Genomic DNA, 144179 nt, shown 5'->3' on the forward strand with positions numbered 1-144179 from the left:
AGAATGAGGATAAGAATTAAAGAAGTCAGGCGTCCACCTGGATAATGAGGATGAAGAATTAAAGAAGTCAGGCGTCCACCTGGAGAATGAAGATGAAGAAGTGAAGAAATCAGGCGTCCACCTGGAGAATGAGGATGAGAATTAAAGAAGTCAGGCGTCCACCTGGAGAATGAGGATGAGAAAAGAAGAAGTCAGGCGTCCACCTGGAGAATGAGGATGAAGAATTAAAGAAGTCAGGCGTCCACCTGGAGAATGAGGATAAGAATTAAAGAAGTCAGGCGTCCACCTGGAGAATGAGGATAAGAATTAAAGAAGTCAGGCGTCCACCTGGAGAATGAGGATGAAGAATTAAAGAAGTCAGGCGTCCACCTGGAGAATGAGGATGAGAAAAGAAGAAGTCAGGCGTCCATCTGGAGAATGAGGATGAAGAATTGAAGAAATCAGGCGTCCACCTGGAGAATGAGGATGGAGAATTGAAGAAGTCAGGCGTCCACCTGGAGAACGAGGATGAAGAAAGAAAAGAAGCAGTCAAGGCACCCACCTGGAGAACGAGGGAATACAATTGAAGTTTTGAAATCAAAAGCCCGCTCATATGATAAAGGAGCACATTTAGAATCAATAAAGCAGACAAGTCCAACTAAATCCCCAGCAAGAAACAACAAGAGTCCCAAAAGAAAATACGGGATACAATGAAAAGGAATACGGAATAAGCCAAATGCCAAAGAGTCAACAAGATATCAAGACAACAAGAAACACAAGGGCATGATCTAGATAAGATTTTTATAATTCATGTACCATAGTCTAGTTTAGCTTTTTTGTATTTCCTTTGAAGTAAGGTGTAATAAGGAGGTCAGCAAGTAGTAAAAACAGCACGAAGCAACAGTAACATCACAGTCCCAAGGTAGTCCCAGCTACCCAAAACTTCCCGAACTACATTGACCTGATTCCTTTATAGCCAAGGATATGTAGGAAACCTTTGAAGCAGAGGTTCGTTCAAATCTTTCAAAAAATGCTTCCCACGGAGTATTCGAACGGGCAAAAATCGCTCGTATCCTCTCACTTTATCTTTGCACGAAAACTCTTCGAGTTTCCGCACATAGAGGGGCAGCTGTGAGCACGTGATTTTTGCCTTACGAAAACTACTCCAAAATAAATCAAAAAATAAAATAAATTTCTTTTACTGTGTAATTCTTGAATTTGTGTGGTGTTAAATATTTGTGTTATGTCCGTAAATGTTTACTTTGTCATAATAAAATGAAAATTAAAATAAAATACATGTTGCATGCATATAGGATTTAATTATGTATTTGAAAGATAATTTAAATAAAATCACCAAAATATGCATTTCGTTCTATTTTTTTTTATTCCACTGTGTGATTAATGTTTTATCTATATGTTGAATAGTTATTATGAAGTGATTAATATTTTTGTGTAAGGTTAAAAATTGTTTTATAATTTTTGTTAGGATTTTTTAATGATAAATAATAAAATAGAATAAAAAAAAGAATATATAAGTTGTAAAATAAAAATTGGACCTGGATTAAAATCCAGGCCCAAATCAAATTACCCCCCCCACAGCCCAATCCAACATCCCCCTGTCCGGTCCAATTCGAACAAGCCTAAACGACGCCGCATGAGATACCTCAAATCTGAGCCGTTGATTCATTGCAATCAAACGGTCCAGTTCAGCTTCTGCATAAATGAAACGACGACGTTTAAGGGCAACTAGATCTGAACCGTTCATCCATCTTGATCCCACGGTCTTAAAAATTCACCGAAACCCGATCCATTTCAACCCCGGGTTTACCCCTTTCCCCAACTTAAATCAAACGATGTCGTTTGGATAAGTGGATTGATCTCAACCGTGCATCTTAATTGATCCAACGGATGAGATCAATCCACCCCACCCCTATATAAGGCTCAAGCCCCTACCCCGGCCCCTAACTGAACACCCCCCCCCTCTCACTGTTCATCGTCCCTTCCAAAACTCACCCCTAACCCTAGCCGCCCTAGGATCCCACCGCCTGAAACTCGGCGGCATCAACGCCGCCGGTCACCAAAATAACACCCTAGAATCCCCTGAACATCCTCTACACAGATCTAACCTTAGTTTTCTTCGAACCAGACCCCAACTCTTCGAATACTAAATCGAAGGTGGGTCTGAAAACTCCAACCTTTCCAATGGCTTCCAAAATAACACCATAGCTTCCCCTAACCACCCTAGGTATGGATCTGTTGCTTGTTTGGCTCGAATCACTTCCGAGCTTCTCGAATCTTCTTTTGAAGATTTGGACCAAATAAGAACAAACTCAGATCTGTTCTAAATTGACACCAAATGACCCCTAGGTTACCCTCACCCTTGTGTCGTATTTGGTCCCCCTCGAATCTGACCAGAAATGGTTAAGTCCCAAATCGAATCTTCAAAAAACCTAGAAATACCAGACTTTTGGATTCTGCCCAAATTAAATAAAGATTGAGGTTTAATCGACCTTAGTCGAAGTATTTTCAGTGGAAAATACTTCGACTAAGGTCTGTTTGATTTCAAACAAAGTCCGAATCCAAGTTGAGTTCGAGTCCGTATGAAGTTTGAAGATTCAGAGGTATTTTTCTATTTCTTTTGTGTATTCTACGTGTATTGTTGTTTGTCTTAATAGCTTGTTAATTTTTCATGATTTTATTTGATTAATTCTGTCATCTTTGTCTCATGCCCGTCTATATGATCAAATATGAAACTATTTCTGTTGGTTGTGATTATTTACAATGTAAGTAATCGACTCGATTAAGTTCGTCGATTAGTTATATTGTGAATTCTCATTTATGATAATGCTAATGGAAACAGTCTGCTTCTATTGTTTTAGACTGATTATGGAAAAATGTTGTAAATAGTCTACTGATTAATACTTGTCAATTAAATCATGTTTGTTTGCAAATCAGTAAATTCAAATGTATGATGTGTATATATTGTTTTCTGAACAGGGCATTGTCAATATATTGACAATGCTCCTGTGTTTGTTTGATTTTAGTTCAAAGTTGAAGTTCAGTGTAATTTGTTATGTTGAAATTCAGTATAATGTTGTTGAGATGTTAGGTAAATTCAATTTCACAATTGTTGGGTAGATACAACTGTGTTAGGAACTTAAGAGAATTGGTATTAGCTGTTTTAAATCAGGTTGATAATTAGGTTTGAACAGATTTTTAAATCTGTTTCATAATAGATTCTGATCTTGTATTAATGGGCAGTAATAACAGTAGGATTTCAGGGAATTTCTGGGAATGAAACAGTAAAAAATAGTGTTAGTGCTAGTGTGCTGGAAGTGGAATGTTAGTGGCTGTTAATCTAATAGGATAATAGGAAACCAAAGGAAGTGGAGGGGCTGAAAATAAAGTAAAGGTATCCTTAGTGCTGTTTGAATAAGAAAAAGCAGTTCAGTGGCAGATTTTAAGGGAAAATCTGCCTTAGATAACAAAAAGGGGGTCCAGGCAGCACTTAAAAAGAAAGGGACAGACCTGTATAAATACAGGAAGCAAACAGATTTTTAAGATCAGATTTTAGAGAGCTCTTGGCAGAAAGAAAAACAAGGAAAAAAGAGAGCTTTCAGGCAGATTTTAAAAGAGAAAAAGATCAGTCTTTGAGAGAGAAAGAAAGGAGAGAAAGACAGAAAGAAAGAAAGAAAGGAGAAGAAAAATCAGATTTTAAGAGGAGAGTTTTAAAAAAAGAAGAAGAAGAAAACACAAACAGAAAAAAAAAAAAGAAAATACAGTCAGAAACAGGAATCCGAAACAGGAAGAAATTGAAATCTGAAAAAATGTTATCCTCCTAGAATCAGTCCGTTGTTTGTGCAATTATTTTTGTGTGAATATTATTCAGTTTGAATCTGAAATCTTTCCCTCAAGTTTCTGTCACTGTTCATCTGGGTTAACGGGTCTTGTTCAGACTTGCTGTGTTATCGGTACATTCTACTGATTTTGTTATTGCTGCTACTGCTGAAATTTACTCCTTCTACCTTCATTTTCAGGTACATGTCTTTTAAATTTTATGTTGGAAAGAGATTCAACATGACTAATCAATGAAGCTTGAATTGCAATTCTGTTTTCCATTTGTCCAAGTTCATCAGTTTAAATTTCATTTTTGTTTCATGTTAGTTAATTAGTAGTGAATTCAATTTGATAGCTATGAGTTAATTGTCTTACTTTGAAATTCGTATAAAGCTTTGTAATAATGTTAGCCCTTCATCTCATTAGTTTAGTCATGTTTGAACTGTCAAGGTAGGAAACATGACATAAAGATTGGCCATTAACTAGGCCTTGTGACGTTGTTAGTTGAATAAAGAATAGCGTGAAAATGTCAAAACCATATTGCTAGTTTATTCTGATATCTGATTTAGTTGTGAAAGGAATGATATAAGTTGTACGTTCTTATGTGGCATTATAACAGGTATCTATAGAACCATTAGTGGATGGTAAGTTGAGTTGTTATGGCTCATTATGATGTTAAAGTGCTACGAATGTTTCAAGACATACAAATATGTGGCATGTAAGGCAATGTTGTTAATCAATTTGTATAATAATTCCCTCTCTTATCAATTTGATGCCTATTTACCATCCTAAATAAATAATTAGGCCTATTAGATTAAAAGCAAGTATATGAGAATAAGATGAGATATACAAATTGCAACACTTTATATCAACGACAATTAGAAATAGGACTTGCACTAAATAGAAATAATAAAAGTTCTTGAAAAATATTCTTCCCTTTATAAATCATTTTTAGTTTCATATACAATTCATTATTGGGCATATAGATATATATGTTGTATTTGCCGAAAATAGTGTTAATCATATTTTTACGCTTTTCTTTGAATTTGAATAGTCTGGCTGAATATAATTTATATCCGGAAATTATAATCGACGGGTAACATTTAATAAATTGCAAGTTCTTTTCAAGAATTCAAGGGTATCTTAAATGGAGATTTCTCATGATATAATAAACAATTTGGGGAAAAAGGCCATAATACTATTAACAAAGATTTTGCGCAATCAGGGATGCGTTCGCGCACCCTGATTATATAAAAAAAATAGCAAATTCGGATTATGCGTACGCGCAATTTCGAGCGAATATTTTAATAAAAATGATTTCTCCGCAGATGTCAAAATAATTTCATATAATCCGAGGTGTGCAGTTCATTATTTAAATAAAAAGGGTGATGATGTTCCTGATTTTGTTTTAAATTTCGAACATATATTTTTTATAAAAACTATAACATGGACAATTTTATTGTGTACACGTACGCATGGCATGATCCCCGATAATTATACAAAGTATATAACACGAATATACGTACGCGTAATTCGTCCATATAATTGTAAACAATAAGTAAAAAAGCGGTAATAAAATCATGCAATAAAAACGTATTTAGTAAAATCAAGATAATTAAGCCAATAATAAAAACAGTTAAGCGACCGTGCTAGAACCACGAAATTCGGAAATGCCTAACACCTTCTTCCGGATTAACAGAATTCCTTACTCAGGATTTCTGGTTCGCAGAATAATAAACAGAGTCATATTCTCCTCGATTCAGGGATTAAAATTGGTGACTTGGGACGCCTTAAAATTCCCAGGTGGCGACTCTGAAATAATTAAATAAATCCCGTTTCGACTGTCCTTCAATTGGAGAAAACTCCCCACGCGCCCCGCGGGCACGGTAAAAAGGAGGTGCGACAGTGAGGTTGGACGTTTTTGAGCCCAGCCGTGTGTTAGTTTGCACAGTCGTGCATTCTTCTTTATTGGAGTGTATCCGGGATCGGTAGTATGATGACCCTCATTTGTGTGTCCTTAGAGACACGGTGCAGTACGGAGGTGCCAAGCAGGTTACCTTAGGAGATGATGGAGTTTTGAGGCTACAGGGTTGAGTTTATGTGCCTAATGGGGATGGGCTCAGGGAGTTGATTTTAGAGTAGACCCATAGTTCCTGGTACTCTATTCATCTAGGCGCCGCTAAGATGTATCAAGATTTGCGGCAGCATTATTGGTGGAGGAGAATGAAAAAGGACATTGTTACATATGTGGCTCGGTGTTTGAATTGTTAGTAGGTTAAGTACGAGCATCAGAGACCTGGTGGTCTGTTCCAGAAGATTGAGATTCCTGAGTGGAAGTGGGAGCGTATAATTATAAACTTCGTTGTTGGACTCCTACATACTCAGAGGAAGTTCGATGTAGTGTGGGTTATTGTTGATAGGCTGACAAAGTCAACACATTTCATTCCTGTGGCAGTCTCGTATTCTTCCAAAAGGTTAGTTAAGATCTATATCCGAGAGATTGTTAATCTTTATGGTGTGCTTGTGTCTATCACTTCGGACTAAGGTACGCAATTTACCTCGCATTTATGGAGATCAGTTCAGCGTGAGTTGGGCATACGGGTTAAGTTGAGCAAAGCGTTTCATCCTCAGACGGACGGGCAGTCCGAGCGTACTATTCAGATTTTGGAGGATATGCTCTGAGCTTGTGTCATTGACTTTGGAGGCTCGTGGGATCAATTCTTGCCTTTAGCGGAGTTTGCCTACAACAACAGTTACTAGTCGAGCATCCAGATGGCTCCCTATGAGGCTTTATATGGTAGGCAGTGTCAGTCACCGGTTGGATGGTTTGAGCCAGGAGAGGCTCGGTCGTTCGGTACGGATCTAGTGCAGGAAGCATTGGACAAGGTCAAGATCATTCATGATAGGCTTCATACAGCTCAGTCCAGGCAAAAAAGTTATGCCGATCGTAAGGTTCGTGATTTGGCATTCATGGTCGGTGAGCGGGTATTGCTTCGGGTGTCGCCTATGAAGGGCGTGATGAGATTTGGGAAGATGGGCAAGCTTAGCCCTAGGTTCATTGGCCCGTTTGAGATTCTTGATCGAGTGGGAGAGGTGGCTTACAGACTTGTATTGCCGCCGAGCTTATCAACCGTGCATATTCATGTGTCCATGCTTCGGAAGTATCACGACGATCCATCCCATGTGTTAGATTTCAGCACTGTCCCGTTGGACAAGGACTTGTCCTATGAGGAGGAGCCGGTAACTATTCTAAACAGACAGGTTCGTCAGTTGAGATTGAAGAGTTTCCATTTTGTTTGTGTTCAGTGGAGAGGTCAGCCTGCTGAGGCATCGACCTAGGAGTCTGAGTTCAATATACGGAGCCGTTATCCCCATCTTATCTCCGACTCAGGTACTTTCTTCTTATGACCGTTCTAGGACGAACGATTGTTTTAGAGGTGGAGAATGTGATGACCCAAAAGGTCATCACTTGTTTTAAAAATAAATTCTGTGTTCCGAGGCCTTAAAACCTCTTTCTATCTCACCTCAATTTGCGTGCACAATCTGGGTGCGTACCCGAAAAGCCATTATGTAAAAATTTGTGAAAAATGATAAAAATTTGCTTTTAAAATGAATTTAAGTTGACTTCGATCAACATTTTGGGTAAATGGACCCAGACCCGTGATTTGTCGATCCCGGAGGGTCCGTAGGAAAATATGGGACTTGGGCGTATGCCCGGAATCAAATCCGAGGTCCCAAGCCCGAGAAATGAATTTTTAAAGAAAATTATTTTCTGGAATAAATATGAGTTTTTGGAAATGGTGTTTTGAATTTGATGGTATCGGGCCCATATTTTTGTTCTGGAGCCCGGTAGAGATCTTATATGTGATTTAAGTTGAGCCTGTAAAATTTGGTAAGAAACGGAGGTCATATGACGTGATTCGGAACCTTAGTGGTAAAATTTGAAACATTGAAAGTTCTTGAGATTTTCTTTTATTTTGATGCTAATTCATAGTTGTTAATGTTATTTTGGTAATTTGATTGCATGAGCAAGTCCGTATGATAATTTTGGGTTAGTGTGCATGTTTGGTTTGGTGCCCCGAGGGACCAGGTAAGTTTTGGATAGGCCACGGAGTGAAATTTGGACTTAGAAATTGTTGGTATGTTGCAGGTCTGCAAGCTTCGCATTTGCAAAGCTTGACTCGCAAATGCGAGATCGCAAATATGAATAAACCATCACAAATGCGAGAGAAGGCTTGGGAAGGCCTGATCGCAAATGCGATCATTTCATCGCAAATGCGAAAAAGCCCAGAAATCCCCATTGTTGCAAATGCGACTACTCCATCACAAATGCGAGTTCGCAATTGCGACATCGGCGACTTGCAAATTCACGACTTAGCCGAAAATCTTTCATTTTTCAAACTCTTCAAAACATAAACTCTCTTGGGCGATTTTCCAAGGAAATGTTCTTCTCCAAAAATCGATTGTAAGTCATTTCTAACTCGTTTTCTTCAATCTTTAACATCTTTTCACATGATTTCAACTCAAAATCAAGGGTTTTCATGGGGGAAATTGGGTGTTTTGGGTAGAACCTAGGTTTTTCAAATCCGGTGGTGTGTCCAATAAAAGGGACGTGGGGGCCGTGATGGTTGCACAAAGGACCAAGTCTCCTCTCAAATACCAAACTTACCCAACACCTCCACTCACATACCATCCAACCCCAAATTACCAAGCACCCTCACCCTCGTACCAAGCTCCGCTACCAACTTATCAATCATTTCCACTTCCTACATATCAACCTACTTCACCCAGATACTCCTAACCCGCTAATGTCTACCACACTTATAATTCTCAACCATCCCATTATCAATCACCCCATGCACGCCAAAACTTCCCTAGACCTCGACCTAATTTTGATCGCAGACCTCCAAAATAATATACCGCCATTGATGAACCCATCGACCAGCTGTATGAGAAGCTCAAAACTGCTAGTTATATCACCCCCATCCCTGCTGCAACACCTGAGAATCCTTCTCAATGGGTTAACCTAAACAAGTCCTGTACATACCACTTCGGCATGAAAGGGCACACCATCGATGAATGCGCTCTTTGAAAGACAAGATACAGTCTTTGATTGATAACAAAATCATTGTGGCAAAGGAACCTGCTCCAAATGTCTGCAAAAATCCTCTTCCAGACCATAAGGGTGGAGGTATCCACATGATTGAAGTAGAAGATGACTGGGATCCCGAGGGATCAATCGGGTTGATCGCAGAAGGTGATGACCCAAAGAAACCGGTAATTACTCTCAATCCAATCATAGTCCAGATCCAACCGTCTGAGGACGCTGAGGTGAATATGTCTATACCTCTTGAGTTTGATGCAGCACCACCCGCATAGACACCTGTACTAATTGAGGTTGAATTCGTGTCTCCAGCAAATGCACCCGCACCATTTGAAGTTGCAATATTGCCACTCAAGGAAAAGGTTCCATTCGAAGTGAGGATATCCGCGCTGATCCCAGTGGCGATGTCAACCATGCCACTCTTATATACAAATGTTGTACCCTAGGACTATACAACTGAGGCGAGAAGGAAGGGCAAGGTCAGGACTGAAGAAACTGTCGCAACACAAGGTATAACAAGAACTGGTAGAGTCTATACCCTTGAACATCTACCTGAATCAAGCAAGCAGGCTTCCAATTGGCCACCCCTGATTGAGATAGGTCCAGACGACCTTTGGAGGAAAGTATAGGCCAAGGAGTATTCGGTCATCGACCAGTTGAACAAGACGCTAGCACAAATATCCATTCTCTCTTTGCTGCAAAATTCTGAGACGCACAGGAATGCTTTGTTGAAGGTGCTGAATGAAACATACGTACCAATTAACATCACTAGCGAGGAAATGGCTAATATGGTAGGACAAGTGCTGGAAAGCCATAAGATCACCTTACATGATGACGAGCTATCACCTGAAGGGCTGGGGCACAACAAAGCACTGCACATCACCGTGCAATGCGAAGATCATTTCATCACCAGAATCCTGATCAATGGAAGGTCCAGTCTTAAAATTTGTCCGATGATAACACTTAAGAAGTAAGGTAAAGGGCTGCATGAGATAAAGGATAGAGTAATCAATGTGAAAGCTTTCGATGGTTCTCAGAGGTCCACCATTGGTGAGATTAGTTTATGCCTGCAGATGGGACCAACCTGGTTCGAGGTTGATTTCCAGGTAATAGATGTACCAGTGTCTTACAACTTGATGTTGGGACGGCCATGGATACATGTTGCTGGGGCCTAGCATCAACGCTGCATCAGGCAGTAAAGTTCGAATGGAATCACCAGGAAGTGATCATTCACGGCGACAGTAGCAACCCTATATACAGCCACCAGACTATTCCGGCAATCGAAGGAAGAAGGAAGCTAGGTGGAGAAGCTTACCACCACATTAAATGGATTAATGCTATTGATAAAGACAAATGGTGGGATAGCAAAATCGAGAGTATACAAAGTTGGTGTTGGTACGAGCCTGGCAAAGGGCTCGGCAAGAACCTCTAAGGAATCTCTAAGCCCATAAAACTCAAGAAACATGGCACTACCTTCAGTTTGGGATATGAATACACCTGGGAAGAATTCAATAGTTGGTCGCCACCATGGCGCGGTCCTTACTACCCACTAGAGCAGCCAATACCGCATCTGGAGCAGACCTTCCAACAGTCCGACATTATTTATGGGTCAAATGAAGAAGAAGCATTTGCAGCAGTGAGGAACTTGTTTCTAGAGGAAAGTGATATGGACTGTTACGTTATTCTCGAGGAGGAGGAGGAGGAAGGCCCTTCCATACAGGCTGTGAGCAGAGGGGCACATCTCAAGAATTGGACCATCAGGACAACCAAAGCCCGACGAGCCTCGGGGTACCAAGGCTAAAACAAGTATTATTCACTGTTTTATTTACTAAATGATTTTCTTTTCGCACTTTTCAATTCCCGTAATAAGATTCAATTTATCAAAAGCATTTTTGATTTTTCTTATGAATCAATATTTATTGCTATAATTTTCTCTCATTACTTTACCTATACAACATTACTATTACTTGTCTTGATGAACCAATGACTGTGACATGCAATGAGACAATGCAACAAATAGACATTGATTCAGAGGAAGATGACATACCTGACGAGATTGTCAAAGTAGTTGACAATTTTGAGAACAGACCTAAGTCCAACCTGGACGAGACCAAAATTGTCAACCTAGGAGATTCAGAAAACGTCAAGGAAACGTGAATCGACATTCACTTATCGCCATCAGAGAAGGAAAAATACACATAATTTCTAAAGGAGTATGTGGACATATTCGCCTGGTCGTATGATGACATGACTGGTCTGAGTACATCTATTGTGGCTCATAAACTGCCAACCAATCCAATGTGTCTGCTGATAAAATAAAAGCTCAGAAAGTTCAAGCCTGATATGAGCTTGAAAATCAAGGAAGAAGTCACCAAGCAGATCAATGCTAAGGTTCTCAAGGTAGTAGAATACTCAACGTGGTTAGCCAATATTGTACCAGTGCCAAAGAAGGATGGGAAAGTCAGAGTCTGTGTCGACTACCGGGATCTCAACCAGGCCAGTTCGAAAGACAACTTCCCTTTGCCAAATATACATATCCTGATTGACAATTGCTTCAAGCATGAGCTACAGTCATTCGTAGATTGCTTTGATGGTTATCATCAGATCTGGATGGATGAGGAAGATGCTGAGAAAACGACTTTCATTACACCGTGGGGAGTTTACTGTTACAAGATGATGCCATTCTGCCTGAAGAATGTAGGGGCCACCTACATGAGGGCCATGACTACCATCTTCCATGATATGATAAACAAGGATATCGAGGTATATATGGATGATGTTATTATCAAGTCTAAGAAGGCCACTGACCGTATAGAAGATCTGAGGAAGTTCTTCAATAGACTGCGGAAATATAACCTGAAATTAAACCCTGCGAAGTGTGCATTTGGGGTTCCTGCTGGGAAATTGCTTGGGTTTATTCTGAGCTGCCGAGGAATTGAACTGGATCCATCGAAGGTCAAATCCATTCAAGAACTACCACCGCCAAGCAACAAGAAAGATGTGATGCGTTTCTTGGGAAGGCTTAACTACATCAGCCGATTCATAGCACAGTCTACAGTTATCTGTGAGCCGATCTTCAAGATGTTAAAGAAGGACGCTGCCACCAAATGGACCAATGATTGCCAAAAGGCCTTAGACAAAATCAAGGAGTATTTGTCAACACCACCAGTCTTAGTCCCGCCTGAGCCAGGTAGACCCTTATTACTCTACATGCAGTGTTAGATGGAGCTTTCGGCTGCGTTCTAGGGCAGCACGATGAAACAGGAAGGAAGGAGCTAGCCATTTATTATCTCAGCAAGAAGTTCACCCCGTACGAGGCCCGATATTCTCTATTGGAACACACCTGTTGTGCTTTGACTTGGGTAGATCAGAAGCTAAGACATTACTTCTGTGCCTATACTACATATCTCATATCGAGAATGGATTCCTTGAAGTACATCTTTCAAAAGCTCATGCCCACTGGCAAGCTAGCCAAGTGGAAAATCCTTTTGAGTGAGTTCGACCTTATTTACGTAACTCAGAAAGCGGTCAAGGGAAAGGCACTGGCAGACCACCTTGTTGAAAACCCCGTGGATAGAGAATACGAACCCCTAAAAACGTATTTTCCTAAAAAAGAGGTATCATTCATAGGAGAAGACATTGTGGAATCCTATGATGGTTGGAGAATGTTCTTCGATGGAGTAGTGAACTTTAAAAGAGTTGGCATTGGAGCAGTCCTAATATCAAAAACTGGTCAGCATTATCCGATGTCTGCCAAACTCGAGTTCCCCTACACCAACAATATGGTCGAGTATGAAGCCTGCATCTTAGGACTCAAAATGGCCATTGACATGAACGTTCAAGAGCTGCTAGTGATTGGAGAATCACTTACTTATACATCAGGTACGAGGAGAATGAGCAACTAAGAATTTCAAGATATCCCGTGTCTGCACCACGTACAGGAATTGAGAAAGAGGTTCACAAAGACAGAATTCCAAAATGTTCCCAGAATCCCGAATGAGTTCTCTGATGCATTGACTACCCTATCATCTATGATACAACATCTAGACAAGAATTTCATTGATCCCATTTCAGTGAAAATCCATAATCAGCCAGCTTACTGTGCTCATGTTGAAGAAGAAGCAGACGGAAAGCCTTGGTTTCTTGATATCAAGGAATATTTGGCAAAAGGAGAGTACCCAGAGCTTGCAAATCCTACTCAGAAATGCACACTTCGGAGATTGTCCAACAACTTCTTTCGCAGCGGAGGAATCCTTTATAGGAGGACTCCCGATTTAGGATTATTAAGATGTGTCGACGCAAAAGAAGCATCCAAGCTACTAGAGGAAATTCATGTTGGGACCTGCAGTTCACATATGAATAGTTTTGTCTTACCAAAAAGAAGATACTCCGGGCCGGTTACTTTTGGATGACTATGGAAACAGACTGCATCCAGTATGTCCGAAAATGCCACCGCTGTCAGATACATGCAGACATGATAAAGGTACCTCCAAACGAGCTTAATGCAACAAGCTCACCGTGGTCGTTCGCCGCCTGGGGAATGGACGTTATTGGACCAATTGAGCCTGCCGCTTCCAATGGACACATGTTCATCCTAGTTGCCATCGACTATTTCACCAAATGGGTCGAACCAACATATTATAAAGCAGTGACTAAGAAAGTCGTGGAAGACTTTGGCCGCGACCGCATTGTTTGTTGATTCAGAGTTCTAGAGTCAATCATTACTGATAATGGCTCCAACCTCAACAGAGACTTGATGAAAGCTATGACGAAAGTTTCAAGATCTAACACAAGAATTCCACAGCCTACAGACCTCAGATGAATGGAGCTGTAGAAGCCGCCAACAAGAATATCAAGAAGATATTGAGGAAAATGATAGAGAAGCATAGATAGTGTCACAAGAAGTTATCATTTGCTCTACTGGGGTATCTCACCACAGTTTGCACATTAACTAGGGCAACCCTCTATATGCTGGTTTACGGTACAGAGGCTGTCATTTCCACTGAGGTATAAATTCCTTCCCTAAGGATCATACAAGAAGCTGAGCTCGGCGATGTAGAGTGGGTAAAAAGTTGTTATGAGCAACTAGCCCTTATAGACGGAAAGAGAATGAATGCAGTCTGTCATGGTCAACTCTATCAGAACAGAATGTCCAGAGCCTTCAACAAAAGAGTCAAGCCAAGACAGTTCACACTGGGGCAGCTGGTATTGAAGAAAATTTTTCCTCATCAAGATGAAGCCAAAGGGAAGTTCTCTACCAACTGGCAGGGTCCATACATGGTTTACCGGGTTTTGACAGAAGGAGCCCTCATACTTGCAGAAATGGACGGAGAAGTCTGGCCAAAGCCTATCAATTCAGATACAGTCAAACGTTACTATGTGTAATCTTTATGCTTTCCTTATATGATGTAAATTGAACTACACCTGACCTGATTTCCGTTTAAGAGGGGATACGTAGGAAGCCCTATGGGTTCGGTCACAATTCAATAAAAATTTCATTTCCCCCGCAATTAGAAACTGGGGCAGAATTTTGAGGAGGACCCTCAAAATTTCGAAGTAATTTCAGCCGATCGCCGCACGAGCAACAGTCAGAAACGTCAACCCATTAAACTGGGGCAGAATTTTGAGGAGGAACCTCAAAATTCCGTAGTAGGAGAGGTTGCAATGTCCTGAACTATGTCACAGTCATCTGGTCATCTAAAAGCTATTTTTAATTATACATTTATGTCATACTTTTACAAAATCATGCATGTTTATTATTGAAACTACTTTGTTTAGCAATGCTACCCCAATGATACATACGGTATCTCCAGATCAAAGCTGAACGAGTCAAGCAAAGCCAGCGGGGATACGAACTAACCTACCCCTTACAAAACTCACGATTTTTCTTTGGATACAGGCACTAGGATTGCGAAATCCTTAAACATACTGTACGCCCAGGGGACAAACATTGTTCAAAAATACAATTCTCAGAACCGTTGCACTTGCCAACATTTGCTATCAGCACACACAAGTAATGCCCCGAGTCATAATGCTCTCAGTAATCACAATTCCGCGATCTGCTATCAGCTAAGAAAACTCTACTGTCATTTGTTATTTTATTTCTTGCATAAGACTACCATTCTACCTTCTGAGACTAAACGCTGTCTCCATCTGCATTTGCATTGCATAAGGCTACTATTCTGCCTTCTAATTTGCATAAGACTACTATTCTGCCTTCCAATTTGCATAAGGCGCTATCTCCATCTGCATTTGCATTGCATAAGGCTACACTATTCTGCCTTCCAATTTGCATAAGGCTACTATTCTACCTTCCAACTTGCATAAGGCTACCATTTTGCCTTCCAAGACTAAGCACTGTCTCCATCTGCATTGTTGCATAAGGCTACCATTCTGTCTTCCGAGGTTAAGCTCTACCTCCATCTGCATTCGCATCTTTGCATAAGGCTACTTTTCTGCCTTTCGAGGCTAAGCTCTACCTCCAATTTTCTTCGAAACTAAGCACTATCTCAAGCACTATTTATCTCGCTTTTCTTACGGGCTAAGCTTTGCCCTTCAATTCACAAGACTGAGCTCTGTCTTGTCTGCATCATACTACTGCATCCTTCATGGGCTGAAATATCGCCAACTCGTCCAAAGGTGTCATCGTTCGGAGGCACCATCTTCATGGCCCGAGAACACCATGTCATGGCCTGAGGATCTCTTTCAATCTTTCGCATATCATTATTCAAAGGCGTCATGGTTCGGAGGCACCATCCTCCTAGCCTGAGAACATCATTTCATGGCCTGCAAATCCTGCATCAAACAACCCATGGCCCAAGACATCATGGTCTGAGGACGCCATTCCTAACCGTCCAAAGACAACATTCATGATCCGACGGGAATTTGCATCATGTTTAAATTACACAATATATGCTTGTTTTATTTATTTGCAGGTAATCCGGTGAGCAACGATCATCCTGGCAGGAATGGTCCCGCTCCAGTTCTCCTAACCATTCCCGTAAGTCGCTTATTCATCCAACCCTATGCGTTGCGTCCGTTCTTGTAAAACTTCATCGATATACTTCGCTGATGACTCTTGAACTACATATGGCATGATTCCTATAAAACCAGGGATATGTAGGCAACTCAAAAACCAGGGTGCAGCCTAAATCCCTTCAAACCGTTTCGCTCGGTCAAAATTGGCCATCATATCTTTACCCGACAACTCTTTCATCCTTCCCGGGTAAAGAGGGGCAGCTGTTGATACCCAATTTTTCCTCAAACTATTTTTAAATTTGCATATATACCTTCAAAATCACTTTTTATAATAATTGGCATTTTTCCATAATTTTCCATATTATTATCGATTTATTTGTCTAATTTATTCAGTACTTTATATCCAATAATTATTCATAAATTACATTACAAGTAATTTCAAAGTATTTCTTCGCTCAATATATCATTTTTAATCCTATTAGGATTTAATTATTTCACAAATTAGCCAATTTGGCACTGGTTGGCTATAATTACAATAATTTTGCAATTATAGCCTAATTGTACACTTTATGCTATTTTAATCCAATAATCAATCATTTTAAATTTTAAATATTAGTTAATTACCTAAATTTCACTTATTTAGCTTTAATTTCATTTTATGTAATTATTAGCTATTTTTATTAATTATTTATCTAATTTTATGGGGTATTTAACAATTAGCCATTCTTATTTAAATTATAGCCTAATTAAATCTAGTCCAAATTAAATAATCCACCAGACCCCAAGCCCAATACCCTATCCTAACCGGCCTAGTCCCCATTCCATCTGAGTCGTTGATTATTTTGAATCAACGGTCCAGATCAGCCCCTTCCTAATTTAACCCCCTAATGACTACCCTCGTCTCTCATTCCCCCCCCTCTCATTCTTTATCTCCCTCTCTCTATCTCTGGTTTTCTCTAGAATCTTCTCTTCTCTCCTCCTCTCTAGAGGACCCTGTCCACCTTCTCCGGCTACCTCCCTCGCCGGAATCATGGCCTCTCATTATCTCCTGGCCTCTGCTTCACCCCATACCGGTTTGACACTACCCTGAGGTCCTCAGGTGAACCTAGTGCGGTTCAACTCCTACCCATGGTCCTTTATGCCATTTTCCGGCCACCTCCGGCCGTTCGAGTAAGATCTTTGACTTTTCCGGCTAAAACCGATAACATTTTAAGGTTTTCTCATCTTCTCTGGGTTCACTGAAACCCCAACTCTTAAGATTTTCCGATTTCTTTTAGATCTGTGTATATTATGAGCTTTTGTTGTTTTCCTCAAAGGTTTTTTTGCGATTTTTCTAAGTAACTCTTCATCTTCAACTAGGGTTTTAACCCCTTTTTCAAAAAAACGCTTTTCTTCTGATTTTTTTGGTATTAATCTACGACTCTTACTGTGTTTAAATGTTCGTTTGAGCCTTCTCCTTTATCCGAGTTATTCTGTTGAAAACCCTAATATTTTCTTAAGTTCCTGAGTTCATCTTGGGTGCTATGTTCAATTAATCTGTATATTTCTTATGAACGTTCTGTGAATTCCTGATTTATATGGTTTTTACCCTATGTGTGCTTGTTAGAGTTGTGTATTTTCGTCTATTATGAGTTTAATCTGTTTATTCTCATGAGCTTATGCTAATTTCTCCTAAATTAGTATTGTTCTCTATTTGTGGGTCTTTGAATCCCTGTGATTGGTTCTTCATCGATCTTGCATTATATTCTCTACGTATTCTTGAAATATCCCTTTAATTAAGGCTGGTTTCCTATTTATCCTTGCTTATAGCATGTTACTCCGCTCATGTGTGATATTTTCCTTTGATAAATATTGATTCCCTATAATTAGAACCACACTCGAGGATCTCCTTACTGATTTCCGGAATTTGAAATATCTCTTGCCTTGTTTCTCTGGCTGATTCTGCTGTCAAACTAATTTGTATATATTTTCCTTAAATAGGATTCTGAACTTGGCCTTAATTGCATGCTCTATACCTATATTACACTTTTACTACTTCCTTATTGTGTTATAAGCAGCTTTACTTGATTCCTTTCCTTATTTTGCCACTGCTTCTTACCGTTTGAGTATGATTCCTTAATTAAAGAAAGTTTGTATACTAAATTGATTCTAGTTAACATTTATTTCAATAATTACTGTTGAACTATTATTTTTACCTTATTCTGCTGCCCGCTTTCAAACTATATATACTCTATTCATTCATTAGCATAAGATACGAACAAAAATCTGTTCAACTCTCTCTCACACAACTAAAACTCTCTATTCTCTCTTATGTGCTACTTGCTACTATTATAAGCTAATCGGCTCCAAGCCAAGGCTAACTACTGCGCCTCTCCTATTTCTGCCTTGTGTTTTGGCTTTCTTCACTTCACCGGTATGTTCTAATTCATATTTCATTCCTCAAACCAATATGTTTCAATTATTGTTACAATTCCTTGTATTTATGATATGCTTTTATTTACTATTTTTGTTGTTCAACATGTAATTAGGATCCCGAATTCCCTCTACATGTTAAGTTATGCTTTACTTGTCAATGACCAACATGTTTCTGTATACTTAGTACATGTTTCTTATGTGAATCCCCATGATTGGTACGTTAGTTTGATCATGGTCTTAGTTGTTTGGTGTTGATATGATAATCTAATCCAATACCCTACTTTCGCCCCCTGATCCTCTGAACTTGTAGGAGTTTCTGATTGTGTGCACGTATATGTTCCTGCCTGCTACATGTTTTCCCTCACATGCTCCATATTTGTCCCTCCAATCCCATTCCCTTGCTTGTTTTTACTGGACTATTATTGGTCCTTGGTGTGATGCTGACTTTGTTTTGGTTCTGAGATTGGTATGCATGCTCCTTCAAATTATTTTCATCAGTTAAACTTTGTCATAAAACTATTCCAATTAAGTCTCTCTTTTCAAAACTATTTCTTACTTACCTCTTTTCAAAATTGTTTTCTTACGTAAACTCTTCAAAACTATGTCAAGCACTCTCACTCTACTCTTAGACTACTTAGTTCTGCCCCTTTTGTGTAAGCATTGCCTTAGGACCCTTGAGCTCCCTCTGAACTTTGACACACAAACGTTGGCCTTTCCACACTGTACTTACTCTATCTTAGCTATGAAATTTGGGTGTGATCACTACCCGAGAGCCCTTGAGGTCCTTAGGGAACTCTGACACACCAGAATTATGAGAAGGGTTGTGAAACAATACTTGGCATTGAGGACCTGGAGACTTGGGCCTATTCTGTAGGCTCCCTATAATTAACTTCTTATTTTTTCTTTATTTTCAGTTATGTAATTCCTATTCAAAGGCCTATAATAATTATTTGTAAACGACTCTGGGGTTGGATAGTGAAAAAGGGTGGGTAATATGCATGTTGTAGTATAATCCAGGATAGAAATCATGTTCCTAGGTTTACTTTCTCTATGAGCAATAGCAGCCATGTTTAGGTATAACATGTCAAGCATGCCGTGTATTAGATAACATGCTATTTAGGATTTATATGTACTGTTTTCAGCATCTTATCCACACTTAAAAATCCTGTCTATAGGGTAGATAATAATAATAAAATAAGCTGCTATTATGTGATTATGCCCATGTAAATATGTTCTGAAATTTCATTTAGAAATCCTGCCTTAGGGTAAACGTGTTAACATAATTTGTTATTCATGCACTCACCCTATTGCAACCATGCTCTGCACTTAGAAATCCTACTTTAGGTAAACAACATCAAAACTGTCACTCCTGCCCATTTTGAAGCTGTGCATTTAGAAATCCTATTTAAGTTAAATTGCATCATGCTGCATTAGACATCATGTTATAGGATCACACTTATTCAACCACACTAGTCTAAATAAATAGTCCTCCCGTTCTCAACAAACTGGTAATTAATCTCTAGATGTTTGCAACATTTAGAATTGCATGCTATTAGGTATAACAACCTGGAATTATTAACAAATCTAAATAACTGCTACATATTATTTCACGCCTAGGCAAGCCTTAGGTAATCAACTTTAAAATAAAACCATAGCCGTCTTTGTGATTAGTGTTTAACTGCCAGCCTGTTAAAAATAGTAGGCAAGCCTGATTAGGACTTTCTCTCTGAGTTATGTAATAAATCTGCCTCTACTGTTATCACTTAGATACCATGCTTAGGATCTGAATTTAGACCTTAATTGTGTATGCGTCATGTTGTGTATGTGTGGAGGTATATCTGAGCCTTTTATTTGTCTTCCATGCTCCCCTTTAACTGAAGTACTATCTGTTTATTATGTGTCACCTAAGTATTTTACCTTTAAGCTTGAGGATCTGCCCAGAACCCCCTTTTTATAGGATAGGAGTCCTAAATTCCTCCTGGATTGATAGGAAGGGATGGGTAACACCATGTAATAGGGGTCGAGACCAACCCTCGCTTCAATTACCTTCATAATGTGGGAAAGGTGTAGATATGGATATGATGACCAGTGCGTTAATACCACGTGTAGCCCCTCTTTGAGGAGTGTCATACCGGGTATTGCATTGATGTGATCCATATTATAAACAAACCTAGGATACCCCTTTACATTCACAAATATGCTTAGATTGTAATTTTTTTCAAAATCTAGCTTTTCATTAACTATTTTTTGAACATCTGTGTACTTAAACTTAAATCCCCTATTATTTGAGCCATACTTGTTTATTTGCTAAATTGTACAAATCCACAAAAGCTGTTTGACCGGGAACCACACTGGTGGATCCTGAGGGGTGCCTAACACCTTCCTCTTAGGATAATTTCAAGCCCTTACTCTGTCTCTATTTTCCAAACGTAGTTATAAATGAACCCTCTAGGTGCCCTAATGCACCTTAAATCGTTAGGTGGCGACTCTTCAAAATGCAAACCCTTTTCCCAAAAGGAACGAGTTGTCTCAACCAAAATGTCATAAACCCGATTTCGTGAGAAAAAGGGGGTGCGACACTAGATTTGGGGATTTGAGGGACCTATTGTGGTCCGATTTTGGTGCTTTTGATATGTATGAACTCATAGGGAGATAAGGAACCTATTGATGTGAATTTTATCGAATTCCGAAATGTGGGCTCGGGGGTCGAGTTTTGGTAATTTCGGAATTTATGTTATAAATTAATTATTTTTGCTTGGGGTTCGTTCCCTTAGCATATTTTGACGCTATGATTCTGATTTTGGATAGATTCGACGTGAGTGGAGGCCGATTTGAGGGGCAAAGGCGTCGCAGACTAGAGATTTGACCAGATTGAGGTGAATAATGATTGTAAATAATATTCTAACGGTATGAAACCCTATATTTGCACATCGTTGTGCTATATTGAGGTGACGTACACGCTTGATGGCGAGCGTGGGGTCGTGCACTGTTGGGGATTGTGACTTAGTCCATCCCGAATGATTGTTTTATCGCGTATTTGACTGAAAACTGTTTGCTATCATCATGTTTTGGGCTGAATGCCATATTTGGACCTTGTTAGGGGATTTTTACTGATATTTCCTCACTGTTTTGACTTTATATTTGAACTCAGTCATGCTATATTCCACTATTTTCATAACTCAGTCATGTTTACTCTGTTTTAACACTTAAATGATTTTTTAAATGATATTTTAAGCTGAGAATCATGTTTTGCTATTGCCCAAGTGGATTGTAAGGATTTTGACCGAGTAAGGACAAGGGCCTATTTGTAAGGAAACACTAATTAAGATTATGAGGCCGAGGGCCTGAGATATGTACGCCACAAGATGGCTTATTGATATGAGGCCGAGGGCCTAGTGATGATGCCATGAGATGGCTTGATATTGCGCTTGGGCCGAAAGGGTCCCCTCCAAGAGTTTGCACACCCCAATGAGCAGGGGTACCCATTGTGATATGAGATATATCCCGAGGGGTTGGTATTGTTGTGAGATATTGCCCGAGGGGCGGATTTGTTGATACTGTGCCCGAGGGGCAAACCTTTATGTGTTTATCTTTCTTAATTTCCTGTCATTATCTGTTTAATTATATAAAAGGTATTTTCCGAAGTTTAAACTGAACTTAAAAGATTATATGTATCTTTACTAATTCACTGTTTTAATGGTTTTACTACTTCATTATATCATGTTTTGTGCCTTACGTGATTTCTTGCTTTCAGTCTTTATTTATGATTATTATTCACTGAGTTGGAGTACTCAGTTTACTCCCTGCACCTAGCATGCAAATTCAGGTGTTGCGGATCCTGCCAGTGCGAGTTGAGAGCTCCCGGCAGATTTCAGAGTCCACGAGATAGCTGCTTGACGTCCGCAGTCCCGTGTTTCTCCACCTTATCATTTTTATCTCTTTATCAGATAGTTTGTAATAGTTTATAGACTTCTCAAATTTGTATTAGAACTTGTAGATGATCATGACTAGTGGGACCCCAGTATCGGGCTATGTTGGGTTGTTCTTCTGCATATTGTACTGTTGACTGCTTAAACCTTGGGTTATTTTATCATGCTTTAAACTTGAATCTTATTATTTAATTGCTTAAAAATTGTAATAGGAAGTGTCGGCTGGCTTTGTCTTCACGAGAGACACCATCAGAACCGGATCCGGGTTTAGGGTCGTGACAAGAAGCGGTTTAAGACAAAAAGGGAGTTGACCGCAGATGCAGTCAGGGCACCGCAGAAGCGGCTCCGCATTTGCAGTAAGGTAGTCACAGGTGTGGAACGTCCTCCTTTAATCAAAAGTCGCAGATGCGGCCTTGGATCCGCAGAAGCGGGACTGCAGATGCGATTTCACTAGTCAGAAAATTGGATTTCGAGGGTTTAGTTTCAAAACTTGGAAAATCAAATTGGAGCTCAGGAGATGGCGATTTTGGGAGGAAGTTGAAGAGGAAATCATTGGATAACAATTCTTTAACCCTTTCTAGTTATATTCCATCAATCATTTAATTTCGGATTGGAGATGAAAATTGGAGAAAAGTTGGAAGAAAGTTCTTATACCTAGAACTCGAATTTTGATTGGGAATATGACCTTGGATTTTGGTACTTTTGATATGACTAAACTCGTGGGAGTGTGAGGATTCTGAAAATATAAATTTTACCTGATTCCGAGACGTGGGCATGAGGGGCGTTTTGGTTATTTTACCTAATTTTGCGTATTAACTTAGTATTTCTTGGTAGAATCAGTTACTTGAAGTGTTATTTACATTATGAAATTGAATTGAATCGATTTGGTCCATTTGGAGTCGAGTACTCGTGGTAAGAGCGTGGTTTCGGATTGATTTGAACTGATTCGAGGTAAGTGGTTTGCTAGCCTTGTGTGGGGGGCATTCCCCTTAGGATTTGGTATTGTGGTAATTGAAATGCCTTGTATGTGAGGTGACGAGTGCGTACTTGTGCTAATTGTTGAAAAAACTGTTTTCACTAAAGTAGCTTTAATTGTGTTTTCCTTTCCTTCTTACTCTACTTGAAATTTTAGTCTGCTGTTAGCTTAGAGAAGCATGTTTAATTGACTTAATTGTTTATTGCTTAAACTGCCTTAATTATATTATGTCAATACATGTTAGGTTAGAATTACCTATTTTACTCGGTACAAAATTGATCTTAATTGAGTATTCCTTATGTTGTTGTATGTTTTTTTTACTTTGGGACTACGGGACTGTCGCGCCCCCTTTTTGTAGAGCGAAATCGGGTTCATGACATTTGGAGGGACAACTCATTCCTTTTGGGAATTAGGTTTGCTTTTGAAGAGTCGCCACCTAATGATTAGGATGCACTGGGACACCAAAAGAGTTTGATTTTGAATAACCATAGATTAGGGTAAGGGCTTGAAACTATTCCAAGGGGAAGGTGTTAGACACCCCTCAGAATTCACTAGTGTGGTTCCCGGCCAGACAATTATTGTGAATTTGGGGTGCAATCAACATGTAGACAAATAGAGCTCAAATAATAGGGGGTTTCATATAATGGTTTGCAAATAAACAATGTTTGGAAGAGCAAAGAAAGCTGATTTTTTTTAAAAGAAGGAGTTGAAATGATAAAAGAAATAAAGAAATAAGGGAAAGGGGTCCTAGGTTTATTAACAATATGGATCACCCCACACAATGTCCGATAATCATTCCTCAATGAGGGGCTACATGTGACATTATCGCGTGGTCATCATATCCATATCTACCCTTCCCACCCCGTTAAGGTATTTAAAGTGTGGATTGGTCTCATTTACTTATTGCATGCTATTACCCGTCCCAATCCTATCAGCTTCGGAGGCATTTAAGACTACTAGTCCTAAAAGGGAGGGATATTAGGCTTATTTGTAGTTTCAAAGGAAAAAATTCTAAGACGGCATACAAAACACGTATTGCAAATTGGGGAAAGAATATAATAAGCAGAGACTCAGATATACCTCCTTAAACAAAGAAGCACGTAATTGGCATGACTTACATATACTGTTTAGGTCTGAATTAAAAGGTATTAAAGACGAGTGAGAGGAAATTGTTGAGACAGTTTCAGCTTATCACATAGCTCAGATAAGAAGTTCGAATCAGGCCTGCCTGCTGGTTGTAATTATTAACAAAAGCAGATTCAGTTTATATTTATTACCCAAGGGCTTGCCTAAGTTTTGGACAAGGATCCTATAAGCATGGTATCTAATGTATTCAGAAAGCAATGAAACAGTAAGGCTCGAAATGAACTATTTGAATGCATACTCGTTAAACTTGCTAAGTGAGGGACTCAAATTATTTAAAGAGAGAGGCAAAATTTAAACGAATTGATTACAAGTTCTGCAAACGATAGCAACCATTATTACTGATTTTATATCTAACACTGAGTGAGGCGAATCAGATTTTTTATTAGAAACTCCAATAGGCATACTTTCTAGGCTTTACTGATTTTAAAACCTTGTAGACGTAGCGTCAAAATGCAGAAGCCTTATAGACATGATTTCTAAGTGAAGTTAAATATGCAGAACTCTATAGACATGATTTCTAAGTGAAGTTAAATATGCATAATCCTATAGACATAATTTCTAAGTGAAGTTTGAATATGCAAAATCTTATAGACATGATTTCTAAGTTAATTTAAATATGCAGAATTCTATAGCCATGATTTCTAAGTGAAGTTTGATTATGCAGAATCCTATAGACATGATTTCTAAGTGAAGTTTGAATATGCAGAATCATATAGACATGGTTTCTATATGAGGTTGAATATGTAGGAATATAGTAGTCCCACAGTCATGGTTTTTACCCTTTGCATACATAGTTACCCACCCTTTTTCACTAACTAGCACCAAATATTTATTACAAATTATTACAAACCAGAATAAAAAAACACATCAGGAAAAGTAAAAAAAATACAACTAGAGGAAGCCTGATTCTAACTTCCTCTCTGAGTTACATGGGGATAAGTGCAGTGTGGAAGGGCCATCCCTCAAGTGTCCAAGTTTAGAGGGAGCTCAAGTGGTCCCAAGGCAAGGCTTACAAGAGGGGGCAGAACTTCAAGTCTAAGAAAGAGTGCAAGTGAGGAACAGAGTTCTAAAGGGGTGAGAGAGGGAAACAGCTACAAACAAGTACACAAAAGGGGTTCAGGGGAATAGGGAAGTTGCAAAGAGTACATGTGCTTAGACATTTAGCTAATTTTGAGCATGCACAACAATAGAGAGTGTTGTTATGCTTACAAATCAACAAGAATACACAACATATGATAGTGACATGGAGGTTATGATTCCAGGGGAATCAAGTTTGAGCCATAGACAATAATACTTAATAATGTCATGCCTCAAACAAACCATTAGCATCAAACACATTAGGGTAGGGGGTTTGGGATTCATAATAGGAAAGAAATTACAACATGCTAAAGTAAATTCCGAACTAAACATAAGCAATAGGCAAACATGCAAATGAAGGTATTAAATAAACACATTGTTGTGGTTGTTGAAAACCTTAATCAGGACATACCAGTTTCAAAGGAGCAAAATACAGCAGTAGCAGTACTTGAAAGAAAACAAGCCACAGTACAAATAACAAGAGAGAGAGTGCTTTTTGAATGTGAGTGTGAGTTTAGAAAACTAAGAGTGTTCGTGTGTTTGTGTCAATGAAAGAGCATGGTATTTATAATTTGAAAACAGGCAGAGAATAAGGCAAGAAAATAACCATGTACCAATTAAAATCAATCAGTAGAAGAACTTCCTTTAATTAAGGAGTTCAAACTTAAACGGTAATGAACAAAAATCATTTAAGGAAAGAGATCAAATAAGCATCTTGTGCAAAGTAGACAATTAGGGGTAAATACATAAGAGTTTAATTAAGGGAAGGATCTTTGAAATACGCGGTTAAACAAATAAGGTAAGAGTCAATCAGTACATAGTAAATCAAGGAGTCAAAGATTCGAAATTACTGGTTCATGAATAAACCAAGTCAGAAAGGCTAAGGAAAGTTTTCAAATCAAACCAAGAAACAGAGAAATTAGTAAAACAAGGAAAGAATCAATCAGACTTACACAAGGAGGACTGAAATCAGTCAAATATTGAAAGTCATTTTAGAGGAGAAACTCAGCATATATTAAGAGCACACAAGTATTAGGCATGCGAGGTTGAAATTAGGACAAAGAAAAGTGTCATGCAATTGCAAAATCAGTAAGTAGTGGACTATAGGAACATGGTAGTCACATAGGTCAGTTTCAGTAACTCAGCAATGGAGAAGGGAGAGAGTATCAATAGCATGCAAAGGGTCTAGTAGAAAGACCTTAGAAGAGTTTAGCAGGGATTTAGAATCATATAAAGAAACAAAAGATTCTGAAATCCAGTCGAGCAACAGATGAAACAACTTCAGAAACTCAAATAGGTCCAAAGAAATTAGGGTTTTGAAACCAAACAAGTTCGGAGATGAGGAAAAAACAAATCACATAGCAAATAATATCAAAACTCGAACGAACCCCAAATCTTAGGTTTTTTGCCATCAATCGAGTGTAGAGGTGAAAGACAAGAGAATCAGGCAAAAATATCAATAAAGAAAATAAAATCAGAAACCCTAAGAAAGAACTTAAGACTTTAACATAAAGAAATAACGTAGAAGAATCAACATAAGAAACATAGTAGAAGAACAACATAAGAAACACAGTAGAACATGCTAAAGATCAGAGAGACTTCTAAATATCTTGCCAAAACCCTAAATCAAAAAAGATAAAGGTTTTGAAAGCAGAGTTTTGAAAGAAACTTTGAGAAACCGTTTGAAAGTTTAGGGAAAACATGAATCTAGAACAGATCTAAAGAAATCAGAAGAACCTCAAAAGTTAGGGTTTCAGAAGAACCCATATGGTGAGAAGGGCTTGGAAAGTCATTGATCTAAGCAGGATAAGTCAAGATCAGGCTCGAATAGCCATGGCTGGACGGAGCAAGGTCGGAGACGGCCATAGAACTCGAATCGAACAAAGTCTAGGCCAAGCTTCTTCATGGTAAAACCTTGAAACTATAGTAACCAGGCGTGTAGGAGTTATAGGAGGCCGGTATAAGACTTCAGTGGCCTTGGAAACCATGGATTCAGGTGATTTTAGGGTGGAAGCGGAGGGAGGCGACTAGGGTTTGAGAGGAGCTTGAGAGAGAACTGAGAGAAAAGGGGGGGGGGCATTCAAGGGCGGCTACAGAAGGGAAATGATTAAGTTTAGGGGTTAGGTCGGGTTAAAAAAGGATGGGGTTAAGGGTGACCGTTGATCATTTTGACCAACAGCCTGGATTGAAGGGGAATCAGGGCGGGTTATTTTAAAGGGTCGTGGGTCGGGTAGATTTAAGATTTGGGCTGGGTAATTGGATTTGAAATTGGGTTTAATTGGGGTGTCAAATCTGGCTAAAATTGAAATGCAAATGGGCTAACATTTAAATAGCCATTTTTCCTTATTTATTTTATAAGAAATAGTAAAATAATTTCTAGAAATAAATTAAAGGTACAAAAATGATTAATAATACATAATTATCAAATTAAAAATACTGGAGTTGATTTTATAAATATAATTACAATTGAATCTTGAAAGAGGCCAATATTGCAATTATATGCTATTTAGGTTTAAAAATACTTAATAAATTTGTAAAAATATGCAAAAAATTATGCTAGCTATATTTTAATACAAATATGAGAATACAATAAATGAATCACCCAAAATGATAATTTTGGGGATAATTACTAGGTTTTTCTTGATAAAATAGGGCAATAAATTGATTTAAAAATCTTTAAAAATTAAGAGGAAAATAATAAAACCATGAGACATACTTATATATGCACATACATGCTATTTTGAGAGTATTTTGCATATTAATAATATACAGGGAAAAATTGGGTATCAACGACTGCCCTCCTTTACCCAGAAAGGATGAAAGAGTTGTCGGGTAAATATATGATGGCAATTTTGACCGAACGAAATGGTTCGAGGAGACTTAGGCCGTAATCTGGTTTCTTGTGACAACCCAAAGGGGAATCACCGTAGTTCTTCCTTGTTCCGCGCTTCCGAGGCCTTGAAAATCTCGCTTTTAGTTGCCTCGATTTACGTGCACAGTTCAGGCGCAAAACCGGAAAGTTTTTATGTTAGAATATGTGAATTTTGTGAAAACAATTTGATGGATTTTGATATTAATATGCATAATATTGACTTCGGTCAATATTTTGGGTAAACGGACCTGGACCTGTGATTCGACGGTCCCGGAGGGTTCGTAGAAAAATATGGGACTTGGGCGTGTGCTCGGAATCAAATTCCGATGTCCCAAGCCCGAGAAATGAATTTTTGAAAGAAATTGTTTTCTGAAATTTGATATGAAAATTTGAAATGAAAAGGAGTTAGAAAATATAGGTATCAGGCTCGTATTTTGGTTGCGATGCCTGGTACAAGTCTTAAATATGTGTTAAGCACTATCTGTAAAGTTTGGCTAAAAACGGACGTCATATGACGCGTTTCGGACTTAAAATGGAGAATTTGAGTTATGAAAGTTGAAGAAAGAAAATCATGTGTTTGAGGCTTAATCCTATGTATATGATGTTATTTTGGCGATTTGATCGCACGAGTAAGTCCGTAAGATGTTTTAAGGTTGTGTGCATGTTTGGTTTGGAGCCCCGATGGCTCGGGTGAGTTTTGAATAGGGCCCGGGAAGTCTTGGACTTAAGAAAATGCAGGTTCGGGTGTTGCAGACACCAGTGCGGCTGCGGTCATTTCCGCGCGGTCCGCGCTGGAGCCGCGCGGCCGCGATGCCTTTCTGTGCGGTCCGCGTGGCTGAGTCTGAGGGCTAGGGTTTCAGGTTAACCAGCGCGGCCGCGCACCAAAATAGTGCGGTCCGCGCTGGAAGGGTTCAGAGAAGCCCCAATTTTTTCTCCCACTCGGCGCGACCGCAACACATTTTTGTGCGGTCCGCGCCAGGTCCTCAGAAAGGTATACAAGTTCGGAAAATCTCAGTCATTTTTCACTTTTCAAAAACCCAAAACCTAAGAGGCAATTTTCCAAACAACGTTTCTTCTCCAAAACCATTGGTAAGTGATTTCTAACTTAATTTCTTCACTTCTTAACATCTTTTAACATGATTTCAACTTCAAATCAAAGATTTTCATGGGGAAATTGGGTGTTTTGGGTAGAACCTAGGTTTTCTACAAATTGAGAAGTTGGACCTCAATTTGGGGTCCGATTTCAAAACAAAACATATATTTGGATTCGTGGGAGAATGGGTAACAGGGTTTTGGTCCGAACCTCGAGTTTCGACCACGTGGGTCCGCGGGTATTTTTGACCTTTTTGGGAAAAACCTTGTAAAACTATTATTGTGCATTGGGGTTAGTTCCAATTGTAATTATTAATGCACTCAAGTAATTTATGACTAGATTCGAGCGGTTGGGTGGTGAATTCGAGAGGTAAAGCTATAATCGAGACTTGAGTTGGAGCATTCGAGGTAAGTAGCTTGTCTAACCTTGTGTGGGGGACCTTTCCCCTTAGGATGTGCTATATTTGATAATTGAAATGCCATGTACGTGAGGTGACGAGCGCGTACTTGAGCTAATTGTTGAAAATCCGTTTTTTTCTTAAGTATTTCAATTGAGTTCTTTCTTGTTTTATTCTACTTTTGAATTTAGCATGTTGCTAGTCTAGAAAGGCATGTTTAGTTGACTAAATTGCCTATTTGCTTAAATTGCCTGAATTGCATTACGTGAAGCATGTTAGGCTAGAAGTAAATGTTTACTTGGTACGAAATTAGCGTTTAATTTAATATTCGTGTGTTGCTGCTCTGTGTTTTAAATTGGGACTACGGGTTAGATTCCCAGGAGATTCCCTCTGCATATTTACTTTGGGACTACGGGTTAGATTCCCGGGAGATCCCCCGCACATATATTGAGGATACCAAGAGATCCTCGGGATACCAAGAGATCCCTGACTTATATTGGGGATATCGAGAGATCCTCGGGATACCAAGAGATCCCTAGAACATATAGAGGATACCAAGAGATCCCTAGCTTATATTGAGAATACCGAGAGATCCTCGGGATACCAAGAGATCCCTAGTACATGTCGAGGATACTAAGAGATCCTCTGGATACTTAGAGATCCCCGATTACTTTCCTTATGGTTTGCTTTCATCATTGTTTCCGTTATTGTACTCTCATTATCCTGCATAGATTCTTACTGTAGGTTCTCAATTGCGCTGCTTATCTTATCCTGACATCTTTATATTTTATATAACCTCAGTAGGGCCCTGACCTTCCTCGTCACTACCTAACCGAGGTTAGGCTTGGCACTTACTGAGTACCGCTGTGGTGTACTCACGCCTCTTCTGCGCATGTTTTCATGTGCAGATCCAGGTACCTCTACTCAGGTGCACTATTAGTGAGGTAGGAGGACTACGGAGGCTTCGAGGGAGTTCTGCTGCGTCCGCAGACCGACGAGTCTCCCTCTTTATTCTATCTTTAGTACTTAGTTCTCTTTCCTTCCGTTTGTTAGATATTCTGGAGTTTGGAGCCTCACTATACATTTCTGTAGCCTGTGTTTTCCCGTGAGTTTTCGGGTTTTGGGATGTTACTTTCAGGAGTTGTGTATTCAGTGTATGGGCCAAGCAGCATCGTTATACACTTCCTTTTCTATTTAGTGTTTGTTTACTATTTTTATTTCGAACTGTTAAATTCTGCAAAGTGTTAGGCTTACCTGGTCACGGAGACTAGGTGACATCCTGACATGTTCAAGGTTGGTGAACTAGGGTCGTGACAAGTTGGTATCAGAGCTCTAGGTTCATAGGAGTCACGGGACACAGGCCGATTTATTAGAGTCTCGCTGATCGGTACGGAGACGTCTGTACTTATCTACGAGAGGCTATGTAACTATTTAGGAAATATTCTTCAGTTCATTTATCTCCTTGTCGTGCGATATTTTTGACATCAATTCTAAACTTCTGTCTTCTATTCTCTCACAGATGGTGAGGACACGTGCTACTCGGGACAATCAGGCATCCGCACCCCCTCCTGCAGCCGTCAGAGGCAGGGGTCGGGGCAGAGGCCGTGGACGCGCACAACATGCAGCCAGATCACCTGCGCGAGCTGCCGCTGAGGTACCGCCAGCAGATCCAGCCGGAGTTTAGGCACCCGACACGCCTACAACCACTACTACTATAGCCCTTCAGGAGACATTGGCACAGTTTATGAGTATGTACACCACGCTGGCTCAGGCAGGGTTGCTTCCCCTTGCTGCAGCCACATCCCAGGCCGGGGGAGGGGCACAGACTCCCGCCGCCCGCACTCCTGAGCAGCGAGTGCAGGTTGAGCAGGTCCTAGAGATCATTCCTGTACAGACTGCAGTTCCAGTTCAGCCCGAGGATGGGGCAGCTGCTTCTAAGGATGAGCAGCGGAGACTCGAGAGGTTCAAGAAGTATGATCCTTCGGTTTTCAGTGGACTAGCGACAGATGATGCCTTGGGATTTCTGGAGGATTGTCACCGTATTATTCGTACTATGGGTATTACCGGATCGAGCGGGGTTTCTTTCACTGCTTTCCAACTTCGGGGAGTCGCCTATGAGTGATGGCGCACCTATGAGTTAGACAGTCCAAACAAGGCTGCTTCACTGACTTGGACCCAGTTCTCAAACATGTTTTGGAGAGAGTTCGTCCCTTAGAGCCTCAGGGATGCATGGCGTGCAGAGTTTGAGCATTTGCGCCAGGGTGCTATGACTGTTTCAGAGTAAGTTATCCGTTACACCAGATTCGCTAGGCATGCACCAGCCTTGGTTGCTACTGTCCGTGAGAGGGTTCGCCGGTTTATTGAGGGGCTTATTCCTCCCATCAGATCTAGCATGGCTCGTGAGTTGGAGATGGATATTTCTTATCAGCAGGTAGTGAGCATTGCTAGGAGGGTTGAGAGTATGCATGCTAGGGAGAGAGAGGAGAGGGAGGCCAAGAGGTCTCGTGAGTCGGACCATTTTTCTGGTGCCCGTACCCTAGCTGCAGGTCGTCATGGTAGGGGCTATATGAGTCGCCCCGTTCATTCAGCTCTTCCAGCAGCCAGCAATGCTCCAGCTCCTCCCAGATCTCAGGAGCCATATTATGCACCTCTAGCTTCTAGCGCGCCTCTTGCGCGGGGTGCTTTCAGAGGTCAGCCTAGCAGACCTGGCCCTAGCCAGTTACAGCCACCACGTCCTCCTGAAGCTTGTTTCGAGTGTGGTGACACACGCCACGTGGTGAGGGATTGCCCTAGACTTGGGAGGGGTGCACCTCCACACACTTCTCAGCCACAGCGTGCCCCGCAGAGTTCTCAGGCCATTGTTCCAGCTCCAGCTACCACCCCACCTGCCCAGCCAGTCAGGGGCAGAGATCGGGGAGATAGAGGTCACCCTCGAGGGAGGGGCCGGGCCAGATTTTATGCCATTCCTGATCGTGACGAGGCTGTCGCCTCTGATTTTGTTATCACAGTTATTATATTGGTTAGTCACAGAGAGGCATCGGTTCTATTCGATCCAGGCTCTACTTATTCTTATGTGTCATCTTATTTTGCTCCGCGTTTGGGTACAGCCCGAGAGACTTTGAGCTCTCCTATTTATGTTTCTACTCCCATGGGAGATTCCCTTGTTGTGGACCGCGTATATCAGTACGTTTGGTTACTATTCGTGGTTTTGAAACCAGGGCAGACCTTTTATTACTTGATACGGTTAATTTCGATATTATCTTGGGCATGGACTGGTTGTCGCCCCAGTATGCTATTCTTGATTGTCACGCTAAGATCGTGACGTTGGCTATGCTAGGTATTCCCCGTATTGAGTGGAGTGGTACTTTTGATCACACTCCCAGTAGAGTTATATCTTTTCTTAATGCTCAGCGTATGGTTGAGAAGGGGTGCGCCGCGTATTTAGCTTATGTGAGAGATGTCAGTGCTGATACCCCTTCTGTTGACTCTGTCCCAGTAGTACGGGATTTCCCCGATGTGTTTCCAGCTGATCTTCCGGGCATGCCGCCTGACCGGGACATTAATTTTGGTATTGATTTGTTGCCGGGCACTCAGCCCATATCTATTCCTCCTTACCGTATGGCTCCTCCTGAGTTGAAGGAGTTGAAGGATCAGTTACAAGAATTGCTTGATAAGGGTTTTATTCGACCCAGTGTTTCACCGTGGGGTGCTCCTGTCTTGTTCGTAAAGAAAAAAGATGGTTCTATGCGCATGTGTATCGATTATTGTCAGTTGAACAAAGTTACAGTGAAGAACCGATATCCTTTCCCTCGTATTGATGATCTATTTGACCAGCTTCAGGGCGCACAGGTGTTTTCTAAGAATGATTTGTGCTCAGGCTATCACCATCTAAAGATTCGGGAGTCGGATATCCTGAAGACTGCTTTCAGGACTCGGTATGGTCATTACAAATTCCTTGTCATGTCATTTGGGCTGACCAACGCCCCAACAGCTTTTATGCATTTGATGCACAGTGTATTCAGGCCCTATCTCGACTCGTTTGTCATTTTTTTTATAGATGATATTCTTGTATACTCCCGGAGTAGGGAAGATCATGAGCAACACCTGAGGACAGTGCTTCAGACCCTGAGGGAAAAGAAATTATAAGCAAAGTTCTCAAAATGTGAGTTTTGGTTGAGTTCTGTGGCGTTCCTAGGCCACGTGGTATCGAGTGAGGGCATTCGGGTAGATCCAAAGAAGGTGGAGGCCATGCAGAGTTGGCCCAGGCCCTCCTCAGCTACTGAGATCCGTAGTTTCCTTGGCCTGGCGGGGTATTACCGTCGTTTTATGGAGGGGTTCTCATCGATTGCAGCCCCTATGATTAGATTGACCCAGAAGGGTGCTCCTTTTCAGTGGTCAGACGAGTGCGAGGCGAGCTTCCAAAAGCTCAAGACGGCTTTGACTTTAGCCCCTATTCTAATTTTGCCTACTGGTTCGGGGTCGTATACGGTTTATTGTGATGCCTCACGAGTTGGACTGGGAGCAGTGTTGATGCAGGATGGTAGGGTGATTGTCTACGCATCCAGACAGTTGAAGGTACATGAAAACAACTATCTTGTCCATGACCTTGAGTTAGCTGCTATTGTTCATGCCTTGAAGATCTGGCGACATTATTTGTACGACGTGCCTTGTGAGATTTACATGGATCATCAGAGTTTACAACACTTGTTCAAGCAGAAGGATCTGAACTTGCGCCAGAGGAGATGGTTGGAGCTACTGAAGGATTATGATATCACTATTCTATATCACCCGAGCAAGGCCAATGTGGTAGCCGATGCCTTGAGTCGCCGGGCGGAGAGTTTGGGGAGTTTAGCATATTTACCAACTTCAGAGAGGCCCATGGCGATGGATGTTTAGGCTTTAGCCAGTCAGTTCGTGAGATTAGACCTTTCGGAGCCCAGTCGGGTTCTAGCCTGTGTGGTTTCTCGGTCTTCATTGTTTGATCGTATCAGGGAGAGGCAGTATGATGACCCTCATTTGTTTGTCCTCAGGGACACAGTTCAGCATGGCGATGCTAGGAATGTGACTATTGGAGATGACGGGGTATTGAGGATGCAGGGTCGTATTTGTGTACCCGATGTGGATGATATTCGGGAGTTGATATTGACCGAGGCCCATAGCTCGCGGTACTCCATCCATCCGGGTGCCGCGAAGATGTATCAGGATCTGAGGCAGCATTACTGGTGGAGGCAGATGAAGAAGGATATAGTAAAGTTTGTAGCTAGATGCCTCAACTGTCAGCAGGTAAAGGCTGAGCACCAGAGGTCGGGAGGGTTACTCCAGCAGATGGAGATTCCGGAGTGGAAATAGGAGAAGATCACTATGGATTTTGTGACTGGTCTCCCTCTGATGGCGGGGAAGTTTGATTCTATTTGGGTTGTTGTGGATCGGCTGACCAAGTCCGTTCATTTCATTCCAGTGTGTACTTCTTACTCAGCGGAGCGGTTAGCAGGGATTTATATCAGGGAGATTGTCCGTCTGCATGGCATTCCGGTTTCTATCATTTCAGACAGGGGTTCAGTGTTTACATCATGGTTCTGGAGGGCCGTCCAGCACGAGTTGGGTACCCGGGTGACTATGAGTATAGCTTTTCACCCTCAGACGGACGGTCAGTCCAGAGGACTATTCAAATTCTTGAAGATATGCTCCGAGCCTGTGTTATTGATTTTGGAGTTTTGTGGGACCAGTTTTTGCCTTTAGCAGAGTTCGCCTACAACAACAGCTACCAGTCCAGCATCCAGATGGCTCCGTATGAGGCGTTGTATGGTAGGCGATGTCGGTCTCCAGTTGGATGATTTGAGCCGGGAGAGGCTCGATTATTGGGTACTGATTTGGTTCAGGAGGCCTTGGATAAAGTTCGGATTATTCAGGATAGACTTCGTACAGCTCAATCCAGACAGAAGAGTTATGTAGACCACAAGGTCAGAGATGTTGCTTTCATGGTTGGTGAGCGGGTATTGCTCCGTGTATCGCCTATAAAGGGCGTGATGAGATTTGGGAAGAAGGGCAAGCTCAGCCCTAGGTTCATCGGTCCATTTGAGATTCTTGATCGTGTGGGAGAGGTGGATTATAGACTTGCCTTGCCACCTAGCTTGTCAGTTGTGCATCCCGTGTTTCATGTATCTATGCTCCGGAAGTATCGCGGAGATCAATCGCACGTGTTAGATTTCAGCACTGTCCAATTGGACAAGGATCTATCATATGAGGAGGAACCGGTGGCTATTCTAGACCGGCATGTTCGACAGTTGAGGTCGAAGAGTTTTCCTTCGATGCGTGTTCAGTGGAGAGGTCAGCCTCCTGAGGCATCGACCTGGGAGACCGAGTCCGATATGTTGGGCCGTTATCCCCATCTATTTCCCGACTCAGGTACTTCTTTCTTTTGTCCGTTCGAGGACAAACAGTTGTTTTAGAGGTGGAGAATGTGACAACCCAAAGGGGCATCACCGTAATTCTTCCTTGTTCCGCGCTTCCGAGGCCTTGAAAACCTCGCTTTTAGTTGCCTCAATTTGCGTGCGCAGTTCGGGCGCATAGCCGGAAAGTTTTTATGTTAGAATATGTGAATTTTGTGAAAACAATTTGATGGATTTTGATATTAATATGCATAATATTGACTTCGGTCAACATTTTGGGTAAACGGACCCGGACCTGTGATTCGACGGTCCCGGAGGGTCCGTAGAAAAATATGGGACTTGGGCATGTGCCCGGAATCAAATTCCGAGGTCCCAAGCCCGAGAAATGAATTTTTGAAAGAAATTGTTTTCTGAAATTTGATATGAAAATTTTAAATGAAAAGGAGTTAGAAAATATAGGTATCGGGCTCGTATTTTGGTTCCGATGCCCGGTATAAGTCTTAAATATGTGTTAAGCACTATCTATAAAGTTTGGCTAAAAACGGACGTCATATGACGCGTTTCAGACTAAAAATGGAGAATTTGAGTTATGAAGTTGAAGAAAAAAAATCATGTGTTTGAGGCTTGATCCTATGTATATGATGTTATTTTGGCGATTTGATCACACGAGTAAGTCCGTAAGATGTTTTAAGGTTGTGTGCATGTTTGGTTTGGAGCCCGAGGGCTCGGGTGAGTTTTGAATGGGGCCCGGGAGGTCTTGGACTTAAGAAAATGCAGGTTTTGGTGTTGCAGACACCAGCGCGGCTGCGGTCATTTCCGCGCGGTCCGTGCTGGAGCCGCGCGGCCGCGATGCCTTTCTGTGCGGTCCGCGTGGCTGAGTCTGAGGGCTAGGATTTCAGGTTAAACAGCACGGCCGCGCACCAAAATAGTGCGGTCCACGCTGGAAGGGTTCAGAGAAGCCCCAATTTTTTCTCCCACTCGGCGCGGCCGCAACACATTTTTGTGCGGTTTGCGCCAGGTCCTCAGAAAGGTATACAAGTTTGGAAAATCTCAGTCATTTTTCACTTTTCAAAAACCCAAAACCTAAGAGGTGATTTTCCAAACAACTTTTCTTCTCCAAAACCATTGGTAAGTGATTTCTAACTTAATTTCTTCACTTCTTAACATCTTTTAACATGATTTCAACTTCAAATCAAAGATTTTCATGGGGAAATTGGGTGTTTTGGGTAGAACCTAGGTTTTCTACAAATTGAGAAGTTGGACCTCAATTTGGGGTCCGATTTCAAAACAAAACATATATTTGGATTCGTGGGAGAATGGGTAACAGGGTTTTGGTCCGAACCTCGAGTTTTGACCACGTGGGTCCGGGGTATTTTTGACATTTTTGGGAAAAACCTTGTAAAAACTATTTTTGTGCATTGGGGTTAGTTCCAATAGTAATTATTAATGCATTCAAGTAATTTGTGACTAGATTCGAGCGGTTGGGTGGTGAATTCGAGAGGTAAAGCTATAATCGAGACCTGAGTTGGAGCATTCGAGGTAAGTGGCTTGTCTAACCTTGTGTGGGGGACCTTTCCCCTTAGGATGTGCTATATTTGATAATTGAAATGCCCTGTACGTGAGGTGACGAGCGCGTACTTGAGCTAATTGTGGAAAATCCGTTTTTTCCTTAAGTATTTCAATTGAGTTCTTTCTTGTTTTATTCTACTTGTGAATTTAGCATGTTGCTAGTCTAGAAAGGCATGTTTAGTTGACTTAATTGCCTATTTGCTTAAATTGCCTGAATTGCATTACGTGAAGCATGTTAGGCTAGAAGTAAATGTTTACTTGGTACGAAATTAGCGTTTAATTTAATATTCTTGTGTTGCTGCTCTATGTTTTAAATTGGGACTACGGGTTAGATTCCCGGGAGATTCCCCCTGCACATTTACTTTGGGACGGGTTAGATTCCCGGGAGATCCCCCGCACATATATTGAGGATACCAAGATATCCTCGGGATACCAAGAGATCCCTGACTTATATTGAGGATACCGAGAGATCCTCGGGATACCAAGAGATCCTTAGTACATATTGAGGATACCAAGAGATCCTCGGGATACCAAGAGATCCCTGGCTTATATTGAGGATACCGAGAGATCCTCGGGACACCAAGAGATCCCTAGTACATGTCGAGGATACTAAGAGATCCTCGGGATACTTAGAGATCCCCGGTTACTTTCCTTATGGTTTGCTTTCATCATTGTTTCCGTTATTGTACTCTCATTATCCTGCATAGATTCTTACTGTAGATTCTCAATTGCACTGCTTATCTTATCCTGACATCTTTATATTTTATATAACCTCAGTAGGGCCCTGACCTTCCTCGTCACTACCCAACCGAGGATAGGCTTGGCACTTACTGAGTACTGCTGTGGTGTACTCACGCCTCTTCTACGCATGTTTTCATGTGCATATCCAGGTACCTCTACTCAGGCGCACTATCAGTGAGGCAGGAGGACTACGGAGGCTTCGAGGTAGATCTGCTGCGTCCGCAGACCGACGAGTCTCCCTCTTTATTCTATCTTTAGTACTTAGTTCTCTTTCCTTCCGTTTGTTAGATATTCTGGAGTTTGGAGCCTCACTATACATTTCTGTAGCCTGTGTTTTCCCGTGAGTTTCCGGGTTTTGGGATGTTACTTTCAGGAGTTGTGTATTCAGTGTATGGGCCAAGCAGCATCGTTATACACTTCCTTTTCTATTTAGTGTTTGTTTACTATTTTTATTTCGAACTGTTAAATTCCGCAAAGTGTTAGGCTTACCTGGTTACGGAGATGAGGTGCTGTCATGACATGTTCACGGTTGGTGAACTAGGGTCGTGACATTTCTGATCTGCCTACATATCACGAGTTTTATAGGAATTAGGTAGTATGTAGTTCGGGATCCGTCGGCGGAATATGCCGATGGAGACTTTTCAAGAACGGACGCAATATTCAGGTAGAGGTGAATGGTTTGAAACCTGACAGGGCTACGGGAACTGGAGCGGGATCGCTCCTAACAAGACGGTCGTTGCTCGCTGGTTTACCTGCAAGTAAGCGATACAAACATATATTTTGCATAAATTTAAACATGATGCAAATTCCCGTTGGACCATAAAAGTTGTCTTTGGACGGTTAGGATGACGTCCTTAGACCATGACGTCCTAGGCCATTAAGCATATAATAAAGGATTTGCAAGCAATGAAAAGATGCTCTCGGGCTGTGAGAATGATGCCTCCGAACTATTATGCCTTTGAATAATGATATGCAAAAGATAAAAGGGGTCCTCAAGCTATGAAATTGTGTTCTCGGGCTATTAGATGCAGTGTCTGGCGATCTTTTTGCCTGTGCAATGCAGTAGGTGGTGATCTTTCAGCTAATGCAAATGTAAATAAGGTGGCGATCTTTCAGCCGTTCACATGTAAATAAGGTGGTGATCTTTCAGTCGATGCAAACGTAAATAAAGTGGCGATTTTTCAGCCAATGCAAATGTAAATAAGGTGGCGATCTTTCAGCCGATGCGAATGTAAATAAGGTGGCGATCTTTCAGCCAATGCAAATGAAGGTAGAGCTTAACCTCGGAAGGCAGAATGGTAGCCTTATGCAATGCAAGAAATGCAGATGGAAGTAGATCTCAACCTCTGAAGGCAGAATGGTAGCCTTATGCAATGCAAGAATGCAGATCGAGACAGATCTTAGTCTCGGAAGGTAGAATGGTAGCCTTATACAATGCAAGAATGCAGATGGAGATAGAGCTTAGTCTCGGAAGGCAGAATGGTAGCCTTATGCAATGCAAGAAATGCGGATGGAGGTAGAGCCTAACCTCGGAAGGCAGAATGGTAGCCTTATGCAATGCAAAAATGCAGATGGAGGTAAAGCTTAACCTCGGAAGGCAGAATGGTAGCCTTATGCAAGAAGTAAGAGGGAAAATGATAATAGAATTTTCTTAGCTGATAGCGGATTGCGATATTGCGACTGCTGGGGATACTGTGTCTACTGGGGACACTGCATGCGAATAGCAACTGTGAGTAGGTGCAACGGTTCTAAGAGTTGTATTTCTGAGCAATGGGAGTCTCAAGAGTATATAGTATATTTGATGATTTTGCAACTCAATGCCTGCATCCAAAGAAAAATTGTGAGTTTTGTAAAGGGGGAGGTTAGTTTGTATCCCTGCTGGCTCTGCTTGACCTGCTCGGATTTGATCTGGTGATACTGTACGTATCAGTGGGGTAGCGTTGCTAAACAAGGCAATTTTGGAAATAAACATGCATGATTTAGTAAAGGCATACATAAATACATAATTAAGAATAGTTTTCTTTAGATTAACCAACGACTGCGATGTGGTTCAAGACATTGCAACCCTTCTTGTTACGGAATTTTGAGGGTCCTCCTCAAAATTTTTCCCCAGTTTAATATATTGATGTTTCGACTGCTGCTAGTGATGATTGGCTGAAATTAACTTCAGAATTTTGAGGAGGAACCTCAAAATTCTGCCCCAATTTCCAATTGCGGGGGAAATAAAAGTTTTATTGAATTGTGACCGAACCCATAGGGCTACCTACGTATCCCCTCTTAAACGGGAATCAGGTCAGGCGTAGTTCAAATTACATCATATGAGGAAAGCATAAAGATTACACATAGTAATGCTTGACTGCATCTGAATTGATTGGCTTCGGCCAGACTTCTCCGTCAATTTCTGCGAGTATGAGGGCTCCTTTTGTCAGAACCCGGTGAACCATGTATGGACCCTGCCAGTTGGGAGAAAATTTCCCCTTGGATTCATCTTGATGCAGAAAAATTTTCTTTAACACTAGCTGCCCCGGTATGATCCTTAGGGATGGAATTTCCACTTCGACGGGAATGACTGCCTCTGTCAGTAAACCAGCATATAGGGGATTGCCCTGGTTGATGTGCGGACTGTGGTGCGATATCCCAGTAAAGCAAACAATAAATTCTCGTGCCACTGTTTATGCTTCTCTATCATTTTCCTCAATGTCTTCTTGATATTCTTATTGGCAGCTTCTACTGCTCCGTTCATCTGAGGTCAGTAGGCTGTAGAATTTTTGTGTGTGATCTTGAAGGTTTCACACATGGCTTTCATCAAGTCATTATTGAGGTTGGAACCATTATCAATAATGATTGACTCTAGAATCCTGAATCGACAAATGATGCGATTGCGAACAAAGTTTGCCACGATTTTCTTAGTTACTGCTCTGTAAGATGCTGCTTCGACCCATTTGGTGAAATAGTCATTTTCTACTAGGATAAACCTGTGCCCGTTGGAAGCAGCAGGTTCGATTGGTCCTATAACATCCATTCTCCAAGCGGCGAAGGGCCATGGTGAGCTCGTTGCATTAAGCTCATTTAGAGGTACCTTTATCATGTCTGCATGTATTTGGCAGCGATGGCATTTCCGGACATACTGGATGCAGTCCATTTCCATAGTCATCCAAAAGTAACCAGCTCGGAGTATCTTCTTTGCTAAGACGAAGCCATTCATATGCGAACCGCAGCTCCCCGCATAAATTTTCTCTAGTAGCCTGGATGCTTCCTTTGCGTCGACACACCTTAGTAACCCCAAATCAGGAGTCCACCTATACAGGATCCCTCCACTGTGAAAGAAATTGTTGGACAACCTCTGAAGGGTGCATATCTGAGTAGGATTTGCAAGTTCTTGGTATTCTCCTTTCGTCAAATATTCCTTGATATCATGAAACCAAGGTTTTCTGTCTGCTTCTTCCTCAATATGAGCATAATAAGCTGGCTGATCATGGATCTTTACCGGAATGGGATCAATGAAGTTCTTGTCTGGATGTTGTATCATGGATGATAGGGTAGCCAATGCATCGGCGAATTCATTCTGGACCCTGGGAACATGTTGGAATTCTGTCTTTACGATCCTCTTTCTCAATTCCTATATATAATGCAGATACATGAGTATATTGGAGTTCTTGGTTACCCATTCTTTTCGGACCTGATGTATAAGTAGGTCTGAATCTCCGATCACTAGAAACTCTTGAATGTTCATATCAATAGCCATTTTGAGCCCTAAGATGCAGGATTCGTACTCGGCCATATTGTTGGTGCACGGGAACCTGAGTTTGGCAGACACCGGATAATGTTGACTGGTTTCTGATACCTATTCCAACTCCTTTGAAATTTGCTGCTCCATCAAAAAGTAATCTCCAACCATCATAGGATTCCGCAATATCTTCTCCTATGAATGATACCTCTTCGTCAGGAAAATACGTTTTTAGGGGTTTGTATTCTCCATCTACGGGATTTTCAGCAAGGTGATCTGCCAATGCTTGATCTTTGATTGTTTTCTGAGTCACGTAGACAATGTCAAACTCACTCAACAGGATTTGCCACTTGGCTAGCTTGCCAGTGGGCATGGGCTTCTGGAAGATATACTTTAAATGATCCATCCTTGATATGAGATATGTAGTACAGGCAAAGAAGTAGTGCCTCAACTTCTGAGCTACCTAAGTCAAAGCACAGCAGGTGCTCTCTAATAGAGAATACCGGGCCTCGTACGGGGTGAACTTCTTGCTGAGGTAATAAATGGCCTGCTCCTTCTTCCTCATTTCATCATGATGCCCCAGAACACAACCGAATGCTCCATCCAATACTGCAAGGTAGAGTAATAAGGGTCTACCATGCTCAGGCGGAACTAAGACTGGTGGTGTTGACAAGTATTCCTTGATTATGTCGAAAGCTTTTTGGCAATCATCAGTCCATTTGGTAGCGGTGTCCTTCTTCAACATCTTAAAGATTGGCCCACAGATAACTGTAGATTGTGTTATGAATCGGCTGATGTAGTTAAGTCTCCCCAAGAAACTCATTACGTCCTGCTTGTTCTTTGGCGGTGGCAATTCTTGAATAGCTTTGACCTTTCATGGATCCAGCTATATTCCTCATCGACTCACAATAAACCCAAGTAGTTATCCGGTAGGACCCCAAATGCATACTTCGCGGGATTTAGTTTCAGGTTGTACCTCCGTAATCTGTTGAAGAACTTCCTCAAATCTTCCATGTGGTCAGTGGCTTTATTGGACTTGATAATAACATCATCTACATACACCTCTATCTCTTTGTGTATAATATTGAGGAAGATGGTAGTCATGGCCCTCATGTAGGTGGCCCCTGCATTCTTCAGGCCAAACGACATCATCTTGTAACTGTACATTCCCTACGGCGTAATGAAAGTCGTTTTCTCAGCATCTTCTTCATCCATCCAGATCTGATGATACCACGCGAAACAATCCATAAATGACTGCAATTCATGCTTGGTGCAATTGTTGATCAGGGTGTGTATGTTTGGCAAGGGGAAATCGTCTTTCAGACTGGCCCGGTTGAGATCCCGGTAGTCGACACAGACTCTGAAATTTCTGTCCTTCTTTAGTACTGGCAAAATTTTGGCTAACCATGTTGGGTATTCTACTACCCTGAGAACCTTGGCTTTGACTTGCTTAGTAACTTCTTCCTTGATTTTCAAACTCATGTCAGGCTTAAACTTTCTGAGCTTTTGCTTTACCGACGGATATGCTGGATCGGTTGGCAGTTTGTGAGCCACAATAGATGTACTTAGACCAGTCATGTCATCATACGACCAAGTGAATATGTCTTCATATTCCCTTAGAAATTCTGTGTATTCCTTCTTTTCTAGTGGGGATAAGTGGACACTAATTCTCGTTTCTTTGACGTTCTCTGCATCTCCCAGGTTAACAATCTCGGTCTCGTCCAGGTTGGACTTAGGTCTGTTCTCAAAATTCTCAGCTTCCTTAACAACCTCTTCTGGTATTTCATCTTCCTCTGAATCTGTGTCCGTTTGTTGCGTTGTCTCGTTGCATGTCACAGTCATCGGTTTATCAAGACAAGTAATAGTAATACACGAGGCTCGTCGGGCTCTAGTTGTCATGATGGTCCAGTTATTGAGGCGGGCCCGTCTACTTATGGCTTATATGGAAGGGCCTTCCTCCCCCTCCTCCTCGAGAATGACAAAACAGTCCATATCACTGTCTTCTAAGAACAAATTCTCCACCGCTGCCAATGCTTCCTCTTCTTCTGGCCCATAAATAATATCGGTCGGTTGGAAAGTCCGCTCCAAATGTGGTATAGGCTGCTCCAGCGGATATTAAGGACCACGCCATGGTGGCGACTAGTAGTTGAATTCCTCCCAGGTGTACTCATATCCCAGACCGAAAGTGCTGCCATGTTTCTTGAGTTTTATAGGCTTAGCGATTCCTTGGAGATTCTTGCCAAGCCCTTTGCCAGGTTCGTACCCACACCAATTCAGTATACTCTTGATCTTGTTGTCCAATCATTTATCTTTGTCAACAGCATCCACTCATTCAATGTGATGGTAAGTCTCTCCACCTAGCTTCTTTCTCCCTTCGATTGACGGAATGGTCTGGCGATTGTATATGGGGTTGCTACCGTCACCGTGAATGATCACTTCCTGGTGGTTCCATTGAAACTTTACTGCCTGATGCAGTGTTGATGCTACAGCCCCAATGGCATGGATCTAAGGCCGTCCCAACAATAGATTGTAAGATGTCGGCACGTCTATCACTTGGAAATCGACATCGAACCAAGTTAGCCCCATTTGAAAACACAGACTAATATCCCCAATAGTGGACCTGTGGGAACCATCGAAGGTTTTCACATTGATGGCTCCATCCTTTATCTCGTGCAGTCCCTTACCCAACTTCTTGAGCGTTACCAGCAAACAAATATTGAGGCTGGGACCCCCATCAATCAGGATCCTGGTGATAAAGTAATCCTCGTATTGCACAGTGATGTGCAGTGCTTTGTTGTGCCCCAACACTTCAGGCGGTAGCTCATCCTCATGAAAAGAAATTTTGTGACTCTCCAATACCTGTCCGACCATGTTAGCCATTTCTCTTCCAGTAATGTTGCTTGGCACGTATGCTTTACTTAGCACCCTCAACAAAGCATTATTGTATGCCTCAGAATTTTGTAGCAAAGCAAGTATGGAGATTTACGCCAGTGTTTTGTTCAACTGGTCGATGACCAAGTATTCTTTGGCCAGTATCTTTCTCCAAAGATCATCTGGAACTATCTCAATGATGGGCGACCGATTGGAGGCCTGCTTGCTTGACTCAGCTAGGTGTTCCGGGGTATAGACCCTACCGGTCCTCGTCATACCCTGTGCGACAATAGTTTCCTCGAACCTAACCTTTCCCTTCCTCCTTGCCTCAGCTGTATAGTCCCATGGTATAACCTTGGTATGGAATGGTGTTACGGCAGACATCGCCACTGGGATCGGCATGGACATTTTCACTCTAAATGGAGCATATGATTTGGAAGGTAAAACTACAACTTCAAATGGTGGAGGTGCATTTGCTGGAGTTATGAATTTGACCTCAATTGGTGTTGGTGTCTTTGCAGTTGCTTCGAACTCAAGTGGAACAGACATGTTTACCTCAGCGTCCCCAGATGGCTGAATCTGGACTATGATTAGATTAAGAGTAACTATTGTTTTCTTTGAATCATCACCTTCTATGATCAACCCAATCGACCCCTCGGGATCCCAATCATCCTCTATTTTGATCATGTGAATGTATCCACCCTTATGGTCTGGCAGAGGGTTATTGCGGACATTTGGAGCAGGTTCCTTTGCCATAATAATTTTGTTGTCAATCAGAGCTTGGATCTTGTCTTTCAGAGAACGACATTCGTCGATGGTGTATCCCTGTATGCCGGAATGGTATGCACAGGATTTGTTTGGATTGACCCATTAAGAAGGGTTCTCAAGGGTCATGGCAAGGATAGGGGTGACATAACCAGTGGCTTTGAGTCTCTCATATAACTGGTCAATGGGTTTGACAATGTTTGTATACTATTTAGGAGGTCTGCGGTCAAAATTTGGTCGAGGTCTAGGGAAGTTTTGGCGTGTAGGGGGTGATTGATAGTGTGATGGTTGAGCATTGTAGGCTTGGTAAATAGGTGTGGGTTGGGAGTATCTGGGTGAAGTAGGCTGATATGTGGGAGCTGGAGGTGATTAATAAGTGGGTGGTAGAGTTTAGTAAGAGGGTGAGAGTCCTTGATAATTTGGTGTAGGCTGATATGTAAGTGGAGGCATCATATAGGTTTGGTATTTGATGGGAGATTTGGTTCTCTGTGACCATTACGGCCCCTACGTCCCTTTTCTTGGATGCACTACCAGACTGTAAGGCCTTGTTTGTAGCTTGCAAGGCCTCAAAGTTCGTGACCATACCGCTTTTGATGCCCTCTTCGATCCTCTCATCCAGCTTAATGATGTCAAAAAATTTATGGCTTTCAGTCAACATTAGCCGCTCGTAATACTGCGGGTCCTGAGCCCGGACGAAGAATTTGTTCATTTGTTCCTCCTCTAAGGCAGGTCTGACTTTAGTAGCTTCGGATCTCTAGCGAGTAGCATACTCGCGGAATGTTTCTGTGGGCTTCTTCTTTAGGTTCTAAATGTAGAACACATCTAGCGCATTTTCTGTGTTGAACGTGAACCTGTCCATGAAATCGAATGCCATACTCACCCAGTTTGAACATTTCTTCGGGTCTTGGCTAATGTACCAAGACATAACATCTCCTTTCAGACTCCTCATGAAAAGCTTCATGCAGATCCTTTCGTCTTTCCCTACTCTGACTAGCTTGTCACAGTATGTTCTCAAATGGACCTCGGATCACCTGTACCGTCAAAAATCTCAAACTTCGGAGGTTTGTACCCCTCCTGCAACTCCACATCTGGTTGTATACAGAGATCTTCATAGTTTAAACCCTCAATTTCCTTGCTTTCTTCGACGCCTTGAATTCAGCTAGTTAGTTTCTTAAGTTCTTCAACCAGGTTCCTAATGAGCGAGTCTTTATCATCAGACTCGAGTGTGATTGAGATGGGTTGGTTGGAGTATGGCATGGTCTCCACATAGATGGGGGTGTTGTGATGGGTGTAAAAGTGGTCATTTGTGGAATTTAAGGGTTCTGGGACGAGCAGCGGAGTATTGTTAGAAGTATGGCAGGTATTGTCGTGGTGGTGAGGATCGGGATGGTTTTGTAGCTTTGGGATATTTTGTGGAGGTGTGGGGTTCTGAGCATTTGGGAAGTTGACATCGGGAGTGGTGAGAAAAAATGACAGATTTGCCAAATTCCGAACCTGATCAAGTTCTTTTTGGAATTTCAACAGCTTTTGTTCAAGCTGGGATGCACTTTCCTTAGGAACCAGAGTACTATGACCATGATCGACCTCTACCCTTCAGTTGAGTTTTCCTTTCTGGAGTTGTTCACATCTTCCATCTTTCCTTTGTTATTGTTTTTGACAAGACTAAGAGGAGGAGTGGGTGGAGGGCCCCTGGATCTCACGGAATAAGATGATATTGCCAGAGTGCACGAACTAACCTTTGGGGAAGGGGAATAAATAAACAAAAAGTAAAAACAAAAAGGTAACAAGTTAGTAAGGATTATAAAAAAATGTTGCGATATTTAAACACATAGTGCAAGAATGTAAGTCGTGTCCTATTTGGGAACCTCTTTGTGCTTGAGGTAGGCCTAGCTACAAGTTGATTTGGAGAACTTAGAATGCTAAATGCCTCATTTTATTGATAAAAAGTAGACGAATCCCAAATCGACACTAAATAACAGGAAATAAAATATCACTAGTGGTCGTTGGCCTTATTACATTCATAAAACGAAAAAGTAAATTCCTATCTACTTGATCCGAGAAGAACCTTCCCCAGACTCGGCATCTTTGGCTCCGTCGAACAGCTTTCCCAACTCGCGAAGTACCAGCAATAGGTAGGCTCTGGCTAGATGTCTGCCCTCATTTCCCTCAGCATTCTGACAATCCTCGATTCTTTTGAGAAATTTCCTTTCCAACTCTCTACTATGCCCCGCTCCAAGTACCCTAGTCACTTGTTGGCACTGACAGCCATGTCTTTCCACTCATCGATCAGCTTTTGCTTGGCTTCTTGTATCTCACGGTTCCCGCTTACACATTCCTGGATCCTCTTGCGTAGTTGATTGTATTTGACCTGCGCTTTGGCCCTTTTATCTATGATCCTGTGGCTCCTAGCAAGTCCTGGCTGGCCTAGACCATCGTGATTAGATTCTAACCAGCCTGAATAGTAGGGAGCGCAACCAGCATGGTATCTGTCTGGATCGATAGTATATTTTCCCATGATGATCTTGTAATGCCACATATGCTGAGTTTAGCACTTATAAGGACTGTCATCAACTTGGAAGTCAGCCCGGAAGTGACTCATCTTGTCGACCCTTGGTATAACCTGCTTCCTACCACCCTGTCTCATAACTCGGAGAGGGACATAAGGGTAGGTTCCTCTCAGATCGATTAATATCAGAACGGTGCATCCCTAGATCAGGCGATGAACTCCTCAGTAGGGAACCATTCGAACATCCATTGTACTCGGTCCTCGGTAAGGTTATCAAATAACTCTACCCATCCTCTGGCATCTTCTAGCTGGGCGAACATGTTGGGCATATAGTTCATTCACTTCGGATGATGGAAAGCGATATGATCGTCCCAGTCTCTTCGCTGAATTTCCTGTCGGTATTCACCCCTTTGGAGATGCTCCATGAGTGAGAGCTGAAGTAGAAAATTGTAGCCCTCGAAGTGTTTGGCTCCTCGTTGACACTTTTCCAAGGCTCGGTATATCTCCGCAATAATCATGGGCACAATGCTGAAAGGTTGCCCACCAATGCCCTCCATCAGAGTTTTAGTTACCATAGCCAGCCTGGTATGGATCCTTGCTTTCTTCATTGGAAACACTATCAACCCCAGGAAACAAAACATAAATACAAAGACCCTTCGATGAATATGCCCTAATTATGTGATGGCAAATTCGTCAGGATAGGTACGGTAGGACTTGCTGTGACTGTACCTCTCATACAAATAGTCGAAGGGGATATAAGATTGCTTCAGACATGTCAGTTCTAGATTCTTCTTCAGACCCATCATTTTGAGAAAACCCCTACCCTTGCGGTTCTCAGGCATTAACAATCTCGGTATTTCCCATGGTATACCGACCAATCCTCTTATTTCTTCTAGCAAGGGTGTCATTTCAATGTACCCGAAGTAAAATACAGACCTCTCACAATCCCAGTATAAAGTGGCAGCTTCTATGATCTTGTTGTCGGGTTGGATTTCTAGGAGAGAAGGTAGGTTGCCCAGATATTTACGGACAAGGGTTTGATCACTAGAGTGAAGATCCTCCTACCAGCTTAGCAATTTTGGGTGGATGTTAGTAACCATGCCGAATCTAGGGACTTTGTGCCTCATATTTCTGCAAGACAAAAGGGTTAGGCCCTTACCCCTACCAGACTTGACTATTTAATATCAACAATTAGCATAAACGCATCTAGTTCTCCAAATAAATGCACAGAACGTGATGATGTCCGTTTGGGTTTTAGGGAAACCCAGTGGACTTTGGACAAGACTATCTTAAAGAGTAATTATGCGGATAACAAAACTGACTCGACTATGTTTGACCATGATGCATGTACAGTTAAACAGAGTAAGGTTTCTATGGGGTTTTAGACTGGTACCCTTGAGGGGACAACTAAAAGGGTAAAGACACGGAACCGTCGACTACACCGTTGGTCGACCGATTGTACTGCAAATACGCCTTTTCCGGATTTAGGGGGTGATAATATCGGAAGAGCGCAACCACTCATTATAAGCGTTTCTATGGTATTTTATTTGGCACGAGTGGAATATGATGTTGAGCATGATTATGCAACAATTAAAGCAGGTTGTCACGTATTTGCATGTTAGGAATGCAGTAAATACAATAGTTTTTTCATAATTTAAAGCGGTAGTAAAGGAAAGCAGTAAAGGAAAGTAATAAAGAAACAAAAAGACAAGTCAGTTTTGCAATCGAAAAGAAAATTGAATGCTTGAAATAAATAAACAGATAATTGTGCATAAAGAAGTATAAATTCACAATAATAGTCTGAAATGGTAAAAGCCTAAAAATCCCCGGCAGAGTCACCATGCTGTCACACCCCTTTTTCTAGAGCAAAATCGGGTTCATGACATTTGGAGGGACAACTCATTCCTTTTGGGAATTGGGTTTGCGTTTGAAGAGTCGCCACCTAATGATTAGAGTGCATTAGGACACCAAAAGAGTTTGATTTTTATTAATCAGAGATTAGGGTAAGGGCTTGAAATTATTCCAAGGGGAAGGTGATACGCATCCCTCAGAATCCACTAGTGTGGTTCCCGGCCAGACAATTATTGTGAATTTGGGGTGCAATAATATGTAGACAAATAGGGCTCAAATAAGAGGGGGTTTCATATAATGGTTTGCAAATAAATAAAGTTTGGAAGAGCAAAGAAAGCTGATTTTTTTTAAAGAAGGAGTTGAAATGATAAAAGAAATAAAGAAATAAGGGAAAGGGGTCCTAGGTTTATAAACAATATGGATGACCCCACACAATGCCCGGTAATCACTCCTCAATGAGGGGCTACACGTGACATTATCGCGTGGTCATCATATCCATATCTACCCTTCTCACCCCATTAAGGTATTTAAAGCGCGGATTGGTCTCGTTTACTTATTGCATGCTATTATCCATCCCAATCCTATCAGTCCCGGAGGCATTTAGGACTACTAGTCCTAAAAGGGAGGGATATTAGGCTTATTTGTAATTTCAAAGTAAAAAACTCTAAGGCGACATACAAAACACGTATTGCAAATTGGGGAAAGCATATAACAAGCAGAGACTCAGATATACCTCCTTAAACAAAGAAGCACGTAATTATCATGACTTATACATACTGTTTAGGTCTGAATTAAAAGGTATTAAAGAGAAGTGAGAGGAAATTGTTGAGACAGTTTCAGCTTATCACATAAATCCGATAAGAAGTCTGAATCAGGCCTACCTGCTGGTTGTAATTATTAACAGAAGCAGGTTCAGTTTATATTTATTACCCTAGGGCTTGCCTAAGTGTTGGACAAGGATCCTATAAACATGGTATCTACTGGATTCAGAAAGCAATGAAACATTAAGGCTCGAAATGAACTGTTTGAATGCATACTCGTTAAACTTGCTAAGTGAGGGACTTAGATTATTGAAGGAGAGAGGCAGAATTTAAACGAATTGATTACAAGTTCTGCAAATGATATCAGCCATTACTACTGGTTTTATATCTAACACTGAGTGAGGCGAATCAGATTTTTTATTAGAAACTCCTATAGGCATGCTTTCTAGGCGTTACTGATTTTAAGACCTTGTAGACGTAGCGTCGAAATGCAGAAGCCTTATAGACATGATTTCTAAGTGAAGTTTGAATATGCAAAATCCTATAGACATTATTTCTAAGTGAAGTTAAATATGCAGAACCCTATAGACATGATTTCTAAGTGAAGTTAAATATGTAGAATCCTATAGACATGATTTCTAAGTGAAGTTTGAACATGCAAAATCCTATAGCCAAGATTTCTAAGTGAAGTTAAATATGCATAATCCTATAGACATGATTTCTAAGTGAAGTTTGAATATGCAGAATCCTATAGACATGGTTTCTTTATGAGGTTGAATATGCAGGAATATAGTAGTCATATAGCCATGATTTCTACCCTTTGCATACATAGTTACCCACCCTTTTTCACTAACCAACCCCAAATATTTATTACAAATTATTACAAACCAGAATAAAAAAAACACATTAGCAAAAGTAAAAAAATACAATTAGAGGAAGCCTGATTCTAACTTCCTCTCTGAGTTACATGATAGACCCAACTCAAAGACCATTGATCCAAAGATTTTATCCAATCTGAGTGTGTCAAAGTTCCCTAAGAGCCTCAATGGGACTCCGGGTAATGCTCACACCCAAATTGCATTATCAGAATGGGGATAAATGCAGTGTGGAAGGGCCAGCCCTCAAGTGTCCCAATTCAGAGGGAGGGGTCCCAAGTCAAGGCTTACAAGAGGGTGGCGGAACTTAAAGTCTAAGAGAGAGTGAAAGTGAGGAACATAGTACTAAAGGGGTGAAAGAGAGGGACACAACTACAAACAAGTACACAAAAGGGGTTTAGGGGAATAGGGAAGCTGCAAAGAGTCCATGTGCTTAGACATTTAGCTAATTTTGGGCATGCACAGCAATAGAGAGTGTTGTTATGCTTACAAATCAACAAGAATACACAACATATGATAGTGACATGGAGGTTATGATTCCATGGGAATCAAGTTTGAGCCATAGACAATAATACTTAATACTATCATGCCTCAAACAAACCATTAACATCAAACACATTAGGGTAGGGGGTTTGAGATTCATAATAGGAAGGAAATTATAGCATGCTAAAGTAAATTCCGAACTAAACATAAGCAATAGGCAGACATGCAAGTGAAGGTATTAAATAAACACATTATTGTGGTAGCTGAAAACCTTAATCAGGACATACCAGTTTCAAAGGAGCAAAATATAGCAGTAGCAGTACTTGAAAGAAAACAAGCCACAGTACAAGTAACAAGAGAGAGAGAGAGTGCTTTTTGAATGTGAGTGTGAGTTCAGAAAAATAAGAGTGTTCGTGTGTTTGTGTCAATGAAAGAGCATGGTATTTATAATTTGAAAACAGGCAGAGAATAAGGCAAAAAAAAAAATGTACCAATTAAAATCAATCAGTAGAAGAACTTCTTTTAATTAAGGAGTTCAAACTTAAACGGTAATGAACAGAAATCATTTAAGGAAAGAGATCAAATAAGCATCTTGTGCAAATTAGACAATTAGGGGTAAATACATAGGAGTTTAATTACGGGAAGGATCTTTGAAATACGCGGTTAAACAAATAAGGTAAGAATCAATCAGTACATAGTAAATCAAAGAGTCAGAGATTCGAAATTACTTGTTCATGAATAAACCAAGTCAGAAAGGCTAAGGAAAGTTTTCAAATCAAACCAAGAAACAGGAAAATTAGTAAAACAAGGAAAGAATCAATCAGACTTACACAAGGAGGTCTGAAATCAGTCAAAAATTGAAAGTCATTTTAGAGGAAAAGCTCAGCATATATAAAGAGCACACAAGTATTGGGCATGCGAGATTGAATTTAGGACAAAGAAAAGTGTCATGCAATTGCAAAATCAGTAAGTAGTGGACTATAGGAACATGGTAGTCACATAGGTCAGTTTCAGTAACGCAGCAATGGAGAAGAGAGAGAGTATCAAATAGCATACAAAGGGTCCAGTAGAAAGATCTTAGAAGAGTTTAGCAGGGATTCAGAATCATATAAAGAAATAAAAGATTTTGAAATTCAGTCGAGCAACAGATGAAACAACTTCAGAAACTCAAATAGGTCCAAAGAAATTAGGGTTTTGAAACCAAACAAGTTCAGAGATGAGGAATAAACAAATAACATAGCAAATAATATCAGAACTCGAATGAACCCCAAATCTTAGGGTTTTTGCTATATATTGAGTGTAGAGGTAGGTGAAAGACAAGAGAATTAGGCAAAAATATCAACAAAGAAAATAAAATCAGAAACCCTAAGAAAGAACTAAGACTTTAACATAAAGAAACACAGTAGAAGAATCAGCATAAGAAACATAGTAGAAGAACAACATAAGAAACACAGTAGAACATGCTAAAGATCAGTGAGACTTCTAAATATCTTGCCAAAACCTTAAATCGGAAAAGATAAAGGTTTTGAAAGCAGAGTTTTGAAAGAAACTTTGAGAAAGCGTTTGAAAGTTTAGGGAAAACATGGATCTAGAACAGATCTAAAGAAATCCGAAGAAGCTCAAAAGTTAGGGTTTCAAAAGAACCCATATGGTGAGAAAGGTTTGAAAAGTCATTGATCTAAGCAGGAGAAGTCGAGATCAGGCTCGAATAGCCATGGCTGGCCAGAGCAAGGTCGGAGACGGCCATAGAACTCGAATCGAACAAATTCTGGGCCAAGCTTTTTTAGGGTTAGACCTTGAAACTATAGTAATCAGGCATGTAGAAGTTATAGGAGGCCGGTATAGGACTTCAGTGGCCTTGGAAGCCATGGATTCCGGTGATTTTAGGGTGGAAGCAGAGGGAGGCGATTAGGGTTTGAGGGGAGCTTGAGAGAGAACTGGGAGAAAGGGGGGATTCAAGGGCGGATACAGAAGGGAAATGATTAGGTTTAGGGGTTAGGTCGGGTTAAAAAAGGAAGGGGTTTAGGGTGGCCGTTGATCATTTTGATCAACGGCCTAGATTGAAGGGGAATCTGGGCGGGTTATTTTAAAGGGTCGTGGGTCGAGTAGATTTAGGATTTGGGCTGGGTAATTGGATTTGAAATTGGGTTTAATTGGGGTGTCAAATACGGCTAAAATTGAAATACAAATGGGCTAACATTTAAATAGCCATTTTCCATATTTATGTTGTAAAAAATAGTAAAATAATTTCTGAAAATAAATTAAATGTACTTAAATGATTAATAATACATAATTATCAATTAAAAATATTGGAGTCGATTTAATAAATATAATTACAATTGAATCTTGAAAGAGGCCAATATTGCAATTATATGCAATTTAGCTTTAAATATACTAAATAAATTTGTAAAAATATGCAAACATTATTCTAGCTATATTTTAATATAAATATGAGAATCCAATAAATGAATCACCCAAAATTATAATTTTGGGGATAATTACTAGGTTTTTTCTTGATAAAATAGGGCAATAAATTGATTTAAAAATCTTTAAAAATTAAGAGAAAAATAATGAAATCTTGGGACATACTTATATATGCACATACATGCTATTTTAAGAGTATTTTGCATATTAAAAATATACACAGAAAAATTGGGTATCAACAGGGATGGCATCCCAGGAGATCCCCTGTACGTATTTATGATTTGAGCTGAGGTGCGGGATACCGAAAGATCCCTAGCACATATATTGAGGATACCAAGAGATCCATAGCATATATTGAGGATACCAAGAGATCCCTAGCATATATTGAGGATACCAAGAGATCCTCAGGATACCAAGAGATCCTTGGCACATATTGAGGGTACTAAGAGATCCTCGGGATACTGAGAGATCCCCAGTTATTATCTTTGTGAAGAGTGGTATTCATTGTGATTGTTTTTGCCTCTGTTTCAGTTGTAGTTATCTTTATTATCCTGTATTAATTCTTATCATTATCTTTCAACTGTACTCCTTTATCTTATACTGTCACATCGTATATTTTATTTAATCTCAGTAGACCTGACCTTCCTCGTCACTACCCGACCGAGGTTAGGCTTGGCACTTACTGAGTACCGCTGTGGTGTAATCATCCCTTTTCTGTGCATGTTTTTCATGTGCAGACCCAGGTACCTCCACCCAGACTTATCACGCTTGAGACGAGGCATTCGTAGAGACTCCGAGGTATATCTGCCGCGTCCGCAGATCGAAGAGTCCCTTTCTACTCTCCCTTTTAAGTATTAGCCCTTCTGTATTTTCTTTCCTTGTTAGATATTCTGGAGTTAGATACTTGTAAACATTCCAAGGCTTGTGATCATGAGATTCCGGGTTTCGGAAAATGTTGTTAGTTCGAGAGTTGTTATTGTGTATGCCGAGCGGCACTTTTAAACGCTGTTTATTTTATTTTTTTGGTTTTTTAATTATTTCTTCCACAAATTGATTTATTTTCCGCGTTGTTAGGCTTACCTAGTCGTAGAGACTAGGTTCCGTCATGATGGTTCACAGAGGGTGAACCGGGGTCGTGACAAAAGTCATTGTCCATACCCGAGCCATTAGAGAGGAATTTATCCTCCCTTCTTATCTATTTTAGCATTGCAACTGCTAGCACTAATAGAAAAATAAAAAAACAAACAAATGTATATATTGCTTCCAAACAATTGAGATATAAAATAAATTATAAAATATTGGATAATTAATTTTACCGTAAAGCAACACAATTCCTTTATTCTGTGTAATTTTATGATTGATCAACTACCTTCCAACATTATTGGAGTTGCTTTAAAATTGATAGAATCGAAATGCATTTATGTGACCATTCTCTTTCCGAGAATCATTTTAAAAGTATTTGACTCCAAACCATGACTTAGCTCATTATTATTTTAAAATCTTTCACTTCTCAAAGATCAAATAAGTCTTATCATTATGTGTACATCTAATACTGAAATTATTTAATTACATATTTATTTTCCTTTTTTATTTGATTCCTTGTTCATATTATTGCATTACCCATAACATAGATTTGTTCATATTTGTCACGACCCAAAATCCACCAAGGGTCGTGATGGCGCCCAACACCATTGTCACGTAAGCCAACGCGGAAGTATTAGTAAATTCTTATTTTACTTACCCGAATCGGTTACAACATTTCTTAATTTGCAATTAAAACAGGTGATGATAAGCAATATGTAATAACAATTATACAACCCAAAAGAACTGTCTACTAATGTGTGTGTCAAGACCTAGTGTCACAAGTAGTGGGCATCTAGTAGAATGTACAAAAGAATAATACTATCCTACTATCCGGGATAGAATAGATAGCAAAAGTAAAGAAAAACCCCATCAAGCTGCTGAACGGCACAGGAAGGGAGCAACTCACCGTGGAAGTCTCGGTCTTTGAATCAGGGGCGCGCACCAGTCTGATAGCCAGATATACCAGCCTCAGATCCTGTACAATTAAGTACATAAGTGTAGTATGAGTACATAAACAATACGTACCTCGTAAGTATCCCGTCTAATCTCGAAGAAGTAGAGACGAGAGGTCGACTTGATACTCACCAAGGTCAAATAATACAATGAAGTGTTACACTAAGCATGGAAATCACAAATAATCAACAGTTTGTAGCAAGAGGTAATATGTCATGTTCTTAACAATATTACAATTAGCCATTTACATTTCAAATATTTAGCCGGTCAAGTCATGGATAAGATTTCATATAGATATCATGAACACACTATGCCGAGGCCGACGGCCCGATCCAACAGAAAATAAATTGTGCACTGCCAGAGGGTTGAATGCGCCAACCATAGATGCATCTATTTCTACCAAGGCGATCGGCCCGATCCACAAATCTCAATTATTATCAAGAAAACACATGAATACGCATTTAATTCCAAGTAAATTCATGCAAGTGTCCAACAAGTGTATTCATTTGCTTATATTCCTCTCCAAGTCTCTAGCATGCCCTAAGTGGTCACATTAGCAAGAAAATATAGAGACATTCACAAATATAACATGATATAGGTCCTAGACTACCCAGACAATTAACATAATAGTAGCTACGCATGGACTCTCGTCACCTAGTGTGTACGTAGCCCCCGCATTTAGCAGCAAATTACTCAATTATCGCACCTATGGAAACAATTCCCTCTTAAAAAGTTAGAAAGGAGACTCGCCTCGCTCCAATGTGCACTTCCAATCCCAAGAACGAGTCCAAGCCCTCAATTCGGAGCCGAACGATCCCAAACTAGTTAAATGAGGTAGGAACTAGTCAATATAGACTCACAAGATCGAATTCTAGCTATTTAAGCAATTTTTCATTCTTTAACACAAGTTTCCTAAAATCCGACCTCGGGTCCACGTGCCCGGATTCTGAAATTTTTCGAAGAAAGTTGTTCTTTGTAACCTAAGGATCAATAATATATGATTTCTAATTTATTCCATAACAAATTTCGTGGTTAAATATAACTTTTGTTAAAACCCTAGGTTTTGCTCTAACCCCTTGATTTTACCTAAATTCTAGTGTTTAATCTACCTAATACACAAGTATTAAACTAAGAATAGGTGGGATAAACTTACCTCAAGATGCTAAGTGGAAGTCTTCTACCAAAAGCTCCCAAAATCGCCAATGGAAGAGTGAAAACTGGTAAAATTTGACTTAGAACCCGTATTAAATGAACCTCGCTGCTTCAGCGATTTCCGCATTTGCGAGAAAGGACCTCATCTGCAAAATGGGCTAAAAGGGCTGGGACCGCTTCTGCGGTTTTGAGGCCGCGTCTGCGGAGCCGCTTCTGCGGTTCGAGAGCCGCTTCTGCTGTTTGGCCCTGGCCTTCCCTGGGTCGCATCTGCGATAGGTGGACCACATCTACGGTCTCGCACCTGCGGTTCACCAACCGCAGGTGCGGTTATGACAGAAGCAGCAGCTTCAATACTTCTCAAAAATTCCAACTTCACTCGAGCCTCGTCCGATTGACGCTCACGGCTCCCGGGCCCCGCCCGAACATACCGACAAGTCTGAAATCATGAAACGGACCTACTCAAACCTTCGGAACACCCGAAACAATGCTAAATCTAAGAATTACCCCCTAAAACCAATTGAATCAAACTTACGAACTTCAAGTTCTTAATTTGCCTCTAACGGGTCAAAACGCCCTTAAACTACTTGGATTGACACCAAATTTTACGGGCAAGTCTTAAATGATATATCGGACATGTACCGGGCTTCGGAACCAACATACGAGCCCAATACCCATGAAATCAATCATTAATTAGTTTCTTTAAATCCTTAAAACTTCAGATTAACAATTTCTAATAAAAATTCATTACTCGGGATAGGGACCTCGGAATTCGATTCTGGGCATACGCCCAGGTCCCATATTTTCCCACGGACCCTCCGAAACCATCAAATCACGAATCCAGGTTTGTTTGCTCAAAATGTTGACTAAAGTCAAACTTAGTCTTTTAAGAAAATCGTAAGGAATCAAATGGGCATATTTCACTCAAAACTCTTCCAAATCCCGAACCAACCATCCCCCGCAAGTTGTAAATTAGCTAAAGTAAGCGCGGAAAGTTTTATTTAAGGGAACGGGGTTCTTAAAGTCAAAACGACCAGTCGGGTCACTACATTCTCCACCTCTTAAATAAACGTTTGTCCTCGAACGGACATAGAAAAGTACCTGATCTGCCGAATAAATGTGGATATCTGCTCCGTATGTCCTCCTCAGACTCCCAAGTCGCCTCCTCGACTGGTTGGCCCCTCCACTGGACCCTCACCGCAGTAATCCTCTTGGACCTCAATTGGCGATCCTGTGTATCAATAATGGCAACTGGCTCCTCCTCGTAACCCAAACTCTCATCCAGTTGGATAGTACTGAAGTCCAACACATGCAATAAGTCAGCATGATACTTCCGAAGCATCAATATATGAAAAACTGGATGAACTCCCGATAAGCTGGGGGGTAAAGCCATCTCGTAACCAACCTCCCTAACTCGTTTCAACACCTCAAAGGGGCCAATAAACCTAGGACTTAACTTGCCCTTCTTCCCGAACCTCATAATGCCTTTCATTGGCGAGACTTTCAAGAGAACCGTCTCGCCAACCATGAATGATACCTCACGCGCCTTCTGATCCGCATAGCTCTTCTGTCTGGACTGAGCTGTGCGAAGCCTTTCCTGAATCAACTTTACCTTATCCAAGGCATCCTGTACCAAATCTGTACCGTATAACTTAGCCTCATCAGGCTCAAACCACCCGATAGGAGAACGATAACGTCGACCATATAAAGCCTCGTATGGAGCCATCTCTATGCTGGACTGATAGTTGTTGTTGTACGCACACTCCGCCAAAGGCAAGAACTGATCTCACTGCCCTCCAAAGTCAATCACACATGCTCTAAGCATATCCTCTAAAATCTGAATTGTTCGCTCCGACTGCTTGTCGGTCTGAGGATGAAATGTTGTGCTAAGCTCTACACGGGTCCCCAACTCACTCTGAATAGCTCTCCAGAAATGGGAAGTGAACTAAGAGCCTCTGTCTGATATGATGGAAACAGGCACACCGTACAACCGGACTATTTCCCGAATGTAGATCTGAGCATACCTCTCTGTTGTGTAAGTAGTCGCCACTGGAACAAAGTGGGCCGACTTGGTCAACCTGTCAACAATGACCTATACTGAATCAAACTTCCGCAAACTACGGGGCAACCCAACTACGAAATCCATGGTAATGCGCTCCAACTTCCACTTCGGTATAGGCATCCGCTGAAGTAGGACACCCGGCCTTTGGTGTTCATACTTGACCTGCTAGCAGTTCAAACACTTAGCCACATATTCCACTATGTCTTTCTTCATCCTCCACCACCAATAATGTTGCCTCAAGCCATGATACATCTGTGTAGCACCCGGATGGATGGAATACCACGAACTGTGAGCCTCCTCTAGAATCCTCTCCCTTAGACCATCAACATTAGGAATTCATAGACGACCCTAGAGTCGCAAAACACCATCCTCGCCAATAGAAACCTCCTTGGCATCTCCATGAAGTACCATCTCACTGAGAACCGCCAAATGTGGGTCATCGAACTACCGGGCCTTGATTTGCCCCAATAATGAAGATTGAGCAACCACACACGCGAGAACTCAGTCGGGCTTTGAAATGTCCAATCTCACAAGTCTGTTAGACAAGGACTGAATGTCCAAAGCTAGTGGTCTCTCCTCTACTGGAATGAATGCCAAGCTACCCATACTCTCTGCCTTTCTGCTTAAGGCATCCATGACCACATTTTCCTTGCCCGGATGATAAAGAATGGTGATGTCATAATCCTTCAGTAACTCAAGCCACCTACGCTGCCTCAAATTAAGATCCCTCTGCTTGAACAAATGCTGTAGGCTGGGATGATCTGTATAAACCTCACATAGCACCCCATATAGATAATGCCTCCATATCTTAAGAGCATGAACAATCGCAGCGAACTCTAGATCGTGCACAGGATAATTCTTCTCATGAACCTTCAACTGGCGCGAAGCATAGGCAATAACTCACCTCTCCTGCATCAATACACATCCTAATCCAACGCGTGAAGCGTCGCAATATACCGTATACATCCCTGAACTGGAAGGCAACACAAGGACTAGTGTTGTAGTCAAGGCTGTCTTGAGCTTCTAAAAGCTCGCCTCACAATCATCGGACCATTAGAAAGGAGCACCCTTCTAGGTCAATCTAGTCAGAGGTGATGCAATAGATGAAAAGCCCTGCACGAATAGTCTGTGGTAACCTACTAACCCCAAAAAATTCCTAATCTCAGTCACCAAAGTAGGACGTGGCCAACTCTGAACTGCCTCATTCTTCTTGGGGTCCACCTTAATACCCTCTCCTGACACAATATGCCCTAAGAATGCCACTAACTCTAGCCAGAACTCACACTTGGAGAACTTAGCATATAGTTTATGCTCTCATAAGGTCTGAAGCACTACCCTCAAATGTCGCTCGTGATCCCCCAGGCTACGGGAGTATATCAAGATGTCGTCAATGAATACGACGACAAATGAATCAATGTAAGGCATGAATACCCTATTCATCAAGTCCAAAAATGTTGTTGGGGCATTAGTCAAGCCAAAGTACATCACCAGGAACTCATAGTGGCCATATCTAGTCCAGAATGCAGTCTTCGGAACATCCGAGTCCCGAATCTTCAGCTGATGATACCCTAACCTCAAGTCAAACTTGGAGAACACCCTAGCACCCTGCAACTGGTCGAACAAATCATCGATACGAGGCAACAGATACTTGTTCTTGATGGTGACTTTGTTCAACTAGCGATCAATGCACATCCGCGTATTTCCATCCTTATTCTTCACAAATAACACTGGTGCACCCCAAGGTGATACACTAGGTCTAACAAACCCCTTTGCTAACAACTCCTCAAGCTGCTCCTTCGGAGCCATACGGTACAATGGGATAGATATAGGCCGGGTGCCTGGAGCCAAATCAATGTAGAAATCAATATCACAATCCGGTGGCATTCCGGGAAGATCAGAAGGAAACACATCGGTGAACTCTCAAATTACTGGAACTGAATCAATCGTCGGAGACTCTGCGGTGGTGTCTCGAACATAAGCCAAATAAGCCAAACACCCTTTCTCAACCATTTGTCGAGCCTTCAGGAAAGAGATAACCCGACTAGATGTATCAACTGTGGAACCCTTCCACTCCAACCTCGGCAACCCTAGCATCGCTAAAGTAATAGTCTTGGCATGGCAATCTAGGACGGCGTGATATGTGGATAACCAATCCATGCCCGGGATGATCTTAAAGTCGATCATATCGAGCAATAAGAGATCCGTACTAGTCTCAAAACAACAGAATATGACCACACAGGACCGGTAGATCAGATCAACAACCACAGAATCGCCCATAGGGGTGGACACATGAACAGGAATGCCCAAAGGCTCAGGAGAAATAACCAGGAAACGAGCAAACAGAGATGATACATATGAATAAGTAGACCCTGGATCAAATAATACCGAAGCATCTCTACCACTAACGGAAATAATACATGTGATGACGACATCTGAGGCTAATGCATCTGGCCTAGCTGAAAGGGCATAGAATCTGGCTGGAGCACCGATTAGCTGGCCTCCACCGGACTGAGCAGTAGCTAGCTCACCTCTCCCTGCCTGGCCTCCACCTCTAGGACGGCCCCTACCCGTCTTCCCTCCACCTCTAGGTGGCAAGGTAGGCGGTGTTGAAAGCATAGGCTGTTGACCTTGCTGTACTGCCTTGCCCCGAAGCCTAGGGCAGTACCTCCTCATATGGCCAAGATCTCCGCACTCGAAACAACCCCGCGGTGCGGCAGCCTGCTATCTTGATGGGTGGCCTGATGGCCTGTAGACCCACTGGAAGAAGCCTGAATAGCAGTGGACGGTATGAACTCTCCGGCATAGCACTGAAATAAAAATCAGAAGAGCCCCGAGGACCTGAATACCCCCCGGAGGAACCCTGAATAGCTGGCGAGCGATATGAGCTATCTGGTATGGCACTGAAATAAGGACGTGCTGGAGCACCCCAAGCAGGCGGTGGTGCTAAATATGGGGGCCTGCTGAGCTGACCCCTCCCAAACTGACCTCTACCCCTAGCCGGGGCACCTCTAAACTCTCCGGAGAATCTAGACCTCTTATCCTGCTGCATCTGCTCTCTACCCCTCTGGTGATATCCCTCAATCCTACGAGCAATATCTACCACTAGTTGATACTCTATACCCATCTCCACCTCTCGGGCTATGCCAGATCGAATACCGGGGTGCAACCCCGCAACAAATCTCCTCACTCTCTCTACATCTGTGGGATGTATCATTAGTGCATGGTGAGACAACTCAGAAAACTTCGCCGGTCACAGACATCTGACCCTGTTCAAGATGCTCAAACTGATACCGTAGCTCTTCCCTATCAGCGGATGGAATGTACCTATCCAAGAACAACTGTGCGAACTAACCCCAAGTGATGGGAGGAGAACCTGTTGACCTACCTAGAACATAGGACTGCCACCATCTACGGGCCCTGCCCTCAAGCTGAAAAGTAGTGAAGTCAACTCCATGCGACTCCAATATCCTCATGTTGTGCAGTCTGTCCCTGCACCTATCTATAAAGTCCTGGGCATCCTCATGATGCTTGCCCTTGAAGACCGGAGGGTGAATCCTAGTCCATCTATCCAATAACTTTTGCGGATCACCATCCGCAGTTGGTCTAGGCGTGGGTGCCACTGCAGCAATTGGTGGAGCCCCATCTGTGGGTAGTGCACCCGAAGTCTAATACACTGCAGCTGCATTTCTAGGAGCCTGAGCAGTAGGGGTCTGTGCTCCCCCTCCTGCCTGTGATGTAGCTGGATCTGCTGGAAATAAACCAGCCAGAATCATAGAATCTATGAACCGCAGTATACGGCCCATGACCTCCTAGAATCCCGGTGCTATCATAAATTCCGCCGGGGTGGGCTCAGCTACAGGCACCTCACCCTGGTCCTCGATGATAGGATCTCCCACGGAATCTGCTGGTGGTACTACGTGGATAACTCTAGGATGCCCTCGTCCCCTACCTCGGGCCTGTGCCCTTCCGCGGCCTCTGTCTCGGCCTCTAGCAACGAGGGAAGCAGCTCCGCCCGGGTCTGGAACATCAGCCGTGCGTGTCCTCACCATCTGTGAGAGAATAGAAGAGAAAAATTTAGCACAACAACCACTGCACAATAGGAAATGAATAAAGAGTAGTTTTTCCTAACACTCTATAGCCTCTTGAAGATAAATACAGACGTCTCCGTACAGATCCGCAAGACTCTATTAGGTTTGCCCATGACTTGTGAGACCTACGTGAATCTAGTGCTCTGATACCATGTTGTCACAACCCAAAATCAGCCAAGGGTCATGATGGCGCCTAACACCGTTGTCAGGCAAGTCAACGCGGAAGTATTAGTAAATTCTTATTTTACTTACCCAAATCGGTTACAACATTTCTTAATTTGCAATTAAAACAGGTGATGATAAGCAATATGTAATAATAATTATACAACCCAAAAGAACTGTCTACTAATGTGTATGCCAAGACCTACTGTCACAAGTAGTGGGCATCCAGTAGAATGTACAAAAGAATAATACTATCCTACTGTCTAGGATAGAATAGACAGCAAAAGTAAAGAAAGACCCCAAAAAGCTGCTAAACGGCACAGGAAGGCAGCAGCTCACCGTGGAAGTCTCGATCTATGAATTAGGGGTGCGCACCAGTCTGATAGCCAGATATACCTGTCTCAGATCATGTACAATTAAGTACAAAAGTGTAGTATGAGTACATAAACAATATGTACCCCGTAAGTATCCCGTCTAATCTCGAAGAAGTAGAGACGAGAGGTCGACTTGATACTCACTAACGACAAATAATACAATGAAGTGTTACACTAAGCATGGAAGTCACAAATAATCAACAGTTTGTAGCAAGAGGTAATATGTCATGTTCTTAACAATTTTACAATTAGACATTTACATTTCAAATATTTAACCGGTCAAGTCATGGATAAGATTTCATATAGATATCATGCGCACACTATGCTGAGGTCGACAGCCCGATCCAACAGAAAATAAATTGTGCACTTACCAGAGGGTCGAATGGCGCGAACCATAGATGCATCTATTTCTACCGAGGCGATCAGCCCAATCCACAAATATCAATTAATATCAAGAAAGCACATGAATGCGCATTTAATTCCAAGTAAATTCATACAAGTGTCCAACAAGTGTATACATTTGCTTATATTCCTTTCCAAATCTCTAGTATGCCCTAAGTGGTCACATTAGCAAGAAAATATAGAAGCATTCACAAATATAACATGATATGGGTCCTAGACTACCCGGACAATTAACATAATAGTAGCTACACACGGACTCTCGTCACCTAGTGCGTACGTAGCCCCCGTATTTAGCAGCAAATTACTCAATTATTGCACCTATGGGGATAATTCCCTCTTACAAGGTTAGAAATGAGACTCACCTCACTCCAAAGTGCACTTCCAATCCCAAGAACGAGTCCAAGCCCTCAATTTGGAGCCGAACGATCCCAAACTACTTAAATGAGGTAGGAACTAGTCAATATAGACTCACAAGATCAAATTCTAGCTATTTAAGCAATTTTCCATTCTTTAACACAAGTTTCCTAAAATCCGACCCTGGGCCCACGTGCCCGGATTCCGCAATTTTTCGAATAAAGTTGTTCTCTATAACCTAAGGATCAATAATGTTACAACCCAAACTGGAGGGCCATGACTAGCACCCGACCACACTTGCCGAGCACCAACGTACATTTCATCTAACCTTCATTATTATCTTTTAGGGCTGACGAGATCAATATAAATGGTAGACCTGGATCATGGACAACCAACAATAAAATATGACGGCATGAACATACATAGCAGGGGATGACCAGACAATCAAGAAACTACATATAAGGTATGAGCTACCACGCTACTATGAAAGACTATACAACAAAAACTAGCCGACAAGGCATACCAAACTATACATGAGCCGACACCTGTCTATGAGCCTCTAAAAGAACATAAGTGTTGCAACATAGCCGGAACAGGGCCCCGACATACCCATAATGTCTATAACAAAAATTGCATACCAAGACCAAGGCAAGTCCGGAGAAGGGATCTCGCCAATCACCGCTGAACTGGACAGTCTACTGTGGTGGGGGAGCTGCACCTGCCTGTCTATCAGGACCTGCAGCACGACATGCAGCATCCACAAATAAAAGGACGTCAGTACGAATAAAGTACTGAGTATGTAAGGCAAGGAACCATAAATACGATCAGTAATGTAAGCAAGGATAGAGAATATACAACCTGTAACATCTTAGTACCTCTGAGGGATACTTACATGAAATGCATGATACATATGTATAAATACATAAACCTTTAAAGCATTCGCCTCTGTGGGCATCATCATCATCATATCGTACCCGGCCATAATAGGCTCGGTAAAAAAACGTACCCGGCCATCATAAGGCTCGGTAGAATCGTACCCGGCCACGTGGAGCTCGGTAAAACCCAACTGATCAGTGGTTGCACAATAGGTGCCGTACCCGGCCAACTATAGCGTGGCTCGGTAGAGTAAAATAGATACATATATATAATGCATGCTCGACTCATGGAATCACATTCTAAACCTTTTGGAGTGACGTAAGGTCGGTATCCTCTGTACACGTTATTAGGACTAACTCTTCACTATGAACCTTATAAGAATCAGGAAGTACCAACAACATTGATAACATAAGAATAAGAGAAGCAACATTAACATCAATCGTTCCATAAGAGGGAAAACAATGTAAGTACTGCTAGCTTCTAAGAGTAGAGTATCTTGGAAGCTCGTTCATTACATTATGTACAATCGGAGTCGTGCAAAAGAAGGAAAGGGATAGCCTCACATACCTTGTATATACTGCCCCAATCTCAAGCTATGCAATTGTCAAAACTCCTTAGTCTACAATAAGAGAAACGATACTATCGTTATCATTTAAGCGTCATAACTATTATGTATCGACCACAACCTATTTTACGATGAAACGGACAGCACCTCCCCTATATATATGACCTCACACCATTCAAAACAGTCACCAAACAGCCCAAACAACATCAATAATAAACATATTGAGCCTCCCAAAATAGTCCACACACAGCCTAATCACTCCATACATACGACGACCACCGTAGTCGTGTCAAACAACCTGGAAATGTTACGAATAACTATCAGCCCATAACCCTACATATATATGGTGTTTCTCCACACCCTTCCTCCTCCAAAACTCCACAAGATAGTAGTAAAATACGCAGCCCAACAACAACGCAAAACAGTCCACAAAACAATAACATTACTACCAAGCCTTTCGATATATATCTCACAAGTTCTAGCTTCAATGGCTTAGCCGCAACTTGGATAATCTTAAATACATATAGAGTAAGAGGTTCCTTACCTTTATACAGAAAGAAAAACTCCAATTTGACCTTAAATTTCCATGAAATATCCCTCCAATGCTGCCACAACAACAAAAAAGCGAAACTAGCGATCAATTAGTGTTTTTCGGCACTAGAATCACTTTAGAAGGCTTGAAATCACCTAGGATTGATATTAAGAACATGAGGGAGTATTTACAGAACATAAACCCTTTAAAACAACCTCCCACACGAGCTGGAACGACACAAAAATGAGCAACAACAAGAAGAACAAGAGACTTACTAGCGCCACGGAATTCCCGACACTTGATTTGTGTTGTTTGCCCTTTTTTGGGTCTTGAATCTTGAGAGAACCTTGAGAGGATGTTCCTAGGGTTCTAAGGTCTGAAAATAGTGAGAATAAATGACTTAAAACGGGTTGGAGGCATCCTATATAGGTCCAAATATCTTAAACCGCCTTAGTGGGCCCCATAGAGAGGTGTTTGGCGCAGTCTCGCGAAAACGCGAATATCTCTCTACTCCAAGATCGTATCGATGAAGGGTTTAATGCGTTGGAAACTAGACTCATAGATATTTAATTTGGTTGGTAGATCACCCCATAATTCCTTGTAAATTATGAGAAAAGATTAGAAACATTTGACCTAATGTTTAAGTAAAATTATGAACCTAAGTTGCGACAACTTTTGTCGACTTTTGTTTCATAACTCGTTTGACTTCAAGACTTATGATATGGATATTATATGATTAAAATACCTTAATAAATGACCTCTTGAGTGTATTAAGCACCGCTAGATTACCTGAAAATACGAGTTACAACATCCTTGATTCGTTTAACTTCTAATACTTGTTAATCACCCTTATACACTCTTGTATCACTTAAGACCAATAGGATTAACTTCTTATCATCTCAAAGATAATTCCTTCTTGGATTTATGTTAACTAATATATGGCATGAACTAACACATGTGGATATGGGTTGTAACACCCTCCCCCCCTTAGGAACATTCGTCCTCGAATGTAAGGGTTTATGGGGAGTTTAAATCATCGTGGATTCCAATGGAAATTTCCGATCAATTTTCCCCTATAAAATGGTCACTAGCAAAACTTGCAAGTAATTAAGCCCAACATATGGCTTCACAAGGCTACACAAAGCATTATGCGTATTTACATTATCTACATATCACCATTTTGTATTAAGGAGGAGTATTCTCAAATTATTGCTTACCTCATAGAGCCGTTTCACCTTCCAATGTATCCTGTCTTCCACCAGCATCCTTGTTATCTTCATTCTGGAATAAGTAAGGGTATTTAGACTTCATCTCCTCTTCTGCTTCCCATGTCATTTCTTCCATATTTTTGTTCCTCCACAATACTTTGACGGAAGCTACATCTTTTGTTCTCAGCTTGCGGACTTGCCGATCTAATATCGCCACTGGCACTTCTTCATATGATAGGTCCTCTGTAACTTGTACATCTTTGATAGGGACGACTCGAGAAGGGTCTCCAATACATTTTCTCAACATAGATACATGGAATACCGGGTGGACAAATTCCAATTCGGATGGCAATTCTAACTCATAAGCAACCTGTCCAATTCGTCGAAGAATTTTATACGGCCCGATATACCTTGGACTCAGCTTACCTTTCTTCCCAAAACGCATAATACCCTTCATTGGTGAGATCCTCAGGAAAACCCAATCACCAACCTCAAACTCTAGATCACGACGTCGGACATCAGAATAAGATTTTTGCCTGCTTTGTGCCGTCCTCAATCGCTCCTGTATCACTTTCACCTTCTCAATAGCTTGGTGAATCAAATCTGGCCCATATAATTCTGTTTCACCGACTTCGAACCATCCAACTGGTGATCTACATCTCCTCCCGTATAGTGCCTCGTATGGGGCCATTTTAATACTGGAATGGTAGCTATTGTTATAGGCGAATTCTATGAGTGGAAGATGATCATCCCAATTCCCCTTAAAATCTAGAACACATACTCGTAGCATATCTTCCAGTGTCTGAATGGTACGTTCAGCCTGTCCATCAATCTGCGGATGAAATGCAGTGCTGAGATTTACTTGTGTGCCTAAACCCTTCTGGAAAGACCTCCAAAAGTTAGCCGTAAATTGAGCTCCTCGGTCTGATATAATAGATACGGGCACACCATGAAGCCTAACAATCTCCTTGATATACAACTTCGCATAATCTTCAGCCGTGTAAGTTGTCTTCACTGGCAGAAAATGGGCACATTTTGTAAGTCGATCAATTATCACCCAGATGGAGTCAAACTTATGATAAGAGCGAGGTAATCCAATAATGAAGTCCATATTAATCACCTCCCACTTCCAGGTCGGAATCTCTATATTTTGAAGCAATCCACCGGGTTTCTGATGTTCTATCTTTACTTGTTGACAATTGGGACACTGGGCTACAAATTCTGCAATAGACTTCTTCATATTATCCCACCAATACTGCTCCTTGACATCATGATACATCTTTGTCGAGCCGGGATGGATGGAATATCGGGATTGATGAATCTCATTCATAATCTTCTCTCGCAACCCTGCCACATTAGGCACACACAATCGGCTCTGGTATCTCAGTGCCCCATCTTTTCCGATCCCAAAAGCCATACTTTTACACTGTTGAATGCTTTCTCTTAATCGTACTAAGATAGGATCTTCATATTGTCGTGCTTTTACCTCGGCTACCAAAGATGATTCTGATGTATTCTGTACAGTAACACCTCCGTCATCAGAGTCTAACAATCTGATTCTCATATTGGCTAGCTGATGAAGCTCTTTAATCAACCCCCATCTACCTGCCTCAATATGTACTAAGCTTCCCATTGATTTACGGCTGAGAGCGTCTGCCACAACATTGGCTTTACCGGGATGATACAATATCTCGACGTCGTAGTCTTTCAATAATTCAAGCCACCTACGCTGCCTCAAATTCAACTCTTTCTGCTTGAAGATGTATTGTAAACTCTTGTGATCTGTGTAGATGTCAACATGGACGCCGTATAAGTAGTGCCGCCATATCTTCAAAGCATATATTACTGCAGCCAATTCCAAATCATGGGTTGGATAATTCTTTTCATGCTTCTTCAATTGTCTTGATGCATAAGCAATCACATTCCCACGCTGCATCAATACGCACCCCAAACCTATACCTGAGGCATCACAATATACCACATAACCTTCTGTTCCTTCAGGAAGAGTGAGCACTGGTGCAGATGTCAATCGATTCTTCAGCTCCTGAAAACTACGTTCACAAGTGTCAGACCACTGGAATTTGGTAGCTTTTTGTGTTAACTTAGTCAATGGTGATGATATAGAGGAAAATCCTTCTACAAACCGCCTATAATATCCTGCTAGCCCTAGGAAGCTGCGGACTTCTGATGGTGTTGTAGGTCTCGGCCAATTCTTTACTGCATCGATCTTCTGAGTGTCGACACTAATACCCTCATCAGATATCACATGGCCAAGGAATGCTACTGAGTTCAGCCAGAATTCACATTTGGAGAGCTTAGCATATAACTTACGATCCTGAAGCGTCTGTAATACTATCCGCAAGTGGCCCGCATGTTCCGCCTCCGAACGAGAATACACTAGAATGTCATCAATGAATACAATCACGAACACATCAAGATAGGGCCTGAATATAGTATTCATGAGATCCATAAAAGCTGCTGGGGCATTTGTTAGCCCGAACGACATCACCAAGAACTCAAAGTGCCCATATCTTGTCCGGAAGGCCGTCTTTGGAATATCCTTCTCCCTAACCCTCACCTGATGATACCCTGAACGTAAATCAATCTTAGAGAAATACTTGGCACCCTGGAGTTGGTCAAACAGGTCATCAATTCTTGGAAGTGGATACTTGTTCTTTATAGTAGACTTATTCAACTGTCGATAGTCGATACACATCCGTAACGACCCGTCTTTCTTCCGCACGAATAGGACTGGTGCACCCCAAGGTGAAGTGCTAGGCCTAATAAAGCCCTTATCCAGCAAGTCCTTCAACTGCACCTTCAACTCTCGCAACTCTGCCGGGGCCATTCTGTATGGAGGAATAGAGATCGGTTGAGTGTCAGGCAACACATCAATGCTAAACTCAATCTCCCTTTCAGGAGGAAGGCCTGGGAGTTCATCTGGGAAAACATCTGGGAATTCGTTGACCACAGGGATTGATTGTAAAGTAGGCGGTTTCGCCTCCGCATCCCTAACGCGAACGAGATGATAAATGTAACCTTTTGAGATCATTTTCCTTGCCTTAAGATAGGAAATAAACCTACCTTTCGGTGTAGCAATGTTCCCTTTCCATTCAATGACGGGTTCACCCGGAAATTGGAACCTAACCATCTTCGTACGACAGTCAACATTTGCATAGCATGAGGCCAACCAGTCCATTCCCATTATCACATCAAAATCAACCATTTCTAACTCAAATAAATTTGCCGAGGTTTGACGACTACAAATCATCACAGTGCAACCTCTATATACCCTTCTAGCAATCACAGAATCTCCTATCGGAGTAGATACCGCAAGGGGTTTACTTATCAATTCAGGTTCAATGCCAAACTTATTAGCCACAAAGGGTGTAACATATGATAATGTAGATCCCGGATCAATCAGCGCATATACATCATAAGAAAACACAGATATAATACCTGTAACAACATCTGGAGACGACTCGAGATCCTGTCGACCTACTAGAGCATAGGTTCGATTTTGAGCACCACTCGAACTCGGCACTGCACCTCTACCCCTACCACGACCTGTCGACTGCTGAAAACCCCGTGCTGGAGGTCGAACTGATGAGGAAGAACCAGACACAGATCCAGTCGGCTGAGCCATACCATCACCTCCTCTATTAGGACAATCCCGCATCATATGGCCAGGCTGCCCGCACGAATAGCATGCATCAGAACCTCGACGACACAGTCCAAAGTGGGCCTTGCCGCACTGATCACAATGTGGTGTTGGGGGTCTCATCTGACTAGTATCCCTGTGATGTTGCGAGCCAGATGCCCACGAACTCTGACCTGGACCAGAATAGGATCGATCATATCGAGGCCTCTGAAACTGTGGAGGAGCACTAGCTACAGGTGGCGCCGAACTCCTCGAAAACTGTGGCCTGATGCTACCTCTGAAGTCATCAGAATACCCTGCAAATCTCGCCCTCTTATGCTGGCCCCTATCCTTCTCCCTAACTGCCCTCTGCTGGCGCTTACGATCCTCTAGGGTCTGGGCATAAGCTTGAATACGGGAAATATCCATGCCCTCCACCAAGGAGGCTGTCGTACACTCATTTATCAGATGTGGTCCCAACCCATTCACGAACATATGCACCCTATCACTCATCTCGGCCACCATATGGGGAGCATACCTTGCCAAAGAATCAAACTGCATACTGTACTCTCGCACACTCATATTACCTTGTCTAAGGTTCAAGAACTTATCAGCTCTAGCTCGTCGTATCTCAACTGGCAAGTAGTGACGAAGAAAGGCCTCAGAAAATTCCTTCCACACAGCTGGAGGAGGGTTCGGACCCCTGGATCTCTCCCAACTATCATACCAGAGAACCGCTAAATCCCGTAGCCGATAAGAAGCCAACTCTACTGCCTCTGTATCACTAACATGCATAACCCGAAGTGTACGATGAACCTGGTCAATAAAAGTCTGTGGGTCCTCCTTGGGGTCTGATCCGGTAAACACTGGAGGGTCTAAATTAATAAAATCACGAACTCTTGTACTAACTGGTTTCTCAGCAGCACCTGTATTCTGCCTCTGAGCCTGAGAAGCTACCAAGCTAGTCAATAACTACAAAGCACTCCGCATATCCTGGTCTGGATGCTAGATGGAGGAACTGGAGGCGCTGGGTGCCTTCTAATATCCTCTGGAGGAGATGGAGTAGATGAGGTATGAGAGGGCATCTCACTCTAAGCCTCACTTTGTCCTGCTCTGACTTGGGGCACCTGACTGGTACCCTCTCCCGCTGCTGTATCAATCCGTCTACTAATCGTTTGCTTCCTAGTTGAAGGCATCACTGAAAAAAACAAGGTGAATATTAGAGACGAACACTTACGACTCAACTCTACGCACGATCTAGATTCAGGAAGAAGGTAACAACCCTAGATGTCATGTAGCCTCCTGATTATAAATGTGGCGCGCTACACATCCATAATCAAGAATCTACTAGACACGGCTCATAGACAACCCCTAGGACAGACTTGCTCTGATACCAAGTTTGTCACGACCCAAACTGGAGGGCCATGACTAGCACCCGACCACACTTGCCGAGCACCAACGTACATTTCATCTAACCTTCATTATTATCTTTTAGGGCTGACGAGATCAATATAAATGGTAGACCTGGATCATGGACAACCAGCAATAAAATATGACGGCATGAACATACATAGCAGGGGATGACCAGACAATCAAGAAACTACATATAAGGTATGAGCTACCACGCTACTATGAAAGACTATACAACAAAAACTAGCCGACAAGGCATACCAAACTATACATGAGCCGACACCTGTCTATGAGCCTCTAAAAGAACATAAGTGTTGCAACATAGCCGGAACAGGGCCCCGACATACCCATAATGTCTATAACAAAAATTGCATACCAAGACCAAGGCAAGTCCGGAGAAGGGATCTCGCCAATCACCGCTGAACTGGACAGTCTACTGTGGTGGGGGAGCTGCACCTGCCTGTCTATCAGGACCTGCAGCACGACATGCAGCGTCCACAAATAAAAGGACGTCAGTACGAATAAAGTACTGAGTATGTAAGGCAAGGAACCATAAATACGATCAGTAATGTAAGCAAGGATAGAGAATATACAACCTGTAACATCTTAGTACCTCTGAGGGCTACTTACATGAAATGCATGATACATATGTATAAATACATAAACCTTTAAAGCATTCGCCTCTGTGGGCATCATCATCATCATATCGTACCCGGCCATAATAGGCTCGGTAGAATCGTACCCGGCCACGTGGAGCTCGGTAAAACCCAACTGATCAGTGGTTGCACAATAGGTGCCGTACCCGGCCAACTATAGCGTGGCTCGGTAGAGTAAAATAGATACATATATATAATGCATGCTCGACTCATGGAATCACATTCTAAACCTTTCGGAGTGACATAAGGTCGGTATCCTCTATACACGTTATTAGGACTAACTCTTCACTATGAACCTTATAAGAATTAGGAAGTACCAACAACATTGATAACATAAGAATAAGAGAAGCAACATTAACATCAATCGTTCCATAAGAGGGAAAACAATGTAAGTACTGCTAGCTTCTAAGAGTAGAGTATCTTGGAAGCTCGTTCATTACATTATGTACAATCGGAGTCGTGCAAAAGAAGGAAAGGGATAGCCTCACATACCTTGTATATACTGCCCCAATCTCAAGCTATGCAATTGTCAAAACTCCTTAGTCTACAATAAGAGAAACGATACTATCGTTATCATTTAAGCGTCATAACTATTATGTATCGACCACAACCTATTTTACGATGAAACGGACAGCACCTCCCCTATATATATGACCTCACACCATTCAAAACAGTCACAAAACAGCCCAAACAACATCAATAATAAACATATTGAGCCTCCCAAAATAGTCCACACACAGCCTAATCACTCCATACATACGACGACCACCGTAGTGGTGTCAAACAACCTGGAAATGTTACGAATAACTATCAGCCCATAACCCTACATATATATGGTGTTTCTCCACACCCTTACTCCTCCAAAACTCCACAAGATAGTAGTAAAATACGCAGCCCAACAACAACGCAAAACAGTCCACAAAACAATAACATTACTACCAAGCCTTTCGATATATATCTCACAAGTTCTAGCTTCAATGGCTTAGCCGCAACTTGGATAATCTTAAATACATATAGAGTAAGAGGTTCCTTACCTTTATACAGAAAGAAAAACTCCAATTTGACCTTAAATTTCCATGAAATATCCCTCCAATGCTGCCACAACAACAAAAAAGCGAAACTAGCGATCAATTAGTGTTTTTCGGCACTAGAATCACTTTAGAAGGCTTGAAATCACCTAGGATTGATATTAAGAACATGAGGGAGTATTTACAGAACATAAACCCTTTAAAACAACCTCCCACACGAGCTGGAACGACACAAAAATGAGCAACAACAAGAAGAACAAGAGACTTACTAGCGCCACGGAATTCCCGACACTTGATTTGTGTTGTTTGCCCTTTTTTGGGTCTTGAATCTTGAGAGAACCTTGAGAGGATGTTCCTAGGGTTCTAAGGTCTGAAAATAGTGAAAAGAAATGACTTAAAACGGGTTGGAGGCATCCTATATAGGTCCAAATATCTTAAACCGCCTTAGTGGGCCCCATAGAGAGGTGCTTGGCGCAGTCTCGCAAAAACGCGAATATCTCTCTACTCCGAGATCGTATCGATGAACGGTTTAATGAGTTGTAGACTAGACTCATAGAACTTTAATTTGGTTGGTAGATTACCCCGTAATTCCTTGTAAATTATGAGAAAAGATTAAAAATATTTGACCTAATGTTTAAGTAAAATTATGAACCTAAGTTGCGACAACTTTTGTCGACTTTTGTTTCATAACTCGTTTGACTTCAAGACTTATGATACGGATATTATATGATTAAAATACCTTAATAAATGACCTCTTGAGTGTATTAAGCACCACTAGATTACCTGAAAATATGAGTTACAACATCCTTGATTCATTTAACTTCTAATACTTGTTAATCACCCTTATACACTCTTGTATCACTTAAGACCAATAGGATTGACTTCTTATCATCTCAAAGATAATTCCTTCTTGGATTTATGTTAACTAATATATGGCATGAACTAACACATATGGATATGGGTTGTAACAAATAATATATGATTTCTAATTTATTCCATAACAGATTTCGTGGTTAAATCTAACTTTTATTAAAACCCTAGGTTTTGCTCTAACCCCTTGATTTTACCTAAATTCTAGTGTATAATCTATCTAATACACAAGTATTAAACTAAGAATAGGTGGGATAAACTTACCTCAAGATGCTAAGTGGAAGTCTTCTCTCAAAAGCTCCCAAAATCGACAATGGAAGAGTGAAAAGTGGTAAAAGTTGACTTAGAACCCGTATTAAATGAACCTCACTGCTTCAGCGATTTCCGCATCTGTCAGAAAGGACTGCATCTGCGAAATGGGCTAAAAGGGCTGGGACTGCTTCTGCAGTCTTGAGGCCACATCTGCGGAGCCATTTCTGCGGTTTGGCCTGGCCTTCCCTGGGCCATCTGCGATAGGTGGACCGCACCGCATCTGCGGTCTCGCACCTATGGTCCACCAACCGCAAGTGCGGTTATGACAGAAGCAGCAGCTTCGGCACTTCTCAAAAATTTTAACTTCACTCGAGCCTCGTCTGATTGACGCTCGGGGCTCTCGGGCCCCGCCCGAACATACTGACCAGTCTGAAATTACGAAATGGACCTACTCGAACCTTCGGAACGCCCGAAACAACAATAAATCTAAGAATCACCCCTAAAACCAATTGAATCAAACTTATGAACTTCAAGTTCTTAATTTTCCTCTAACGGGCCAAAATGCCCTTAAACTACTCGGATTGACCCCAAATTTTACGGGTAAGTCTTAAATGATATATCGGACTTGTACCGTGCTTCGGAACCAACATACAAGCCTGATACCCGTAAAATCAATCATAAATTACTTTCTTTAAATCCTTAAAACTTTAGATTAACAATTTCTAATAAACATTCATTACTCGGGCTAGGGACCTCGGAATTCAATTTCGGGCATACGCCCAAGTCCCATTTTTTCTTACGGATCCTCTGGGACCGTCAAATCATGAATCCGAGTTCGTTTGCTCGAAATATTGACTAAAGTCAAACTTAGTCTTTTAAGAAAATCCTAAGGAATCAAATGAGCATATTTCACTCAAAACTCTTCCAAATCCCGAACCAACCGTCCCCGCAAGTCGTAAATTAGCTAAAGTAAGCGCGGAAAATTTTATTTAAGGGAACGGGGTTCTAAAAAGAAAAACGACCAGTCGGGTCGTTACAATATTATTGTCCATAACTCCCATGAATAGATGAATTTAGTTTTTCTTTTTCTTGTAATAAAAATTATATTCACTAATTTTTTATTCTATTGCTCAAATTAGTATTTAAATTTATCAATAATATTTTTGAATATCATTTATTTATTATCTTTATTTTATATTTTAGCTGAATGGAGTACTACATACTCGTAGTATCTGTTGATAATACCTCTATATTTATCTTTATAATGAGTTAAGATAGGGGTGTTGTTTTTGTCTTTCAATTCAACTTTTTTGTATGGTCAACTCCTTATTAATTAAGATTGGGTAGTTGGTTATATCATTATAAGACTATTTTTCTTTCTTTCCATTCAGATTCAAAATAATCTTTACTATCTTTCTATTTAAATTAAAAAAATTATCATTTAATTTTAAACTAAATTAAATATTATTATAAATATTATCCTAAATTGTCAAATAACTTTATAGTAGCGTGCCACTACCCACTTAGCTTAGCCACAATGTAAATTATTCCTTTAATATATATATATATATATGCAAATTTTTCTTTATTAATCACCATACAAGTTGATGCTTCAATTTACTCTCTTCTATTATCACTACTAATATCATTATGGGTTCGAACCTAAATTATTTAGTCTTATTTCTAGTAACAAACACGTTTTTATTTTTTCTGTTGTTTTGTTATGAACTCAATTTTCAAAAAAAAAACTCTTTCTCATTATTTAGAACAATTCGCCTCACTCGGTGAGCCTCTTGATTGAATTAGAACATTTATGTGTTGATTAGCTTTCCTAATTAATTAATAAATCAACACAAATTTAACTTTCTTTCCATTCTGATTCAAAAGAATCTTATTTACTATATTTCTATTTAAATTAAAAAAATATCCTATCTTTCAATTTAAATTAAATACTATAACAAATATTGTCCTAAATTGCCAAGTGACTTTATATTAGCTTGACACTTGACTTAATCGCAATGCAAATTTTCTTGCTTTAATATATATATATATTCAAATTTATACCTCCCTGATTTTTTTCCTTAAAAAGAACTCTCTTTACGTAGGGTCTAGTCCATAAACAGATGGATAAGTATAATTCAACTCAATAGAGAATCTCTTGGAGAAAAATAATTCAAACTCTAGTGGTGGTAGATAAATAAATGGGAATGATAAAGAGGAAGGAGTACGGGCGGCTCAATGATATATGTGGCCTAAAGCCAAATTTCAATGAGGGGTCCTAAGCATTTTGTTATATATATATATATTGAAGTTTATTTTCCTAACTTTTAGAGATATAAAATTATTAATAATTTATTTATAAAATGTTTCAAATGCACAATAATAAAAATATAGTAAAATCAAACATGTTACTGCTTCAGTATTCTCGATGCAATGAAAACAAATTAAGAACAAACAAAAGAGGTCACAATTGTATTTCTGCTCTTTTATTTTATAAATAGTTTATAAAATAGTTATTCATACATTAACACTTGAATTCTAGAGAAGGCCAAACTAGTGTAGAGAAGTAAAAGTGAATGCACTTTATCATGATCCGGATTTCCCACCCTCGGGGGCCGTGATGGCACCTACTCGTGAAAGCTAGGCAAGCCGAGTATTATAGATTCATTCACCCTTTTACTGTAACTACTCGGCCGGTCATTTCATGAGTTACCGCTCTGTTTTCCCCATTTCTGCTTCTTATTGCTTTGTTTATCGATATTATGTGTTATCGGGTTGGTTGGCTCGGGTTCGGTGAGGTCTTGGTAAAGTTTGAGACACTTAGTCTCTTTTGAGGAAGCTTAAGTTGTAAAAGTCAACTGAATGTTGACTTATGTGAAAAGGGGCTTGGATGTGAATTCTGATGGTTCGGATAGCTTCGGGAGGTGATTTGGGACTTAGGCGCGTGATCGGAATTGTCGCGCCCCCTTTTTCTCGCTAAATCGGGTTTATGACATTTTTGGTTGGGACAACTCTTTCCCTTTGGGAAAGGGGTTTTGCATTTTTAAAGAGTCGCCACCTAACGATTTAAGGTGTGTTAGGGCACCTATAGGGTTCATTTATAACTACGTTCGGTAACCAGAGACAGGGTAAGGGCTTGAAATTATCATAAGGGAAAGGTGTTAGGCACCCCTCAGGATGGTTCCCGGCCAGATAATTTTTGTGAATTTGTACAAGTAGCAAATAAACAAGTATGGCTCAAATAGTAGGGGATTTAAGTTTAAGTACACAGATGTTTGGAAAGTAGTTAATGAAAAGCAAGATTTTGAAAAAAATTATAATCTAAGCATATTTGGGAATGTAAAGGGGGTATCCTAGGTTTGTTTATAATATGGATCATATCAATGCAATACTCGATATGACACTCCTCAGAGAGGGGCTACATGTGGTACTGATGCACCGGTCATTATATCCATATCTATACTTTCCCGCCCCGTGAAGGTAATTAAAGCGAGGGTTGGTCTCGACCCATATTGCATGCTGTTACTCGTCCCTTCCTATCAGTCCCGGAGGAATTTAGGACTCATATCCTATAAAGGGGGGTTCTAGGAAGACCCTCGAGTTTAAAGGTAAAATATTAAGGCGACATATAATAAACAAGTAGGACTTCAATTAAGGGGGGCATGGAAGACCAGTGAAAGGCTCAGATATACCTCCACATACAATACACATAAACAGCATGACTCATACACAATTAAGGTCTAAATTCAGATCCTAAACATGGTATCTAAGTGATAACAACAGAGTCAAATTTATGACATAACTCAAATAAGAAGTCCTAATCAGGCTTGCCTACTGATTTTTACATGCTGACAGTCAAACAATAATCACAAAGACGGTTCTGATTTTATTTTAAGTTGATTACTTAAGACTTGCCTAAGCGTAAAATAATGTGCAGCATTTACCAGAATTATTAAAACAGTTTGGAAGTTATTTTACCTAAAGCATGCTGTTCTAAATGTTTCAAAGACATGTAGGGAGTATGACCAGTTTTACTTAAACGGGATAATCGAACATGAGACTGTTTTATGTCCCTTTTTCATGTATCAGTAGTTTAACTAGGTGTGATTGAGCGAGTGTGAACAATATCCTAAAACGGTGTATCTAACATGCACATATGAAAAAATACATAATGATTGCAGAATTCCTAAAGCATGATTTCTAAATGTCCAAAGTGTTACAACACGACTTCAAGACGTGCAGAAGCAACAGTTTTATGTTAATGTTGTTATTTAGCCTAAAACAGGATTTCTAAGTGGTAAAGTGATGCCAAATGAGATGCTGAAATAGTAAACCTAAGAACACGGTATCTAATGCATGACATGCTCCTAATGGGTTGATCTTACACATGGATTCTAATGCACATATAGGAAATGTAAACTTAAGACATGGTTTCTACCCATTGATGTTGATAGCATATATAACTACCCTCCCCTTTTCATTAGCCATCCCCCAATACTTGTTTATAACAGATTATTACAGACCAATACTGAAAATGAATTAACATAAGTAAAAAAGGAAAAATAAAAAGTAAACAGTTACACTATAGAGAGCCTGAAGACATGCCCAGATTCTCAACACCTGATTAGGACTTCCTCTATGAGTTATGTAATAAATCACCCCAAATGTCAAGATTGTTCCATAGCCTTTCTTATATCTGGGTGTGTCAGAGTTCCCTAAGGACCTCAAAGGATCCCAGGAAGTACTCACACCCAGATTTCATAGACAAGATAGAGTAAGTGCAATGTGGAATGGCCAGCTTTTGTATGTCAAAGTTCAGAGGGAGCTCAAGGGTCCCAAGGCAATGCTCACACAAAAGGGGCAGAACTTAGTGGTCTAAGATTAGAGTTAGAGTGCTCTATATAGTTTTGAAGAGTTTTAAGTAAGAAAACAATTTTGAAAAAGGGTAAGCAAGAAATAGTTTTGAAAAAATGAGACTTAATTGGAATAGTTTATGCCAAAGTTTAACTGATGAAAACCATTTGAAGGAGCGTGCATACCAATCTCAGAACCAAAACAAATTTAGTATCACACCAAGGACCAAGAATAGTCCAGCAAACACAAGCAAGGGAATGGGATTGGAGGGACAAGTATGGATCATGTGAAGGCAAACATGTAGCAGGCAGGAATATATACGAGCACATAACCAGAAACTCCTACAGGTTCAGAGGATCAGGGGGGATAGTAGGGTATTAGATTAGATTAACATATCAACACCAAACAACTAAGACCATGATCATACCAATCATGGGGATTCACATAAGAAACATGCACTAAGTATATAGAAACATGTTGATTATTGACAAGTAAAACATAACTTAACATATAGATGGAACTCAGGATCCTAATTACATGTTGAACCACACAAATAGAAAATAAAAGCATATCAGAAGTACAAGGAATTGTAACAGTAATAGAAACATGTTGGTTTGAGGACTAAAATCTGAATTAGAACATACCAGTGAAGTGAAGAAAGCAAAAACACAAAGCAGAAATAGGAGAGGCACAGTTTTTTAGCCTTGGCTTGCAGTCGACTAGCTTAGAATAGTAGCAAGTAGCATAGAAGAGAGAATCAAGAGTTTGTAGTTGTGCGAGAGAGAGTTTTTGAACTACTGTGTTCGTTTGTATGCTAAAGAGAGAGTAGAGTATTTATAGTTTTGAAAATAGACAGAAAATAAGGTAACAAGTAAAGGTTTAGCATAATTATAGAAGTAATCACAATTAGAATCCAATTAATACAAGTACTCCTTTTAATCAAGGAGTCACAGCTCAAACGGATACCAACAGGGATAATTAAGGAAAGAAAATTAGTTGAGAAAGACTGATTTTACCATATAAGGGGTGGTAAAAGTATAGAGCATATGATTGAGTCTATGTATAGAATATACCAATTAAGGAAAGTATATAAGAATTAATTTGACAGCAGGTTTATTCACAAAAAATAAGGCAGGACAAGTTTAATTATGGAAATTAGTAAGAGAGTCCTCGAATGAGGTTCTAATCACATGAACTCATTATCAATTAAGGAAAATATCACACAACAAGGAAATACTCGAAATAAGGCAGGAAGCATTATGCAAAATCAGTGAAGTATCAATCATAGAGATTCAGGGATTCACAGATAGAAAACGATACTGATTTAGGAGGAATTGGCGCAAGCTTATGAGAACAGACAGGATAAACTCACAAATAGACAAAAATCAGAAACCCTAACAAGCAAACATATGGCGAAAAATTACAGAATCACAGAACATATGCATGAGAAACAGACATACGCACAAATCAGACGAGCAAATAAGCAAAGGCAGTCTTAGAACCCAGGATTAAAACCAAAAACAATTAGGGTTCTTAGCATGATAAATCAGATAAAAGAGAAAAAACTTAAATAACCGTTTAAACATGTAAGAAACATAGAATAATACCAAAAAATCATAGGGAGAGTCATTTTGAGAAGGGGTTAAGAAACCCTAGTTTGAAGATGAAGAGTCGTTTTGAGAAAATCGAAAACCTTTAAGAGAAAATAGTAAGATAACTCTGGATATACCCAGATCTATCACAGATCTAAGAAAATCGAGAGTTTAGTAGTTAGGGTTTCAAAGAGAAACCAGAGAGAAGGATAAGTAACTCCAAATCACCAATGTTAACCGGAAAGCGGTAAAAATATTACTCTGACGGCCATGGAGGGCCAGAAAATGGAATGAGAAACCATGGGAGGTGAGCGAACCACCACTGGTTCACTTGAAGGCCTCAAAACGATGACACACGTTCAAGAGGGATCCATAAGGATGGCAGGTGGCGAGACCACCATGGATTCCGGCAGGGAGGCGGCCGGATAAGGGAGGAATGGGCCCAGCAGGTGAAGTGTTTTAGAGATAGATGAGAGAGTTGAGAGAGAGTAACGACAGAGTGAAGAGAGGAAATGAGGGTTTGGGGGGTAGTCTTTAGGTTAATTTAGGAAAGGATTAACCTGGACCGTTAATCAAAAATGATCAACGACCAGGATTTGGGCGAAAATGGGCCGGGTAGGATTTAGGCTTTGGGCCTGGGGTATTGGGCTGTTTTAATTGGGTTTGGGGCTGGTTTGATTTAGGTTATAATTAAAATAAAAATGGAGCTATTTGTTAAATACCCAATTAAATTGAATAAAATAATTTATAAACTCTCTAATAATTATACAAAATAAATTTTATGCATAGAAAATAGTTACAAATGATTACTTAGTATTTAAAAACACAAATGATTAATTTTCGATCAAAAAATAGTATGAAATCATATGATCGGGCTATAATTGCAAAGTTATTGCAATTATAGCCAAAGAGATGCCAATTTAACCAATTATGAAAGAATTTGATTCAAATAGGACCACAAATAATAAATTAAATCAAAAGATGCTTTTAAAATCAATGCCATTTTGTAATCATTCATTGGAATAAAATGCTAGATAAATTAATAAAAATATAGAAAATTACAGAAAAATACCAATTGCTATATATGCAAATTTAAAAATAGTTTGAGGAAAAATAGAGTATCAACAGGACTGTGTTTTGGAGGAGCGGAGTAGATTTAGGCTTGAATTGGCGAATTTGGAATTTTGGTGTTTTCCGGTTGATAGGTGAGATTTTGATATAGGAGTCGGAATGGAATTCCGGGAGTTGCAGTAGGTCCGTTGTGTCATTTTAAATATGTGTGTAAAATTTCAAGTCATTCGGGGGTGGTTTGATAGACTTTTTGATCAAAAGCGGAATTCAGAAGATTTTGGAACCTTAGGCTTGAATCCGAGGTGTTTTGGTTGATTCGATGTTGTTGGAGGTGTTTTGAAGATTGGTAGAAGTTTGGATAGTGGTATATGACTTGGTTGTGATTTTGGTTGAGGGCTTGGGGGCCTCGGGGTGATTTTGGATGGTTGGCGGAAAGTTTGGAAATTGGATGTAGCAGTTGAAGCTAAGTCTGCTGTTATAACCGCACCTGCGGCTAGGGGACCGCAGGTGCGGGCTCGCAGAAACGCCCAATGGGTCGCAGATGCAGCAAAGGGCCATGGGGCTGGAACCACAGAAGCGGCATTTTTTGTGCACCTGCGGTATCGCAGGTGCAAGCGCCCAATCGCAGGTGCGGAGTCTAAGTTTTAAGTGAGAACCGCATATGCGGTGCGATTGACCGTAGAAGCGGTAGCGCAGAAGAAGGGTTGGGACGTAGGTGCGAAAAGCTGGGCCAGAAAGTATATAAACTCTCCTTCGCGATTTTTGAGTTGTTCCTCACCATTTTTATCCGGGTTTAAGCTTGAGGGAGCTATTTTGAAGAGGGATAACACTTGGAGGTAAGATTTTTGAACATAATAATCGATCCTATGACATTATTTCACTGATTTGGCTTGAAATTAATGGAAATTAAGGGTTAAAAATTGGGGACTAGGTCTTGGTAATGGAGACCTTGACTTGGGGATTTGAGGGGCCAATTGTGGTCGGATTTTGGGTAATTTTAATATGAATGAACTCGTGGGGAGATAAGGAGTTGATTGCTATAAATTTTATTGAATTTCGAAACGTGGGCTCGGGGGTCGGGTTCGGCGAATTTCGGGATTTGTGTTATAATTTGATTTCTTTCGAGTGGGTTTTGTTCCCTTAGCATATATTGATGATTTTGCACTGATTTTGGTTAGATTTGGAGCATCCGGAGGCCGATTCGAGAGGCAAGGGCATCGCGGGCTAGAGTTTGGACTGGATAGAGGTGAGTAATGATCGTAAATGTTGTCCTGAGTGTATGAAACCCTGAATTCCACATCGTTGTGCTACTTTGAGGTGATGCACACGCTAGATGACGAGCATGGGGTCGTGCATTGTTGGGGATTTGCGACTTAGTCCGTCCCGAATGATTGTTTTACTACCTATTTGATTGAAAATTGTCTGTTATCATTATATTTTGGGCTGGATGCCAAATCTGGGCCTCGTGCCAACTGTTTTGGGCCCTTAGGGGATTTTACTACTATTCCTTACTGATTTGACTATATACTTCTACTCAGTCATGCTATATTCTACTGTTTTTATAACTCAGCCATGTTTACTTTGTTTTGACATCTTTAATGATATTTTGAGCTGAGCATCATATTTTACTGTGCCCGAGTGGCTTTTAGAGATTTCTGACTAAGTAAGGCTGAGGGCCTGTGTTGTGAGGTTATTATGGGATCGCGCTGTGCGCCGCAGTGGTATTGAGTTGATTCATGATTATGAGGCCGAGGGCCTGAGTTGTATGCCACAAGGTGGCTTGATATGAGGCCTAGAGCCTATTGATTATATCACGAGATGGCTTGATATTGCACGGGCTGTAAGGGGCCCCTCCCGGAGTTTATACACCCGTAGTGAGCGCGGGTACCCAGTTTGTGATGTGATATAGCCCGAGGGGCTGATGTTGTTCCATGTTACTGCCCGAGGGGCTGATACGAGTGATTGTGAGATAGCCCGATGGGCTGATTCTGTTGGTATATTGCCTGAGGGGCTGGTTTTATGTGTTTATATTTTCTCACTGCTTTTCCTTCACTCGTTTAGTTGTTAAAAGATGATTTAAAGAAGCTTATACTGAACTAAGGTTTTTTCATAAGTTTTCAATGTTTTACTGCACTGTATTGGTTTTACACTGCCTTTTTGTAGCATCTTGATGTGTTTTACGTATTTTCTTATCGCTTAGCTTATTTTACTTTTATTACTCACTGAGTTGGCGTACTCACATTACTCCTTGCATCATGTGTGCAGATTTAGGAGCTTTGAGTCCCGCTACGAGTGCTGATTCTTCCAGCAGGCGTTTCAGAGATCACTTGGTAGTTGCTCGGCGTTCGCAGCCCAGTGTTTCCCCCTCTTATCTTATTTTCCCATGTATTAGTTTCTGTAATAGACTATGTAGTCTCTCTCATACTCTTAGACTTACGTTAGATGCTCATGACTGGTGACACCCCGATGTCAGGCTGTGTTTATTTCGGCAAATTGTACTATTTCACTATTCTTTTTGGATTTAATTATGTTAATGACTTAAATTGAATTATTATATTTATTTAAATGAATTGGGTGTTGTGTCGGCTGGCCTTGTTTCACGATAGGCGCCATCACGACCGGATCCGAGTTTAGGGTCGTGACATTTACTTAGCCTTTTTAATAGTTCAATATAATAGGTGATCAATAGCGGAATAATTATAATAAACAGAAATGCGGAAGACGAAAACTAATAGTTTAACCATATACTGGTACAGAATCCAACATACAACTCTACCCAGAGTTTGGTGTCACAATGTTAGGGACTATCTACGAATACTACAAACAATGGTCTGAAGGAAAATAATAAAGATCTGTCTCTGAAATACATAAAAATAGTATGAAAAGATAGAAAGGGACGCCAAGGTCTGTGGACGCCTGCAGGACTACCTCGGGTCTCCTGATGGACTGAAGACAGCAACCTCACTGTGGTCCAAAACCCCCAGCACCAGGATCTGCACACAATGCAGAGTGTAGTATCATCACAACCGACCCCATGTGCTGGTAAGTGTCGAGCCTAACCTCGACGAAGTAGTGACGAGGCTAGGTTAAGACTACCAAATAAATTTGTGCAGTTATATCGTATATAGCAAGTAATAATGACATAAACTAGCAGTTAAAGATGGGAAGGGGAAACATGCTCGGGGGAATATCATGTACAAACAGAAATTCAGTAAAGAAGCATATGGAGCACTAAAATTCAACTATAAGCAAGAATAAGGAAAACAATCACAAGTGCACGGCATCACCCTTCGTGCTTTTACTCTCGTTCTCACCATAAGAATCAATATAATCGGCATGGCATCACCCTTCGTGCTTTACCTCAATAATCATGGCACGACATTATCCTTCGTGCATTATCACTCATATCATGGCACGGCATCACCCTTCATGCTTTTACATTTAAAAGATCGGCATGGCATCACCTTCCTTCATTAACACTCACTCATAAATATCATTCCCGGCATCACCCTTCATGCTTTTACACTCATCCTTACCCAAGCAACAATCACAAAGTAATTCGGGTAAGGGAATCAATAAAATCACAATAGAATTCCGGCAAGGGAACAATAGTATAACAATAATATCCCGACAAGGGAAACAATATCATGAGCAATAACATCCCGACAAGGGAAATAATATCAAAAGCATTAACATCCCGCCAAGGGAGACAATATCATAAACTTCTTCTCTTTTCCACAATTACTTCAGAACTCAATTCTAAATTTGAGCCAACGCTATACAATGTTCAATTACCAATAATACTTCCACAAGCCTTGTTCAACATTAGAGATCATCATATAAAGTATGGACAATACAAAACGGAGTCACATCAATCATAGTATAAGACTCACGGGCATGCTTGACATCGACGTATAGATACTCGTCACCACACCTATACGTCGTACTCAACAATTAACGCATAGCAAATAAGACACAACTCCTAATCCCTCAAGCTAAGGTTAGACCAAATACTTACCTCAATGCCACGAACACAATCAAGCCTCAACTACCGCTTTACCCCTCGATTCCACCACCAATTCACTTATATCTAGCTACAATTTACTTAACGATATCAATAAATGCTAAATGAATCAATTCTAATGCATGAAAATAGGTTTTCTAATGATTTCCCCAAAAAGTCAAAAATCGACCACGGGTCCACATGGTCAAAACCCGAGGTTCGAACCAAAACCCGATTAATCATTCCCCCACGAACTAAAACATATAATTTGTTTTAAAATTGGACCTCAAATCGAGGTCCAAATCCCCAAAATTTGAAAATCCTAAGTTCTACCCAAATCACCAAATTTCTCATGAAAAACCCTTGATTTTGAATTGAAATCATGTGAAAAGATGTTGTAGATTGAAGAAAATAAGTTGAAAATAACTTACTAATGATTTGGAGAAGTTGATGTCTTTGAAAAATCGCCCAAGATGTTTTTTCGGTTTGAAGAGTTGTAAAATTGAATAAAATCCCGTCAAAATCCCAATTAACTGGTTGCAGATGTCGCAATTGCGACCAGGGTTCGCAATTGTGAACCCCTTTGGAACCTGCTATCTTTGCATTTGCGAAGAATTAGTCACATTTGCGACTCAGCCCTTTTTGCATTTGCGATAAAGGGTCGCATTTGCGATCAAGGCCTGCCCAGGCTTGGTTCGCATTTACGACGCCTGGGTCGCAATTACCAAGCCTGAGAACTTCGCAATTGCGAAGCCTGGTCTCGCAATTCTATCATGCCCCAAACCTGGGGAGGCGTGGCTGGAACCCGATGCCGTAGTGGCCCAGCAAACCACTCTGTAAGTCGTAATGTACAATTGTAAGTGGAAAAATATTATATTACTGAACCATCGTTCTTAAAACATGAATACATATGGCCGTCAAGGCCTTTGACGTACCACACAAAATGAACCTCTGTCTACAAAATCTCTAAGATTATTTGACATCAAATGGGACAGGGTACCAGCCTACACATAAGTGTGTAGCAAAATTATGACACGATGCCTCATAAAACTCGGCTGCACTCCGAATGAGATGGAGTCTTACCGATTCTTCGTTGAATGTTGACCTCGTCTACTTTGAGGGCTCGTCAAACTGAATGTCTATACCTGCAGGTATGAATGCAGCATCCCCAACAAAAAGACATCAGTACGAATATTGTATTGAGTAGGTAAGGCGTGTAAATAAATATATAAATAGCATGGAAGAAATATGGAATAAAGGACTCAACCTGTAAGTTTGAATAACTCTTTAAATCATATTTATAATGTCATGCACATGCGTTTAAATGTCATATGATACATAGGTACATGTTTCATAATATCATCAAGCCTCTAAGGGCATCCCATCATATCATCTCGGCCACTGTGAGCAAATCATCAACGTATACCAGTTGATCAGGTGATGGTGCATATATAACGCCGTAACCTTTTCCCATATATATATATATATACACGTATATAACGTCGTCTGAGTCATATTTCAGCCACTGTGGGCAACATCATTATCGTATACCAGCTGATCAGGTGGTGGTACGTATATAACGCCGTAACCTTTTTTCCATATCCCATATACATATATACGCGTATATACCGCCATCTGAGTCATGGGTAAATGCACATGTAAATGAATGCAATGCATGAGAAGTATGTTAATAAAATCTTTCGGAATGTCATAAGATCATTATGCCTTTGAATAGTATCATAAAATAAACTTTTGGAACTTACATATTTTTCTGAGACCCTTGAACAAATGATATAATAATATGATATAGGGGATTTCAAGAACATAGGCACCTCTAATACACCTATGAACAGAGCCATTTATGGAAGTTGTGCATTTTCTCGCTTCGTTTGTATCGTATGAATCATGCAAAAAAGAAAGAAGGGATAGCCTTAACATACCTGATCCGATTCTCTTAACAATCCCTCTAACATACGTCAATTGAGATAAAACACGTAATGGTGAATTGAAGTAAGAAAGAATCTGTATGATATTCTTGAGAAAGATTGCACTGTACTCCTCGTAGGGAGACCTTGTAATTTACGTTCTTCAGTAACTGAAATTTAGCAAACCAACCATTTAAAGTTGGCTTTATGGTCAGCGGTCTACCACCTATTGATCCCAAATGAACTAATCCCCCTCTCACCGAAAACCAAAAAGAGAATCTCATCAATTCATTTAGTAGAAAACACAAGGGTAGAATGATGAACCTCCAATTTAGTTGTTCTTGCAATGAGAAACCACTGGATAATGTTCATCTAACGTAAGAAACAAGTTGTTCCAACCTACTACGTGTTCCTCCATACTAACCCAAATCAACTGGTCACAACAAAACATATATATAAAAAGAAAAGCCACTTTGCTATTGATATAAAGGGATATGGAAAAGAAAAAAGAGGGGCCTAAAGTTGTGAGTATATCCCTACCTTCTTCCTAATGACTTTTCCTTTATCATTGAAGCAAACAAATGTTAACACTACTTGTGCTTTTCATGGTAAGGATGATTGTTTTGCAAATGGAGAAGTAAAAGATTTTTAATATCGGATGCAACAGTGATAAGGCATTAATTTATCTTTTGCCAAATTGAGTGGCCCCACTTTTAGGTATGACTTGGCCTAACTTAGTCTTTTAAATGCCACCTTTCAATTACACCTAAGAGTCACCAAATGATAAATAAAGAGGGATGCTAGGTGGGGGATGGGGTGGGGGAATTTAGTATTATTCTATCCCGCTACCCGGTAATTAATTAAGTGATATCCCGCTACCCGGTAATTAACCAATTATCTGCATAATTAAAAATTATTTTAAAATACCTAATATACTATTCACTTTATATATACCCTACTATCATGGTCATGTGATATATTATTAGCCCATAAACACCAGGCATTATAGTTTGGACTATATTTTATCCCAAATTGACAAATTTCGGCGATACTTAGTTTCTTCGATTCGGTATCATTTGACCTTTATAACACTTACTTATCACTTGTTTGACTTATCATAAATACTTATAACCTCGAACATAGTCTTGTCTCATCCTAAAGTACTACTATCAAAATATTACAATATTAATAAATCATGGTAGGCAACATGATATTTCATGAACAAGGGAAGGAGGAAATTACGCATCATTCACACCTCATAAGGCAATTAATATAAAGGTAACTACTACAACATATATGAAAGAAGACCAATCAACCAACTCTTGAACGTAATCCTTTCACAAATCAGAAAATACTAAGGCAATGGACTGATTAAAAACTTAAATTGCTCAGTCGAGTGTTACGCAACTCAATGTCATAAATAACAGAGATGGATCAATCCACAGCCATAAGCCCTATTAGGTAATTACCACTAGTATTTACAAATCAAGAAAGTTATATTAGCACCAAAACTGTAGCCTTGCATTTGCAAAAAATGGGACGAATTAACTTCATTTGGTATTATGTACACGAGTATATAAAACATCTAGAATCTGCAACTCATCACAACTATACAAATTTTCCTAATTTATCCTGATGCATCATATGCATATCTATGACATTAAAATTTAGTGTCAATAAAATAATGGATCAAATCTGCATTTTTCTAATCTCATATAAAGAGTACAAATTTTCGTACGCTTAATTCTTAAAATGGTAAAAAAGATAACCCTCTTTTCTTGTGAAAAAATAATTCATACCTTTACAATAAAGAAAATGTCATAAACTTTCTTATATTATATGTATAATTTAAAGTATATTCGAATGTTGTAATATTAATAACTATATAAAATCATTTTTTTTCAAACTATTTTACAGAAATATTCCACTCAAAATAACATATCAAATGTAAGCTAGAGCGAGTAATAAAAAGCCTGATCGTCTATAGTGTTGATTATTATTCTTATTATTATTAATATCATCATTGTTATCTGGCTCTAATCAACTAAAATTTACATTTGAAGAACATTCCATATCCATTAGTTTAATTCTAAAAATTTCCTAACAATGAAATATTAGAAATCAAATGTACCATTCGTTGTTCCATAAAAAGTGCTATTATTATCTATTCTAATGTAAATCTCGGTTTTCTTCAATTATTAATATTAAAGTATGGGATCTAACAATTGCGAGATCAGAGGCCTGGGCAAAAATACCAGATACCAGCAATCTTTCCTAAGTCCAATTTCACTCTGTGGCCTATCCAAAACTCACCCGAGCCCTCAGGGCTCCAAACCAAACATGCACGCAAGTCCAAAAACATCATACGGACTTGATCGTGCAATTAAATCATCAAAATAACATCAACAACTAAGAATTAAACCTCAAATTCATGAAATCACTCAAGAACATCAAAATTTCCATTTTCTCAAATGAAGGTCCGATTTATACTAAACGAACTCCGATTCTTACCAAACTTCACAGATTCAACTTAATTATTATATAAGACATGTACCGGGCTCCGAAACCAAAATACGGGTCTGATATCATCAATTTCAAACATCTTTTCTTTTCCAAAAACTCTTATAATTTCAATGAAATAATTTCTTTCAAAAATTCATTTCTCGGGCTTAGGACTTCAGAATTCGATTCCGGGCATACGCCCAAGTCCCATATTTTACTAAGGACCCTACAAGACCGTCGGATCATGGGTATAGGTCCGTTTACCAAGAGTGTTGACCAAAGTCAACTTTAATCAATTTTAAAAGCCAATTTCCTTATTTTACTTAGTTTTCACATAAAAGCTTTTCGGAAATGCGCCCGGACTGTGCACGCAAATCGAAATGAGACAAAAGGAGGTTTTTAAGGCCTCAGAACATAGAATTTACTTTCAAAACGAGTGATGACCTTTTGGATCATCACATTCTCCACCTCTAAAACAATTGTTCGCCCTCGAACGGACATGAGAAAAGTACCTGAGTCGGAGAAATATGGGGATATCGGCTCCTCATATCGAACTCGGACTCCCAAGTAGCTGCCTCGGCAGGCTGACCTCTCCACTGAACACGAACAGAAGGGAAACTCTTCGATCTCAACTGACGAACCTGCCAGTCTAGAATAGCTACCGGCTCCTCCTGATAGGACAAGTCCTTGTCCAACTGGACAGTGCTAAAGTCTAACATGTGGGATGGATCGTCGTGATACTTCAGAAGCATGGACACATGAAACACTAGATGCACGGCTAATAAACTCGGCGGCAACGCAAGTCTGTATGCCACCTCTCCTACTCGATTAAGAATCTTAAACGGGCCAATGAATCTAGGGCTAAGCTTGCACCTCTTCCCAAATCTCATCACGCCCTTTATAGGCGACCCGAAGAAACACCCGCTCACCGACCATGAATGCCACATCATGAACCTTACGGTCGGCATAACTCTTCTGCCTGGACTGGGCTGTACGAAGCCTATCCTGAATGATCTTGACCTTGTCCAAGGCATCATGTACTAGATCCGTACCCAAAAACTGAGCCTCTCCCGGCTCAAACCACCCAATCGGCAATCGACATCGCCTACCATATAAAGCCTCATAAGGAGCCATCTAAATGCTCAGCTGGTAGTTGTTGTTATAGGCAAACTCCGCTAAAGGGAAAAACTGATCCCAAAGCCTCCAAAGTCAATAACACAAGCTTAGAGCATATCCTCAAAATCTGAATAGTACGCTCGGACTGCCCGTCCGTCTGAGGATGAAATGTTGTGCTCAACTCGGCCCGTGTGCCCAACTCACGCTGAACTGCCCTCCAGAAATGTGAGGTAAAATGCGTATCTCGGTTAGAAATGATAGACACGGGCACACCATGAAGACTAACAATCTCGCGGATATAGATCTCTGCCAACCGCTCAGAAGAGTGGGAAACCGCCACAAGAATGAAATGCGCTGACTTGGTCAGCCTATCAACAATGACCCACACTGCATCGAACTACCTCTAAGTCCATGGGAGTCCAACAACGAAGTCCATAGTGATATGCTCCCACTTCCACTCAGGAATCTCAATCTTCTGGAACAAACCACCAGGTCTTTGATGCTCGTACTTTACCTGCTGACAATTCAAACACCGAGCCACATATGCGACAATATACTTCTTCATCCTCCTCTACCAATAATGTTGCCGCAAGTCCTGATACACCTTAGCGGCGCCCCGATGAATAGAGTACCGGGAACTATGGGCCTCCTCTAAAATCAACTCTCGAAGTCTATCCACATTAGGCACACAAACTCAACCCTGTATTCTCAAAAATCTATCATCTCCTAATGTAACCTGCTTGGAACCACCGTGCCACACTATGTCCCTAAGGACATACAAATGAGGGTCATCAAACTGTCGATCTCTGATATGCTCAAATAATGAAGAACGAGTGACTATACAAGCTAACACACGAACGAAGTGATTGGCCAAATCCTGAACATCCAAAGCAAGCGGTCTCTCACCGATCGGAATATACGCAAGACTGCCCATACTGGCTGACTTTCTACTCAAAGCATCGGCCACCACATTAGCCATCCCCGGATGATATAAGATGGTGATATCATAGTTTTTCAACAGCTCCAACCACCTCATCTGCCTCAAATTTAGTTCCTTCTGCTTGAACAAATACTGTAGACTCTTGTGATTCGTGAACACCTCACATAAAATGCCATACAAATAGTGCCTCCAAATCTTCAGCGTGTGAACAGTGGCTGCTAACTCCAAATCATGAACTGGATAATTCTTCTCATGAATCTTCAACTATCGTGAAGCATAAGCAATGACCTTGCCATCCCGCATCAACACCGCACCAAGTCCAATATGAGATGCGGCACAATAAATTATATATGGCCCTGAACCTATAGGCAAAACCAACACTGGCGCCGTAGTCAAAGCTGTCTTGAGCTTCTGAAAGATCGCCTCACACTCATCCGACCACTTGAACTAGGCACCCTTTTGGGTCAACCTGGTCATCGGGGCTGCAATAGATGAAAATCCTCCACAAATCGATGATAATAGCCTGCCAAACCCAAGAAACTACGGATCTCTATAGCTGATGCGGGTCTAGGCTAGTTCTTGACTGCCTCTATTTTCTTCAGATCCACCTGAATACCCTCTGCTGAAACAAGTGACCCAAGAATACAACTGAACTCAACCAGAACTTACACTTCGAAAACTTAGCATACAACTGACTATCTCTCAAACTGTGAAGAACAACTCTCAGATGCTGCTCATGCTCCTCCCAGCTGCGGGAATAGATCAAAATATCATCAATGAAGACTATTACGAACCAATCCAGGTAAGGCTTGAACACTCGGTTCATCAAATCCATGAAAGCTGTTGGGGCATTTGTCAACCTGAATGACATCACCAAAAACTCATAATGCTTGTACCGAGTGTGGAAAGCTGTCTTAGGGACATCGGATGCCCTAATCCTCAACTGATGGTAGCCAGATCTCAAATCAATCTTCGAAAACACTTTGGCACCCTGAAGCTTATCAAATAAATCATCAATCCTCGGCAATGGATACTTGTTCTTGATTGTGACCTTATTCAACTACCGGTAATCTATACACATCCTCATCGATCCATCCTTCTTCTTAACAAACAACACCGGCGCATCCTAAGGCGAGACACTAGGTCTAATAAAGCCTTTATCAAGCAAGTCTTGCAACTGCTCCTTCAATTCTTTCAACTTAGACGGGGCATAGATATGGCGAGATAGAAATGGGCTGAGTCCCCGGAGCCAAATCAATGCAAAAGTCAATATACCTATCGGGTGGCATAACCGGCAGGTCTGAAGGAAATACCTCAGGAAACTCACAAACAACAGGCACAGAATCTATAGAAGGAACCTCAGCACTAGAATCACAAACATATGCCAAATAGGTCAAACACCCTTTCTCGACCATATGCTGAGCCTTCATATTTGAGATAACCCTACGAGTAGAATGACCAGGAGTCCCTCTCCACTCTAAACGAGGTAAACCTGGCAAGGCTAAGGTCATAGTCTTGGCATGACAGTCCAAGATAACGTGTAAGTTGATAACCAGTCCATCCCCAATATGATATCAAAATCAACCATGTCCAAAAGTAACAAATCTACTCGAGTCTCAAGACCCTTAATCACAAATATACATGAACAATGGACACGATCTACCATAATAGAATCACCCACTAGTATAGACACATATACAGGAGCACTTAAAGAATCACTAGGCATGACCAGATATAGTGCAAAATAAGATGAGACATAGGAGTATGTAGATCCTGGATCAAATAGAACTGAAGCATCTCTACTACAAACCAGAACAGTACCTGTGATAACTACATCGGAGGCCTCAGCCTCAGGCCTGGCTGGAAGAGCATAACATTGGGGCTGGGCCCCACCACTCTTAACTACCTCTCTGGGATGGCCTCCTGCTGGCTGGCCTCCACCTCTAGCGGCCTGACCTCCACCTCTAATACCTCTACCTCCACCTCTAGCACCTCTACCTCTGCCTCTAGCTGGTTGAGCGGGCGGTGGAACACTTGGTGCCTGAACTATGGCATGGGAACCCTGATGCTGAGAGCCGCTCGGTGCTTGAGGGCAAAATCTAGCAATATGCCTCGTATGGACACAAGTATAACAAGTCCTTGGCTGTTGAGACTGTTGATCCTGACGGCCTGGATAATGACTCTGAAAACTCTAGAGTGGCGGTGTACTGATAGGAGATGGTGGTGCACTATAGGGCAACCGATTAGAATACTTCATATGAGAACCACGGCCACCTGGCCCACCATGAGAAGCCGAAAGTGCTAAATGAAACAGCATGGAAGGATGGCCTTTACCAAAAGAATCCTTGCCTCTAGACGAGGCACCACTAAATCTTCCCGAGTAACGAGGCCTCTTGTCAGACCCCTGACCACTCCTCTGTGATAGTACCATCTCAACTCTCTTGTCCACATTGGCTACATCATGAAAAGAAATCTCTCTCCCCATCTCCTTAGCTATATGCAATCCGATAGGCTGAATGAGTCCCTAAATGAACCTCCTCACTCTCTCTCTCTCTCTGTCTCAATGGGAAGTATAAGAAGAGCATAACGGGCCAAGTCAATAAATCTGGTCTCGTACTGAGTAACAATTATAGAACCCTACTAGAGACGCTCAAACTGCCTCCAATAGTTCTTCCTCTGAGTGATAGGAAGAAACTTCTCCCGAAATAGCTGAGAGAACTGATCCCAAGTCAAAGGCGGTGACCCAACTGGTCTAGCCAAACAATAATCTCTCCACCAAGTCTTGGTGGATCCAGACAAACGAAAAGCAGTAAAGTTGACCCCATTGGTCTCCACTATCCCCATGTTCTGTAGAACCTCATGACAGTTGTCCAAATAATCTTGGGGATGCTCAAAAGATGTACCACCAAAAGTAGTAGTGAAAATCTTGGTGAACCTATCCAACCTCCACAAGGCATCAGCAGACATAGCTGGCCCCTCATCGGTCTATGCCACAACACCAAGCTGAGCTACCCTAACTGGCTGAGCTGCTGGAGTCTGAAACTGGGGAGCCATCTGTTCCGAAGTGCGAGTAGCAGGAGTTTAGGCTCCTCCTCCAACCTGAGAGATGGCTGGTGCTACAGGAAGCAAGCCTACTTGGGTGACACTCTCCATAAGGCCCATTAGATGGACTAGAGCATCCTGAAGTACCTAGGTGGCGATGAACCCCTCTGGGACCCGAGCTGGTCCTATTGGAACTATCTAGGTTGGAACCTCATCGTCAAACTCAACCTGAGGATTCGTTGTTGGTGCTGCTACTCGAGCTCTAGGCTGAGCCCTGCTTCTGCCTCAAGCCCTAGCACGGCCTCGACCTCTGCCCCTCACAGGAGCTGCTACTGGGGGATCCGGCTGCTGGTCAACTGATAAAGCAGTATGTGTTCTCACCATCTGCGAAAGAATAGAGTGGAAGTTCAATTAGCATTGAGAAATCAAGTTGCACGACAAGAAGGAATAAATGTGAAGTTCTTCCTAACTCTGTAGCCTCTAGGGGATAAATACAAAAATCTCCGTACCGATCCCACAGAATCTACTAAGCTTGTCCGTGAATTGTAAGACTTAAGCAACCTAGAGCTCTAATACCAATTTATCATGACCTAGATTTCCCACCCTCGGGGTTGTGATGGAGCCTACTCGTGAAAGCTAGGCAAGACGAGTATTATAGATTCATTAACCCTTTTACTTAGCCTTTTTAACAGTTCAATATAATAGGTGATCAACAACGGAATAATTATAATAAATAGAAATGCGGAAGAGGAAAAATAATAGTTTAACCATATACTAGTACAGAATCCAACATACAACTCTATCCAGAATTTGGTGTCACAATGTCACAAACTATCTACGAATACTACAAACAGTGGTCTGAAGGAAAATAATACAGATCTATCTCTGAAATACATAAAAACAGAATGAAAATATAAAAGGGGATGCCAAGTCCTGTGGACGCCTGCAGGACTACCTCGAGTCTCCTGATGGACTGAAGGCAGCAACCTCACTGTGGTCCAAAAGCCCCAGCACTGGGATCTGCACATAGTGCAGAGTATAGTATCAGCACAATTGACCCCATGTGCTGGTAAATGTCGAGCCTAACCTCGGTGAAGTAGTGACAAGGATAGGACAAGACTACCAAATAAACTTGTGCAGTTATATCGTATACAGCAAGTAATAATGACAAAAACTAGCAGTTAATGATGGGAAGGGGAAACATGCTCGGGGGAATATCATGTACAAACAGAAATTTAGTAAAGAAGCATACAAAGCACCAAAATTCAACTATAAGCAAGAATAAGGAAAAAATCACAAGTGCACGGCATCACCCTTCGTGCTTTTACTTTTGTTCTCACCATAAGAATCAATATAATCGGCACGGCATCACCCTTCGTGCTTTTAACTCACATAATCATGGCACGACATTATCCTTCGTGCATTATCACTTATATCATGGCACGACATCACCCTTCGTGCTTTTACATTTACAAGAGCGGCACGGCATCACCCTTAATACATTAACACTCACTCACAAATATCATGCACGACATCACCCTTCGTGCTTTTACACTCATCCTTACCCAAGCAACAATCACAAAGCAATTTGGGCAAGGGAATCAATAAAATCACAATAGAATCCCAACAAGGAAACAATAATATAACAATAATATCCTGGCAAGGGAAACAATATCATGAGCAATAACATCCCGGCAAGGGAAATAATATCAAAAGCAATAACATCCCAGCAAGGGAGACAATATCATAAACCTTTTCTCTTTTCCACAATTACTTCACAACTCAATTCTCAACTTGAGCCAACGCTCTACAACGTTCAATTACCAATAATACTTCCCTGTTCAACATTAGAGATCATCATATAAAGCATGGGCAATACAAAACAGAGTAACATCAATCATAGTATAAGACTCACGGGCATGCTTGACACCAACGTATAGATACTCGTCACCACACCTATACGTCGTACTTAACAATTAACACATAGCAAATAAGACACAACTCATAATCCCTCAAGTTAAGGTTAGAAAAAACACTTACCTCAATGCCACGAACACATCAAGCCTCAACTACCACTTTACCCCTCGATTCCACCACCAATTCGCTTGTATCTAGCCACAATTTACTTAACAATATTAATAAATGCTAAATAAATCAATTCTAATGCATGAAAATAGGTTTTCTAATGATTTTAAAAAGTTAAAAATCGGCCCCGGGCCCTCATGGTAAAAACCCGAGGTTCAAATCAAAACCCGATTACCCATTCCCCCACGAACTCAATATATAATTTGTTTTGAAATCGGACCTCAAATCGAGGTCCAAATCCCCAAAATTTAAAAATCCTAAGTTTTACCCAATTTCCTAATAAAAACCTTTGATTTTGAATTGAAATCATGTGAAAAGATGTTGTAGATTGAAGAAAATAAGTTGGAAATTACTTACTAATGATTTGGAGAAGTTGATGTCTTTGAAAAATCGCCCAAGATGTTTTTAGGGTTTGAAGAGTTGTAAAAACGAATGAAATCACGTCAAAATCCCAATTAACCAGTTGCAGATGTCGCAATTACGACCAGGGTTCGCAATTGCGAACCCCTTTGGAACCTGCTATCTTTGCATTTGTGAAGAATTAGTCGCATTTGCGACTCAACCCTTTTCGCATTTGCGATAAAAGGGCCGCATTTGTGATAAAAGGGTCGCCTTTGCGATCAAGGCCTGCCCAGTCTTGGTTCGCATTTGCGACGCCTGGGTTGCAATTACCAAGCCTGAGAACTTCGCAATTGCATAGCCTGGTCTTGCAATTGCGAGATCAGAGGCCTGGGCAAAAATACCAGATACCAGCAATCTTTCCTAAGTTCAATTTCACTCTGTGGCCTATCTAAAACTCACCCGAGCCCTCGGGGCTCCAAACCAAACATGCACACAAGTCCAAAAACATCATACGGACTTGCTCGTGCGATCAAATCATCAAAATAACATCAACAACTATGAATTAAACCTCAAATTCATGAAATCACTCCAAAACATCAAAATTTCCACTTCCGTCACATCGTATGGCCCCGCCTAAGTTGAAAGAATTGAAGGACCAGTTGCAAGACTTGCTTGATAAGGGCTTTATTAGACCTGGTGTCTCGCCTTGGGGTGCGCCAGTTTTGTTTGTTAAGAAGAAGGACGGATCGATGAGAATGTGTATAGATTACCGGTAGTTGAACAGGGTTACAATCAAGAATAAATATCCATTGCCGAGGATTGATGATTTGTTTGATCAGCTTCACGGTGCCAAGGTATTTTCGAAGATTGACTTGAGATTTGGCTACTATCGGTTGAGGATTAGGAAATCTGATGTCCCTAAGACAGCTTTCCGCACTCGGTATGAGTATTATGAGTTCTTGGTGATGTCATTTGGGTTGACAAATGCCCCAACAACTTTTATGGATTTTATGAACCGTATGTTCAAGCCTTACTTGGATTTGTTCATGATAGTCTTCATTAATGATATTTTGATCTATTCCCATAGCCGGGAGGAGCATGAGCAGCATCTGAGAGTGGTTCTTCAGACTTTGAGAGATAGTCAATTGTATGCTAAGTTTTTGAAGTGTGAGTTCTGGTTGAGTTCCGTTGCATTCTTGGGTCATGTTGTATTAGCGGAGGGTATTCAGGTAGATTCAAAGAAGATAGAGGCAGTCAAGAACTGGCCTAGACCCGCATCAGCTACAGAGATCCGGAGTTTCTTGGGTTAGGCAGACTATTATCATCGGTTTGTGGAGGAATTTTCATCTATTGCAGCCCCGATGACCAGGTGACCTAGAAGGGTGCCCAGTTCAGGTGGTCGGATGAGTGTGAGGCGAGCTTTCAGAAGCTCAACATAGCTTTGACTATGACGTCGGTGTTGGTTTTGCCTATAGGTTCAGGGCCATATACAGTTTATTATGACGCATCTCGTATTGGACAACGTGCGGTGTTGATGCAGGATGGCAAGGTCATTGTTTATGCTTCGCGGCAGTTGAAGATTCATGAGAAGAACTATCCGGTTCATGATTTGGAGTTAGCAGCCATTGTTCACGCATTAAAGATTTGGAGGCATTATTTATATGGCGTGTCATGTGAGGTATTCACAGATCACAAGAGTCTGCAGTATTTGTTCAAGCAGAAGGAGCTAAATTTGAGGCAGAGAAGGTGGTTGGAGCTATTAAAGGACTATGATATCACCATCTTATATCATCCGGGAAAGGTCAATGTAGTGGCTGATGCTTTGAGTAGGAAGTCAGCTAGTATGGGCAGTCTTGCTTATATTCCGATCGGTGAGAGACCGATTGCTTTGGATGTTCAGGCTTTGGCCAACCAGTTAGTGCAGTTGGATGTTTCTGATCCCAGTCGTGTGTTAGCTTGCATAGTCACTCATTCTTCTTTATTGGAGCATATCCGAGATCGGCAGTATGATGATCCTCATTTATGTGTCCTTAGGGACACGGTGCAGCACGGAGGTGCCAAGCAGGTTACATTAGGAGATGATGGAGTTTTGAGGCTGCACGGTCGAGTTTGTGTTCCTAATATGGATGGACTCCGGGAGTTGATTTTAGAGGAGGCCCATAGTTCCCGGTACTCTATTCATTCGGGCACCGCTAAGATGTATCAGGATTTGCGGAAGCATTATTGGTGGAGGAGGATGAAGAAGGATATTGTTGCATATGTGGCTCGGTGTTTGAATTGTCAGCAGGTAAAGTACGAGCATCAGAGACCTGGTGGTCTATTCCAGAAGATTGATACTCCTGAGTGGAAGTGGGAGCCTATCACTATGGACTTCGTTGTTGAACTCCCACGGACTCATAGGAAGTTCGATGCAACGTGGGTTATTGTTGATAGGCTGAACAAGTTAGCACATTTCATTCTTGTGGCAGTCTCCTATTCTTCCGAGAAGTTAGTTGAGATCTATATTTAGAAGATTGTTCGTTTTCATGGTGTGCCCGTGTCTATCATTTCGGAACGAGGTACGCAGTTTACCTTACATTTCTAGAGAGCAGTTCAGCGGGAGTTGGGAACACGGGTTGAGTTGAGCATAACATTCCATCCTCAGACGGACGGGCAGTTTGAGCGTACTATTCTGATTTTTGAGGATATGCTCCGAGCTTGTGTCATTGACTTTGGAGGCTCGTGGGATCAGTTCTTTCCTTTAGCATAGTTTGCCTACAACAACAGCTACCAGTTGAGTATCCAGATAGCTCCTTATGAGGCTTTAGATGGTAGGCAGTAGGCGGTCACCGGTTGGATGGTTTGAGCCGGGAGAGGCTCAGTTGTTGGGTACGGATCTAGTACAAGATGCCTTGGACAAGGTCAGGATCATTCAGGATAGGCTTCGTACAGCTCAGTCCAGGCAAAAGAGTTATGCCGACCGTAAGGTTTGTCATTTGGCATTCATGGTCGGTGAGCGGGTGTTACTTCGGGTGTCGCCTATGAAGGGCGTGATGAGATTTGGGAAGAGGGGCAAGCTTAGCCCTAGGTTCATTGGCCCGTTTGAGATTCTTGATCGAGTGGGAGAGGTGGCTTACAGACTTGCGTTGCTGCCGAGTTTATCAGCCGTGCATCCAGTGTTTCATGTTTTCATGCTTCGGAAATATCACGGCGATCCATCCCACATGTTAGATTTCACCACTGTCCAGTTGGAGAAGGACTTGTCCTATGAGGAGGAGCAGGTAGCTATTCTAGACCGGCAGGTTCGTTAGTTGAGATCGAAGAGTTTCCCTTCTGTTCGTGTTCAGTGGAGAGGTCAGCATGTTGAGGCATCGACCTGGTAGTCCGAGTCCAATATGCGGAGCCGTTATCCCCATATTTTCTCCGACTCAAGTATTTCCTTTTTGTGTCCGTTTGAGGACAAACGGTTGTTTTAGAGGTGGAGAATGTAATGACCCAAAAGGTCATCACTTATTTTAGAAATAAATTCTGTGTTTCGAGGCCTTAAAAACCCTCTTTCTATCCCACCTCAATTTGCGTGCACAGTCCGGTCGTGTATCCAGAAAACCATTATGTGAAAATCTGTGAAAAACGATATATTTTGCTTTTAAAATGAATTTAGGTTGACTTCGGTCAACATTTTGGTAAACGGAACCAGACCCATGATTTGACAGTCCCGAAGGGTCCGTAGGAAAATATGGGACTTGGGCATATGCTCGGAATCAAATTTTGAGGTCCCCAACCCGAGAAATGAATTTTTAAAAAATTTATTTTATGGAATATATATGAGTTTTTGGAAATGAAATATGTTTGAATTTGATGGTATCGGGCCCGTATTTTGGTTCTGGAGCCTGGTACATGTCTTATATGTGATTTAAGTTGAGCCGGTAAAATTTGGTAAGAAACGAAGGCCATATGGCGTGATTTGGAACCTTAGTTGTAAAATTTAAAACTTTGAAAGTTCTTGAGATTTTCTTTGATTTTGATGCTAAATTTATAGTTGTTGATGTTATTTTGATGATTTGATTGCACGAGCAAGTCTGTATGATGTTTTTAGGTTAGTCTGCATGTTTGGTTTGGAGCCCCGAGGGCTCGGGTGAGTTTTGGATAGGCCATGAAGTGAAATTGGACTTAGGAGAATTGCTGGTGTGTTACAGGTTTGTAGCAGGGGCATCGCAAATGCGATGAAAACAGGGTTCACAAATGCGAGGTTTTTGTCGCAAATGTGAAGAACCCCAGGCCAGCTTTATCTCACATTTGTGAGGTACCCTTTGCAAATGTGAAGTCTTCCGTTAAAGCCAGTGGTCGCAAATGCGACCCATATATCGCAAATGCGACATTTCCTTCGCAATTGCAATGTCAGAAGGTTCCTTAAGGGTTCGCAATTGCGAACCCTGGTCGCAATTGCGACATCTGCAACCTGCTAAATCATAACTTAGACGCATTTCAGCCATTTTTCAACTCTTTTCAAAACCTAAATATCTTTGGGCGATTGTTCAAGGATAAGTACTCTTCCAAATCGATTGTAAGTCATTTCTAACTCGTTTTCATTAATCTTTAACATCTTTTCACATGATTTCAACTCAAAATCAAAGGTTTTCACGGGAGAAATTGGGTGTTTTGGGTAGAACCTATGTTTTTAAAATTTTGGGGATTTGCTCGATTTGAGGTCCGATTTCAAAACAAATTATATATTTGGGTTCGTAGGTGAATAGGTAATAGGGTTTTGGTTCGAACCTCGGGTTTTGACCATGTGGGCCCAGGGTTGATTTTTGACTTTTTGGGAAAAACTTTAGAAAACCTATTTTCATGCATTGGAATTGATTCATTTAGCATTTATTGATATAGTTAAGTAACTTGTGGCTAGATACGAGCGAATTGGTGGTGAAATCAAGAGGTAAAGCGGTAGTTGAGGCTTGAATTATGTTCGTGGCATCGAGGCAATGTTTGGTCTAACCTTAGCTTGAGGGATTAGGAGTTGTGTCCTATTTGCTATGTGTTAATTGTTGAGTATGACATATAGGCATGGTGACGAGTATCTATACATTGGTGTCAGGCATACCCGTGAGTCTTATACTATGATTAATGTGACTCTGTTTGTATTGTTCATGCCTTATGTGATGATTTTTATTGTTGAGCAAGGCTTGTGGAAGTAATATTGGTATTTGAACATTGAAGAGCGTTGGATCAAGTTATAAAATAATTTGTGGAAGTATAATTGACAAATGAACCTTATAGAGCATTGACTCAAATTGTGAATTGAGTTGGGAAATAAATGTAAAAAGGAAAAGAGGATCATGACATTATCTCCCTTGCCGGGATGTTGTTATTTAATATTGTCTCCCTTGCTAGGATGTTATTGTTTGATATTGTTTTCCCTTGCCGGGATATGATTGTTGTTCTATTGTTCCGTTGCCGGAATTTAATTTCAAACTTGTTGATTCCCTTACCCTTATTGCTTAGTGATTGTTGTTTGAGTGAGGAAGAGTGTTAAAGCACGAAGGGTGATGCCATGCATTATTTTGGTGAGAGAGTGTTAAAGCACGAAGGGTGATGCCGTATATGATATTTGTGAGAGAGTGTTAATGCACGAAGGGTGATGTCGTGCCGCACGATGTACCATTTCGTGCCTTTATATGAGTGATAATACACGAAGGATCGTTCCGTGTCACAATTATGTGAGGTAAAAGCACGAAGGGTGATGCCATGCCATTTATATTGATTTTATGGTGAGGACGAGAGTAAAAGCACGAAGGGTGATGACGTGCACTTGTATTCGATTTCCTGACTTTTACTGATAATTGGGTTATGTGTTCTTTACATTTAACTGTTGTCTTCAGTTGTTACTGGCTATATCCTCGCAGCATGATTTCCCCTTCCTATCTTTAATGTACAGATTTGCCTTTATTTTTCGTTGTATATGATTTAATTGCACAGGTTTATTTGGTAGTCTGGTCCTAATCTCGTCACTACTTCGCCGAGGTTAGGCTTGGCACTTACTAGCACATGGGGTCAGTTGTGCTGATACTACACTCTACACTATGTGCAGATCCCGGTGAAGCAGCGTTCGGACCGTAGCTTTGGGTTGATGCCTTCAGTCCATTTGGAGATTCGAGTTAGTCCTGCAGGCGTCCGCAGGCCTTGGTATCTCTTTCTATCCTTTCATTCTGTTTCTTTTATGTATTTCAGAGATAGTGTTGTAATAAATCTTTCGGACCTTGTTTGTAGAACTCTTAGATAGTCTGTGAAATTGTGACACCAGTCTTGGATAGTTCTGTATGAATTGGTACTGGCATCTTTATTAAAATATTACATTTCAATTTTCCGTTTATTAAATTCCGTTGTTCATTTAGTGTTGGCTATTAATTGTTAAAGGATTAAAATGGAAAAAAGGTAAATAATTTAAATGGTTAGCTTGACTAGCTTTCACTAGTAGGCCATTACGACTCCCGAGAATGGAAAATTCGGATCATGAGAGCCTTAAATTAGGGAATTTAGTTACACCCTTTTCTTTTTTTCTCTCTGTTCCTCTCTTAATAAAATTCCTTCCAGGTGTATTACCTATTTTAAGCCTTAAAAGATGGAATTCTAGTGGCTGATTGGCCGACCTTAGCTCCGGCCAATTACAAAATTTCATTGCCTTAGGTTGGTTACGAGTTTCTCCCCTAATGTTTTTGAAAGAGTAAAAGACTCGAAGATAAAGGATCGAGAGGATTGCAGTTGATGAGCTAGCCAGATTCTGCAAAAGTTGGATACGATAGGAGCACACGCTGATTGTGACTATTAACAACCATTAAAAAGTTTTTAAGTTTTGAAATCGAATTTGGGTTTTCAAAAATCATTATTTGTTTGAATTGGATGTTATTGCAAACAATTGAGAATATTGTTTGGAGTTTATATCTCAATTTTGAAGGTGTTTGGTGAAAATTATACTTGATTTTAGCTGAATTTCAGATTGAAACTCGAAGAAGAAGAATAACACATGGCATACCATGTACTAACGAAATTGTAGAAAAGTTATAGTATAATTATATGTAAATTGTATTCTGTTGTAGTTATGTACATATATATATATATATATATATATATATATATATATATATATATATATATATATATATATACATATATATATTTATTTAAATATTGTATGAAAGTTGAAAATTAGTTGTAAAATGTATGAATCATTGTATAAAATTTGTATTTAAGTTGTCAATACTATCTTTTTACATAAAGTTGTTGATATGTATCAAAATTTGTCCAAAAATTTGTAACGACCTGACCGGTCATTCTGAGCTTTTGCACTTCGCTCGCTAGTTCTCGGGCATGACTAGCCCCGTGTGATGTATTATGACTTATGTAAATTGTCGGTTTTAGTTTTCAGGGTATGTATTATATTTACGAAATTGTAGAAAAATTGTATTATGTTGTTTATATATTTTTCTTTTATTTATTTAACTATTATATGAAAGTTGAACAACATTGTACAAAAATTATATTTAAGTTGTATGATATTGTAATTTTATATAACCAAGTAGAAATAATGTATGAAAATTGTAGATAAGTTGTGTAATATATAATTAGTTGTATGAAATTTGTTTTTACTATGTATAAATCAGATTCAAAATATACAAAAGACATATTGTATAAATTTTGTATAAACTTTGTATTTAAGTTGTATATTATTGTAATAGTATTTAACTGGGTAGAAATAATATGTGAAAATTGTAGATAAGTTGTAGATAAATTGTATAATATATAATTAGTTGTATGAAATTTATTTTTACTATGTATAAATCAGATATAAAATAGAAAAAAGATATATTATATAAATTTTATATAAAATTTATATCTAAATTGTATTTAACTGAATAGTGTACGAAACAATTCCATGAATAAATTGTGTGCGTATAAACGAATTTATAATATGCTAACAAACCGACAACCAAATATCCCATTACTGCCCATTGACCTGGTCATACCTGCATAAATAGTTAACAATTAGTTATTGGTTACATACTCAATCATTTCGGAGAGTACAGAAGCTGTATCAGTCTGGGGAAAAACAAAATCAAGATTTAGTGAATGAGAGTATCTTTTTGGTGAATTCAGAAAGTTAATGGTCTCTCTCAATATGCAGGACATATGATATTCTTTATGTAAAGTGAAAGAAATTTTCAGGCGCAGCTTTAATTTGTTACCTTTCCAAAAGGTGAGACTAATTGTTGAAGGGCAGTGATTCTGTCTCCCATCTTCTCTTTCCTCACCTGAAATAATCAAGAATAAAGAAACATATTGTAACGATCCGACTGGTCATTTTGAGCTTTTACATTTCGCTGGATAATTCTCGGGCATGACTAGCCCCGTGTAATGTATTATGACTTATGCAAATCGTCGATTTTGATTTTCAGGGTAATTGGAATGGATTTGGAAGGACAGTTCTCAGTTTGAAGCTTAAAATTTGAACGGTTTGACCAAGTTTTTACTTGTTAGTATATGATCTCGGATTTGAATTTTTATAATTTGGTTAGCTCCGTTAGGTGATTTGGGACTTAGGAGCGTGGTCGGAATGTGTTTTGGAGGTTCGGAGTAGATTTAGGCTTGAATTGCCGAAATTGAAATTTTGGGGTTTTCCGATTGGTAGGTGAGATTTTGATATAAGGGTTGGAATAGAATTCCGGAAGTTGGAGTAGGTCCGTCGTGCTATTTGTGACTTTTGTGCAAAATTTCAGGTCATTCGGAAGAGGTTTGATAGACTTTTTGATCAAAAGCAAAATTTAGAAGTTTTTGGAACCTTAGGCTTGAATCCGAAGTCATTTGGTTGCTTCGATGTTGGTTTACGTGTTTCGGGGATTGGTATAAGTGTGGATAGTGGTATATAACTTATTCATGCTTTTGGTTGGGATCCTGGTGACCTCGGGGTGATTTCGGATGGTTGACGGAAAAGTTGGAGTTGGGGAGTTGCAGCTGAAGCTGCTGAAGTCTGTCATAATCGCACCTGCGGCTTGGGGACCGCAGATTAGGATCGTAGATGCGGAAATGGGCAAGAGGCAATGGAACCGCAGATGCGGGAGGTTGAGCTCACCTGCGATAGCACATATGCAGGAGTTTGATCGCAGATGCGGTCTGGGGCACTTAAGTGATTTGCGCAGAGGCGCACCTGGGACCGCAGGTGCGAGATTTTGTACCGCAGAAGCGGTTTAGCTGGGGCAGAATATATATATTTGGTCCTTCGCGATTTTGAGTGGGTTTTCACCATATTTCATTTGGGAAAAAGCTTTGGATAGCGATTTGAAGAGGGAATTTGTTACGACCCAAATTCCACTAAGGGTCGTGATGGCGCCGGATACCGCTGTCAGGCAAACCAACCAAAATACTTAATTAAATTCTTATTTAAATAATTTTGAAAACTATGATTTTTCCTTCAATTTTACCAGTAAAAGATAATCGTTTTAAATCAAATGTGAATGTTAAGAAGTTAATACAAGATACCCCATAATCATCCTAAAACCCGGTATCACAAGTGCATGAGCATTTACTGGAGGATGCAATAAAATACAGTAACTGTCCGGAATACAAGTGGACATAAAAGAAAAACACAGTAAAATACTACGAAGGGGACTCTGCAGGCTGCGGGTCGTCTCGATAAATGCAGCTCGCCTAAGTCTTTGTATCAACCATGCCGCTATGCCACTAAGCCACTAGCCACACTTGAACCTATGCAACAAAAATACAGAGCAAGTGTAGTATAAGTACGAAAACGTGTACCCAATGAGTATCCCGTCTAATCTCGAAGAAGTAGAGACGAGCGGCCGACTTTGACATTTACTACTGGTCAAATGATGATATAGAAAAAAATGTGAGGAATTCATGAATTTCATAAAGCAAAATTTAACTCGTAAAGCAGGAAAACGGGTAAACAACTTCTCAAATAATAAAGGATTTCCCAAGGTTTACTTTTCATTATCTTTATCAATTTATCTCTGGTCAGGAAGAGCAAATATTAATATCGATAAATCTCAAGGCAAGCAATACAAGCATGCGCAAATGAGGTCGAGGATATACGGCCCGATCTAAAAATATTTAAATTGTGCACTACCAGAGGGTCGAATGGCGCGAGCCATAGATGCATCTATTTAATCTACCGAGGCGTTCGGCCCGTTCCGAAATTAAACACATACAGACAGTCAATTCTCTTTTAACAATTTTATAAAAATAAAGTTTAATCCTTTTAGAAATTCGTTTACCAATTCGATAGGATTTAAGCAATTCATCTGTCAACAAGGTTACAAATATTCCAAGTATAGCATGTTTTTGGGTCCTAGACTACCCGGACTTACACATAATAGTATCTACGCACGGACTCTCGTCACTTCGTGCGTACGTAGCCCCCACAAATAGGAGCACATAACCAATTATTTCACCTATGGGGACAATTCCCTCTTACAAGGTTAGAAAGGAGACTCACCTTGCTCCGAAGATCCATAACCGGCATTCCACGCTCTTCTAAAGACTCGAATCGATGCATAATGCTCCAAAACTAGCCAATAATTATGCAAATCCATTAACATATATTTAAGTACTCATTACAATCCAATTTATAACAATTCCTAACCTCGATCGAACAGTTGACAAAATTGCCCTCGGGCCCACGTGCCCTGATTCCAAAATTTCTAGAAGATAAAGTTTACCCATGAACTCATGAACTCAAATATATGATTTTCTCTTAATTTCATACCCAAAATCGTGGTCAAAATCCAAGAATATCAATTTTCTAGGTTTACCCTCAAACCCCAAGTTTCTACCAAATTTTCATGCTCAAATCCGCACATAATCAATGTATTTAACTCAAGATAAATGGGGTTAGCTTACCTTGTCGTTGATGATGAAAAGACCCCACTTGAAGCTCTCTAAAACGTCCACGCCAAATGGAAATGGGGGGAAAATGACCAACCCCTGATTTTAAAAGAACTTACTGCCTCCAATACTTCCACACCTGTGGTCACACAATCGCTTCTTCGGTTCCACAGGTGCGGCCCTTCTATCGCTCCTGCGGTTCCTCTCCAGGCTCCTCTTTCCGCTTATGCACCTCAACTCCCGCAGGTGCAGTCCCGCTTCTGCGGCGAGATGACCGCATCTGCAGTCCTTACACTTCCAGCACAAAATAGCATTTGCGGCTCTCCTGGCCACTTCTGCGGCTCCGCACCTGCGGCCAAAACCTCGCAGGTGCGGTTACACCAGATATCAGCTGCCTCAATCCTTCCTCAAATTCCAAAATTGATCTGTTAACCATCTGGAATCTACCCGAGGCCCCCGGAACCCAAATCAATCATACCAACCAGTCCCAAAACACATTACGGACTTGCTCGGGGCCTTAAATCATATCAAACAACGCTAAAATCATGAATCGACCTCTAATCCAAGCTTAATGAACTTTAGAATTTCAAACTTCAATATTCGATGCCAAAACCTATCAAATCACGTCCGATTGACCTCAAATTTTGCACATAAGTCATATTTGACATTACGGACCTACTCCAACTTCCGGAATTGAATTCTGACCTCGATATCAAACGGACATTGATAATCCTGAAATGCACTTCAATCCAAACTTATGAGATTATTCCAAAAATGCTAACTTCCACAGTAGGCACTGAAACGTTCCCGGGCCTTCCAAAACCCAGTCCGGACATACGCCCAAGTCCGAAATCATCATACAAATCTGCTGGAACCTTCGAATCTCGATTCTGAGGTCATTTACTCAAAAATCCAACCTTAGTCAATTCTTTCAACTTAAAGCTTCCGAAATGAGAATTCTCTTTCCAAATGAACTCCGAACTTTCCAGAATTCAATTCCGACTGCGCGCACAAGTCATAATACCTAAAGTGAAGCCACTCATGACCTCAAACTGCTGAACGACGTGCTAGAGCTCAAACATGACCGGTCGGGTTGTTACAGAATTCTAGGGGATTTCATAGAGGTAAGGTTTTTGGGACTCTAAACTCGTTTCTATGGTATTATTTCACTGATTAGGCATGAAATTTATTGAAATTTGTGGTTAAAAATTGAAGAACTAGGGCTTGAAATTGGAGACTTTCGATTAGGGATTTGAGGGGTCATTTGTGGTTGGATTTTGGTATATTTGATATGTACGAACTCGTGAAATGATAAGGATTCTATTGATGTAATTTTTATCGGATTCCGAGATGTGGGCCCGGGGGTCAGGTTTGGCCAATTTCGGGATTTTTGGTGTAAATTGGATATTTTCGAGTGGGATTTGTTCCCTTAGCATATTTTGATGGTATGAATCTATTTTTTGCTAGATTTGGAGCATTCGGAGGCTGAGTCGAGAGGCAAAGGCATTACAGGCTAGAGTTTGGATCGGATTGAGGTAAGTAATGATTGTAAATGTTTGTTTTGAGGGTATGAAACCCCGAATTTCAGATCGTTGTGATATTTTGAGGTGACGCACATACTAGATGACGAGCGTGGGGTCGTGCACCATTGGGGATTGTGACTTAGTCTATCCCATATGACTGTTTAACTGCGTATTTGATTGAAAACCGTTTGCTATCATCATGTTTTGGGTTGAATGCCATATTTGGGCCTCGTGCCAACTATTTTGGACCCTTAGTGGATTTTTACTACTATTCCTCACTGTTTTGAATTTATATTTGTACTCAGTTATGTTGTATTCTACTATTTTCACAAATCAGCCATATTTACTCCGTTTTGATAATTTAAATGATATTTTGGGCTGAGCATCATGTTTTACTGTTGCCGGAGTGGCTTGAGGGATTTTTGACTGAGTGAGGCCGAGGGCTTGGGTTGTGAGGATACTATGGGATCGGGCTGCATGCCGCAGCGGTGTTGTATTGATTCATAATTATAAGGCCGAGGGCTTGATTTGTTACACCACGAGGTGGCTTGATATGAGGCCGATAGCTTGTTTGATTATGCCACGAGATGGCTTGTTATTGCGCTTGGGCCGTAAGGGGGCCCTCTCGGAGTCTGTACACCCCCAGGGAGTGCGGGTACCCAGTGTAAGTGATGTGATGTAGCCCAAACGGCTGTGGTTGATTTTTATTATTGTCCGAGGGGCTATTGTTGATCCATGTTTGCCCGAAGGGCGGTTCTTGATTCATTTTATGCTTGAGGGGCCGATTACGAGTGATTGTGAGGTAGCCCGAGTAGTTGGTTCTATTGATATTATGCCCGAGGGGCGGTTTATGATACATGTTTTGCCCGAGGGGCTTTTTACGTTTTTTATCATTTATACTCACTATTTTATCACTCGTTTGAACCTATTGGAAGTTTTTTTTAAAGATTTTTACTGAAAATTAGCTTGGTTTACGAAGTAAATAATCTGTGTACTGCTTTGGAAATGATCTACATTTGTTGTAGTGTCATGATGTGGCTTACGTGTTTTCTTACTGCTCAGCTTTCATTTACTTTTATTACTTACTGAGTTGGCATATTCACATTACTCCCTGCACCTTGTGTGCAGATTTAGGCATTTCTGAACCCGGTAGCGGGTGTTGATTGCTCAGTAGCAGAGTCATCGGAGTTAGTGAGGTAGCTGCCCGACGTTCGCAGTACTGCTTTTCTCCCTCTTGTCTTCCTTAGACTGTATTTAGTATATTTTTAGACTCTTTGTTGTATTCAGACCTTAGTAGATGCTTGTGACTTGTGACACCCCTATGTCGGGCATGTGTATTTATTCTGCACTATTCATTTAGACTCACATTATGAGTTATCTGATTAATTAAATTCTTAAAAGTGATCGTAAATTGATTAAATGGTTAATTCGGGAGTTGTGTCGGCTGGCCTAGTTTCACGATAGGCGTCATCACAACCGGGTCGGCTTTAGGGTCGTGACAAGTTAGTATCAGAGCCTAGGTTACATAGGTCTCACGAGTCATGAGCGCTCAGTATCATATGTGCATCGATGACTTGTAATTCCCTGATTAAGGGGCGGGATATGATTTCTGTGTGTTGATATTGGGTCAGTTTAGAGGACTTAAGGTCAGGCCTTACCTGTAGCTTGAGCCCTGAGCTGTTGATTGTGCAAGTGCGTGCTTTTAGATTTGTATATCCGATAGTGTCCCTATTAGTGGGAGTGATGATTGGATGGTTATGTGATGAGTATGAGGTGACTACGAGAAGCATGCATATGATTTGAATAAGACAAGAAGGGTCTGCTTAGGGGTAGTAAGAACTATTTGGTGCTTGATTCCCATCGTAATTTGATGTATAGCCCGAGTTGTGGGCGTGTTGAAGGACCTTTTCATGTTGCCTAGCTGGGAAGTGAAGTAGATTTCACGTTGTGATATGAGTTTAGACTTAGGAAGATTAAGTGACTGCATAATGTCTATGACGGTGGAAGGGTATAAAGAGATGTTAGATTGAGGCGAAGCAGGTGGGTTATCTCTTGTGGAGTGTTCTGAAGTTTGTGTGATCCTTTATGTCGTTATTGGAAGATCTCTGTTACCAGTGAAATATATGTGTTGCAATTTGAATTTGGGTCGCCTAAGAGAGTGGGCTTGACTATTACGAGGGTGAATGCGAGATTTGCAGAAGATTTAAAGTACTATTTGGTCTGTATTTCACGAGCTTATGAAGAATTAAGTTTAATCTCACTATGGTATTATGGCAGTAATAGAGTATATGCATTATGAGTTATTGCGTGTTTTGATCTATGGCTTTGAGCCAAGTGGGGGAGTCTGCTATTGATTAGTTGATTGCACGGTTATATGCTATGTTGGTTCCAGTTTGTGGCATACGGGTGAATCAGTTATGGCTTACGGAGGTTGAGACCGAGGATGGCTCGAGTAAAGGAAATTTTAATAAAGGTTATGCTATGCTTTATGGGTGTATGAGAATCACGGAATAACAAGAGTTGTTTTGGTAAAGGATGTATGGTGCATAGAACAGGAAGTTGCTTGGTTGCATTAAGGTGAGGTTACACTCCGCGGTGTTGGAGTGCTATTGGAGCATGATAACTGTGATTTCTACATGTTTTATACCCATTCTTACCTAAGCTTTGTGCATTAACTGCCATAAATTAGTCCCAAAATGCTTACAAGTTGCGCTTGATTGCAGGTTTGAGCGACAAGATGACAAATACTAAAGATCGGCTCAAAAAGGAGTGAAATCTGCCAAGTGTCAAAAGACAACAAAAGGGGGGAACAAAATGACACTGTTTTGTCACGCGGCCGCACATGAGAGTTCAGAGGCTGGGCATTTTCAAGCTCAACCTGCGCGGTCCGCACTGTTTTGCCACGCGGCCGCACAGGAAAGTTCAGAGGCCATGCCATTTTAAGTCAAGTTGCGCGGTCCGTGCTCCTTTTCACACGGTCCGCGCCCCTTTCCGTGCGGTCCGCACCCCTTTTCATACGATCCACGCCTAAGAGTGTCAGAACTCAATCATTCAAGGCAAAAGCCCACGCGGCCGCACACCTAATCAGTGCGGTCCGCGTGGATGAAGTTCACGCGGCCGCGCGTCACTTTTGTGCGGTCCGCGTCCCCAGTGCCAGAAGCAAGATATGAAGACCCAAAACCCTCCGCGGCCGCGCGTCATTGTGCGTGGTCCGCGCCAGACCCTCAGGGGTATTTTTGTCCGATTTTTCCTATGTAGTATAAATAGAACATTTTACTTTTTAGGAGCAGTTTTTTTAGATCTGTTTTGAGAGCATAGAGCAGTTGCACTTGGGATTTCATGATTTTAGCCTATTTTGGGCAATCTCTTCTAGTATTAACGTGGATTTGAGTAGATTAACATTGTAGTTAATTGTTATGTCAATTTCATTTATTATTTCTTTAATTTCTGTTCCTATTATGGCTAGCTGAACCCATTAGCTAGGGTTGTGGCTCAACCCTAGTGTGGGTAATTAATGGGTGTGATTTTTTATTGCATGAATGATGTTGGGTATTTGTTATTTGAATTAATCTTATGTTTTCATTAAGATTTGGTGGTTGCAAACACTAAGTCTAGCTTAGTGAGTCTTGACTCTTCTTGAGAAAGAGAGTCTATGACCCCAAGATTAATTCTAACAAGGAATTGGGATGGACCCATGAGAATGGTAGTCCCAATTAACGGGTTAAACCTCGAGAGAGTAATTACCCAACTTGAACCATAAGTTGCTTGGGCAAATTGGCCTACCCAATTGGTCTCGAGAGAGTCAATTGGGCAAAATCACTCTCTCTACCGAGAGGTGTGAGAGTGAGTGCAAAAGTGCAATGGTTATAGCATAAGTCCCATAGTCATCATTCTTGCATTAGGAATCTCTACCCGTTAGTTGACCACCTAGGTACATGCCACGGCCCTAGTGCCTTTCTCTCTATTGCATACAACTTAGAATCATAATTTTTGCATAACTTAGCTTTACAATTGTAGTTGATAAATTGTAGCTATTAATCAAAAGAAAACCAAAAATGTTAGAAGATCAATTAGGAGCTAAAACATAGTCCTAGACTATACAAACACGCAACTCCAAATTGAAGTTCCCTGTGGAAAATTGACCCCGATACTGCTATTGGGTAAAAGTATTAGCGCCCACTCTTCCTCAGGTCGAGTCCGCTGCGATCACTTTTTGGCGCCGTTGTCGGGGAGCTTTACGGTGTTGACTATTTGTGCAGCTAGTATTGTGTTTTGCTTCTCTTTCCTTCTTATTTACTAACTTGGTGTGTGCCGATCAATCAGGTACAATGTCTCTTAATGTAAATGACCCTCTCGGCAATGTGATAGCGGGGGAGGAGGTAGAAGATCTAGAACAAAATTAGGTCTTACCTCAACTTCCACGGAGAGCTGACATGTCAATATAAATGCAAATGAGAACATCAACATTCCAGACCCTCCTCCGCAACCGCCGAGAGTGGCTCCCAGAGTTCTACCAAATCAAGGATACGCTAGTGCTATTGTTCCTCCCCGAATCCGGGCGGGGAACTTTCAAATCACAAATGTTATGCTGACCTTGCTCGAGCAAAGAGGTTATTTCACGGGTGCCTCCGATCAAAATGCCTACAAGCACTTGAAGGGGTTCGTGGATACATGTTGGGGTAGCAAGCAGACAAACGTGTCCGAGGATGCGTTGAGATTGAGGCTTTTCCCGTTTTCTCTTCGGGGTAAAGCATTGGATTGGTTAGAAAGGCTCCCCAATCATTCTATTACAACATGGGATGAATTGGCGGACAAATTTATTGCCAAGTTCTTCTCTCCAAGTCATATGGCAGCTCTTCGGGATGAAATTCTAGCTTTCAAACAAGAGCCAACGGAACCTTTGCATGAGATATGGGAAAGATATAGAACAATGGTGAAAGAGTGCCCTAATAACGACATGACCGAGGCTATGATGCAACAAACCTTTTATCGGGGCATCAACACCACAAATCAATGCATTGTGAACCAATTGGCCGGAGGGAATTTTATGAAACTTTCTTACCAAGAGGCATGTGATATACTGGATGAAATGGCCGACACCTCTTCGGCATGGCAAAGCCGAGCAAACGTGCCCCAAGGTGACCCCACAGTCATCCATTTGCACAAGGAATTGCACGATCATGGTCAAGCTATAGCCGAGCTTACAACAACTATGAATCAATTGGCAAAGGCGCAATTGCAACAAGTCCAAAACCCGCGCCAAGTCAACGCAATGGAAGGGGTTGCTATGTTGAAAAGGAGGCAAAGAGGACAACAACCTCAAAGTAATTGTGAACAATATGACAACAACAATGATGGTGGTGGATATTCGAACGAAGGTTTTGATGACCAAAGTGAGGAAGTCCAATATGTCAACAACTACCAAGGGAATAGAGGTAATCAAGGGAATCAACAATGGAGAGCCCAATGAAATTGGGGCAATCAACAAGGTGGCAATTGGAATTACAACAACAATCAAGGAGGCAATTGGGGGAACAATAATTCGGGGAATCAAGGTAATTGGAATGGGAACAACAATTGGAACAACAATAGTGGACAAGGTAATTGGGGGCAAGGCTTTCAAAGGCCCCCAATGTATCAACAACCCAATAACCCGCCTCCGTTTCAATCTCAAGGGTCGAGTTCGTTGGGCAATGACATGGGTCGAATAGAGAGCATGTTCGAGCAAATGATGAAAAAGAGTCAAGATTCCGAGGCCCAATTAGCTTCGCATAACACATCTATCCGGAACTTGGAAGTGCAATTAGGCCAAATCTCTCAATCTTTAAATACTCGCCCAAAGGGTTCTCTACCAAGTGATACGGTAGTAAACCCCAAGGGTGGGCACAATAATCATGTGATGGTAGTGACAACGCGAAGTGGAAGAGGCGGTAATATGCATGCCTCAAGAGGAAACCAAGTTACGGTGGATGAAGATGAGTTGCAAAATGATGAGATCCCGTTGGTAGTTGAGGATGTTGTTGAACCAAGTGCAAATGATGATGTGAGAATTGAAATTGATGAAGGTGAGGAGGAGACTCAAGAGGCTGTGAACCCGTCTAGGGAACACGTCATTGATATACCCAAAGCCAAGGCACCCTTACCTAGACCTCCTCTACCCTATCCTCAACGGTTGGCCAAGCAAAAGGGTGACAACAAATTTAAGAAATTCATTGAAATGATGAAGAGTTTGACTATCAACGTGCCTTTGGTGGAGGCACTCGAGCAAATGCCGGGATACGCAAAGTTCATGAAAGATTTGGTTACAAAAAAGAGATCAATGGAGTGTGAGACAATCAAGATGACCCATCAAGTGAGCGCAATTGTGCATTCTATGGCTCCAAAACTTGAGGATCCCGGCGCATTCACTATCCCATGTATCATTCGAAGTGCCGACTTTGCAAAAGCCCTCTGTGACTTGGGGAAAGTATCAATTTAATGCCATATTCGGTCTTCAAGACCTTGGGAATCGGACAACCTCGTCCAACTTCTATGAGGCTTCAAATGGCAGACCGGTCAATAAAGCGGCCTTTGGGAATTATTGATGATGTCCTTGTTCATGTTGATAAGTTCATATTGCCTGCTGATTTTGTAATTTTGGATTGCGAAGTGGATTTCGAGGTGCCTATTATTCTTGGGAGGCCATTCCTAGCTATGGGGAAGGCCTTGGTTGATGTGGAAGCAGGAGAATTGACCTTCCGTGTTGGTGATGAAAAGGTGGTGTTCCACGTATGCAAATCAATGAGGCAACCAAATAGCACCGAGGTGTGCTCGTTTGTTGACATTGTCACGGCGGTGATAGTGGATGACACAAGCGCAATGGCAAATGTTGAGGACCCACTTGAGGTCGTGCTATTGAACATTGATGTTGATGATAATGCTAGAAGGGTGGAGTGTGTGAACGCATTACATGGCATGGGCTCGTATTCTTATGAACCGAGGAAGTTATCTCTTGATCTTGAAAATCGCAAAACTCCTCCCACCAAGCCATCTATTGAGGAGCCACCGGTGTTGGAGTTGAAACCACTTCCTCCTCACCTCAGGTATGAATTTCTTGGTCCTAATTTCACTTTGTCGGTTATTCTTTCTTCTTGCTTGACTAACGTGCAGGTTGATGCCACTTTGGCGGTTCTTCAAAAGCTCAAGCGGGCGATTGGATGGACTTTGGCAGATATTCGGGGTATTAGCCCCGCATTTTGCATGCACAAGATAATATTGGAGGAAGATGCCCGGTCATCTCTTTAACATCAAAGGAGACTCAATGAGGCTATGCAAGAGGTGGTTAAAAAGGAAGTCATCAAGTGGCTTGACGCCGGTGTGGTGTATCCAATTTCTGACAGTTCGTGGACTTCTCCGGTACAATGTGTGCCAAAGAAGGGAGGAATGACGGTGGTGACCAATGACAACAATGAACTTATTCCGACTCGTACGGTGACGGGTTGGAGGGTATGCATGGACTACCGGAAGTTGAACAAGGTGACTAGAAAGGATCATTTCCCATTGCCGTTCTTGGACCAAATGCTTGATCGTCTTGCAGGTCGGGCTTTCTATTGTTTTTTGGATGGGTATTCAGGCTATAACCAAATTCTCATTGCCCCGGAAGACCAAGAAAAGACAACCTTCACATGTCCTTATGGCACATTCGCCTTCTCTCGAATGCCATTTGGATTATGCAATGCACCGGCGACCTTCCAACGATGTATGATGGCAATCTTCACCGACATGGTGGAGGACATTTTGGAGGTCTTCATGGATGATTTTAGTGTGGTTGGGGACTCATTTGGTGATTGCTTGCAAAACTTGGATTGTGTGTTGGCCCGATGCGAAGACACAAACTTGGTTCTCAATTGGGAGAAATGCCATTTTATGGTAGAAGAAGGAATTGTGTTGGGTCACAAAATTTCAAAAAGAGGGATTGAGGTTGATAAGGCGAAAATTGAGGTTATCTCAAGGCTCCCTCCCCCTACTTCTGTCAAAGGGGTGAGGAGCTTTCTTGGTCACGCGGGTTTCTACCGAAGATTCATCAAAGACTTCTCTAAGGTAGTTAACCCGTTGTGTAAATTGTTAGAGAAAGATACCAAATTTGTGTTCGATGAGAAATGTATGGAGTCTTTCGAGCTTCTAAAGCAAAAGTTGACGACTACCCCTATCATTACTGCACCAAATTGGAGCTTGCCCTTTGAGCTCATGTGTGACGCTAGTGATGTTGCGGTGGGGGCGGTCTTGGGCCAAAGAATCAACAAAATGTTCCATCCGGTTTACTACACAAGTAAGACAATGAATGAAGCTCAAAGGAACTACACGGTCACCGAGAAGGAATTTCTTGTCATTGTTTTTGCCATGGAAAAGTTTGGCCAAAGTGATTATTCATACCGATCACACCGCCCTTACGTATTTGATGATGAAGAAAGATTCTAAAGCAAGGTTAATGAGATGGGTGCTTCTTCTTCAAGAATTTTATTTGGAGATTGTTGATAGAAAGGGTAGTGAAAATCAAGTGGCGGACTACTTGTCTCGATTGGAGGAAGAAGGGAGGCCTTTGGATGGCCTTGAGATAAATGATGCTTTTCCGGATGAACAACTCCTCTCGGTTTCAATGCTAGACATGCCATGGTTTGCCAACATTGCCAATTATCTTGTTATCGGTGTGGTTCCGTATGAGCTCTCTTCTAACCAAAGGAAGAAGCTCAAGCGGGATTGCTTGGACTACTATTGGGATGAGCCGTATCTTTTCAAAATTTGCACCGATGGTGTAATTCGCCGGTGTGTTTCCGAAGAAGAGCAATTGAGTATTGTGGAAGCTTGTCACTCTTCGCCCTATGGTGGCCATCATGGCGGGGCGAGGACGGCGTCTAAAGTGTTGAGCTGTGGTTTCTATTGGCCTTCGTTGTTCAAGGATGCCGGTGACTTTGTGAAAAGATGTGATGAATGCCAACGTGCCGGAGGGATTTCGAAGAGAGATGAGATGCCCCTTAACATGATTCTAGAGGTTGACATTTTTGATATTTGGGGGATAGACTTTATGGGACCATTCGTAAGTTCTTGTGGCAACACTTACATCTTGGTAGCGGTTGATTATGTGTCGAAATGGGTTGAGGCCATAGCTTTGCCAAATAATGAATCTCGAAGTGTGGTGGCGTTCTTGAAAAAGAGTATCTTCACGAGGTTTGGCACTCCACGTGCTATCATCAGTCTCATTTTTGCAACCGGGATTTTGACTCTTTGCTAGCCAAGTATGGGGTAAATCACAAGGTGACCACTCCTTATCATCCTCAAGCGAGTGGCCAAGTCGAAGTGTCCAACCGTGAGATCAAGAGTATTTTGTCCAAGACTGTCAATGCAAATAGGACCGACTGGTCGAAGAAATTGGATGATGCTCTTTGGGCTTATCGTACAGCTTTCATAACTCCGATTGGTATGTCGCTGTATCATTTGGTGTTTGGGAAGGCTTGTCATCTTCCGGTAGAATTGGAACATAAGGCTATGTGGGCTCTAAAAAAGTTGAACTTAGAATGGGATGAAGCTGCAAATCTCCGGGTTGAGCAATTGAATGAACTTGATGAGTTTAGGTTTCATGCTTACTCTAGCTCGTCCTTGTACAAGGACAAAATGAAGTACCTTCATGACAAGTATGCCCGAGGGAAGGAATTCAAAGTTGGTGACATGGTTCTTCTTTTCAATTCCCGGTTGAGGTTATTTTCGGGCAAGCTAAAGTCTAAGTGGAGCGGCCCTTTTGAAGTGGTTGGTGTAACTCCCTTTGGTGCCATTGATCTCAAAAATAAAAATGGTGAAGTTTTTCGAGTCAATGGGCATCGTGTCAAGCACTATTTGGGAATATTGATGACAGCCACGTGGTGGCACGCATTCATTTGAAATGACTGTGATGGTAACATGCGTCGTGCTGCGACGTTAAATCAGGCGCTTCTTGGGAGGCAACCCATGTCTTTTCCTTTTCTTTGTTTTTCTGTTGTAGAATAAGATTTTTGAGCTAATAATTTGTGAAGTGTTGCAGGGAATAATGTTGCACTAGTGAAGGGCAAAAGTGCAAAAAATGGTCAGTCCCTGAAAATGGCCTACGCGGCCGCGCATCAAAGCAGTGCGGTCCGCATGGGCTTGAGCAGCTGAAAGTTCATTCTCAGAAGATTCAATCCGGTCCGCGTCCCTTGTTGTGCGGTCCGCGTGTGGAAACTTAAAATGGCATGCTCTCTGATAAAATTCATATGCGACCGCGGTCCAAAGCAGTGCGGTCCGCGTGGGTAAAGCTGAAATCACCAAGTCTTTGATAACTTCCATGCGGTCGCGCACCAAAACAGTGTGGTCCGTGTGGGCTGAGCAGTCAAATATGAAGGAATGAAAACCAGCGCGGACCGCGGCCATTTTCGCGCGGCCGCGCTGGTAGGTAAGTTGTGAGTTCCCAGGGTTTTTCTATAAATAGAAGCCTTGGGCCTCATTTGAACCTTTTCGCAAATTTTCATCTGGAGCTTTAATTTTCACTGTACATCCGCATCTCCTGCTCAGTTAGTTGATTTCTCATTACTCCCTGGTAACAACTCTTGTTTATTTCATTCATAGCCTAATTTTTGTTTCTTTTAATCACTCCCTACTAGTATAACTTCTTATTTTCGTCCTTTTTCTTCTTAGTTAACTGTTAGTTTAGATTTTTATTGTTTTGGTTGAATCATGGGGCATAAATGCATGTTAATTAATTGAGTAGGGACACTTAGGACTCAAATTGTGAACAAAAATGGGACTTAATGGAAGAATATCCCGGCTCAGTTATATTTGCCCTACGCGGCCGCGCAGCATTCTTGCGCGGTCCGCATGGCCCCTTGTGTGCAAGGACGATCCTTTCAGCGCGATCCGCATGCCAATTCTATGCGGTCCGCCCTAAAGCCACGCGGCCTCGGTCCAAAACAGTGCGGACCGCGTCGGCTTATTCAGAGAAACATGTGTGGGATGTATACTGCGCGGGCCGCGTGCCTTTTGTTGCAGTCCGCGCCCTTCTGTCTGTGTAACTGTGTCTGCAACTGTGCATTCAACTAAAATGTTTATTTCATATTATGTGCTTCTACTAACAATGTTAGACACGTATTCCTTGCAGACAATGGTTCAAAAGCAAGTGGCTAAAAAATGAGCGGGCAAACAAATACCAACAGGGAGAGGTGGTTCCTCCCGTGGGGGAAAAGGAAAAAGAATTGTAAAGTTGAAACCTCAAACCCGGGAAGCTAATAGAGCTGCAGCTCACTCCAAGAGGAGTGAGTATGCACCTTCGAGGAGTGTCACTTCAGAGTTTGCCCCTACACACATGTCCACATCTTTTCAGCTACGGGATTCCCTATCGCCACTTCCAAAAGGCCAGTAAATGTCATCTCGGACTCGTCTGATGAGTCCAGAGCAGAAAAAGCAAATGAGAACACCTACTCCACCTCTCCCACAGCTTCACTATCAGGGGAAAGTGGAGGATATGCCGAAGGAGGTGCACCACAGGTTGGAGGCATAGAGAGGACCAGGCAACCGGGGGCATGGGAAGATAGGTTTGTCAGTGAGGTCGCTTTCCACAAATTCAGGGAATGGTGGCCCAAGAGAAAGTTGATTCTGGAAAGGCGGTTCATAGATTCTGATCTTGTCCCACTCAACCCTCATGTTCAAGCACAATTCCGCACTAGAGAGGGGTGGGGATTCTTCAAAGAGCGAGTTGAAATTGCAAACGAGCACATGGTGAAGGAGTTTTATTGCAATGTCCACCACACAGTTTGGGACTCCAAAGCAACAAAAGTGAGGGACAAGATCGTGATATTTGATGGGAAGTCGCTGAATGACTTCTTGGGGTTTGAAGAAGAGGATGAGTCTCAGTATCTTGAGAAGCTGGCAATGAAAGAGGAGGTTCGTCCGTGGTTGGCCGAGCATTTAGCAGCTCTAGGTAGACTCCCTGTGTGGTTGAAGGCACGGGAAAAGATTTTTCGGAACACCCTCAACTTTGAAACAAAAGGGTGGTTGACCTTCGTGTGTAGTCGACTTGACCCGCCTACACACGATCACTCCGTTCCCCTTCCTCGGGCTATCTTGGTAGCATCTATCATGGCAAGTTTCCCTCTGAATGTAGGTAATATAGTGTCGAGAGTGATTTCTACTGTCGGTATGAGACAAAAACAAACTACCCTTTTCCGAACACACTCTCCCTTTACTTTAGAGAGTTGAAAGTGAAGAAGAAAAGATATGATGTTACGGTACCTCCAGTGGCCCCCTACTCGTGGTATGATCAATTGGGTCCGGACAACCCAAAGAGAGGAAAAAAGACTCAAGCTTCCACCCCCTCCGCACCTGGCCAGTCTGAAGAGCCAGTTGCTACTGAGCAGCCTCCTGAACCCACTACTGATGCGGCACTGCCTCCAGGCCCTTCCTCCACAGCTGATCCATCTGTCGCAGCTGATCCGGTGATTCCTTCATCAAAGACTCACTGATTCACTGCCAACCAGCTCACTCACTCCCTTGCTAGTTTGAACAACTGGATGTCAGTGCGACATCCAAGTTGTCTACTTTGACCACTGTTGTGTAGGCACAGGGAGCACCAGCTACTGTTGATATTCCCTCCTCCATTGACGATGCAATGAAGAAGATCCTGGCCAACCAGGAAAAGATGATGGCGACGCACGATGCCTTGACTAAGGCGGTTAGGGCACATGGAAAGGCGTTGGAAAAGTTGGCTCGGGAGTATAAGAAGCTAAGGAAGCAGAAAGCTTCCAAGGAGTCAGTTGCACAGTTGAGAGTGGATGCGGACAAGCTGCTAGCGGATCAGATGCCACTCGACTTACTATTTGGAGATCCAGCTGGAGAGCCAGCAGCAATGCAGCCACAGGCAGAGGAGGATAGGCCAAGGAAGAAGAGAAAGCTCCCTAGCACAGAGGGAATAGTGATCGATGTGGCTCCAACTCAGGTGGGCCCGTCTAGTAATGCAGATGTTGAGCCCTCTTCAGTTCCACCAGTTGATGAGCTGGATCAGGAGCAGACACCTGTCCCAGCAGCACAGCAGCAGCAGGCTGGGGACCAGTTTGATGAGGCTTGAGGGGCCGCTCTATATCCTTTGCTGATTTTTGTTGTTTTATCTGGTAGTTAGCATTGGGAACAATGATAGCTTTTATTCGTGGGGGTGTGGCCCTACTATTTTGATTAACTGCTGGATTATTGTACATATTATCTTTACATTTAGCTTGTTGACATTAGTAATTGGTAGATGGTTTGTATATAACTGTTCATTCCAGATGCTCTTTAGATTCGATGTATATATTTATTCCCCCCTGGTTGTATATTTTACTCCCTTTTTGTACATATTCATTCGGTTTTCATTTTGTTTTTCTATTTCTCGTTAAAATTCTTCGTCTTAGTTGCAAAGTTAGGCTCGGAGCCTTTTTGTCTTGTTTTGGCGTTTGCAATAAGCCCTTGGTTTTTTTAATGCCACGGTTCTTTCCAAGGGTAGAGGTTGTGCGAGCCGAGTGGCTCTTCCCAATGATAGGTGGCGTGACAACCTTCTTAAGGGTTTGAGTCCGTTTTTTATTTTTCTTTTTAATTTTCAAGTTTTTGTAGTTAAGGGTACCTCAGGAAAAGCTTCACTTGGGCCTAGCACATTTTCCTTTGATCCTATGGTCAAAGACATTATGTTGTGTGTAGGATGGTGAAAATTGTGTCCTTGAGACTCTTGTGTTGACCAAACAATCATCATGTGGTCATTTTGGGCCATTGTGCGCTTGAATCATATCTAAGGTCGTTGTGGGTCCTCGACTCCGTCTTAGGCAATCCTTGAGTGTGAGCCCAAGTACCGAGCCGATGGTCTAGAACTTGCCCTGAATGTTTGTTGAGGCGAAATCATAGGTGGAACTTGCCTTGAGACGTGATTATAGGCTTTCCTTGATCCAAAATGCAAAATTTGAACAATTTCCATTACCTACCAATGAAATAATCCCTAGTTCAACCCTTTTGAGCCTTAAACCTTTTTCGTTCATGAACCAAGCTACAAGCCTATACCCGTTCTTAACGAAACCCTCTCTTGACACCCAAATCTTCCCTTGAGTAAATGGCAAATGTCTAAGTTTGGGGGGGGAGAGACAAGAAAGGAATCAATATGGTAAAAAGGCGCAAAAGCAAAAAGAAAAGGAAGGCAATGAAAAAAAAAGAGAAAAAGACAAAAAGAAAGACAAAAATGAATAAGAACCAAAAAGGGAATCCAAGGACAACAAAAAGGTGAAAAAGGTATGGAAAAGTGATAAAAAGGAGAAAGGGTTTGAATTGCAAAAGAAAGAGTGACAATGTGTCTCTCTAACCCCTTGAAGGAAGTGAATTACTCAATTGAGTCAAGAAAGTGTGCCAAAATAAATCAAAAGAAGTGTTTGAGGGAAGATTGAACCCATTTGAACAAAAACACGTCCTACCTTTACCCAAAGCCTTCACAATCACTCCTCAAAAGCCCTATATGATCTTGAATTGAGGGAAGCCTACATTAGTGGATACTTACATAAGGGGCAAGCATATGGTACTTAGAGCCGGACTTAGGGCCTTTTCTTTGTGAGAGATGAGAGAGAAGTCCATTCACCTCAATTTGTGTGCAAATACTCTAAAAGGTGAGGTTCACTCAGGGAAAGTCGAGGATGTGTGAGTTTGGGTTCCACAATGACCAAAGAAATTGAGAAAGGTTCCTTGATGAAATGTGTCAACTCTTGATGCTCTTGTGTCGCACTTGATCCACAAGTTTTCAAAGTTTAAATGTGTTAATGATGCATTCGCATTGAGGGCAATTGTTAGTCCCAATTGATGCTTGTTGAGGTTACTTTAGGATAAACAGAAATTACTTGGGTGTTTTCCATTGAGGGGTAGGTCTCATTTTATTTGCTTGAGGACAAGCAAAGGTTTAAGTTTGGGGGAGTTGATAACTGTGACTTCTATATGTTTTATACCCATTCTTACCTAAGCTTTGTGCATTAACTGCTATAAATTAGTCCCAAAATGCTTACAAGTTGCGCTTGATTGCAGGTTTGAGCGACAAGATGACAAATACTAAAGATCGGCTCAAAAAGGAGTGAAATCTGCCAAGTGTCAAAAGACAACAAATGGGGGGAACAAAATGACCTGTGCGGTCCGCACTGTTTTGTCACGCGGCCGCACAGGAGAGTTCAGAAGCTGGGCATTTTCAAGCTCAACTTGCGCGGTCCGCACTGTTTTGCCACGCGGCCGCATAGGAAAGTTCAGAGGCCATGCCATTTTTAAGTCAAGTTGTGCGGTCCGCGCTCCTTTTCAAGCGTTCCGCGCCCCTTTCCGTGCGGTCCGCGCCCCTTTTCATGCGGTCCGCGCCTAAGAGTGTCAGAGACTCAATCATTCAAGGCAAAAGCCCACGTGGCCGCACACCTAATCAGTGTGATCCGCATGGATGAAGTTCATGCGGCCGCGCGTCACTTTTGTGCGGTCCGCGTCCCCAGTGCCAGAAGAAAGATATGAAGACCCAAAACCCTCCGCGGTCGCGCATCATTTGTGCGCGGTCCGCGCCAGACCCTCAGGGGTATTTTTGTCCGATTTTTCCTGTGTAGTATAAATAGAACACTTTACTTTTTAGGAGTAGTTTTTTTTAGATCTGTTTTGAGAGCATAGAGCAGCTGCACTTGGGATTTCATGATTTTAGCCTATTTTGGGCAATCTCTTCTAGTATTAACGTGGATTTGAGTAGATTAACATTGTAGTTAATTGTTATGTCAATTTCATCTATTATTTCTTCAATTTCTGTTCCTATTATGGCTAGCTGAACCCATTAGCTAGGGTTGTGGCTCAACCCTAGTGTGGGTAATTAATGGGTGTGATTGTTTAGTGCATGAATGATGTTGGGTATTTGTTATTTGAATTAATCTTATGTTTTCATTAAGATTTGGTGGTTGCAAACACTAAGTCTAGCTTAGTGAGTCTTGACTCTTCTTGAGAAAGAGAGTCTATGACCCCAAGATTAATTCTAACAAGGAATTGGGATGGACCCATGAGAATGGTAGTCCCAATTAACGGGTTAAACCTCGAGAGAGTAATTACCCAACTTGAACCATAAGTTGCTTGGGCAAATTGGCCTACCCAATTGGTCTCGAGAGAGTCAATTGGGCAAAATCACTCTCTCTACCGAGAGGTGTGAGAGTGAGTGCAAAAGTGCAATGGTTATAGCATAAGTCCCATAGTCATCATTCTTGCATTAGGAATCTCTACCCGTTAGTTGACCACCTAGGTATATGTCACGGCCCTAGTGTCTTTCTCTATATTGCATACAACTTAGAATCATAATTTTAGCATAACTTAGCTTTACAATTGTAGTTGATAAATTGTAGCTATTAATCAAAAGAAAATCAAAAATGTTAGAAGATCAATTAGGAGCTAAAACATAGTCCTAGACTATACAAACACGCAACTCCAAATTAAAGTTCCCTGTGGAAAATTGACCCCGATACCGCTATTGGGTAAAAGTATTAGCGCCCACTCTTTCTCAGGTCGAGTCTGCTGCGATCAGAGCACAGGTCCTCCGATCCGTTTGATCGGTCTAATTGTGGTTTGATTAGAATGGATGAATCTCGAGAATGGTTCTAATGGGTTCAAGATTTTACATGTAATAATTGGAGATTTTCAAGTTGTATAATTGGCTAGAAACTGAGGTTTGCATTGGAGGGTTCATGGTATTTCTATATCATTATGGGATTCTATATATCAGCATCAGGGAGGTGAAGGTAATGACTTTGGGGTTCGCAGAGAGTCACTTCAAGGTAGGTACTTTGAATGTGGTGCGTTTGGGAATATTTAAGAGAGTATCCAGCGGCTTATGATCCTTAGAAGGTGTGATTTTATGCTTGGGTCTCGTGTGGTGAGTCTAGGTTGAGGAATTGTTGTGTTATAGCGAGAAGAAGTATCAAGTTGAAAGTAAATCAGAAGGATCTTGGGTAGATGGGTTAGCTTGGTAGTAGGCTGGATCGGCATGGTAAGGATATGATTAGTTCTCTAGATGCTTACGAGGTAATAAGTTTCTACAGGTGTTTCGCGGCAATGCTCTTGGGTTTTAGTGGCCTGCATAGCTTGGTTGTGTTAGAAGGATTCAGTCCTGACGGTTTAGTTTTGTGAAAATGGAATTCGGAGAGTTCTTGACGGTTTCTACCACGGTTAGATATGTATATTTTCTACGAGCGTAAGGAGCATGGGATGTATAGCGATTTTCTTCTAGATAGGATCAATGGAAAGTTCTTGGATAGTTGAGTACGTGGTTGCTTGTGGCTCGGAAGGGATATGAAGTTGTCATATTTATCCTAGGATGGTATGGTATATACGGTATGTTGTGTAGGATTGAGATTTTCATGTGTAAGGTCACGGTCCAGTTCTGAAAGGAAGGTCATAAATTGTTAGGCAGCACGGGCAGCTTCAGATGATTAGGAAAATGATATTACTAATTGGTGTGGCTTAATGAGGGTATACGTTTCAAAAAAGTTCAATGTGATTGAGTTGATGATACTTCATTAGTATTGCAGCACTCTCTTGTTGGATCGACTGTTGATATTCGAGTTTGCTTGGTGGCACAAAAGAATTATAGGAGTACCTCTCATGGAATGATTGGATATTAGAGGTGCGTTGTATATTCAGACGGTAGAGTGGGGATCGGATATAGTGATTCGCATGATGTATGGATTTGGAAACCACGAGTTCTCATAAACAGGTTAGGTCGTGGTTATGGACCGTGTATATCGGTCTTGTGTGGTAACTATTGGAGGTTTGGAGACCCGAGTGGATCCTTTGTTGCTTGGTATGTTAGATTTTGGATATGATAATGGGTATAGACTGGTTGTCTCAGTGTTGTGTTATTCTAGGCTGTTGCGCTAGGACAAAGACGCTGGCTATGCCGGGAATGCCACGGAGTGAGTGGCGAGGTTTGACGGATTATGTTCCCACTAGGGTCGCTTTATTTTTTAAGACCCAGCGGATGGTTGGGAAGGGTTGTCTTTCTTATTTGGCCTTCGTGATGGATGTCAGTGTAGAAACTCCTACCATTGATTCAGATCCGGTAGTGAGGGATTTTTCGGGTGTGTTTCCTGCTTCCGGGCATGCCGCCGGATAGGGTTGTTGATTTCGATATTGATTTGGTGTCGAGCATTGTATCATATGGAACCGGCGGAGTTAAAGGAGTTGAAGGAGCAGCTTCAGGAACTCCTTGATAAGGGGTTCATTGGTAGGCCAATATGGATGTGTGTTCTACATCGAGTCAGCTTGGTTGACTACGAGTTGTATTGTTGAGGGATGTGTTGGTTTGATCGTTATTGAGCTTACTAGTGATCTGGGGAGATCTATGAGTTACCTTTTTGTGTTGCGAGGTGTTAGGATTTGTTGGTTATATGCACATGTGGTGCGGTTGTATTGAGGCCTCTTTGTGGAATTCGAGTGGGAAAAGTATTGTGTATTGCTCAGTGGATGGAGTATCGGTTATGACGATTTGCTTTGGTTCTAGACATCAAATTGCGCGTGGTTGTTGATTTGAGCATAGTGACTTTAGGTGTTTCATGTGGATCAGTGTTTGGATGAGGTTGCGCATTGGAGCGGAGCTATGTTGAGGTATGATCATGTGGGATAAATTCATCTGTTCTAGTTCTACGATGTGTGATGGGTTCCCAGCATTGTGTTGTGGTGGTACTGGTGAGCTTGCGGTGCAGCTCTCTCATTTGAGTCATTTTCATGATTTGAGTGTGTTCGGATTGTTACTTGTTGGTGCGCGGATTGCACCAGTGGTGGCTTTAGATTGTATTGATGTGTCATTTCACCAAAGTAGTTGTGTCGGATTAGATGAGATTGTTAGGATCTATAATAATTACATACGGATTCGGTTTTAGCAAGTTGGAAGGATAATATCGATGTTCGGCTTAGAAATTGTTATGGTTCTTGCCAAAGGAGAGGGAGCTTCATGAATGGTTAATCTGAGGAATGATTATGATTCTGTGTGTTTCTTCATCATTGGCATATATGAAAGTGTTGGAATGAAACTTGAATTGATAAGAGGTTTATTATCGGTATTCGGTTGTTGTGTGTAGCTGTCGTGATTGGAAGTTATCACTACAAGTGTCTGAGTTATGCGGTATATTTTGTGATTGCATCTGGGGTTGCAGATATAATTTGTTACAGCTTGTTCGGATTCATTCAGAGTATAGATGTGAGATTTTGATCTTGTAGATGATTTCAGAAGTGGAAATGTGGTTCTAAGGTTTATGGGCTAGGTTGGATTGTGAAATTTCTGTTGCATTATGTTATCGGACCTATATGAGATAGGGTGACGTGGGATCACCCCCGGGTATGTGCATGGTAAGGTTACTCAGTGATTGATGATTTTCGGAACAACTCTGGGCATGTTCGAGGACGAACGTATGTTTAAGTGGGGGAGGATGTAACGACCTGACCGGTCGTTTTGAGCTTTTGCACTTCGCTCGCCAGTTCTTGGGCATGACTAGCCCCATGTGATGTATTATGACTTATGCAAATCGTCAGTTTTGGTTTTCAGGGTAATCGGAATGGATTTGGAAGGACAGTTCTCGATTTGAAGCTTAAAATTTGAAAGGTTTGACCAAGTTTTGACTTGTTAGTATATGATCTTAGATTTGAATTTTTATGATTTGGTTAACTCCATTAGATGATTTGGGACTTAGGAGCGTGGTCGGAATGTGTTTTGGAGGTTCGGAGTATATTTAGGCTTGAATTGGCGAATTTGGAGTTTTGGCGTTTTCCGGTTGGTAGGTGAGATTTTGATATAGGGGTCAGAATGGAATTCTAGAAGTTGGAGTAGGTCCATCGTGTCATTTGTGACTTGTGTGAAAAATTCCAGGTCATTCAGACGAGGTTTGATAGACTTTTTGATAAAAAACGAAATTCGAAAGTTTTTGGAACCTTAGGCTTGAATCCGATGTCATTTGGTTGATTCGATGTTGTTTTAGGTGTTTCGGGGATTGGTATGAGTGTGGATAGTGGTATATGACTTGTCCGTACTTTTGGTTGGGGTCCCAGGGGCCTCAGGGTGATTTCGGATGGTTGACGAAAAAGTTGGAGTTGGGGAGTTGCAGTTGAAGCTGCTGAAGTCTATCATAATCGCACCTGCGGCTTGGGGACCGCAGGTGCAGTACCGCAGAAGCGCAATTAGGGTCGCATATGCCGAAATGGGCAAGAGGCACTAGAACCGCAGATGCAGGAGGTTGAGCGCACCTGCGATAGCGCATATGCGGGAGTTTGATCGCATGTGCGGTCTGGGGCGCTTAAGTGATTTGCGCAGAAGCGCACCTGGGACCGTAAGTACGGGTCCGCAGGTGCGAGATTTTGTACCGCATAAGCGGTTTAGCTGGGGCAGAACATATATATTTGGTCCTTCGCAATTTTGAGTGGTTTTTCACCATATTTCATTCGGGGGAAATCTTTGGATAGCGATTTGAAGAGGTGATTCAAGGGGATTTCGTAGAGGTAAGGTTTTGGGACCCAAAACTCGTTTCTATGGTATTATTTCACTGATTAGGCTTGAAATTTATGGAAATTTGTGGTTAAAAATTGAAGAACTAGGGCTTGAAATTGGGGACCATCGATTAGGGATTTGAAGGGTCATTTGTGGTTGGATTTTGGTATATTTGATATGTATGAACTTGTGAGAGGATAAGGATTCTATTGATGTGATTTTTATCGGATTGAGAGATGTGGGCAAGGGGGTCGGGTTTGGCCAATTTCGGGATTTTTTGTATAAATTGGATATTTTCGAGTGGGCTTTGTTCCCTTAGCATATTTTGATGGTATGAATCTGCTTTTTGCTAGATTTGGAGCATTTAGAGGCCGAATCGAGAGGCAAAGGCATCGCGGGCTAGAGTTTGGACCGGATTAAGGTAAGTAATGATTGTAAATGTTTGTTCTGAGGGTATGAAACCCCATATTTCACATCGTTGTGCTATTTTGAGGTGACGCACACGCTAGATGACGAGCGTGGGGTCGTACACCGTTGGGGATTGTGACTTAGTCCGTCATGTATGATTATTTAACTGCGTATTTGATTGAAAACCATTTGCTATCATCATATTTTGGGCTGAATGCCATATTTGGGCCTCGTGCCAACTATTTTGGACCCTTAGGGATTTTTTACTACTATTTCTCACCGTTTTGACTTCATATTTGTACTTAGTCATATTCTACTATTTTCATAATTGAGCCATATTTACTCTATTTTGATATTTTAAATGATATTTTGGGCTAAGCATCATGTTTTACTGTTTCCTGAGTGGCTTGAGAGATTTGTGACTGAGTGAGGCCGAGGGCCTGGGTTGTGAGGATACTGTGGGATCGAGCTACGCGCCACAGCGGTGTTGTACTGATTCATGATTATGAGGCTGAAGTCCTGATTTGTTACGCCACGAGGTGGCTTGATATGAGGTCGAGAGCCTATTTGATTATACTACGAGATGACTTGTTATTGCGTTTGGGTCATAAGGGGACCCTCCCGGAGTGTGTACACCCCCAGTGAGCGCGGGTACCTAGTGTGAGTGATATGATGTAGCCTGAGGGGCTATGGTTGATTCTTATTATTGCCCGAGGGGCTATTGTTGATCCATGTTTGCCTGAGGGGCGGTTCTTGATTCATGTTATGCCCGAGGTGCCGATTACGAGTGATTATGAGGTAGCCCGAGGGGCTGGTTCAATTGATATTATGCCCAAGGGGCGGTTTATGATGCATGTTTTGCCCGATGGGTTGTTTACGTTTTTTATCATTTATACTCACTGTTTTATAACTCGTTTGAAACTATTGGAAGTTGTTTTAAAAGATTTTTACTGAAACTGAGCTTGATTTACGAAGTAAATGATTGGTGTACTGCTTTGGAAATGATCTACATTTGTTGTAGTGTCATGACGTGGCTTACATGTTTTCTTACTGCTCAGCTTTCATTTGCTTTTATTACTTACTGAGTTGGCATACTCACATTACTCCCTGCACCTTGTGTGCAGATTTAAGCGTTTCTGAACCTGGTAGCGGGTGTTGATTTCTCAGTGGCGGAGTCATCGAAGTTAGCGAGGTAGCTGCCCGACGTTCACAGCACTGCTTTTCTCCCTCTTATCTTCCTTAGATTGTAATTAGTACATTTTTAGACTCTTTGTTATATTCAAACCTTAGTAGGTGCTCGTGACTTGTGACACCCCGATGTCGGGCTTGTGTATTTATTCCGCACTGTTCATTTAGACTCACATTATGAGTTATCTGATTAATTAAAGGCTTAAAAGTGATCGTTATTGATTAAATGGTTAATTCGGAAGTTGTGTCGGCCGGCCTAGTTTCACGATAGGTGCCATCACGACCGGGTCGATTTTAGGGTCGTGACACATATTCTTATATTAGGCTATGATAGATTAATTTTAACAAATAAATCCAAAGCCCCATTTTTCCATTAAAAATTCATGCACATATATACCTTAAAAGCTGGCATTTGAGATAACACAGATTCAGTGGTCTCTTATTTGACGTTTCACTGCCACATGTAATCAAAAAGTAACAAACCTAATCTCAGGGATCTGCACGCACTGTGTAGGAAGTGCAGTATGAGTACAACTGACTCCATGTATTCAAAAAGTAACAAACCTAACCTCAGGTTGAAAAGAGTGACGAACTAACACAGGATCGCGTCCAAAGCCAATATTTCCACAACAAGTCATAACAACATAAATGCAAGAATAAAAGAGATATCTCAAAAGTAAAATACTCAGCTCGTTCACAGTTTCAGAAAATAGTCATGCTTTTCAAATATCTCAGTGAAAGAAAATCCCAGATCTCTTACCAAAAATGCCAAAAGTACGAGTAAGTTTGAAAACTATAATTTTCCAAATATCCTTTCCACAATAAATAAAATGTTTCATTTTTTTCCATATAACAAGTGTAAAGTGCCTCTCCATACCCACATATCAATGTATATAATAAGTCATGAATGACGTGATACTATATAGCATGAGGAAGAATGCATCTTTATGCATGTATGTCATGTATGCATGTGAATGCCATGTATCTCAGAGATAAAATATGTACTCACACTCTCAGAGTGCCCAATCTCATTACCTTGCATCCTCTCTTACTAAGCTCAATACTCAGCACACTAAATCACTCAGTGCCATATAATAATTGTTGCGGCGTGCAGCCCGATCTATATATATATAGTCGATTGCGCTCACTGGGGGTGTATAGACTCCAGGGGCTCCTACAGCCCAAGCGCTATATCGCTGTGGCATGTAGCCTGATCCAATATCGTTGCGGTGTGCATCCCGCTCCATATATCGCTGGGGCGTGCAACCCGATCCATATATATATTTATATCCTCACAATTAGGCCCTCGGCCTCACTCAGTCGTCGCTCTCTCTAGTCTTGCTCACGGGATCAAAATGTCATGAAACTAGCCTGATAACAATGATATGATGCATCAACAACAATAGCTTAGACTAAGATACGATATGAATGCATGAATATGACTGAGTACAAAATATCAATGGAAATCAGTGAGATGACAACAAGAAATAACTACTATGGGTACAAACAATATTAACATAAAGCTTAAACATGATATTTAGCATGATTGACACCTCAATTACTTTATCACATGATGAAAACACAAATATCAACAAAATAGGGCCACTATACAGGACCATGGGAACAACAGAGTCCCATTTCACAGGGTGCACGCCCACACGCCCGTCTCCTAGCATGTGCGTCACCTCAATACCAATCACATAACATGTAGTTTGGGGTTTCAATCAAATTTTAGTTGTTCCTTGTTGTTCAATCATGTTCATGTGATTTGTTGTTGAAATGTTGAAGAAATCATGTTCATGAGATTTGTTGTTTGAATTGATGTAGAAATTGGTCATATTGACTATATTTTGGTTAAGTTTGATTAATTGATTTGTTATAGTTGATGGGGTAATTTGGTAAATCGCAGTACGTTTGGGGGTAAAATAGTAATTGCAATAAGGTCGGAGGGGTAGTTTAGGAATTATACATTTTGGAATTCTTTATGTGAAGCATGGGGGACAAAATGTATTGGGGTGGGTTGTGATATAGTTGTTTAATATAAAGGGGGGACAAGACAAAATTTAGTGGGGAAGAATCTTGTATTTGTTTAGTGAAGCATGGGGGACAAAATATAATGGGGTGGTGATGATATATTTATTTAATGTAATGGGGATGAGTGGGAAGATAATGGGTTTGGTAGGGAAAAGATATTGATTTTAATTGATTTAAGGGTTGGGATTATATATAGGAAGTCTTGAACACACAGAGAAGAAAAAATACGGAGAAAAACGAATCTGAAGAGGAGAGAAGAAGAGAATACAGAAGAAAATTTTAATAGAGAGGAAATTCCGAAAAATACTAAGACTTCAGAAAATAAAAAAAAAACATTCTGGAAATTAGAAGAGAGAGTAGTACACACCTGATAAATATTCTGATATACGGGTTTAGAAACTAAGGGTTAAACATTAATTAGCCTTTTCAAATCTGAAAATTCCCTTGGTTTCTGTCCGTTGTTTGTTGACAGTGTTTCTGGATTTTATTTTGATCTTCAAATCTGTCACTGGGATTTCTGTTGACTGGATTGCTGGTTATTATTGTTGTTGTTGTGTTACGTACTGTGTGGCTGACTTTCTTCTTCTTATATTGGCAATACCAGGTACACAACTGTAATTTTGGCCTTTTGTAAGCTGAAAGTGAAGAATGGAAGTTTAAATTTTTAATTTAGTTATTTTTTTTATTAATTGCATTTAGATTATTCATGTATTATTATTCTGTAAATCACTGTCATTTGGCATAACTAGGCATGTTATAGCGATATATTAAATAACGCCTTAACCGGATTATTAGGAAATATATTTAAGCCTGATTGCTTTAGGCGCGAAATAATAATAATACATCCTTAAACACGGGTACGCATTTATGCGACCCAAATCCAAATCCCAAAACATTGAATAAAAATACGTTCCGGATCGTGGATGCATTTTATGTGACCCAATCCAAAGACATATTTTTAAACGATGTTCACATTCTTTTAAAAAATATATAATAATAAAAGCGACCAAAGGATAAAACTTGCACATAAGTTCTTAATTGCTTAAAAATCAGATAAGTGAGCCAAATATGACAATTGAGCGACCGTGCTAGAACTACGGAATTCGGGAATGCCTAATACCTTCTCCCGGGTTAACAGAATTCCTTATCCGGATTTATGATTCGCGGACTGTAATACAGAGTCATTCTTTTCCTCGATTCGGGAATAAAATTGGTGACTTGGGACACCCTAAATCTCCCAAGTGGCGACTCTGAAATAAATAAATAAATCCCGTTTCGACTGTCCTTTAATTGGAAAAACTCCCTACCCCCCCCCCCGCGGGGGCGGAAAAAAGAGGTGTGACAGCTCTGGCGACTCTGCTGGGGACTAAATAACCCAGAACCACTGGTTCATGGTTCAAGAATTCGAGCTTAAAATAATTGTTATAGTTGGCTTTATTTATTATCTGATTTTTACATGATATATGCCTAATGTGCTAAATGATCTTTTACCGCTTTAAAATTATCTGAATTGTGTATATAAAACTGCTACGAAACCCTTCTTCTTTCTGAGTCTTCTGAATTTATGGGTACACGTGCGCATGGCCCACCTTTCTGTTAGAAGTCATACCAAATAAGACGAAGTTGGGACAAGTAACTAGGCCGGGCAGACTTTCATGCTCCCGGTACGTTGCCCCCACTTCGGCTCAAGCTGTCCACTTGGGTAAGCCAGGGCTAGAACAATATGCCTCAAGTTTTTCACTTAGAATAACTCATCTTCATGCCGGATCCCTAGTAGGAACGTTTGTTTGCATCACGTGCATTTGACTTTGGAGGCTCAACACAGGGGTTGGGTCTGTCTAGGACAGGTGTACCAAAAAATGAAAATAACCATCCTGATGCATCTTACTTGCTGCTACTTGCGCATTCATTTGATTCGGACTTGTGTGTTGACTGACTTTTGAATACCAGGAATAATATTTAAAATTGAAAAAAAAATAGCGGTTAGGGAATTGACTGTTTATTTTTGAAAAAAAAAATAATGCCCAAATACTGTCAAAACTCTGCCGAAATGAAAAAAAAAATATTTTATTAGTTTGTTTTATTAAAAGCAAAGAAAAATAGAAAGAAAAAAAAATCGTTGTTCTGTCTTATTTTTCAAAATATATATATATATATATATATATATATATATAAAGGAAAATAGTTTGTCTTCCCCTGAAAATGACAATGAAAAAGAGTCTTACTTTTAAAATAGTTTTTTTTATTCGTTTCTGAAAAATTCAAAATGAAAATGAAAAGAGTCGTGCTTTGAAAGTGGTTTTGTTATTTGTTGCTGAAAAAGAAAAAAAATCCTGTTTTAAAATAGTTCGGTTAGTTGGCCCGAACTACGCGGGTTTGATTCTCACCGGATGTGAGATACGTAGGCAACCCTCATCGGGTCCAACCCCCCCCCCCCCTTTTTTTGCTAAAATAGCCAAAAACCAATAAAAAATAAAAAAAACGTGTCAAAATTTTAATTTTGTCATAAATAAGTCGGGCGGTGTCCAACCTCCCCTTTTGCTAAAAAATAATAGCCAAAAAATATATTATGTCAAATTTTAATTTTGTCATAAAGAAGTCGGGTGACGCTGTTTTATCAAGACATAGCCGAATGTTCCCGAAAGGGACGCCGGAAGGCTGACTTTGCATAAACAACCACCTTTTTGGGTCATGTTTAGGATTTTGGTCCAGTTGACCCACACAGCCTTTAAAAAATCTTCGTCCCCGATGCGCTGAAGGGTCGTGCTTGCAACACCAGGTTTTTATTGTAATTTGAAAAAAAAACAAAAAACAAAGAGTCAGCGGTCAGGTGAATACCGTTTCGATTTTTAGTCAAAAATAAGCCAAGCCAGTTTCGGCCGCGTCTTAAACCGTTCTTGCCGAAATAGCCTTAGAGTATCTTTCAGTTGTCAAAAGGCTATTTTCGTAAAAGAATGGACAAGTTTGTAAAGTGTCATAAAATAATCCTCCCCGGCCTCAAAATTCATGTGAAATTCGGAAGGGGCCACATTTGCAAAAAATAGCCGTTTGGTTGCATTTGTCAAACGGGGAAAGGAAGCTGGCCTTTTTGTTTTGAGGTTATAAATCTTTTGACTAGCATATATGGGTTGTTTGATTTTTGAGTTTGTTGGTCATCTTTCAACCTTTGAAACCCAGTTTGTTTTATTATGAAAATTGATAAAAAAAAATGTCTCATTGTTGTTACCTTTCATTTGGTCCGAACTACGCAAGGTCTGATTCATGCGGGGTCATGATACGTAGGCAATCTCCATAAGATTTGACCACCACTGAAAAAGAAAAAAAAAGGAAGAAAGAAAAATAAAGGAAAGCGCAAGTGCATCGCATCTCTGATAGAACGGTTTAACTGCTTAGGTGCATTGCATCTCTAATATATGATTATCTGTCAAATGCCCTGACACTAACGTGATGGCTTCCCTTTGCTGTGTTCATATATAGAAAAGTGGTTGGTTGTGGTAACTCCTCCCTGCAAAGCAAATGACACAGAACCTCAGAACAGGGTGGGTCGGTACTGATGACCGACAACAATTGGTCGAACAGAACAACGGGTTGGTAGAAGAAGTGAAAATGCTTAGACAACATGTGGCAGACATGTATCAGGCATGGATAACTGGGAAAGCACCACCCCCACCACCGCCAAGCTTTTCAAACTCTGGCATTACCCATCCCCCATACTCTCCATCCCAACCCACTTATGACAGCTTTCCTAGCTACCCGAGTAGCTCCATCACTCGTCCACGCTACTCCCCTCCCCAATGCTACTTCTCTCCACGAGATTCCCAAAGATGGGCTTTACTTTCCAAATACCCAGCTCCACAGAAGGCCTATCCACCCTCACAAACCTACCGGAAGCCCCCTGGATCAGGTTTCCGGCCCAATCAAGCATTTAGGAATGAAAGGTTGCTGAAACGAGGAAAGGCTCTCACCCCTATCGGAGTATCTTATGCAAGTCTGTTTGAAAGGCTAAAGCATGCTGGCTTGATTGAGCCGCTCCCCCCATATACTCCAGATCCACATGCAAGAAACTTTGATCCGGCAGCGCGATGCGCGTACCACTCCAATGTCATAGGGCACAACATTGAGAGCTGTTGTAATTTGAAAAAGGAAGTAGAGAAAATGATCCAAGAAGGGCGGATTGTGATCAATAACAGTGACATGGAGCACTCGAACCCTATCGAGAACTTGTTGACGGAGGTTGATGATGTTGAAGCTGATAATGGTCTTGGCAATACTAATGCAAAGCTTAGTGGCTAAGATGCCAATTTTGATAAAATGGGAGGACGCTCCGTTCCTTGGTTAGCAAGATTGAAGCTGTTGGTGGTTTATTTTGTTGTAATTTCTATTGTCCGGATTATTCTTAGGATTTTATTCTGGTTGTTTTGTTTGTTTTATTATTCAAACCATCTCGCCGGTAGTCTAAAGCAAATCCGGTCCTTTATTGTTTCCAATCATCTTTTTGTTTAGTCCTTTTATCATTTTGTTCAGCGCCGATTCTCGTGACATGACTTGCGCACATATTGGGCCTAATCTTAAAAGTTAATCATAAAACCCTGGGAAGGTGATCAAAGCATTTAAGGGAAATAAGAACAGTTTGAGATTATTTGAAGCCCGAGTCATGTGGAACTGGGGCAAGTAAAACTTAAAGAAAACTGTTAAATGCAAGATTCGCCAAATTGGCATGAGGGTCGTTCATGAGAATGAGAGTGTAGCCCAGCAGTGCTTTAGAAATGACAATTGAAAAAGCAAGTGTTTAACATAATTGTCAAGTCCAACACCATCGGAAGAGACTATAAATCTATGTTCAATTGTGTTGTTTGCACTTGGCATGTTTTAAAGACTGGAATGACGAAGGCATTTTGTTCTGCTACCTAAACACTTTATTCTTCGTTACCCCTTTTGAGCCTTATTTATTTTATTTCATACCCCTCGTTCGGAATCAATAGCAACGACTAGGAAATACGAGCCTGGAAGGTAAAAAAAAAAGAACGAAAAAGGAAAAGAAAAGAAAGATGATAAAAAAAAGTCAAATGACAAAGAGGAGTTGGGAACTACGTTTGACATGATTCCTCAAAGAGGATACGTAGGCGCCTCACGACTCGGTCATGGTGTAATAAAATAAAAAAAATAATAAATAATCCCCAAGCAAAAAAAACTGGGGCAAGGGTTGCGCTTGTGGAAAGCAAAATTGGTTCCGAAGGTTGTAATTTTAAACCCCAAATTTATTTTGGTTTTTGAGCCTTTAATACCCTTTCTTTCTAGCCTGTCCAAAAACCCACATTACGATCCAAAGAAAGACCTTCTGACCAGTCTGCAAAAGATGCCAAGTCAGACAAATGAGAGTCTTACCGGTGAACATAACATTTTGTTCCACAGCAGAAAGGACTCTAATCTCAAGCAGAGAAAGTCATACCGGCAACACTCCAAATCCCCAGCTGGAAAGTGATATAAATGAGAGAGTCTTATCGGTGAAAATCTTCACGGACACCATAAGGCGATGAAAGCTGAGAGAAAACCCAAAATGAGAGAGGCTTGATAGTGAAAACCCTTCGGGCACTACAAGTCGAATAAGATCTGGAATCAGATGGGCGAACTGCCAATTGAAGGTCTTGAAAGACGATTGACGGCAGAGGATAGGCCACATGTGCATGTCATGACCATTAGAGTCGGTATCTGCGTTTGATAGGTTTTTTTTATTCATAGTTTCTTTTGTTAAAGAGTCACCTTTTTCCTTTGTCTTTTATTCTGTTCCCTTTTATCTTTTCCTTTCATAGAAAATTTCCCAGTAGAGTCTGTCTAGTCATAACAAGTGGGAAATGACTTCAAAATAGGCCATCAGCTTTCCAATTATGCAAGACGAGATCTGACTAGTACATCCGAGTGGTATAGTCAGCAAGGAACAAGCGCGAGGCCAATATCAAGAAAGATATCCTCAACAAAAGGATTGACGAGTGTCAAGAGGGATATCATTGCCGAAATCAAAGGTTATTAAACCTCAAGGCCAAGGCTCGTGGACAAATCAAGAAGAGCAATGAGCCTGATTTGGGAAATTCATATGAGACTAAAAGGTCGGGGAAATGCCAGTTTCCGAGCTGTGCCACAAAAGAAGAGGGATATCCCCAGCAGAAAGGGATCATTCCCAGCAAATAATATCATCACCAACAAGTTGTGGAACGCATAGCAAGGAAGGAGAAAGGGAAAGCCATCCCCAGTAGGAGTATCACAACCAACCACCACGTTTTAAACTAACAAATTTTGTTTGATTTGAAACAGGTAAAGGAAATGGCATTGATGACAGAAATGCATGCCATAAGGGAGACTGTCAAACTGGGGCAGAAAATTTTCCTTTCATTTGGAAAATTTTCTGGAAGTCAGGTACCCATTCGAGGAAGAATAAAGATAACACCAGTCTCAAGGGAAGTGGTCTTTGAACCAGTGTTGCCCCAACATAATAAGTTTCAATGGAGGAAGTTATCCCCAGCAAACAGAACAAAGGGATGACACTTGTGCTCAGAAAAGCAAAAAGCCATTATCATCCCCAGCAGCTTCCAGAAGAATGAAGCATCAATTTGTAGGGATAAAATTCCCCAGCAGCGTTATCCCAGAAGATAACACTTTTATCCCCAGCAGTTTAAAAAAAATGAATTTGAAGGAGGGGAAGAAAGGAGAGTTCCCCAGTGGTATTATCCCCAGCAATCAGGCGTTCACCTGGAGAACAAGGAAGAGCGATGGAAGTATTAGCAATCAGGCGTCCACCTGGAGAACAAGGAAGAATAGTTGAAATAGCAATCAGGCGTCCACCTGGAGAACAAGGAAGAGCAATGGAAATGTTAGAAGTCAGGCATCCACCTGGAGAACAAGGAAAAGCAATGGAAATATTAGAAGTCAGGCGTCCACCTGGAGAACAAAGAAGAACAGTTGAAATAGCAATCAGGCATCCACCTGGAGAACAAGGAAGAACAGTTGAAATAGCAATCAGGCGTCCACCTGGAGAACAAGGAAGAGCAATGGAATTATTAGCAGTCAGGCGTCCACCTGGAGAACAAGGAAGAACAGTTGAAGTATCAGCAGTCAGGAGCCCCCCTGAAGAATAGAATGGCGATTTATTGGTTGAAGTCAGGAGCCCCCTGAAGAACAGAATGGCGATTTATTGGTTAAAGTCAGGAGCCAACCTAAAGAAAGGAATGGTATTTTTAAAGTTGTTGTTGAAGTCAGGAGCCCCCTGAAGAATAGAATGGCGATTTATTGGTGGAAGTCAGGAGCCCCCTGAAGAATAGAATGGCGATTTATTGGTGGAAGTCAGGAACCCGCCTGAAGAAAGGAAAGGCGTTTTATTTTAAAAGTTGTTGAAATCTCGCCAACCTAAAGAAAGGAATGGCATTTTTAAAGTTGTTGTTGAAGTCAGGAGCCCCCTGAAGAACAGAATGGCGATGTATTGGTTGAAGTCAGGAGCCCCCCTGAAGAACAGAATGGCGATTGATTGGTTGAAGTCAGGAGCCCCCTGAAGAACAGAATGGCGATTGATTGGTTGAAGTCTGGAGCCCACCTGAAGAACAGAATGGCGATTTATTGGTTGAAGTCAGGAGCCAACCTAAAGAAAGGAATGGCATTTTTAAAGTTGTTGTTGAAGTCAGGAGCCCCCTGAAGAACAGAATGGCGATTTATTGGTTGAAGTCAGGAGCCCCCTGAAGAATAGAA

General features: G+C 41.1%; 1 protein-coding gene across 1 annotated transcript; it reads right to left on the minus strand.

Annotated features, from left to right (window-relative positions):
- Positions 1–56777: 56777 nt before the first annotated feature.
- LOC138877705 (uncharacterized) lies at positions 56778–59443 on the minus strand. Its single transcript, XM_070157335.1, has 2 exons — positions 59053–59443; positions 56778–56824 (listed from the first exon to the last, which is right to left on the minus strand). The coding sequence occupies exons 1-2, from the start codon at positions 59441–59443 to the stop codon at positions 56778–56780; spliced, it is 438 nt and encodes a 145-aa protein (XP_070013436.1).
- Between the last annotated feature and the right edge of the window lie 84736 nt (positions 59444–144179).

Source organism: Nicotiana sylvestris, chromosome 9 (genome assembly GCF_000393655.2).
Source record: "Nicotiana sylvestris chromosome 9, ASM39365v2, whole genome shotgun sequence".
Taxonomy (NCBI): Eukaryota; Viridiplantae; Streptophyta; class Magnoliopsida; order Solanales; family Solanaceae; genus Nicotiana; species Nicotiana sylvestris.

Excerpts from the sequence above, each read along its gene's own strand:
- LOC138877705 (XM_070157335.1), bottom strand. The coding sequence starts at position 59,443 with ATGAAAGGCATTATGAGGTTCGGGAAGAAGGGCAAGTTAAGTCCTAGG. Across the intron at positions 56,825-59,052 it reads ACATTTATTCGGCAGATCAG|GATCTGAGGCTGGTATATCT; the intron begins GTACTTTTCTAT and ends TTAATTGTACAG.